Source organism: Aulostomus chinensis, chromosome 5, assembly GCF_037954235.1.
Source record: "Aulostomus chinensis isolate RoL2024-O1b breed Wild chromosome 5, RoL_Achi_v1.0, whole genome shotgun sequence".
NCBI lineage: Eukaryota > Metazoa > Chordata > Actinopteri > Syngnathiformes > Aulostomidae > Aulostomus > Aulostomus chinensis.
The window spans coordinates 2,374,640-2,518,818 of record NC_141324.1 but is presented as its reverse complement, the minus strand read 5'-3'; the positions used below and the strand labels follow the sequence as shown (position 1 = coordinate 2,518,818).

The 144,179-nt window shown below is 45.7% G+C and overlaps 3 protein-coding genes and 2 pseudogenes across 9 annotated transcripts; 2 read left to right on the top strand and 3 right to left on the bottom strand.

Moving 5' to 3' along the window:
- The first annotated feature begins 4,639 nt into the window (after positions 1–4,639).
- On the top strand, positions 4,640–6,096 carry LOC147260881 (uncharacterized; annotated as a pseudogene).
- A 3,162-nt stretch (positions 6,097–9,258) lies between these two features.
- Positions 9,259–24,515, top strand: LOC147260880 (solute carrier family 2, facilitated glucose transporter member 1-like). 3 transcript variants are annotated; one of them, XM_086205135.1, is made up of 15 exons: positions 9,259–9,568; positions 10,803–10,944; positions 11,070–11,198; positions 13,021–13,132; positions 13,210–13,360; positions 14,713–14,814; positions 15,182–15,342; positions 15,762–16,002; positions 16,091–16,253; positions 16,556–16,743; positions 18,438–18,542; positions 19,571–19,669; positions 19,755–19,958; positions 20,050–20,227; positions 22,229–24,515. In XM_086205135.1, the coding sequence occupies exons 2-15, from the start codon at positions 10,899–10,901 to the stop codon at positions 22,306–22,308; spliced, it is 1,959 nt and encodes a 652-aa protein (XP_086061261.1). In that variant the 5' UTR covers positions 9,259–9,568; positions 10,803–10,898; the 3' UTR covers positions 22,309–24,515. The 3 variants fall into 3 exon arrangements, with proteins under 3 accessions (XP_086061261.1, XP_086061260.1, XP_086061259.1); XM_086205134.1 differs by lacking the exon at positions 22,229–24,515 and having other exon boundaries at positions 10,806–10,944; positions 20,050–20,927; XM_086205133.1 differs by lacking the exon at positions 22,229–24,515 and having other exon boundaries at positions 20,050–20,927.
- Positions 24,516–45,366: 20,851 nt separating this feature from the next.
- On the bottom strand, positions 45,367–85,039 carry LOC147260878 (leucine-rich repeats and immunoglobulin-like domains protein 1). Of its 3 annotated transcripts, none has more exons than XM_086205113.1 (17): positions 84,895–85,039; positions 84,318–84,568; positions 77,607–77,678; positions 73,708–73,782; positions 66,631–66,768; positions 66,099–66,242; positions 64,639–64,782; positions 64,033–64,176; positions 62,251–62,394; positions 60,910–60,990; positions 56,248–56,319; positions 55,866–55,937; positions 55,585–55,748; positions 54,883–55,239; positions 54,035–54,316; positions 50,455–50,889; positions 45,367–46,844 (listed from the first exon to the last, which is right to left on the bottom strand). In XM_086205113.1, the coding sequence occupies exons 1-17, from the start codon at positions 84,916–84,918 to the stop codon at positions 46,726–46,728; spliced, it is 2,718 nt and encodes a 905-aa protein (XP_086061239.1). In that variant the 5' UTR covers positions 84,919–85,039; the 3' UTR covers positions 45,367–46,725. The 3 variants fall into 3 exon arrangements, with proteins under 3 accessions (XP_086061239.1, XP_086061241.1, XP_086061240.1); XM_086205115.1 differs by lacking the exon at positions 84,895–85,039 and adding an exon at positions 84,645–84,773 and having other exon boundaries at positions 45,368–46,844; XM_086205114.1 differs by lacking the exon at positions 45,367–46,844 and adding an exon at positions 49,426–50,353.
- LOC147260879 (E3 SUMO-protein ligase ZBED1-like) lies at positions 78,305–80,467 on the bottom strand (annotated as a pseudogene).
- Positions 85,040–93,772: 8,733 nt separating the features above from the next.
- On the bottom strand, positions 93,773–108,118 carry LOC147260877 (solute carrier family 2, facilitated glucose transporter member 1-like). 3 transcript variants are annotated; one of them, XM_086205125.1, is made up of 15 exons: positions 107,809–108,118; positions 106,433–106,574; positions 106,179–106,307; positions 104,245–104,356; positions 104,017–104,167; positions 102,563–102,664; positions 102,035–102,195; positions 101,375–101,615; positions 101,124–101,286; positions 100,634–100,821; positions 98,851–98,955; positions 96,912–97,010; positions 96,623–96,826; positions 96,319–96,531; positions 93,773–94,353 (listed from the first exon to the last, which is right to left on the bottom strand). In XM_086205125.1, exons 2-15 carry the CDS (start codon positions 106,476–106,478, stop codon positions 94,003–94,005), a joined length of 2,265 nt encoding a protein of 754 aa, XP_086061251.1. In that variant the 5' UTR covers positions 106,479–106,574; positions 107,809–108,118; the 3' UTR covers positions 93,773–94,002. The 3 variants fall into 3 exon arrangements, with proteins under 3 accessions (XP_086061251.1, XP_086061252.1, XP_086061253.1); XM_086205126.1 differs by having other exon boundaries at positions 106,433–106,571; XM_086205127.1 differs by having other exon boundaries at positions 94,135–94,353; positions 96,354–96,531.
- Positions 108,119–144,179: the final 36,061 nt, after the last annotated feature.

Sequence of the window (144,179 nt, the reverse complement as noted above, 5' to 3'; positions counted from 1 at the left end):
GACCTTCACATGAGAGGTAGCAGAATCCATTCATGTGTTCATGCTGTCACTGTCAACTGCAGCTTCACATTCGAGAGGTAGCAGGATGAGTTCATGTGTTCATGCTGTCACTTTAAAGTGCAGCTTCACACGTAAGAGGTAGCTGGATCATTCATGTGTTCATGCTGTCACTGTCAAGTGCAGCTTCACACGAGAGAGGTAGCAGGATCATTCATGTGTTCATGCTGTCACTGTCAAGTGCAGCTTCAAATGAGAAAGGTAGCAGTATCCATTCATGTGTTCACGCTGTCACTGTCAAGTGCAGCTGAACATTAGAGGGAACAGGATCTATTCATGTTTTCATGCTGTCACTGTCGAGTGCAGCTTCACATTAGAGAGGTAGCAGGATCCATTCATGTGTTCATGCTGTCACTGTCAAGTGCAGCTTCACATGTGAGAGGTAGCAGGATCATTCATGTGTTCATGCTGTCACTGTCAAGTGCAGCTTCACATGAGAGGTAGCAGGATCCATTCATGTGTTCATGTTGTCACTTTCAAGTGCAGCTTCAAATGACAGGTAGCAGGACCCATTCATGTGTTCATGCTGTCACTGTCAGGTGCAGCTTTAAATGAGAGGTAGCAGGACCCATTCATGTGTTCATGCTTTCTCTGTCAAGTGCAGCTTCACATGAGAGAGTTAGCAGGATCCATGCATGTGTTCATGCTGTCACTGTCAGGTGCAGCTTCACATGAGAGATAGCAGAATCCATTCATGTGTTCATGCTGTCACTGTCAACTGCAGCTTCACATGTGAGAGGTAGCAGGATCCATTCATGTGTTCACGCTGTCACTTTCAGGTGGAGCTTCACATGAGAGATAGCAGGATTATTCATGTGTTCATGCTGTCACTGTCAGGTGATGCTTCACATGAGAGGTAGCAGGATCATTCATGTGTTCATGCTTTCACTGTCAAGTGCAGCTTCACATGTGAGATTTAGCAGTTCCATTCATGTGTTCACGCTGTCACTGTCAGATGGAGCTTCACATGAGAGGTAGCAGGATCAATTCATGTGTTCATGCTGTCACTGTAAAGTGCAGCTTCACACATGAGAGGTAGCAGGATCATTCATGTGTTCATGCTGTCACTGTCAAGTGCAGCTTCACATGAGAGAGGTAGCAGGATCATTCATGTGTTCATGCTGTCACAGTCAAGTGCAGCTGAACATGAGAGGTAGCAGGATAATTCATGTGTTCATGCTGTCATTGTCAGGTGCAGCTTCACATGTGAGAGGTAGCAGGATCAATTCATGTGTTCATGATGTCACTTTCAGGTGGAGCTTCACATGAGAGGTAGCAGGATCCATTCATGTGTTCATGCTGCAGTGTAAAATGCAGCTTCACATGAGAAAGGTAGCAGGATCCATTCATGTGTTCACGCTGTCACTGTCAAGTGCAGCTTCACATGAGAAAGGTAGCAGGATCCATTCATGTGTTCACGCTGTCACTGTAAAGTGCAGCTTCACATGAGAAAGGTAGCAGGATCATTCATGTGTTCATGCTGTCACCGTCAGGTGGAGCTTCACATGAGAGGCAGCAGGATCATTCATGTGTTCATGCTTTCACTATCAAGTGCAGCTTCACATGAGAGGTAGCAGGATCCATTCATGTGTTCATGCTGTCACTGTCAAGTGCAGCGTCATGTGAGAGGTAGCAGGATCCATTCATGTGTTCACGCTGTCACTGTCAAGTGCAGCTTCACATGTGAGAGGTAGCAGGATCCATTCATGTGGTCATGCTGTCACTGTCAAGTGCAGCTTCACATTAGAGAGGTAGCAGGATTCATTCATGTGTTCATGCTGTCACTGTCAGGTGGAGCTTCACATGAGAGGTAGCAGGATCAATTCATGTGTTCATGCTTTCACTGTAAAGTGCAGCTTCACACGTGAGAGGTAGCAGGATTCATTCATGTGTTCATGCTGTCACTGTCAAGTGCAGCTTCACATTAGAGAGGTAGCAGAATCATTCATGTGTTCATGCTGTCACTGTCAAGTGCAGGTTCACATGAGCTTAGAAGTTTCTGAAGGGAGACTGGTGGTCATGAGAGAACTGAATGGATGGAGGGGGGGTAGAAGAACAGGGTGGCAGTAGGGGACACAGGAGTGGATCAGGAGTTTAATGATAGACGTGATGGTAGAATATTGTAGTCGATCTGTTTCGGATAGGAAGACTGGAAGTTCCTGTGTGGTCTGCACTCCGGAACAAAAGGTGGCGGTAATGCGCCAATAAGCTGAATGCCAACCGAAGAAGAATAATAGGAAGAAACCGGGACGTTTTCAAACAACAAGGAAGGAAGGAGAAGTCCGTGAACCCCCGGCCTCGGTCTTTGTCTCCTGAAGGCTGAGTGGCGCCGGTAGAACCTCAACATGTGCGCCGCGCAGCTGCTGCGGGTGTCGGTCCAGGAGCGGATCCTCGCCGCCGCTGAAGACTTCCTGCTGCAGCTGGGAGAAGGAGACTCAGCGGCTGGAGTCCCGGTGCTGAGAGCGCTGCTCACCGAGCGGCTGACGGCGGCCGCGGAGCAGATCGTGGCTCTGCTGGAGGAAACCGTGGCGGAGTACGAGCGGGAGAACCGCCGGCAGAGGTTGCTGCTCGATGCCGTGCTGAAGCCCCGAGTCAGGCTGGACAGAGCAGGTGTGTCCCCGCAGGGACCTGCTGGGCCCCTCATTCAGCCCAGGAAGTGGAGCTGCAGCAGGGCCGGTTCTAGACAGGCATTTATGAGGAGGCACACTGTGGCGACGGAGGTGGGAAAGGGTATGGTGGTGGTGATTGTGTTGGGGGGGGGGGGGGTTATGTGGTTCTCTGGATAACTGATTTTGTCATGTAATTTTTCAGACCTTTACCCTAAGACCGGTCCAACCTGGTCCCACTCGTCCCACCTGAAGGCTCAGCTTCTGCTGGTGTAACTCTTGGGGTCACTGAGGCCCACAAACCCCTGAAAAATTCAAAAAAGAAACTACAAAAACTTAAAACCCATTTCTCATCAGATGCCAACAACAAAATCTTGACATCTGCCTTCATTGGATGGCCTGTATCAAATACATTCAAACCAACAAGAACACTTGTCACTGTTGCCAATAGCAACAAAACTAAAAAGGGTCGGCCAGGTTATGAAAGAGATCAATAATCAAATCAATAAAATAGAACATCTATCCAGATCTTGACAACCAACAACAGAAATGATCTTAACTGGACGGTCCAATTCTGGGATAGATTTACCAAATAAAGTCAGAATCAAAAAAGAGCTCTCAATGTAGCTGATATTCACCAAACTGAAGGGTTGGCGTTGTGTTCAACCTCTTGCTTGTCTTCTTGTCCTGTTCTCAGCTTGTTGTTTGCACCTGAACAGCTCCACTCTCCTTTCTCACCAGTCCACTCCTCAACAACAGCCTCCTGTTAACAAACCTCCATATCCAAGTCATTTGTTCTGGACTTCTCATGGCCCAAGTTGACCAAAGTCCTCTTTCTTTGATGGAACGTGATGCGATGGTAGGGGTTTCAGATCTGTGACAAAGCAGAGAAGGAACTCTCCCAAGATGCTGAAGATGCATCAATGACAGGGCACGGAGGGAAAGAGAGGAGAGGAGGTGAACCTGTCCTCTCAGTGCTGCCTTTTCCAGTGGATTCTTCAGCTTCTGGAGTAAATCTGGTCCACATTCAGTTTGTGGCTCATCTGTTACTTTCTGAAGGGAGAGAGAGAGAGAAAGAGAAACGTCATTCTGAGTGCAACCCAACGCAGCAAAAAGCTGTGCTGGAACCTGACGGGCTACGTCCTGGCCTGGGCCTGTTAGGGTCCAAGCAGTGATTGATGTTGATGGAGGCAGTGGGGTTGGGAGGGTGTTTGTGTGTGTGTGTGTGTGTGTCTGTCTGTCTGTCTGTCTGTCTGTACTTGGCTCTTTTCCCAGATGTCTCCTGTTTTTGCTGGGTGGGCTGACATGTGTAGTACAGGTCTCAGTGATCCAGCACTCACTTGTGGTTCTAGTGACTTCACTCTCATTCTCCAGCAGGATCACATTGCAGAAATTAACAATCCGACGAGTGGATGTGATCATGAACGGACAAAAACATACACAACGACACAACGTTGATCCAAGCATCTGAAGCCAGCGTTTCTGTTCCCAGTTTGCTGACTGGTGGTCAGTAGCAGGACGTCTCTTTTCATTGGGTTGATTTCTGTTTCAGTCTGTTGCTCCGCTGTTTCAGAGTCAAATGAAGAGATTTCTGATGTTGCTGTTTGTGTCCTGCAGATGTGGAGCAGCTGCTGGTGATTAAAGAAGAGGTTCCCCCTGAGCTGCAGGACCCAGAGCCCCCCCACATTAAAGAGGAGTGGGAGGAGCTCTGGACCAGTGAGGAGGGAGCGCAGCTTCAAGGGCAGCAGGAGGCTGATATCACCACGTTCCCCTTCACTCTGGTCCCTGTGAAGAGTGAAGCGGACGAAGAGAAACCTCAGTTCCCACAGCTTCATCAGAGTCTAGCTGAGGAGATCTTGAAAGAAGAGTCTCTGAGCAGCAGCCCAGTTCATCATCTGAAAACAGAAGCTGATGGAGAAGAGAGTGGAGGACCAGAACCAGAACCAGCCAGCAAGGTAGATCCAGATCCACTTGTACAACCCCAGACTGAAGACCAGATGTCAGACTCTTCTGAAGCTGAGACTCAAGTCAGTGAGGATGAGCATCCTTGTAGGTGCTCAAAATGCAGTCAAGGTTTTAGTAACAGAAGGCGTTTGGATAAACACATGAGAACGCACACTGGGGAGAAACCATTCTCATGCTCAGATTGTGGCAGAAGATTTTCAGAGGAGAAACATCTGAACAGACACATTAGAAAGCACACTGGAGAGGAACCATTCCCCTGCTCAGTTTGTGGCAAAATGTTCTCAGTTAAGAGACATCTGAAAAGACACATGAGAACACATACCGGAGAGAAACCATTCCCCTGCTCATTTTGTGGCACAAGATTGTCAGAAAAGACAGATCCGAAAAACCACATGAGAACACACACTGGGGAGAAACCATTCCCCTGCTCAGTTTGTGGAAAAAGATGGTCAGACAGGGGAAATATGAAAAACCACATGAGAACACACTGGGGAGAAACCATTCCCCTGCTCAGTTTGTGGAAAAAGATGGTCAGACAGGGGAAATATGAAAAACCACATGGGAACACACTGGGGAGAAACCATTCCCCTGCTCAGTTTGTGGAAAAAGATGGTCAGACAGGGGAAATATGAAAAAACACATGAGAACACACTGGGGAGAAACCATTCCCCTGCTCAGTTTTTTTAGTTGCACTAAAAGATTCTTGGTAAAGAGACAACTGAAAAGACACATAAAAAGGCACACTTGGGAGAAACCATTTGTCCAAACATGGCATTGAAGCCATGAAAAAGAGGGGGAAACACAGGTTGAAAGCCAAATAATTAATGTATTTGACTAAAAAAACACAGCGATAAATCAAAAATGGGCCCAGGTGCTTCCAACTAGGAGGAATGAACAGCTCCCCATCCTCCAGATACCTGCTGCAACACAAGAAACATCATGAAAGACAAGAGATTCCGCGTGACCTTTCAGTTAAACGTGTTGGGAGCTAATTTGCAGTATGCACCAAAACCTGGTTACATTTGGATGTTGCAAAAATACATCCCTGCAATTCTTCAAAACAATTAATAATACAAGAACACACATTAGGTTGTTTTGCACTGGACTGGTCCTTTAAGAGATTCACAGGATTTTGAACACCACTCTGGATTTTTCAGGAGGCCAGTGCAGCGAAGCTAAGACTTGGGGGTCTTGCTTCTTTGTTCCTGTCAATATGCATGCACCTGCATTGTGGAGCAGCTGCAGAGTCTTCAACCACTTGTTAGTACAGCCTGATAATAAAGAGTTACAATAGAGCAGTGACATCACTAGATAATGGGTCTCTAAGGGTTTGGGGCCAAGCACAGGAACTTCTGTGTTATCAGGGTTGAACAGTGAAAAGTTATAAGTCATCCAGGCCTTCGTGTCTGGAATGCATGCTTGTAGTTTAGACCAGTGTTTCCCAACCAGGGGTACGCGAGCACATTGCAGGGGGTACGTGGAAAAATTAAGTATTTATTTCCACGATAATAAAAAATATTCTTAGTCATTTCATAAGTCCGTCAATAAAATGGTACGTGTGCGACTTGTTTCCCTGGGGAGACAATAACCTGTGGCACAGCCATACCAAAATCACACAGCGGGAACCTGTTTACCTGCAGGCAAACATGGATAAATGGCTGAAACGTCCAGTTGCTGTGGATCCAGGAGGGGGAAAAGAGCCGCCGACAAACGCAAGAAAGATTCCAAACTTGAACCAAGGCAGTACAGTGAAAACTATATTTGATATGGATTCACTTGGACGTCTGCGGACCCACCGCAGCCTCAGTGCTACTTTTGCGGTGAAGTCCTGGCAAATAACTCCATGAATAATAACAATATCATGATAATATATTAGTATTAATAATGCAGTATTAATAATACAAACATTTACTATAATATTGTTTCTTATATTTATAATTTTTATTGCCTTGAAGGCAACATAATTTTATGTTTAATTTGAGTTAAATAAGAAGATAATGCCTGAATATTAAATGTTCAATTTAAGAAGATGAAATAAAATGACTTGCGTTGAATATTCAGTTGTGTTATGTTCTACTTTTGGAGAATCATGAACACGTATGAGTGAAGGGGTGCTCATGGTGTGACAAAAAGGCTCAAGGGGTACACAAGACAAAAAAGGTTGGGAACCACTGGTTTAGACAACTGCTGGCCTTCATCCAGCTTTATTGATAAATGTGACTGAGTACCATCTGTATGGAGTGTTTCCCAACAATGGGACCTAAAGGAAGCATATAGAAAGTGAAGAGTATCGGCCCCAGCACTGAACCTTGAGGAACACCGTGTTTAACTTTGGTTTCTATAGAAGATTTATCATTAACGTCTGCAAACTGAAGTCAACCTGATGAATACGAGTTAAACCAGTTTAATGTTGTTTGCTTAATGCCAGTGATGGGTGGATGAGGCGTCATGAAGCGTGTCGACACAATGACACACTGTGTTGATACTGTGTCACTGAATACTGACACCTGCTGGACTTTAAACTTCCCTGCAGGCTTGACAGACTGAACTGACACTGATTTGATGACCTGGTGTACACAATAATGTCATTGAAGTCTTTGCATTCATATTGGATCATTCCATGTCTTTAAACAATGTGAAGATGTATCTTAATGTGAAAATCTAAGTGAAAATGGTGGTAATGAGGACGCTTGTGGACTTTTACAAATTTTTATTTCAAAAAATAAGTTTTTCTAACGTTTTCAAATCAAGTCTGTTGCGTTTCTTGCAAGTGATTTCTCCTGCCGTGGAGAACACACGCTCACATGGCCCTGATGATGCCGGCGTGCACAGGAAGTCTTTGGCCAGCAGGAAGAGGCTGGGACAGGCAGTCTGCTGGCTCTTCCAGTGTACCAGAGGATCTTGTGTCCGTCCAATATCTGCTAGTATAGCTGTACTCGCTGTAGCTGCACTTCTTCCAAGTCTCCCCACTTCATCATCCAAGTGCTGCCACAGGTCATCTAAAAGAAAGAAAAAACAAAATTGGCTTTTTAGTACAATTTCCAAAAACAAGCACAGAATGACGAGCAACATGGCCGATGGGGTTGAGATAGCTGTGGTGAAGGTCCGGGCTGGGCCTCGTTGGTGCGCCTGATGACACGCGCACACTCATACCGCAGTCTGGTTACAGCCTCGTCCACCTGGAGGAACCCAAGTGATTTGAATCTGGGGTCCAGAAGTGTTGCTAGGGGCAACACACTCATAGACTCCAGACTGGAAGCAGTGGCTGGGACTCCACGCTTCAGGTGCTCATGTAGGTGTGTGGCTGCCTGTGTGTGCAAGGGTGAAGCGTGACGCTCTCGTGCAAGATAGAGCACGTTCATCATCAGGATGACCTTTGACCCTGACACTCACCTCTCTTCAGACAGCTCCTCTGTAGCTTGATGGAAAGGAGCAAGCACTACAAGTGCTTCTCCTATGGTGGTGAACTCCTCAGCTGTCAGTGGAGTCAAATCTGTCTTTAGAGAGGCCAGAGGTTCCCACACTGGTTCCCTCTCATCATGCAGCCCTGACAGCTGTGTGTGCTGTTCCAGCGTGTTGGCACCTCACTGATGAGTTTCAGGGTTGGCCCTCCCATCTGTTGCTGCACCTGAGCCAGCGTCTCCTTGGCTGTAGTGCTTGATCTCAAGTGTGTGACAGTGTTCCTGGCTTTGTGTCTGATGATGGAAGTGTGGGTCTGATCACAGGATTTTCTGACTCCTAGATTCAGACGATGTGCAGTGCAGACTGAGTGGTGAATTTGGAGCTGTCTAGTGGATGCTGTCATGTCTGGTGCTGCGTCGGTCACTAGACACTTCACTTTGTTGGTGATGGCCCAGTCCTCCATCATGCCTCTTTGGACTGGGGCCAAACTGTCAGCAGGGTGACTTGGTGGAAAGTCTTGCACTCCCAACACATTCATTCTCACGAACGCAGTGACAGGTCAGAGCCAAGGGAGCCTCCATGTCCACAGATGTCCACATGGCAGCTGGACTTCCTTTTTCACTCCTTCCCGTTCCTCCTGGTACTTTTTGGCCACCGTTTGTTTGATGGTCTGAAAATGACACCCAGAGTAAATCAATACATTGAAATTCAAGATGAAATAAACTGGAGATATCAACTACTGCTTTAGATCATCTCCACACAAACCTTTCTGGTTGGCAAACATGAGGCTCAAGGACCTGAACCAGTTCCCTGAACCCTTCACTCTCAACAGTGCTGAGGGGCTGGCAGTCCTTCAGGATGAAATTCAGCAGAGCCTCATCCAGCATCTGCTTCCTGGAAGCTGGATGGTTAAACATGAAGTGGAGAATAAATCAATAATAGTTACTGATTCCGAATTAATGATCCACAAAGCAACTGTGAGAAAGTCAGAGGATGGCTGCATGCCTGAGTTTCTCCCAGGGAACTTCATTGGCCTCAGGAAGGAAGGAGGAACAAATGCCACATTTCTCCTGCAAACAAATAACGTGAACAGTGAACTAAGAGCTACCTTGAAATGAACTGGAATTGGAATGGAACAAGACAAGTCGAAAATCTGAGAGGAACTGGGTGAAACAAGGAGATGGAATAAACACCCTGTTGTCCGACAGGACATCAAAATGGTCCCACAGGGCAGAGAGCTGGCGTCCCCCTGGAGCTGCTCCACGATCCTCAGAGACGTCCACGAGGAAGAACTACATCGTTTCAGCAGTTGCGTCCTGTTGACGGATGCGCTTCCCTATGAGCACAGTTGGGTTGAGTCGACGCAGTTCACGCATCGGTCACGTGATTGTTGGAAAGCTGTAGGCGCACCGATGCGGAGATCGCTCTGTGAGTTCGGCGCGCACTCGGTGTTGCGTGACCCATCACCACAGGGCGGCCTGGTCTCGATGTGGCCTGTCCAAACTCCTGAGACAGAGCATCGTGGGATAAAGTCCTTGGTAAGTGCGTTGTCTTCTGTCTGTTTCGGGTTCATATCGGCGGTGGAGGTTCGTCGAGGGGCTTCAAGTTCCGGACATATCGACGGTACTCGTTCTTTGCCGACGTCACCTCGGCACTAGCATGGCTAAAGTTCCCTCAGTAACAAGGCACTGGAGCAGGAATGTGGGGTCCCGGTGACTGACAGTCAACAACCTTGGCGCTCTCCTCCATGTTCGAGCGTTGGCGCTTCGCGAAGGTTCAGCAGTAAATACCTGAATGACATGTGGCAACCTCACTGATGTCCGAGCCGTAAATACTGCAGTATATGAAGGTACATGTACTGCAGTGAGCTTGAACGAGCTTCGTCCTCGAGCCTCAGGAGTGTGACGAAAAATGTGCTCATTGTTTAAAAAAAGAGAGAGAAGAACCGGTTGGCGGGTAACCAGATACATGTGGGATAAGTTCTGGTCCTGAGAAGGGACGGAAGCGTGGAGGCCAGCTGGTTGTTGTCAGGAGGAGAGAACGTTCAGCTGGAGAAATGAACGCTAAACTAGACCCTGATCAACGGCAGAAAGCCAGCATTTACCACACTTTCATTGGTGAGCACGCGACTGGATGGTTCCTGTTGTCATGGACAACGTAAGAACAACTCCTGGGTGCCACCTGCACTCTCCGTCATTGATAGTGGCGTTGAGTCAAGGTGAACTGATGCGGAGGAGCGTTCACATGGTTTAACCTGTGATGCTGAATCACTGTGGTGTGTAAAATGACCACAATCGCTACTGCGTTAACATGTTCTTACCATTTTATGAGTCTTTGCTTGATGAAATGATAGTAAACAATTACTTTTGGCTCCTTGTCTGTTCTGGTGCCAACGCACAGACTCATGGAGAAGAGCAGAACTCCCCTGTGAACAGAGGAGTTCTGCTCCGTCCACACTAGCACAGGAGTTAGAGGCTCCAGTTCCTGCTACTCAGAGCAGGACTCCAACTCATAGTCGACCAGCTCTCCTATCAGCCACTGTGGCCCTGATCTGTGCAATGATTGAAGCTCAGAACGTCAGACTCAAGGCTGTACGTGGTGAGGATGACAGTGTTGGATGGCGTTCGCCTCATTTTACAGGTGCACTGTGTGTACAGCATGTCATGTACCGTCATGAAATGGTTGGAACTGTTGGTTGCTGTGTAGCGTGGCTCCTGGCTGGAACCAAGTTTGACTTTGGCCTGTCTTCATGCGCGTGTCTGCTCTGTTCAGCAGGTGCTCTTCACATCTGATCACTGTGACTTGGTCGATCCAGAGAGAAAGCAACCGTCCCTCCCACCCTCCTGCTCCTGACCCTCCTTCCTCACCATGAATGAAGTCCATGTGGTCAGAGAGGGCTGGCTCCACAAACGAGGTAAAAAGTACGAGGTACAAACGCTGCTCGCTCAGTCCAGCAGAGGGAGACTGGTGAGCTCAGTGTGGTCCTGTTTACCGCACCAAGTTTCATGAGACATCTCTCTGCTCATTTGTCTTCCTCAGGTGAGTACATCAAGACGTGGCGGCGGAGGTACTTTATCCTCAAGAGTGACGGCTCCTTCATCAGTTACAAGGAGAAGCCGGAACTGAGCGATCGGACTTGGCCACCTCTCAACAACTTCTCCCTGGCAGGTCAGTTGTTTAGATGTTGAACATTTTGGTTCTCATTGTGCCTCCAGTTAGTTGGATGTTTTTACTTCAGTTTAGATGGAATCCAATCTAGGGGTGGAACGGAAGACCCAAACCTGGGCAGCCGAGGTGCAACGAAACTTGAATGCTCCTCTGTCCTTCTTTTATTCAGCAGTGGTTCAGACGACTGGCCTGTCCTCAGTGATAAACTGCAAGGCTGGTGGAGAACATTTAGTCTCCTTTTCAAACAAAGAGAGAGTTGGGATTTTCTGTCAGATAAGTGGGAACTTTGAAACTGTTTCTGGAGACAGACGAAAATACCAGGGGATACGACCACGACGGTAAGAGGAGCTCTGAGAGAGAGCTGACGGTCCACAGACAGGCTGTGCCCTGAATGAACCCCTGGTGCTGTTGACCACCCAACAACATGCTGATACGATGCTGTCATCAAGTAAAACCAGCAGGCCAGTGTGGAGCTTTTCTTGGGATCGAGGTCCTTCAAGAGTGCGTCAGATCATCAGTTTAGGAGTTAGACAGACCGTTGAAGGGGAGGCGCAATTTGTTTTGATCAGTTGCTCGATATTTTTCCAGGGGAGACGTCAACAATTGTTCCCACTATTCAGTGAGTTCTGCTTTCATGTCAATCTGCTCCCAGCAGCGGCGCAGGTGTCTAAGACCTCAAGATAAGTAAAACCCTCACTCGGACAAAAACCTGGGTATTTTCTCATGTCGCTGGTCAGCAGCAACTTGCTGTGATTCCAAGTCACGGGTCTTTGGTAGCGTCTGTTGCTGCTGCAGTTGTCTGGTTCAAGCTGCCATTTGTTGTTGTGCAGCGCTCATATGTGTCCAGAGGGGGGGTTGGTCTTGCAGCATTTGTCCTGCCCCTCCTCCACTGTGATTGGACAACACAAACTCTCTGAAATGTAAGGCGAGAGACCTCTCCAGAAACACAGAAAACCAAAATGAAAAAGTGGAACCCAGCTGTCACCACCTTGTGTGGGACAGCGCTGATGCAGGTAAAACACCTCTGCCGAGTCCATGCATCCACACAGGAATTATTCCTGGGTCGTTACACACGTAGGGTTTCCCAGTTTAAAAAACTGTTGGAATTCAACGTCACGAACGCCATGAAACTCTCATCCATTAAAAAATCCCAGTGGATTTGATGCCTGTAGATATTGAGAGTTGAGTCAAGGGAACCTTGTAAAGCTGCGTGAGGTCTGCCACTGCTGAACAACTCCACACCCACAGCCACTCAGGCCGTCCCAGCCTGCTGACACACAAATCAGACTTGGCTCCTTTTTGACCCCAACTGGTCCCCCAACCTGTGGCTCATCTGCAGGGAGGAGAGCTTTGCCTTGCCGGGGTGCCAGTCAGCACTCTGTCACGTCCCACTGAGTCGATTTGAGCAACAGCTCATGAGCCACTCAGCCAGTCACAACCTGTTGGTGATCCCAGCAGGTTTGGTGTCCAGCTGCTGCAGTGCTGACCACAATGGTGACTGGCAGGCATAAATCAGCTGATTCTGTTCCACCTGCTTTAAACCATGCTGGAGGATGTCCAGTCCTGGTGCACCTTCATTGGTGGAGGCTTGGCGGTGTGGATGAACAAACGGCGTCAGAGGAAGCCCTGTGTTTGGAAGGTTCCTCTAAAACAGCAGCACTGCACTGGCCTGGCACACTGGTTGATGGTGATGGAAGCCCAGCAGGTGGTCCTGGGCAGAGGCTGTGGTGCTGACGCAGGAGTCGCTAACCCGTCTGGACATCAGACGTTTGTGTCATTCATGCATCAATCATTCATGTCGCTTGGGTTTTCTCCCGCCCAGAATGCCAGCTCATGAAGACTGAAAAACCCCGACCCAACACGTTTGTCATCCGTTGCCTGCAGTGGACCACTGTCATTGAATGCACCTTTCACGTGGACAGCAATGACGAGAGGTAAGAAGGACTGAAGAATGTGGTAATAATGAAACTCGGTTCATTTGTTTGAGGCCGGCATGTTCACGTGCTCCTAGAGAGGAATGGATGCGAGCAATCCAGGCTGTGGCCAACGGTCTGAAGATGCGAGAACAGGAGGAAGAGGAGCCGATGAATGTGTTCGGCTCCCCCAGCCAGAGCAGCCTGGAGGATGCGGAGGCGGCCACGTCCAAGAGCCGCAACAAAGTGGTAAGAAGATCTGTGGTCGTGGACGATGGAGGTGGAGGGAGCTGACCCAAACATCAGCTAGAAGGGTCTTTGTTTTCCTTGGACCAGTTTGTTTCCTGTTCATGGTGGTTCTTTAATGTTAGCTTCCTTCAGGGCTGTCATTGTGTGTCTGGTGATTGTGATCATCTGGCTTTGCTAAGATGAGGGGCCTGGAGGCTGTAAATGTGGGGGATCTGGATGAATTAGCATTGCTTCCTCTGCAGAGTTGTGTGCTGAAGAGGTTCATGTCAAAGCCCAGCAACGTATCTCTGCAGAGCCAACGTTCTTTTGATTCAGTCGATAGATTTGAAAATAGAAACTTGACGGCAGGTAAGTCAATACCTCATCCAGAGGTGTGGCAACCAAACCAGGAAGTATTCCAGAGTGATTTATGTGTTATCTTCCAGGGGTGAAAAGTCCAAATCCTGCTGAAGTCATTTTGACTTGAGTTACCCAACACCTGCATGAAAATATAGAAAACCCTCACGGGTTCTCTCCGGTGCTCCGGCTTCCTCCACAGTCCAAAGACATCAAGAGGGACCAGGTTAATACAGACTCTAAATTGACCGTAGGCGTGGCTGGGAGAGCCAATGGTTGTCTGTCTCTATGTGTTGGCCCTGCCATGGACTGGTGACCTGTCCAGGGGGAAGGCTGCTGGGATAGGCAGTGGGTCCCAGGGACTGGGGCACCGTACATGTGTGTATGTGGACATACTTACAGACATGCACATGTGTGTGCGTGTTCATGCGATAAATGTGAATGAACACGCTGTCGTTCAGCATTCAGCAAAATGTGATGATGTAACCTGAGTAAAATGAAATGATGCATTCCCAGTATGACCAGTCCCCCATCATCAGTGGCCTGACTGGACTGGTCACCAGTGCAAACTCTTTATTTCCTGTGAGCATGAAGCTTGATGAGCATCAGACGTCCCCTTGAGGACGGTGACGCTTCCTCTGAGACTCAGACGAGCGTCATGAGAGCGGTGGTGGCTTCTTCATTGCGCCGTCATGTAAATGACAGGGAACTCTTCCTCAGTCAGGGAAGCTTGGTGTCTATATCAGCTTTTTATCAAATATATTGTTTGAATTGTGTGATTATTTTATGAAATAAAGGATACAGAATTTACATATTTATGTTATATTTCTTTATTTTTGGTTGATGCAGTTGCTCAGACATGAATGAATGAATCACTAAAAGAGCTTGTTAGTTGTCCGTACACAGGAAAGTTATGTCTATCAACCACTGACCTTCATGGTGTCCATCATTAAAAATCCCTTTACGAGCCCAGACTTTGTGTTAACTTTGTCTGTTTCTTCTTTCTCCCTCTCCAGGAAAAACAGGTCACAGGTTACCTGCTGTTCTCTCTGGCCACCGCCGTCATCGGCTCTCTGCAGTTTGGTTACAACACTGGAGTCATCAACGCTCCAGAGCAGGTAGGGGACTGCGTTCCTGGTGTGAGCTGCTCTCAGTCTTAACACGTCAAAGAAATCCCAAGAACCCCTAAGAAATGAGAGCAGAGGAAGAGATCTGATCAGGCTCCTCCACGGAGGCTCCTCCACGGAGGCCCCTCCACGGAAGCTCCTCCACGGAGGCTCCTCCACGGAGGCTCCTCCACGTGATGTTCCATACCTTCACATCAATAACACCCAAACAATTCTGCTGTATTTACATATTCATTACGAATGAAGCATTTCTGTGTCTAAAAACGGACAAATAAAACAGAGGTCAAACCTGTTGACACATTTGTTTGTTCATTTGCTTGTCTGTTCATTTGGATTGCAACTCTCTCTCCAACTCCAGAAACTCAGATCCTTCTTCAATGATACTTGGTTGGAGCGCTACGGCGAGGCCATCAGCCCAGGGGTCTGCACCATCGTCTGGAGCATCACTGTTTCCATCTTTAGTGTTGGCGGCATGGTGGGCTCTTTCAGCGTGGGCTTCATGGCAAACCGATTTGGCAGGTGGGGAAGGAAACTTGTTAATTTGTTCGATCATTTACACACAAAAAACAAATAATATTTTCAAGTGAGGTTTAAAAGTATCTGTATAACAGTATTACTACACCGGTGTGCTTCAGTCGTAGCGCCACCACTCTAGATGGAGTTTAGATTTTCACAAGATGCCTCCAAAGTTCCCCACAGTTGTTACTTCTTTGTTTGAGCCAGCACCACACCACTCTTCCTGTTCCATCTGGTGATGAGATGATGATGGTGATGATTAGGGTTCCGATTTCCAGAACGTCAGACTAGGATTACACCATCCTTCCTCCTTCACTTGCTTTCTGTGGTATGCATCAGTTTAGAGATTGTAAGATTTCATCTGACATTCCTCTGGGCTATGATTGTTCCTGGTCTGGTTCTGGGCTGGTCCTGCATTCCAGGCGTCGCTCCATGTCTCTGGTCAACTGTCTGGCCGTGATTGGTGGCCTCCTCATGGGTTTCTCCACCATCTGTTCGTCCTATGAGATGGTGATTGCCGGTCGCCTCGTCATTGGCCTGTTCTGTGGTTTCTTTACCGGCTTGACTCCCATGTATGTGGGCGAGGTGTCACCCACGCCCCTCAGAGGGGCCTTTGGAACCCTGCACCAGCTTGGGGTGGTGGTGGGCATCCTGATAGCTCAGGTGAGAACTTCGCACTCCTAATATGGCATAGATTAGATTAGTTTTACAAGAATTTATAGATAGTGTTTAACCCTATCTTACTGTGTAGATCTGTGGTCTGGAGGCTCTCCTGGGCTCTCAGCAGCTGTGGCCCCTGCTGTTGGCCCTCACAATAGCCCCCGCTGTGCTGCAGTGTATCCTGCTGCCCTTCTGCCCTGAGAGCCCCCGCTTCCTGCTTATCAACCTCAACCAGGAGGAGCAGGCACGTAAAGGTACACACCAGGACTACAGTGCTAGTCATTGCTGCAACTACTGAGTTGGACTATAGTTTTACTGCTGCTTCTAGCACAAATACTACCAAAGATACTCCTGCAACTAGTGACAATACCACTGCTTTTATTGATGATGGTACTGCCTCCAGTGGGTTGGAGCTGTATCTTGTATTGATACTGTGACAAGATGTCAGCAAACGAGGGTCTGAGACCTTCCCTAGTATCAAGAATCTGTCCATGTGTTAAAGGTTCTAGTGGGCTGCACCAGATTTACAGAGTGTTTGTGTGAATGGTTTTTAAAGTGTTGGTGCGTCTCTGCGGTTCGGATGATGTCAGTAAAGACCTGCAGGAGATGAAGGAGGAAAGTGCCAAGATGGCCCTGGAGAAGAAGGTGACCATTCCGGAACTGTTCCGCTCAGCAGCATATCGCCAGCCCCTCCTCATCGCCGTCATGCTGCAGTTGTCTCAGCAGCTGGCAGGCATCAATGCTGTGAGTGTCTCCCTCTCTTTCAAGTCAAGTCAGGTTTATTTGTACGGTGCCAAACCCCAACCAAATTCTGTCCTGACTCTTCTACTCCAAGTAGAGCAGGTCCAGCACCTCCCTCCTTCAATGAACGTCCACCCAACAATTTTCCATCAGGCAGGAAGGTGGAGCAGATCCAGGATCAGTGGGGACTGAGAGAGAGCAGGAGAGCAGGACAGAGACAAAGACAGAGAATGGAGGAAGACAGAGAGACAGAAGGAAAGAGAGGGACAGAGATAAAGAGGGAGAGAAAGGAGGAGAGACTGATGGACAGAGACAAAGACAGAGAATGGAGGAAGACAGAGAGACTGAAGGAAAGACAGGGACAGAGATAAAGAGAGAGAGAAAGGAGGAGAGACTGATGGACAGAGACAAAGACAGAGAATGGAGGAAGACAGAGAGACAGAAGGAGAGAGAGGGAAAGAGAGAAAGAGAGGAGGAGAGACTGATGGACAGACGGGGACGTGAGCAGGTGGAGCTACAGGTGGCAGCTGGAGCCTCTTCAGGTCTGCAGCCTCCTCCAGCAGCACCAGGATCTGGGATGAGGGGAGAAGAAGAGGAGTTAGTAACACGTCTGAGGACAGGAGGAGGAGAGAGAAGCCCAGTGCATCATGGGAGATCCCAGCAGTCTGAACCTATAGCAGCAGGTCTAAGGGCCAGCCTAAGCAGTCCTGACTATAAGCCTGATCAACAAGGAGGTCTTAAGTCTGCTCTTAAACCTAGAGAGGGGATCTTGGTCCTGGACTGGAACTGGGAGACGGTTCCACAGGAGGGGAGCCTGATAGCTGAAGGCTCTGGCTCCATTCTACTGTTAGAACTCTAGGAACCAGCAGGAACCCTGCATCCTGGGAGTGAAGGGTTCTAGCTGGATCATAGGGGACTAGGAGCTCTGTCAGGGATGAAGGAGCCTGGTTGTTGAGGACTTTTATAGTAGAAGAAGAATTTTAAATTCTGTTCTGAATTTGACAGGGAGCCATGCAGAGAAGCCAGTCCAGGAGAGACCTGGTCTCTGCTACCAGTTCTTTCACACACATACACACACACACACACACACACACACACACACACACACACACACACACACACACACACACACACACACACTTATAGAACTCAATGTTACCAAATTGTTGAAGCGTGAGACTGAATTTATTTATTACCTCAAACCAGAACCAGAGGAAGGTCAGTCCCAGGTACCAGCTGCAGTAACTGGTTCTAGTGGGTTTGATGTGTTGGTAGCATATTTTACTGTTATTGCCTCACCACCCTGGTCCACACCACAGACCGAGTACAAGAGTGCAGCTTCCACTGCAGTTTAGTTGGACAATCAAGGCCAGTTCAGAGCCCCTGAACTCTTGGTTGGATGATCGGTTCTTCCTTCAGAATTAACCTGTCAAACTGTTTGCTAACTGCTTTACATGTGCTTTGAGTTGCAGGAAATCAATCGTTATTTAACCTTTAAGTTGTCAGTAAACAATCAATCACCCATGGGTGTAGGCCTAGTTGATGTTACCCAGAGTGGCCAGCAAGGTGGAGGGGAGGAGGGAGGAACAACCAGCTCTGTGTTGGTAAATGATATGAAGGGTGTTAAAATACAGTTAGCATGTCACTGAATCGGTAACGTTTTGGTGTCCTCTCTCCCTCTGCATTGTGTTCCTCAGGTGTTCTACTACTCCACCGGGATCTTTGAAAGTGCTGGTGTGAAGCAACCCATCTACGCCACCATTGGCTCTGGCATCGTCAACACCATCTTCACTGTTGTTTCTGTGAGTTAAAGTGCAGTTGGTTTGAGACACAGGATACATGAACCAAGGAAGAACCCATTTATTGGCAATGGTACGTCCATTGGAACACTAGTTGGCACTGTGCCCCCTTACAGATCAAGTGGGTTGATTCCCAACCACATTATCCAGGTCTGACCTTGAACTTATGATTTCGGTTGACTAACGCCTGAAGCACACCATAAATCAGCGTCAGTTTGGGGGGGGGGGACCTGACCTGGTGTGTCTGAAGCTGAGTGTGATGACATGTCCAACAATTCATAAAAGATTCAGATTCAGAAAACTATCTTTATCCCTGTGGAGGGCAATCGTGGTAGCAGAGAGCGGTACAGTGGGTTCCACAACAACATACAATCGGTGACGAAGTGCAGTGGAACGATCTATACGTCCCAGAGTTAGCAACAGTTACCTTGTAAAGGGCATGACAGAAGTAGTAGTGCACAATAGATAAGTAGTATATTTACATTATTGTACTAAGTACTTTGCAAATATTGTGGTCTGTACAGGATGAATCGTAGCATGAATAGAGTATAAATACAGCTGCAGCACATACAGGAAGTACAGGCATACACTCGGTGTAGGACAAGTGGCCAGTGGCGGTCTTGTGGGTGGTACCAGGGGTCAGAGTGCAGGGAGGTCAGAGTTCAGGAGGAGGACAGCCTGGGGGACAAAGGGGGATCTCCTCCTCTGGGTCATGCAGACACCGGAGTCTGGGACCAGATGGCAGCCTCTCGAATGCCGGGAAGAGAGCATGGGAGGGGTCCTTCAGGATCTGGGCAGCCATGCTGTGGACCTGCTGCTCACACACAGCTGTCAGGGAGCGAATGGGAAGTCCAGTAATCTTGGAACTCACCTTGACGATGCTATGTAGGCAGTTCTTCTCCTGCAGGTTGATGGAGTGGAACCAGCAGACCACTGAGAACCATAAGACTAATTCAATAAATGTGAAGGAGCAGGTCAGAAGGATCTTGCTGCTGACAGAGAAATCAGTCCTCCTTGTCTTGGTCCAATAGCTCTTCCTGGTGGAGAAGGCGGGACGAAGGACTCTGCACCTCCTGGGTCTTGGGGGAATGGCAGTCAGTGCTCTGCTAATGACTGTGGCACTCTTGCTGGTGAGTTGAGCACTCATGCACACAGATGCAGAACACAATTCAGTGGCAATGTCTCATGTCTCTGTCTTTCCATCCATGTGAGCAGAAGAGCAACCCTGCCATGAGCTACGTGGCCATCTTGGCTGTCATGCTCTTCGTTGCCATGTTTGAACTGGGCCCTGGGCCAATCCCATGGTTCATTGTTGCTGAGCTCTTCTCCCAGGGACCTCGCCCAGCAGCTATGGCTGTGGCTGGCTGCTGCAATTGGACATCTAACTTCCTGGTTGGAATGAGCTTCCCCAAATTAGTGGTGAGGTTCTTGGGTTAACCCTAACCCTCTTGCTGGTTTTCCTGTCTGTCTTGCTTCTAACATTTTAATGGGTGTCTCTCTCTGTCCTCAGGAGCTATTAGAGCATTGGGTCTTCCTCATCTTCACTGGCTTTCTCATCTTCTTCTTCATCTTCACCTTCCTAAAAGTCCCAGAGACCAAGGGAAAGACGTTTGACGAGATCGCCCGCAGCTTCGGCCCGCCTCCCGCCTCCTCATCGGTTGAGGACCCCCCTGCCCCTGCCAGTTTTGGTAGGACACTTTCCACCTCACCGGTGAAAGAGAAGGTACCACTGGTTGTAGCCCCAGTGGCAGCGCCACCCCCCACAGCTGAAACCACACCCCTTGAAGATAAATCAACCCCACCTGTGCAGGAGAGTGTGTAGAGTAGCCGGACATAAAGATTGAACAGATATGAGGTTATAAATGATGGAAAAACACAATCACTATGAAACAGTAGAAGTATGATTTGATCAGACACCAACATGGCCGCCGCTGCCACTGCAGGATTAGTTTATAGGCTTTGACTGTGAAAAGGTTGTTGAATTTTCTGCCACATTTCCTTCTTTTAAATCCTCCTGTCGTTGAAGTGTGCAGTTGCTGTACGATAGTGAAATCTACATCCCTTAGAATTCAGCTCCGCGCTCCAGAGAGGGTTTCAGGTGTGGTACCAGGCACTTGTCCATGTCAACAGGCTTCGCCAAGATGAGTCGTTAGCGATGGCAGAGCGAAGGAACGTTTCATCTGCCTTGATTCTCATCAAGCACATCTTAAATTCATGCAGTCCCTTGTTTGTTGCAGTGGATATTTCAGTGCAGTATTTCTGCGTACTAGTAGTGTTACATTTCATTGTGATGTGTTCATTTTGTACTTTACTGTGCTCAGAAGTGTTTTCACTAGATTTTTTTCTTTGACCTCAGCTGTTGTGCATGAACTCCCACACTGGAAAACAAACGCCATAATAGTGAATTACTGCCTGAGAAAAACCTGCCTCAAACATGGCGGTGGTGGTGGTGGTGGGGGTATTAGGGGTCTGTGGCACCTTCAGTTTGAGGATCTAAGCTGAAACCTTTTATTGGGGGGGGGGGGGCACACCCCTGGTACAGTGGCTTTTCTGCTTTTGTGAGCCAATATTTCTGGAACGGTAGCTGCTTGGTAAAAACATGCTACCAGAGGAGAAAAGGTTCTAGCTTTCTTAAATCGGGTGACATGCAATGAACTGTAAGCCTTCCTTTCTTAAAGAGTAAACTACGAATATTTATTCCAATAGAAATGATAATAGATTCATATCAATTTAGAATTATTCTTATTCTGTTCAGTTGTGATACGTTTGTAGTTCAGTCCTCTATGACTGCTGCACTACTACTTCACCTCACAGCAAGTGCAGCCCCTCCGTCATAAAGACACGACTCCAAACAGATCTGCAACTGGAAGTAAATGCACGTTGGAATCGTTGCTCTGCTTCTTGTCTGGTTCACAATCGTGACTAGAAAGTCTGAGCACACCAGGCGGCTGTTTCAGTGGAGGGAAACCCACTCCAAGGAAAAATCACATGCAATCCAAGTAGAAACTAAATGAGCTCTGAGTGACACAGGAAGTCAAAGTTTAGATGTAACCAGTGAGATGCTATTTTGGCCCTGGTCCAATGCCTGGTCTGGGGCCCCAGGTTTAAAATAGAAAGAGGCCAATTTGATAACCAAGCAGTAACGAGCTCGTCAACAGTTGTTAAGGTAACTGTGCATGATGAACGCAGAGACCTCGGGTTCACTTGGTTTTATCGCCATCCAGGCTTGCGTAGACAGATCGTGCAGCAGCAGCCATCTTGTTCCAAGTGAACGTGACCCATAGTCCAAAGCCATCGAGGGCTGAGCTCCAGATGGTGTGAACAGAAAGAGGACTGAAGGGGACCAGAGAGAGAACAGTGCCCTCCTCCAGCTAACTGATAAATGTGAACTGGAGAAGAGCTGAATTTCCTTTGGTCCACTTTGAGAGGAATGAGTTGAGGTCTTCTATCAAGGACAGTGTGTGTCCACTCTGTAAATCTGCTCTGCTGCCCCCCAGCTCACCCCACTCTTCAGACCACAAGTCACGTCAGAGATGGACACGCGGTACTTCGATGATGAGTTCACGGCGCAGACCATCACTGTCACTCCTCCAGACAAGTGGGAGTGCCCTGACCCACCTGGTCCACCTGTCCTGGGTCATGGGCCGGGACGTACCAACTGACCTATCTGCTGTTTGTTGCTCTTCCAGATGACGGTCTTGACTGCGAGGACCCAGGACAACAAGCAAATTTCCCCCAGTCCTCCTACTGTGCTAGCATCAGAGAGTGAGGTCGTGGCTGCCACACAGACAGACACGAGGCAGGTCCAGCTCCTGGACCAGAAGAACTGTCCTCTAACAAGGTTTTCATCCTGGCGGGATGATCAGTGCCTCGGCTGCTGGCCAGGGTCCACACTACAGCCAGCGCGGCGTGGCCGGGCTGTAGTGTGGACCCTGGACTGGCGTACCTCACACGCTCATCAGCACAACTCCACAACACAAGCAGGACCGATGTCAGACCACAACTGCTGCTGCTTCTCCACACTGGAAAAGTGCCAGTAATTCTCTCCCTTCTAAGGTTTCATGAAAGCCGTACGGCTCCTTGATGATGCTGTGATTGACAGGTTCACATATGAGGTAGGAAGAAGTACAGCAGTTTACTGGCTGCAGGTTGTGTGTGTGTATGTGTGTGTGTGGATTTGTTTGTTCTTTCTCCTGTTTTTGTTTGGGAGTGCATGGTCATCTTACCCAGAGTGACTGTCCTCAGTGGAGTCAGGTGCGTGTGGCGGTGGCGTCCACTCTGCGTCAGGAGCAGCTGATGACTCCATGCTGGTCAGCAGCCTTGCCCAGGCCAAACACGCCCTCCTTTTTTCAACTATCAGTTGGACTTTGGTGTGCTCGTCACAGAAGTGGCTGTGATTTCTTTTTTTAAACTTAGCTCTTCAGTGCAACCAGAGCAAACAAGTAGAGCGGTGGAGCCTCAAAGCACAAGGTGCATGTTTTTAGTTTTTAAGTTTGCTTTTTAATTCTGAGATGGTTTGGATCTTTCTTGATCCAACAAGTAAACACCAGCCATTTACTTTAAGAAGGCCATTCAGCACTCAGGGATTAAAATGAGATGCACCGTTTCTCAGATGGGCCGCGTGGAGGAAACTGAAGTCCTGGACCGGTGGCCCGGCCCGCGTGTCAGCAGTCGCACCAGTTTTGTTTTGAGCTCCACATATCATGTGACATGCTGAGTTTGGAGCTGCTGATCGATATTTCCTGGCTGCAGTCACTCTGCTGGATTCTGAGAACCTGGTTTTCATTTTGGGACCTTTCCTCTTCCTTGGTTAGAAGTTAAAATCATACGCGATTGTTTCTGCATTGATACCCAAGGTTTTACCAGCACTACTTTTGGACAACTGTCAGTGAGACAAAACCTTCAACCAAACTGAGTTCACCTCGTCTCTTGGTAGCATTGAAGTCCCCTTTTCAGTTTTCTTTCAACAGCGTTTTGAAAAATCAAAGCTTTAATGTCCCCCTCTGGTCTCAGGCTGTTCTTATATTGATCGCATTAGCAATTGTCAGTTTTTTCCATTTGTTCACAAGCAAAATTCTCTTAAATATTACCTGAATGTACTTTTGAATTTGGTTATGTGGATGTGCAGGTAGAGGTGTGGGTGCTGAGCTCATTTTGCCGTAGCTCTTAGCTCCATGGTCGTATCAGCTGGGCTCCCGGCCCCGCTGCTGCAGCGTGACCCTTCCCGCCAGCTTCATCCCACACAGGTCTCTGATCTGTCTTGAACGTTTCTGCAGCGTGAAGTTGGTGCTTCCGACCCTGTGGAACACTCAAATCCACTCCTGCAAGATCCCTCAAGCCAGGAGAGGGAGAGACGCGTGTTCAGATGTGTTGATGCCGTTGGTCCCTAGCCTGCCACAGAGGCCCACTGGTCCCAGCCCGACCTCAGCACGGAGCCCCGCCTCAGCACGGAGCCCCGCCCCACCTCAGCACGGAGCCCCGCCCCGCCTCAGCACGGAGCCCCGCCCCGCCTCAGCACGGAGCCCCGCCTCAGCACGGAGCCCCGCCTCAGCTGAACCTCCACTCATTTGACGTGCAAAGCCGACCCAGGGAGCTGTGTGTGGTGAACGTGGTTCATTGGGAGATTTTATGTTTGAGTGCAAAGATGTCTCTTGAGGGTTTCAGTTTGTCCCGTCTCCTCCTAAGTCTGTCCAGATCATCACATGGTAACCAGGTTGGTTGTGTGGTGCCACACTTCCTCTACCGGTGCTGTTGAGGAGAACGAACTTGCTTTTGCTGTCTTCTTGTGTTTCCTTTTGTTGATGCTTCCCTTTGTAAATCCTGTACCCTGGACCCCCTTCGGAATGTCCCGGATTACAGAGCGGTATGGTTGAAAGAAGTGTTGTTCAGTTCCATGATTGTATTGAAACAAGTGGTTCCTATTTGTCCATGACTGTAGATTGAAAGAATGACTCAATACATGTTACCTGCCCTACATACCTACACGTGTGGCTGTGTGTGTCTGGACGAGTGCAGAACTTCTGATCTGCTTGTGGTCTCGATGCCAGAGCGAGGAGTCACGAGCAAAGCGCAGTAGAATGCTGGTGAGTACACAGGAAATTTTCTTGAGGGACAAAACGTACAGTGAGCGGCGGCCAGTGGCTTCTTGTAACTCCTCTGAGTTGGAACAGACTGACGGAGACAGCAGATGCAGTCCACCTGGATCTGCTAGAATGTGGACTCAGGAACCGGGTGGGCGTGCCCTGCTCCCAGCATGCAGTTGATGCACACGACTCCTGTCCTGTTGATACGAGCAGCAGCGGTGCAGGACCTCCAAGTTGTGCCGCGAGAGGCTGCCAGGGTTACGTAAGTAGGCGGGGCTTGTGTGCGGCGTTTGTTAGAAACTGACGATGTGCTGACGAAGCAACACCAGACATGAGTTCAGTTTATTGATGTTTGTGCAGCACTTTCCATACAGAGACTGCTACATTAAATGAAATATAGAACAATACAATAAATGTGAAGAACCCGACCTTCCCAACCTACATGACCACAAACATGCACCCCCTCACACACACACACACACACACACACACACACTGACTGTCAGTAGGAACATGGCAGGGCACTGAAAATCCTAGTGAGGAAAGACCACCTATGGGAGCCGTCCTCACCGGGAGGTGCCACAGCCCACCAACTGACAGTTTGAGGGTCGGATTGTTGATGCCGGATCAGATTGAACTGCTTTGGAAAGGACTTTGAAGATGAACCACAATATCTCACAGGTTCCTGTGCCCAGTCGAAGTACTAGACTTGGGGGTGCAGGATGTGTGCCACTGCTATCTGAAACAAAGAAGTACTGTCAGACCTCATTTTAGAGTGCATTTTTACACACTGTGGGCACCAGTAAAAAAGGCTTACAAGTATTTTGTTAATTACTTCAACTGAGGCAACATGAACGCCGTCATCTACTATACCTGTTCATGCGCTGCTGTGGTTGCAGACGGCATATTTACGACGAGGAGAAAAGGCAAGTACAAATACAGCATTCACGTGGACTGTGACGTCACTGCTGAAACAGGTGTCTCGGCACAAGAATGGTCAAACTGCTGCGAGAACCGCGGAGCTGCTGTGACAATATGCAATCAGGGGGCGTGGTTAGGCGAACGTCCAAGATGCACGCTCTCAGTCCCGCAACAGTCGGACCGGTGTCTCCGCGCCGCTGCATGGCTCGTCCACGCCACTCCGCGATGGCTTAGCCCAGAAGTTTGGAGGATGGACGTCCTTCCCCGGCGTGGTGAGCATATTTTCCTGCTGATCTTGAACTGACAGGGGAGTCAGGCGCTCTCACGGTCAGTTTAGGAGAAGTTCGTGACGCCGGCCAGCACGAGCTTAGATGAGGCATTTCAGCTGTTGTACTGTGGCCGGAGATGAGGTGTGGACTACTAACTAGTACTGTTACTACAGGCTGTAGATGAGGTGTGGACTACTAACTAGTACTGTTACTACAGGCTGGAGATGAGGTGTGGACTACTAACTAGTACTGTTACTACAGGCTGGAGATGAGGTGCGGACTACTAACCAGTACTGTTACGACAGGCTGGAGATGAGGTGTGGACTACTAACTAGTATTGTTACTACAGGCTGGAGATGAGGTGTGGACTACTAACCAGTACTGTTACTACAGGCTGGAGATGAGGTGTGGACTACTAACTAGTATTGTTACGACAGGCTGGAGATGAGGTGTGGACTACTAACTAGTACTGTTACTACAGGCTGGAGATGAGGTGTGGACTACTAACTAGTATTGTTACTACAGGCTGGAGATGAGGTGTGGACTACTAACCAGTACTGTTACTACAGGCTGGAGATGAGGTGTGGACTACTAACTAGTACTGTTACTACAGGCTGGAGATGAGGTGTGGACTACTAACTAGTATTGTTACTACAGGTTGGAGATGAGGTGTGGACTACTAACCAGTACTGTTACGACAGGCTGGAGATGAGGTGTGGACTACTAACTAGTATTGTTACTACAGGCTGGAGATGAGGTGTGGACTACTAACCAGTACTGTTACTACAGGCTGGAGATGAGGTGTGGACTACTAACTAGTATTGTTACGACAGGCTGGAGATGAGGTGTGGACTACTAACTAGTACTGTTACTACAGGCTGGAGATGAGGTGCGGACTACTAACCAGTACTGTTACGACAGGCTGGAGATGAGGTGTGGACTACTAACTAGTATTGTTACTACAGGCTGGAGATGAGGTGTGGACTACTAACTAGTACTGTTACTACAGGCTGGAGATGAGGTGTGGACTACTAACTAGTACTGTTACTACAGGCTGGAGATGAGGTGCGGACGACTAACCAGTACTGTTACTACAGGCTGGAGATGAGGTGTGGACTACTAACTAGTATTGTTACTACAGGCTGGAGATGAGGTGTGGACTACTAACCAGTACTGTTACTACAGGCTGGAGATGAGGTGTGGACTACTAACTAGTATTGTTACGACAGGCTGGAGATGAGGTGTGGACTACTAACTAGTACTGTTACTACAGGCTGGAGATGAGGTGCGGACGACTAACCAGTACTGTTACTACAGGCTGGAGATGAGGTGTGGACTACTAACTAGTACTGTTACTACAGGCTGGAGATGAGGTGCGGACTACTAACCAGTACTGTTACGACAGGCTGGAGATGAGGTGTGGACTACTAACTAGTATTGTTACTACAGGCTGGAGATGAGGTGTGGACTACTAACTAGTACTGTTACTACAGGCTGGAGATGAGGTGCGGACGACTAACCAGTACTGTTACTACAGGCTGGAGATGAGGTGTGGACTACTAACTAGTACTGTTACTACAGGCTGGAGATGAGGTGTGGACTACTAACTAGTATTGTTACTACAGGCTGGAGATGAGTTGTGGACTACTAACTAGTACTGTTACTACAGGCTGGAGATGAGTTGTGTACTACATGTGAAGTCACATCTGTATTATTTGTTTGTGTGGCACCAGACCCAACCAAAGTTCTGTCCTGACTCTGTCCAAGTAGAGCAGGTCCAGCACCTCCCTCCTTCAATGAACCTCCACCCAACAATTTTCCATCAGGCAGGAAGGTGGAGCAGATCCAGGATCAGTGGGGACTGAGAGAGAGAAGGAGAGCAGGACAGAGACAAAGACAGGGAATGGAGGAAAACAGAGAGACAGAAGGAAAGAGAGGGACAGAGATAAAGAGGGAGAGAAAGGAGGAGAGACTGATGGACAGAGACAAAGACTGAGAATGGAGGAAGACAGAGACAGAAGGAAAGAGAGGGACAGAGATAGAGAGAGACAGGAGGAGAGACTGATGGACAGAGACAAAGACAGAGAATGGAGGTAGACAGAGAGACAGAAGGAAAGAGAGGGACAGAGATAAAGAGAGAGAGAAAGGAGGAGAGACTGATGGACAGAGACAAAGACAGAGAATGGAGGTAGACAGAGACAGAAGGAAAGAGAGGGACAGAGATAAAGAGGGAGAGAAAGGAGGAGATAGCTCCACCTGCTCACGTCCCCGTCTGTCCATTAGTCTCTCCTCCATTCTCTCTCTCTTTATCTCTGTCCCTCTCTTTCCTTCTGTCTCTCTGTCTTCCTCCATTCTCTGTCTTTGTCTCTGTCCTGCTCTCCTGCTCTCTCTCCCCCCAACCGGTCAAAGCAGAAGCCCGTCCCCACTGATCCTGGATCTGCTCTACCTGTAAAGTGTCATGAGAGAACTTTTGTTGTGATTTGGCGCTATAGAAATAAAACTGACTTGACTTGACTCTGCGTTCTGGTGTGTAAAATTAAAAAATGTCCTCCAATCAGTCTTAACTTTGTGAAGAACAATTCCAGATGTTAAACACATACCAACACAGATGCCTCATCATGACATGTCAGCTTGTTTTTTCATTTATTTTGGGGTTTTTCAACCAGCTGTCTCTCTTGCCTCAGTTTTTGAAGCTCTGTCGCCAGCCTTGGCGTCCTTGGCTGCACTGCCTTGCAGGACTTGCAGGTCTTGGGGGCCTCAGAAATCACTCCTTTGCAGTTCACACGGAGGGTTGTTGTGGAACCTCGTGAACTGAGAAGAGAAAACAACCTGATTTTTCCTCATGAATCCAGGCTTTTTAGAACGAGCATGCTGTTCTTCTAAGGGTTTACAGGAAGAGACATGCAGAGGAGCCCCTTTATAGAACGTATAAGAACCCTAATAGACAGGAGGGTTCCCTCTTCTATGTGAAACCGCCACATTCTTTCCACTTCTACTTTGTTGATATGGTAACATTTTCTAACCACTGATTTATTGATAGGAAGTGTTTTTCTGTTGTCTTATTTATTATCTGTTCATGATACTTTGTACTCACGTGTACTTATAAGTCAAGCATATACATGATACAAGTTCATGTAGATCTAAAGACAAGTATTCTTGGAATGCGCTTCCATACAATCCTTATGTGAGTATCTCTTTGTTGTGGAACGGCGCCACCTAGTGTGAGTGCTCAGGAGAGCTGGGAGACCCCCTTGTCAATCACCTTCACTACTTCCTGAGGTTCAGGGGTCTAAATGAGGTTACATGCAGCGATGTCACTGATTCTGCCTGGGATGCACGAGCAGGAGATCCTGGATCCGTCTCCAACATGAAAGAAGAACATTGATGAACTAAATCCGGTGTTGGATCACTTTCTACCTCTTTGGGAACACTAATGTCTTTACTACATTTACTAATTAGTCAGAAGTCCAGCTGATCAGCACACTGAGCTCATTTGGCTCCTTTCTCAGCTTTGGAGAGGAGCGCCCTGTTCCGACGGGCCTCCTAAAAATGAAGACATCATATTTCATGTCCCTATTGGTGTACTGAATCGTTCTGAGTCAGCAGGACATGGGGGACGCTGTTCAGGTCCAGTCTGCAGCTCTCAGCTCACAAGAATGTACAGGTTACCACACTGACTCTGGTGAGGTCCATCATCTTGATGAACATCGTCCCTCCACGACTAGGATCCTATCAGAACCCCGGGTTCTTGAAGAAACATCGAAACGGTGGAAGACTCAGAGGTCCCACACATGAGAACATCCGTGTTCATGGTCAAGTCCATGATTGTTGGTTCCTCCCTTGGTGGGGGCTCATTTTCTGACCACGAAGGCGGTCCTGTCACGTCCAGCGTGGAGCAGAGATGCGGCGTTGGCTCGACTCTAAATCTCTTCCTCTGAGAGTCGAGGCAGGCCACGCCCCCTCACCCCCCCTTCACACATCAACCCTTGGCCGTGTCGTTTGATCAGCTTCCATCATGACCTTTCTCTGTTTCCATGTGGATGCCTGCTTCCTGCGAATTTCAGACAGGAGGAGCGCGCGATGCTAAACTCAGGTTTGGTCATGAAAACGAACATTCCTAAGGGTTGAGAGTTGATCAGAAATGAGGCCTGATGGTCTGATCAGGTGTTCACAATGATGACAATAAAATCAATAACTGATATTCAGCTTTGTTTCAACAATAATCATTGATCAGAAATGAGGCCTGATGGTCTGATCATGTGTTCACAATGATGACAATAAAATCAATAACTGATATTCAGCTTTGTTTCAACAATAATCATTGATCAGAAATGAGGCCTGATGGTCTGATCAGGTGTTCACAATGATGACAATAAAATCAATAATTGATATCAGCTTTGTTTCAACAATAATCATTGATCAGAAATGAGGCCTGATGGTCTGATCAGGTGTTCACAATGATGACAATAAAATCAATAACTGATATTCAGCTGTGTTTCAACAATAATCATTGATCAGAAATGAGGCCTGATTGTCTGATCAGGTGTTCACAATGATGACAATAAAATCAATAACTGATATTCAGCTGTGTTTCAACAATAATCATTGATCAGAAATGAGGCCTGATGGTCTGATCAGGTGTTCACAATGATGACAATAAAATCAATAACTGATATTCAGCTGTGTTTCAACAATAATCATTGATCAGAAATGAGGCCTGATGGTCTGATCAGGTGTTCACAATGATGACAATAAAATCAATAACTGATATTCAGCTTTGTTTCAACAATAATCATTGATCAGAAATGAGGCCTGATGGTCTGATCAGGTGTTCACAATGATGACAATAAAATCAATAATTGATATCAGCTTTGTTTCAACAATAATCATTGATCAGAAATGAGGCCTGATGGTCTGATCATGTGTTCAAAATGATGACAATAAAATCAATAACTGATATTCAGCTTTGTTTCAACAATAATCATTGATCAGTAATGAGGCCTGATGGTCTGATCATGTGTTCACAATGATGACAATAAAACCAATAACTGATATTCAGCTGTGTTTCAACAATAATCATTGATCAGAAATGAGGCCTGATGGTCTGATCATGTGTTCACAATGATGACAATAAAATCAATAACTGATATTCAGCTTTGTTTCAACAATAATCATTGATCAGAAATGAGGCCTGATGGTCTGATCAGGTGTTCACAATGATGACAATAAAATCAATAACTGATATTCAGCTGTGTTTCAACAATAATCATTGATCAGAAATGAGGCCTGATGGTCTGATCATGTGTTCACAATGATGACAATAAAATCAATAACTGATATTCAGCTTTGTTTCAACAATAATCATTGATCAGAAATGAGGCCTGATGGTCTGATCAGGTGTTCACAATGATGACAATAAAATCAATAACTGATATTCAGCTTTGTTTCAACAATAATCATTGATCAGAAATGAGGCCTGATGGTCTGATCATGTGTTCACAATGATGACAATAAAATCAATAATTGATATTCAGCTGTGTTTCAACAATAATCATTGATCAGAAATGAGGCCTGATGGTCTGATCAGGTGTTCACAATGATGACAATAAAATCAATAACTGATATTCAGCTTTGTTTCAACAATAATCATTGATCAGAAATGAGGCCTGATGGTCTGATCAGGTGTTCACAATGATGACAATAAAATCAATAATTGATATTCAGCTTTGTTTCAACAATAATCATTGATCAGAAATGAGGCCTGATGGTCTGATCAGGTGTTCACAATGATGACAATAAAATCAATAACTGATATTCAGCTGTGTTTCAACAATAATCATTGATCAGAAATGAGGCCTGATGGTCTGATCAGGTGTTCACAATGATGACAATAAAATCAATAACTGATATTCAGCTGTGTTTCAATAATAATCATTGATCAGAAATGAGGCCTGATGGTCTGATCAGGTGTTCACAATGATGACAATAAAATCAATAACTGATATTCAGCTTTGTTTCAACAATAATCATTGATCAGAAATGAGGCCTGATGGTCTGATCAGGTGTTCACAATGATGACAATAAAATCAATAACTGATATTCAGCTTTGTTTCAACAATAATCATTGATCAGAAATGAGGCCTGATGGTCTGATCAGGTGTTCACAATGATGACAATAAAATCAATAATTGATATTCAGCTGTGTTTCAACAATAATCATTGATCAGAAATGAGGCCTGATGGTCTGATCATGTGTTCACAATGATGACAATAAAATCAATAACTGATATTCAGCTGTGTTTCAACAATAATCATTGATCAGAAATGAGGCCTGATGGTCTGATCAGGTGTTCACAATGATGACAATAAAATCAATAACTGATATTCAGCTGTGTTTCAACAATAATCATTGATCAGAAATGAGGCCTGATGGTCTGATCAGGTGTTCACAATGATGACAATAAAATCAATAACTGATATTCAGCTTTGTTTCAACAATAATCATTGATCAGAAATGAGGCCTGATGGTCTGATCAGGTGTTCACAATGATGACAATAAAATCAATAACTGATATTCAGCTTTGTTTCAACAATAATCATTGATCAGAAATGAGGCCTGATGGTCTGATCAGGTGTTCACAATGATGACAATAAAATCAATAACTGATATTCAGCTGTTTCAACAATAATCATTGATCAGAAATGAGGCCTGATGGTCTGATCATGTGTTCACAATGATGACAATAAAATCAATAACTGATATTCAGCTGTGTTTCAACAATAATCATTGATCAGAAATGAGGCCTGATGGTCTGATCAGGTGTTCACAATGATGACAATAAAATCAATAACTGATATTCAGCTTTGTTTCAACAATAATCATTGATCAGAAATGAGGCCTGATGGTCTGATCAGGTGTTCACAATGATGACAATAAAATCAATAACTGATATTCAGCTTTGTTTAAACAATAATCATTGATCAGAAATGAGGCCTGATGGTCTGATCAGGTGTTCACAATGATGACAATAAAATCAATAACTGATATTCAGCTGTTTCAACAATAATCATTGATCAGAAATGAGGCCTGATGGTCTGATCATGTGTTCACAATGATGACAATAAAATCAATAACTGATATTCAGCTGTGTTTCAACAATAATCATTGATCAGAAATGAGGCCTGATGGTCTGATCAGGTGTTCACAATGATGACAATAAAATCAATAACTGATATTCAGCTTTGTTTCAACAATAATCATTGATCAGAAATGAGGCCTGATGGTCTGATCAGGTGTTCACAATAATGACAATAAAATCAATAACTGATATTCAGCTTTGTTTCAACAATAATCATTGATCAGAAATGAGGCCTGATTGTCTGATCAGGTGTTCACAATGATGACAATAAAATCAATAACTGATATTCAGCTGTGTTTCAACAATAATCATTGATCAGAAATGAGGCCTGATGGTCTGATCAGGTGTTCACAATGATGACAATAAAATCAATAACTGATATTCAGCTGTGTTTCAACAATAATCAGTGATCAGAAATGAGGCCTGATGGTCTGATCAGGTGTTCACAATGATGACAATAAAATCAATAACTGATATTCAGCTGTGTTTCAACAATAATCATTGATCAGAAATGAGGCCTGATGGTCTGATCAGGTGTTCACAATCATGACAATAAAATCAATAACTGATATTCAGCTTTGTTTCAACAATAATCATTGATCAGAAATGAGGCCTGATGGTCTGATCAGGTGTTCACAATGATGACAATAAAATCAATAATTGATATTCAGCTGTGTTTCAACAATAATCATTGATCAGAAATGAGGCCTGATGGTCTGATCATGTGTTCACAATGATGACAATAAAATCAATAACTGATATTCAGCTGTGTTTCAACAATAATCATTGATCAGAAATGAGGCCTGATGGTCTGATCAGGTGTTCACAATGATGACAATAAAATCAATAACTGATATTCAGCTGTGTTTCAACAATAATCATTGATCAGAAATGAGGCCTGATGGTCTGATCAGGTGTTCACAATGATGACAATAAAATCAATAACTGATATTCAGCTTTGTTTCAACAATAATCATTGTTCAGAAATGAGGCCTGATGGTCTGATCAGGTGTTCACAATGATGACAATAAAATCAATAACTGATATTCAGCTTTGTTTCAACAATAATCATTGATCAGAAATGAGGCCTGATGGTCTGATCAGGTGTTCACAATGATGACAATAAAATCAATAACTGATATTCAGCTGTGTTTCAACAATAATCATTGATCAGAAATGAGGCCTGATGGTCTGATCATGTGTTCACAATGATGACAATAAAATCAATAACTGATATTCAGCTGTGTTTCAACAATAATCATTGATCAGAAATGAGGCCTGATGGTCTGATCAGGTGTTCGCAATGATGACAATAAAATCAATAACTGATATTCAGCTGTGTTTCAACAATAATCAGTGATCAGAAATGAGGCCTGATGGTCTGATCAGGTGTTCACAATGATGACAATAAAATCAATAACTGATATTCAGCTTTGTTTCAACAATAATCATTGATCAGAAATGAGGCCTGATGGTCTGATCAGGTGTTCACAATGATGACAATAAAATCAATAACTGATATTCAGCTTTGTTTCAACAATAATCATTAATCAGAAATGAGGCCTGATGGTCTGATCAGGTGTTCACAATGATGACAATAAAATCAATAATTGATATTCAGCTTTGTTTCAACAATAATCATTGATCAGAAATGAGGCCTGATGGTCTGATCATGTGTTCACAATGATGACAATAAAATCAATAACTGATGTTCAGCTTTGTTTCAACAATAATCATTGATCAGAAATGAGGCCTGATGGTCTGATCAGGTGTTCACAATGATGACAATAAAATCAATAACTGATATTCAGCTTTGTTTCAACAATAATCATTGATCAGAAATGAGGCCTGATGGTCTGATCATGTGTTCACAATGATGACAATAAAATCAATAACTGATATTCAGCTGTGTTTCAACAATAATCATTGATCAGAAATGAGGCCTGATGGTCTGATCAGGTGTTCACAATGATGACAATAAAATCAATAACTGATATTCAGCTGTGTTTCAACAATAATCATTGATCAGAAATGAGGCCTGATGGTCTGATCAGGTGTTCACAATGATGACAATAAAATCAATAACTGATATTCAGCTTTGTTTCAACAATAATCATTGATCAGAAATGAGGCCTGATTGTCTGATCAGGTGTTCACAATGATGACAATAAAATCAATAATTGATATTCAGCTGTGTTTCAACAATAATAATTGATCAGAAATGAGGCCTGATGGTCTGATCATGTGTTCACAATGATGACAATAAAATCAATAACTGATATTCAGCTTTGTTTCAACAATAATCATTGATCAGAAATGAGGCCTGATGGTCTGATCAGGTGTTCACAATGATGACAATAAAATCAATAATTGATATTCAGCTTTGTTTCAACAATAATCATTGATCAGAAATGAGGCCTGATGGTCTGATCATGTGTTCACAATGATGACAATAAAATCAATAATTGATATTCAGCTTTGTTTCAACAATAATCATTGATCAGAAATGAGGCCTGATGGTCTGATCAGGTGTTCACAATGATGACAATAAAATCAATAACTGATATTCAGCTTTGTTTCAACAATAATCATTGATCAGAAATGAGGCCTGATGGTCTGATCAGGTGTTCACAATGATGACAATAAAATCAATAATTGATATTCAGCTTTGTTTCAACAATAATCATTGATCAGAAATGAGACCTGATGGTCTGATCAGGTGTTCACAATGATGACAATAAAATCAATAACTGATATTCAGCTGTGTTTCAACAATAATCATTGATCAGAAATGAGGCCTGATGGTCTGATCAGGTGTTCACAATGATGACAATAAAATCAATAACTGATATTCAGCTGTGTTTCAATAATAATCATTGATCAGAAATGAGGCCTGATGGTCTGATCAGGTGTTCACAATGATGACAATAAAATCAATAACTGATATTCAGCTTTGTTTCAACAATAATCATTGATCAGAAATGAGGCCTGATGGTCTGATCAGGTGTTCACAATGATGACAATAAAATCAATAACTGATATTCAGCTTTGTTTCAACAATAATCATTGATCAGAAATGAGGCCTGATGGTCTGATCAGGTGTTCACAATGATGACAATAAAATCAATAATTGATATTCAGCTGTGTTTCAACAATAATCATTGATCAGAAATGAGGCCTGATGGTCTGATCATGTGTTCACAATGATGACAATAAAATCAATAACTGATATTCAGCTGTGTTTCAACAATAATCATTGATCAGAAATGAGGCCTGATGGTCTGATCAGGTGTTCACAATGATGACAATAAAATCAATAACTGATATTCAGCTGTGTTTCAACAATAATCATTGATCAGAAATGAGGCCTGATGGTCTGATCAGGTGTTCACAATGATGACAATAAAATCAATAACTGATATTCAGCTTTGTTTCAACAATAATCATTGATCAGAAATGAGGCCTGATGGTCTGATCAGGTGTTCACAATGATGACAATAAAATCAATAACTGATATTCAGCTTTGTTTCAACAATAATCATTGATCAGAAATGAGGCCTGATGGTCTGATCATGTGTTCACAATGATGACAATAAAATCAATAACTGATATTCAGCTGTTTCAACAATAATCATTGATCAGAAATGAGGCCTGATGGTCTGATCATGTGTTCACAATGATGACAATAAAATCAATAACTGATATTCAGCTGTGTTTCAACAATAATCATTGATCAGAAATGAGGCCTGATGGTCTGATCAGGTGTTCACAATGATGACAATAAAATCAATAACTGATATTCAGCTTTGTTTCAACAATAATCATTGATCAGAAATGAGGCCTGATGGTCTGATCAGGTGTTCACAATGATGACAATAAAATCAATAACTGATATTCAGCTTTGTTTCAACAATAATCATTGATCAGAAATGAGGCCTGATGGTCTGATCATGTGTTCACAATAATGACAATAAAATCAATAACTGATATTCAGCTGTGTTTCAACAATAATCATTGATCAGAAATGAGGCCTGATGGTCTGATCAGGTGTTCACAATGATGACAATAAAATCAATAACTGATATTCAGCTGTGTTTCAACAATAATCATTGATCAGAAATGAGGCCTGATGGTCTGATCAGGTGTTCACAATGATGACAATAAAATCAATAACTGATATTCAGCTTTGTTTCAACAATAATCAGTGATCAGAAATGAGGCCTGATGGTCTGATCAGGTGTTCACAATGATGACAATAAAATCAATAACTGATATTCAGCTGTGTTTCAACAATAATCATTGATCAGAAATGAGGCCTGATGGTCTGATCAGGTGTTCACAATCATGACAATAAAATCAATAACTGATATTCAGCTTTGTTTCAACAATAATCATTGATCAGAAATGAGGCCTGATGGTCTGATCAGGTGTTCACAATGATGACAATAAAATCAATAATTGATATTCAGCTGTGTTTCAACAATAATCATTGATCAGAAATGAGGCCTGATGGTCTGATCATGTGTTCACAATGATGACAATAAAATCAATAACTGATATTCAGCTTTGTTTCAACAATAATCATTGATCAGAAATGAGGCCTGATGGTCTGATCATGTGTTCACAATGATGACAATAAAATCAATAACTGATATTCAGCTGTGTTTCAACAATAATCATTGATCAGAAATGAGGCCTGATTGTCTGATCAGGTGTTCACAATGATGACAATAAAATCAATAACTGATATTCAGCTGTGTTTCAACAATAATCATTGATCAGAAATGAGGCCTGATGGTCTGATCAGGTGTTCACAATGATGACAATAAAATCAATAACTGATATTCAGCTGTGTTTCAACAATAATCATTGATCAGAAATGAGGCCTGATGGTCTGATCAGGTGTTCACAATGATGACAATAAAATCAATAACTGATATTCAGCTGTGTTTCAACAATAATCATTGATCAGAAATGAGGCCTGATGGTCTGATCAGGTGTTCACAATGATGACAATAAAATCAATAACTGATATTCAGCTGTGTTTCAACAATAATCATTGATCAGAAATGAGGCCTGATGGTCTGATCAGGTGTTCACAATGATGACAATAAAATCAATAACTGATATTCAGCTGTTTCAACAATAATCATTGATCAGAAATGAGGCCTGATGGTCTGATCATGTGTTCACAATGATGACAATAAAATCAATAACTGATATTCAGCTTTGTTTCAACAATAATCATTGATCAGAAATGAGGCCTGATGGTCTGATCAGGTGTTCACAATGATGACAATAAAATCAATAACTGATATTCAGCTGTTTCAACAATAATCATTGATCAGAAATGAGGCCTGATGGTCTGATCATGTGTTCACAATGATGACAATAAAATCAATAACTGATATTCAGCTTTGTTTCAACAATAATCATTGATCAGAAATGAGGCCTGATGGTCTGATCAGGTGTTCACAATGATGACAATAAAATCAATAACTGATATTCAGCTGTGTTTCAACAATAATCATTGATCAGAAATGAGGCCTGATGGTCTGATCAGGTGTTCACAATGATGACAATAAAATCAATAACTGATATTCAGCTTTGTTTCAACAATAATCATTGATCAGAAATGAGGCCTGATGGTCTGATCAGGTGTTCACAATGATGACAATAAAATCAATAACTGATATTCAGCTGTTTCAACAATAATCATTGATCAGAAATGAGGCCTGATGGTCTGATCAGGTGTTCACAATGATGACAATAAAATCAATAACTGATATCAGCTGTGTTTCAACAATAATCATTGATCAGAAATGAGGCCTGATGGTCTGATCAGGTGTTCACAATGATGACAATAAAATCAATAACTGATATTCAGCTTTGTTTCAACAATAATCATTGATCAGAAATGAGGCCTGATGGTCTGATCAGGTGTTCACAATGATGACAATAAAATCAATAACTGATATTCAGCTGTGTTTCAACAATAATCATTGATCAGAAATGAGGCCTGATGGTCTGATCAGGTGTTCACAATGATGACAATAAAATCAATAACTGATATTCAGCTGTGTTTCAACAATAATCATTGATCAGAAATGAGGCCTGATGGTCTGATCAGGTGTTCACAATGATGACAATAAAATCAATAACTGATATTCAGCTTTGTTTCAACAATAATCATTGATCAGAAATGAGGCCTGATTGTCTGATCAGGTGTTCACAATGATGACAATAAAATCAATAATTGATATTCAGCTGTGTTTCAACAATAATAATTGATCAGAAATGAGGCCTGATGGTCTGATCATGTGTTCACAATGATGACAATAAAATCAATAACTGATATTCAGCTTTGTTTCAACAATAATCATTGATCAGAAATGAGGCCTGATGGTCTGATCAGGTGTTCACAATGATGACAATAAAATCAATAATTGATATTCAGCTTTGTTTCAACAATAATCATTGATCAGAAATGAGGCCTGATGGTCTGATCATGTGTTCACAATGATGACAATAAAATCAATAACTGATATTCAGCTGTGTTTCAACAATAATCATTGATCAGAAATGAGGCCTGATGGTCTGATCAGGTGTTCACAATGATGACAATAAAATCAATAACTGATATTCAGCTGTGTTTCATCAATAATAACTGATCAGAAATGAGGCCTGATGGCTGCAATAGCAGCTTTGTGCTGTTCAGTGCCTCCTGCTGTAAAAAGGAGTCAAGGCGGTCTTAAAGATGTGAAAATGTTCCAAAGATCCTTCTCCATGTTTGTCCTGAACAAGATTGGTGTCAGGCCTTTTTTCAAAAGAGCTCCAAAAGGCTCACTTAACCCTTTGAGGCCTGGCTGAGACATGAGGCCTGTTGACCTTTGACCCTGTTGCTCTTTTGCTCTCATTTGGCCTCTACAGTGGATACAGACCTGAAACTTGAACTGTGAGGCCTCTCAAATTGATCAAATCATAATCTGGTGGAATAACTCTAGAACCCCCTCCCAAACAGGAAGTAGCTTCAGGAAGGAGGTGGGGCTTCAAAGTTTTAAATGTTGGTTTCTGGCAGAGGTGTGAACTCCTCCCAGAAATCTCATCTCATTTGGAGCAACTTTGACCAGTTATGATGCTTCATTGATAGACTTTACTGGACTTTGCCACGCCCTTTACGGACAGCAGAAAGGACTTAATGGGGTGAAACCACCACAGATGTGATCCTTATGGAGGACAGAACAACACACTAAAATTACAACTTCCTAGGTTCAAAGAGAAAAAAACTACCCTCTTGTGAAACTGGACAAAATCAGGGTCTGTGACCGCTGCACTCCGAGAGCCTTTTGGAGCAGAATTGAGGATCAAAACTGGGTTCTGGTGTTTCTACTTGGGCTACATACACCAAACTTTACACACATAGTGTGATGCCCCAGAGTAGCGTGTGCTGGGAATCCCCCCCCCCCACTCAGACTGCTGGGATCTCCCATGATGCACTGGGCTTCTCTCTCCTCCTCCTGTCCTCAGACGTGTTACGAACTCCTCTTCTTCTCCCCTCATCCCAGACCCTGGTGCTGCTGGAGGAGGCTCCAGACCTGAAGAGGCTCCAGCTGCCACCCGTAGCTCCACCTGCTCACGTCCTCGTCTGTCCATCAGTCTCTCCTCCTTTCTCTCCCTCTTTATCTCTGTCCCTCTCTTTCCTTCTGTCTCTCTGTCTTCCGCCATTCTCTGTCTTTGTCTCTGTCCATCAGTCTCTCCTCCTTTCTCTCCCTCTTTATCTCTGTCCCTCTCTTTCCTTCTGTCTCTCTGTCTTCCTCCATTCTCTGTCTTTGTCTCTGTCCATCAGTCTCTCGTCCTTTCTCTCTCTCTTTATCTCTGTCCCTCTCTTTCCTTCTGTCTCTGTCTACCTCCATTCTCTGTCTTTGTCTCTGTCCATCAGTCTCTCCTCCTTTCTCTCTCTCTTTATCTCTGTCCCTCTCTCTCCTTCTGTCTCTCTGTCTTCCTCCATTCTCTGTCTTTGTCTCTGTCCATCAGTCTCTCCTCCTTTCTCTCTCTCTCTATCTTTATCTCTGTCCCTGTCTTTCCTTCTGTCTCTCTGTCTTCCTCCATTCTCTGTCTTTGTCTCTGTCCATCAGTCTCTCCTCCATTCTCTCCCTCTTTATCTCTGTCCCTCTCTTTCCTTCTGTCTCTCTGTCTTCCTCCATTCTCTGTCTTTGTCTCTGTCCATCAGTCTCTCCTCCATTCTCTCCCTCTTTATCTCTGTCCCTCTCTCTCTCTCCTTCTGTCTCTCTGTCTTCCTCCATTCTCTGTCTTTGTCTCTGTCCATCAGTCTCTCCTCCATTCTCTCCCTCTTTATCTCTGTCCCTCTCTTTCCTTCTGTCTCTCTGTCTTCCTCCATTCTCTGTCTTTGTCTCTGTCCATCAGTCTCTCCTCCATTCTCTCCCTCTTTATCTCCGTCCCTCTCTTTCCTTCTGTCTCTCTGTCTTCCTCCATTCTCTGTCTTTGTCTCTGTCCATCTGTCTCTCCTCCTTTCTCTCTGTCCCTCTCTCTCCTTCTGTCTCTCTGTCTTCCTCCATTCTCTGTCTTTGTCTCTGTCCATCAGTCTCTCCTCCTTTCTCTCTCTCTCTATCTTTATCTCTGTCCCTGTCTTTCCTTCTGTCTCTCTGTCTTCTTCCATTCTCTGTCTTTGTCTCTGTCCACCAGTCTCTCCTCCTTTCTCTCTCTTTATCTCTGTCCCTCTCTTTGCTTCTGTCTCTCTGTCTTCCTCCATTCTCTGTCTTTGTCTCTGTCCATCAGTCTCTCCTCCATTGTCTCCCTCTTTATCTCTGTCCCTCTCTTTCCTTCTGTCTCTGTCTACCTCCATTCTCTGTCTTTGTCTCTGTCCATCAGTCTCTCCTCCTTTCTCTCTCTCTTTATCTCTGTCCCTCTCTCTCCTTCTGTCTCTCTGTCTTCCTCCATTCTCTGTCTTTGTCTCTGTCCTGCTCTCCTGCTCTCTCTCCGTCCCCACTGATCCTGGATCTGCTCCACCTTCCTGCTGGTAAAGGAAGGTTCTGGTGGCTGCTGTTGCAGGATGTGCTGCTGATGGAGAATTGTTGGGTGGAGGTTCATTGAAGGAGGGAGGTGCTGGACCTGCTCTACTTGGACAGAGTCAGGACAGAACTTTGGTTGGGGTTTGGTGACACACTAATAAACCTGACCTGACTCGACCTGTTGCAGACTGTATTTTAGAACTGACAGATAAAACCAGAACCATAGAAGGATAAATCAATGAATCAGGAGAGGATGAAAAAGGACGGAGAACGTAGTGAAATGAAGGAAGAACGTTTATTTAAATAAATAAACTTTTGAATGAAAGGACAAAAAGTCCACCAATGAAACAAACAACTAAAGGCACTGTCAAAACAAAAGATAAAAAGAAAAACCCAACAAATTCTCAGTGAAATTAAAAACCAAACAACCAACAAATGAAGGAGTGTCAACAAGTAAAGCCACTCAGCAGCGGTGGTCTTTATCCTACTGGTTCCAAATGGCACTGCTGCCTCCTTTGGTCCTTGTCAGGAAGGAACCTCCCAGCTTTCACAGCCTCCCTGTAGGAGAACCGAACCTGTCAGTTGAGCAGCCCTCAGGCCTGAGTGGTTGTTCAAGGCTGCCTGGCTGCAAGGGCCTGTCGAGCTGTGGCTCCGGGACCGTCGACAAATTATGAGGCTTCCTCTTTATGTCTGCTCATTTGAGGAGCGCTGAAAATGGACAAACTTCATATGGAAGCTAAGACGGACCTGGGAGCATCTTCCATGTCTACCTACCATCCCCGCACAGAGCTCAGTCCATAGGGTCAGGGTGCGGGTCCTTCCATAGGGGCAGGGTCTAGAGGCCTCGTGTATCACTACTTGCGTGGATCTCATACTAAAAAACTGCGGTTGCAACAATCTTGAAAGTTGCTTCTGCAAAAAAATCTCCGGATGTCTCAATCTGTGTGAGTGCTGGAATCCACGCACGTTTCCTTGATACATCCCAATCAGGTGTCGGAGGACTGGGCCCGCCTCCGTTACGCCCACCTATAAATACTCAAATTCATTTAAAGAGGGTCTCAGCTGTCGGCGCTCTCAAAACAATGTTAAAGAAAAAGAGGTTCACGGCGTGGAGCTGGAGGTGCTGGTAGGAGAGGTGGAGGAGAGACAGCAGATTCTGTTGGTCAGCCTGTCCAGTGGTGTTAGGATGAACAATGAAGGTTGAGAGTGGAGAAGAAGTGAGAGGGTGAACCAGGTGGGTTCAGAGCCACGCCCCCCGCGAGATGAAAACAGTGGTGGGACCTGTTATTGGCTGAAGTTCCCTTCTCATCAGCAGTGTTGTTGATCGTCATGTTCATACATCTGAACCTCTTCTACTGACGGGAAGAACGAGTCGCTACGTGTTTGAGGTTTGATGACGACGGTAGAAAAGTGTTGGCTCCTCCTTTACTGAACATCAAAGTGATACAAAGCTCAGTTTTCCTCTCTAAACCTGCGCCAGCATCACTACGTCATCAGCTTGCACCTCTGCTGGCGCTCTGAAAGATTTCCTCTCTGTTTCTAATGCAGGTCTGCAGTTCTAACTTCCTGAACAATGCAAGCTAAAGTAGGACTACATTCAACACTGCACAATCACTAAATGAACAACTACAATCATCAACTGGCTTCACTTCAACATGGAAAATGGCACTAACAGGACCTCAAGGTGGAGGTCAAGCGGCGTTCAGCTGCCCTCTGGAGGAGTGCTGGCCAGACAGGTGGGGGTCAGGGAGAGGGGCACCTGACGGAGTTTGAGCAGCGGGTGGTGGCAGTCATGGGCAGCACCTCTGTGGGGGGATTGTCACCACCACCCACGCTGACTCCGAGAGCCTGGAGGGTCAGTGGCACCTCCATTTCTTAGCAACATTTCCACCTGCTTTGCCACAGATGTGAAGGCAACAAAGACACAGAATCAGACATTCAATAAACCAACATGTTTAACAGAAACTGATCCGTCAGACATGCCGCCGAGGTGCAGCACCCCTGCTGGCTCAGAGTCATCCGCCAGGACCAGCGGCATTCGGGCAGCCCGTCCCCCGGCCCCAGCACCAGCACCAGGCCGACAAGTGGCGGACAGTCCTCCAGCCCACCCGGACCAAGCGGCGCATCCTCCGGCCCACAGGGATCCAGAGGGAGGGTCCTCACACAGGCGGTCCTGCAGGAGGACATTATTAGGGGAATAACGGGGATCAGTGATCGGCTCGACCGCCTGATAAATGTTCTGGAACGTTTGGTGGACAAAATAAATTAATCTGGCTTCATGAATCGTGTAGCAGCTTCTTACTCATTCACACTGTGGAAATGAAATTCTGGCGTGCGAGGACGGCTGCCCGGCCGGGATCGGCGTCCATCCCTCCAGCCTCTGCGCATCGATGGAGTGGAAACCCTTACGATGGACGGAAGCGTGTTCCTCAAGGGACGGTGCTTTCATGGCAACATGAGTGCAGTCATTAGAGAATCAGACATTAGAGAATCAGGCTGTTGCTGCAAACTGCGCTTCAATATTGACCTGTTCAACCCCCCCGGAAGGGAATTGAATGTTTCTGTTTCTTTCTTTTTTTTATTTTTATTGAAATTTTCAAACTCCATGTGTAGACAACAAGACGAACACACTGATCCATGAGTTACTCTGTCCATGAGAAGTCAGCAGTGGACAGTTGGATAAAAAAGAAAAACCATTAGAACCGTCATGGCTACATGTGTCCAACATTAAAATTACACCGTGCACAGACTTAGAAAAGCGCTTGGAAACATGAAGGGGTTGGTGGGCAAACACGGGCTCACTGCGTCTAGGTTTCCCTCGTGATGTCACCCAGCGGGACTGGCTAGTTCCCGGCTGCTCGGGAGCTGCTAGCGGTGGCTAGGCTAGGTGGCTCCGCACCCGCTAAGGTGGACTGAGCAGCTCCTGAAGGTAAAGGACTAGCGCTAGCTTCCATGGTGCGGAGCCGAGTCTCTAACTCTCTAAGCCTCGCCTCCAGGACTACAAACAAACTACACTTTTTACACGTACCATTAGCACTAAAGGAGGCAGAGGAGTCACTAAACATCTGGCACATGGAGCAGGAGAGGGAGGGAGAGGTGGGGGAGAGGCGGAAAGAGAGAGAGCGGCCATAGCTAGTATGCTAAGGTGAGCTAGTGGACCTGTGGCAAATAGAACAAATAGAACGAGGAATTTCAGAGCAAAGTCCTGCTCAAGACTGAAGTGACAGAAACCTCTGTATTACACCAAAACGTCGTATACAGTGGTGCTTAAAGCGATGAAGTTAGCAGTACACCTGAGGGAGCATTGAGAGAGTGAACAACACAGCGACAGGATTACAGGCAGGAAATGACGTAACACGCTCACCGGAAGTCTCCAGGAACAATCTTCACCAACAAAGTAAGCACACAAGTATAAAATACTTCAAGTTAAGGTCTTGGAGAAAAAATATCGAAGTTTGGAAAAAGTCTGGAATTTTTCTTTGGAAAAAAGAGCAGCACCCTGCCTGTAGCCACTGGGTCAGTTTGCTCTTTGAGCAGCGCAAAGTGGTTTGACACAGGAAGAAGTTTGAGGCTTGAGGACATCGTCCAGGAGGCTCTCCATGGTGTGGAGCTGGGGTCTCAGACTGGAAGCTCTGGCTGCTGAGTTGTCCAACCAGCCGTCACATCACCTCCTGAGCTCTCAGCCTCCTCTTGACCAGGTTCTGGATGCTGACTCAGCAGGAGACAGGAAAGTCATCAATGTTGAAGGAATTCCAAAGCGTCCATCGACCTGCAGGACAAACTCCTTCACTGTGTGGGAGGTTCAGAGTCCCTGGTTTGATTGCAGCTTTGACCTGAGCAGGTGTTCATCCTCATCTCAGTAACAGGGGACACTTTATCACAGCAGTGGACAAACATCAGCATTCATCACCCAGCAGCTCCTCTGATCAACAGAACAAGCTGAAGTATTCTGAGAAGGAGGGCATCCATCCCTCTACCTCTCACATGCTAAGCTAGCACTCTACCATTGGAGCTAAGTCCCTGCTAATGAGCAGCAGATGATGGAGGTTGACCTTCATCATGGTTGGATGACCTTCACCAGTTGGAGCTCCTCTGGTTGACCAACATGTGGACTCTCTTCAATACTCCAGTGGAGGTTTAAGTGATGACAATATGGGTTAGTGACTGGGAGTGTGTGTGTGTGTGTGTGTGTGTGTGCGTGAGTGTGTGCGTATGTGTGTGCGTGTGTGTGCAAATTTTTCTCTGGAACAACGGATTTTATTTGAAGCAAGAAAGCAAGAGCCTCCAGATCCAAGTCAGAATTGAGGATGATGTCATCAGGGCTTTGATAGTGTCTTTATTTGTACCTAGAATTCTGTCTTTGATCTCAGGAGGACATGAAAGGAACCCAACTGAGGAAAGTAGAGAACACTCAGCTTCATCAGAAACACTTGAACTGTTGAACAGGAGAGTTTGTTAGAAACCGTTTACAACACTGAGGGACAGGATTGAAGAGGGAAGGTTTTTCTACTTTTCTACTTTCTATTGAATTCTAACTTCAAACTGGGATGAACATTTTTAGTAGTTCATACACTAACACACAGAGGAAGTCATGTCATTCCCTTTTGAAAAAAACAAACAAACATGTGAAGCTCCTCCCCCCAGCTCCAGATGGGACAGACAGATATGAGAGTGGCCAGGAAGCAAAGAAGTGCTCTGGTGCTTCTCTCCAGTGCTCTGGTGCTGTTGTGTTCTTGTCAGCTCCATCATGAAGACCTGCTGGCACTGGGCGCTGGTGGAAGTTTGCAGCTCTCACTGGAAAGTCCTGAGGCTCCTCCCACTCTGAAGCAGGCAGTTGCTCCCAGCCAGCCCACACTTTCACTCTCTGGTGTAGGAGTGAAGAACAGAATCAGAATAAAGAACCATCACTCTTTCATTGGGGCTCCTTTCTCCTTGTTCTGATACAGGAATTCAACAGCTTCTATCATATCTATTATACAGGAAATGTTGATGACTCACTGGGAGTTTTGGTGTTCATGCTGTCACTGTCAAGTGCAGCTTCACATGAGAGGTAGCAGGATCATTCATGTGTTCATGCTGTCACTGTCAAGTGCAGCTTCACATGAGATGTAGCAGGATCATTCATGTGTTCATGCTGTCACTGTCAAGTGCAGCTTCACATGAGAGGTAGCAGGATCATTCATGTGTTCATGCTGTCACTGTCAAGTGCAGCTTCACATGAGATGTAGCAGGATCATTCATGTGTTCATGCTGTCACTGTCAAGTGCAGCTTCACATGAGAGGTAGCAGGATCATTCATGTGTTCATGCTGTCACTGTCAAGTGCAGCTTCACATGAGAGGCAGCAGGATCATTCATGTGTTCATGCTGTCACTGTCAAGTGCAGCTTCACATGAGAGGTAGCAGGATCATTCATGTGTTCATGCTGTCACTGTCAAGTGCAGCTTCACATGAGAGGTAGCAGGATCATTCATGTGTTCATGCTGTCACTGTCAAGTGCAGCTTCACATGAGAGGTAGCAGGATCATTCATGTGTTCATGCTGTCACTGTCAAGTGCAGCTTCACATGAGAGGTAGCAGGATCATTCATGTGTTCATGATGTCACTGTCAAGTGCAGCTTCACATGTGAGAGGTAGCAGGATCATTCATGTGTTCATGCTGTCACTGTCAAATGCAGCTGAACATGAGAGGTAGCAGGATCATTCATGTGTTCATGCTGTCACTGTCAAGTGCAGCTTCACATGAGAGGTAGCAGGATCATTCATGTGTTCATGCTGTCACTGTCAAGTGCAGCTTCACATGAGAGGTAGCAGGATCATTCATGTGTTCATGCTGTCACTGTCAAGTGCAGTTTCACACGAGAGAGGTAGCAGGATCATTCATGTGTTCACGCTGTCACTGTCAAGTGCAGCTGAACATGAGAGGTAGCAGGATCATTCATGTGTTCATGCTGTCACTGTCAAGTGCAGCTTCACATGAGAGGTAGCAGGATAATTCATGTGTTCATGCTGTCACTGTCAAGTGCAGCTTCACATGTGAGAGGTAGCAGGATCCATTCATGTGTTCATGCTGTCACTGTCAAGTGCAGCTTCACATGAGAGGGAGCAGGATCATTCATGTGTTCATGTTGTCACTGTCAAGTGCAGCTTCACATGTGAGAGGTAGCAGGATCCATTCATGTGGTCATGCTGTCACTGTCAAGTGCAGCTTCACATGAGAGGTAGCAGGATCCATTCATGTGTTCATGCTGTCACTGTCAAGTGCAGCTTCACATGTGAGAGGTAGCAGGATCATTCATGTGGTCATGCTGTCACTGTCAAGTGCAGCTTCACATGAGAGGTAGCAGGATCATTCATGTGTTCATGTTGTCACTGTCAAGTGCAGCTTCACATGTGAGAGGTAGCAGGATCCATTCATGTGGTCATGCTGTCACTGTCAAGTGCAGCTTCACATGAGAGGTAGAAGGATCATTCATGTGTTCATGCTGTCACTGTCAAGTGATGATGATGATGTCATTGTGTGTGTGTCATTTTCCTAATGCCGCACAGGTCGAGGAGGCGTCATCACGCCGCCAGGTCAATGAGGCCGTCATCACGCCGCGCAGGTCGATGAGGTGTCTGCCTGACGAACTGTCCCGATTATGAACTTCGAACATTTGCGGCTGAGTGTTGAGGGGTTGTCAGTTCGGGAACCCTGTGGGACTGTTGGGTTCTGGAAACTTCTTGTCTGGGTTTCACATGATGTGTTTTCCATCTGCTGTGTGGCTATAGATATTTTCAAAATAAAATCACACAGTCATCCCCTGGAACAAGTCACACCCTGGTTCAGTGGATTCATTCGTCAGAGCTGAAAGAACCTGCAACTTGAGATTTTTACAACGATGACATGAAGTAGGCTCTCTGGTGCCTCTGCGTCAACTCTGGTTTCAGTGAAATCTGGCGGTGGTGTGTGCGGCCGGGGGGGTGGGGGTGTGGCCTCACAGGTTTGTTATGCTGCTTGTCGCCAGGCTGTTGGAAAACAATGGCCGATGTGTGATTGGTGGAGGCCGTGGTCGAGGGCACGTCAACCATCCGGTAGCAAACATGTATCTGGACTGCACGTTCTGGACGGCCACTGACCCTGAAGCAGCCCGACTCACGAGCAAATATTTGAAACAAAATATGCCTGCTGTCTTTGCAGCTTTAGTGAGCCAGGAGACATTCCTGCTTGGAGGGTTAGCTGCATGTGTGTGCGTGTGTGCGTGCGTGTGTGCGTTTGAGGTCCAAGGCTAAGGACACATCGCTGCTTTGAAGGTCAAGGTCTCTACGTTCATGTGTGTACGCTCCATTTGAATTGATGGCGTCTCCATAACCACCAGGACGTGAGCCATGATGCTAAGCGCTAGCTCAGCTGTCCGTCACAAAAACATCCTTCACTGTTTCATTCACGCAGGAAGACGTTGGAACTGCTAACAAAATGTGGCTTTATTACAGCTTCAGTGCAAACCAAACCATCAACAACACACACGAGGGCCTGAGGCTGAAGGGACTTCAACAACGCTGTTGCAGCTTCAAGCCTCGGCTTCTCTCTGCAGAACCAATGAACATTTAGCGTCCATTTCCTTGCAGAAGTGAAAAGCACACTCAAATAACAGTCCTCACATTTGAACACGCGCCTCTTTCCTGGACAAACTTCCGAACAAAGTGCAGAGAAGAACGGTTTCTCCCAAACAGATCAGAGCAGTCACTTGAATTGGAGCGAGTGGAGGAGCCTGGACACCCTCCTGCATCCAGTGCACCATCTGCTTGTTCTGAACGGAGACAAAGTGCTTGAGCTGGTGGCCCCCCGATACCCTCAGAACAAAGACAGTGAACGTCCCAGCTCTTCCTTCATACATGATCAGGGAGCAGGGTTTCTGGAAGGCCTTGTTTCAAGTGCATCACATGTTGTTTGCTCTCAAGAACACGTCTCCATACATGTTCGTGCAAGTTGAGCATGCAATGAGGCACCGCAGCAGAATGTTGCTGAAAGCTGAAAAAGGAAAAAGAAGACAGGGAAAAGCTCCATCCCTCCGTGAATCCGAACCTTCTTTCCTTGTGCAGCTGTCTTTCCCCTGCGTGTGTGCGTCCCAAACAAGACCCCCTACATTTGCAGGCTTCAAATGCAAGTCACACTGAACTGGAGCAAGACTTTGAATCGGTCCCCTCCCAACGGAAGCTTTTAACTATGTACAGCGAAAGGGAGGCGCTCAGAGGGGACGCCACCCACACAAGCTGCGTCTTCACACTGCGGGTCCTCCACCGGTGTCCACGCGGACACAAAGGTCCTGCCACACAGACACAGGACCCTGAGAGGAGAGGGAGCTGGGAAGGTCTGGAGGAACCACGGTCTCATCTGGAGGAGAGGAAAGACAGAGGGTGCTGGACGTTCTCTGTCGGAACTGAGCCATCTGATCGATCAACACTGACTAATCACCGGTGCTCATCCCAACCCACCTGTGTTGGTGACGCTGCAATCCTCACTCTTTGTCCTCGTCTGGCAGATGATGCACACCCATACCAGTGAGGTCGCCGCCATACTCGTAACCACGGAGATAATGATGATCACTGTGGTGACGGTGCTGGGTTCAGGCGGCGGGGAGCAGAGGCTGCGGCGCGGCTTCACCGTCAGCTGGCTGTGAACGCGCACTGTGACCAGGGTGTTGGACATGAGGCAGGTGTAGTGACCTGCATCCTCCAGCGATGCTGCGCTGATGACCAGCAGCTGGTTCCCTGGGGTGAAGTGGTGTCTGTCAGAGGGGCGCAGCGGATGATCGTTGTGCAGCCAGGTGATGCGGGGAGGGGGGCTGCCCAGTGCCTTGCACTGCAGGGCCACCGTGTCACCCATCACCACGGTGCGGTCCTCCATGTCCTGGGCCAGGTGGGGTGTTTCTGAGGAGAAGAGAGGAAGCAGGTTCTCACACAAGATTTTATGATGCCATGTTTTCCCACAGTGTGTGTGTTTGTGTGTGTGTGTGTGTGTTAGGCCTTGACTGAAAAATATCATCGATGTCATATTTTGGCGTCGCCACATCGCCGGACATACGTGGGTCAGCCAAAGCCAGCAGTTAGCGCAGCACTTTCCAGAATGGAGTGGGAACCTGCGACCTCCTCACAGGGTGCCCAACTCACCCTACAAAAAGCAGCTCGCCCTCAATCATCTGCAGTGTGGGAATACTTTCAACTCAGTCCCAGGCCAAAAGGTATCGTGATCTGCGGCCTTTGCCAAACTGAGCTGGCATACCACAGCAGCACAACCGCGATGCTGGAGCACCTACAGTGGAGGCACCCCCTCGTCTCTCGAGGAGGGCACAATAGTAAGTCAGTACCAAGTTTGGCTAAACTGAATTTAAGTTTGTGCAGTGAGTGGTGCAGCTTAAGCACTGCACTTAGGTCTTCGTGCTTGTAGTTAAAGTCAGCTAGCTACCAGCGGATGGATATGGTAACTGTGTTCTGCAGCTGTAAGCTACCACTCCAGCTAGCAAGGCAAGGCAAGGCAAGGCAAGGCAAGGCAATTTTCTTTGTATAGCCCGTTTTCACAAACAGTTTGTCTCAAAGGGCTTCACACGGCATCATAACAACATCCTCTGCCCTTAGACCCTCACATCGACTGACGAAAAACTCCATAGAAAACCCTTTTAACAGGGAAAAATCTGAGAAACCTCAGGGTGAGCAACAGAGGAGGGATCCTTCACCCAGGACGGACAGACGTGCAGTAGATGTTGTTACAGACAAGAAAACAGTTTACAATACAAAATGTGGGAAACACGGAAATGTTAATAACAGCTGAAGAAGGAAGCTTCTGGTAGGGGAGGCAGGGAGAGCAAGCCAGCTTGATGGGGGACTGGATGGCAGACTGGTTCATGGAAGGGGAGCGCAGGCCGGTGTAACAGTAGGGAATAAGAGGGGGGGGGGGCAATGCAGGCGGCGGTTGGGGCTCTGGTGGATCTGTGGAAACACAGAGAGACTGCGAGACACCAAGGCCAAACTACAAAGTGCAACAAGTAATGGTAATGACAGTTCCAAAAATGTGCAGGGAGGAGAGGAGAGGAGAGGAGAGGAGAGGAGAGGAGAGGAGAGGAGAGGAGAGGAGGGAAGGGCTCCATGTAACCTGATGTGTCCCCCAGCAGTCTAAGCCTGTAGCAGCATAGCTATCAATGGTTCAGAGCTACCTGAACCAGTCCTAACTGAAGGCTCTGTCATAGAGGAAGGTCTTAAGCCTGGACTTAAACGTAGTTAAAGTGTCTGCCTCTCTGACCCATGGAGAGATGCTGGTTCCACAGTAGAGGAGCCCGGTAACTAAAGGCTCTACCTCCCAGTCTGTTTTTATTGATACTGGGAATCACTAAAAGACCTGCATTCTGGGAGCGGAGTGCTCTGGTCGGACAGTAGGGACTAATGAGCTCTTTCAAATAGGATGGAGCTTTATCATTGAGAGCCTTATAAGTTAGCAGAAGGACTTTGAAGTCGATTCTAGATCCTACAGGAAGCCAGTGGAGAGAAGCTAAAGTGGGAGAGATGTGTTCTCTCTTCTTAACTCCCGTCAAAACCCTCGCTGCAGCGTTCTGGACCAGCTGGAGACTCTTTAGAGAGTATTTAGGACATCCTGACAGGAGAGAGTTGCAGTAGTCCAGCCGAGAAGTGATAAATGCATGCACCAGTTTTTCAGCATCACTCTGGGAAAGGATGTTCCTAATCTTAGCGATACTTCGCAGATGGAAGAAGGCGGTCCTAGTCACATGCTTTATGTGGGAGCTGAAGGAAAGGTCCTGGTCAAAAATGACTCCAAGGTTCCTTGCAGTTGTACTCGAAGTTAGGGTGATGCCATCTAGAGTAGAGATCCGATTCAAGAGTGTGTCCCTGTGGTGTTTAGGTCCAAAAATGATTACCTCAGTTTTATCTGAATTGAGCATTAAGAAGTTAGAAGACATCCAGGATTTAATGTCTTTCAGGCAGTCTTGCAGATGAGTAAGCTGGCTTGTGTCGTCTGGCTCCATCGACAAGTAAAGTTGTGTGTCATCTGCATAACAGTGGAAGTTGATCGAGTGCTTCCGGATTATGTCACCTAATGGGAGCATGTAAAGAGTGAAGCAGAGTCTGTTAGCACGAAATGCTAACAGACTCTAACGAATGCACAGCTGTCTAGCCACTAGCTACCATTATGGGGCTCCGTTTGGTACCACTGGCAGACTAGCGGAGTGAGTCATGACCCTCTCGGCTGGCTCACGTAACCCTGCTTTGAAAATGCAGCTTTTTAAACCTCCTGGAGTGAACGAACTGAATATTTGGCTGAAACTTGATCAGTCTGGATCTTCCAATGCTGTCCCATTGTGAGTCCATCCAGTTGAGCTGCTGATTCAGCAGTGATGGTTCTCTTCAAGCACCTTGGTTTTTTTAATGAAGGTTTACAAATTAAATCTATTATTTCTCAGATGGAAGGGTCTGACTACATGTGATGAAGACGGGAACAATGTCTGCATCTTCACTGCGGCCCTTGAACCAAGATTCAGAAAACTCAAGTTTCTGTCCACAGACGACACCCTGAGGGTGGAAATCAAACTTCGGACCCTTGCACTTGAAGCCAAACAAGTGCCAGTGAGGGAGGAGCCTGAGTCCCCAGTGGCCTGCCAGGTCACTCAAGAAGACAGAGGCCAAAGTCGGTCCTGGACACATTACTTGGTCAGGTGAATACCCGGCCCATGACCAGAGGGAAAGTGCTGTGAGGGACAAGGTGCTTGTCCACTTTGAACGCTTCCCACAGGACTAAACCGCTCCACTGGATTGTTGCACTGGGCATGAAACAGGGTTGGTTTCTGCACTGCAGAAACACACACACACACACACACACACACACACACACACACACACACACACACACACACACACACACACACACACACACAGAAAGCCTCGCACTGACTGATGCCCAACTGAGTGCTTGGCTGTGTGCAAGAGCCGGTTCTCAGAGATGTGGGGAAAGTATCCAAACTCAACACACGCCACCAACCAAAGACACAGCACAGAAACCAGTCCTTACCCAGGACCGTGAGTGTGGCATTGGCAGAGACAGTTCCCGCCCTGTTCTTTGCAGTGCAGCTGTACACGCCCGTGTCTTCTGGCTTGACGTTCATGATGAAGAAAACATCATCGCCGGGCATGACGTGCATGCGGCGCTCACGGGCAGCAGGGAAGTCTGTACCCTCGTCTTTCTGCCAGGCGACCTGCGGAGTCGGGTGGCCCTCGGCGGAACACTCCAGCCTGGCGGTTTGGCCCATCCTGATCGTGCTGTCCCCGGGAGTCTTCACGAAGGACGGCAAGACTGAGGACAAAAAAAAGAGGGGTGACTGAGACAGTGAAGACCCGCTGTAGCCTGTGTCTGCGTTGATGCGAAGTGGGTGTCTGCTGTTTCCATGTCTTTGCATACACACTGAGTGGGTGTGCCTGTCATAGCAGAGAAGAAGGCAGCGGTCTGGCACACAGTTAACGGAGACGCGACGCTACATGTACACTCCAGCTGCAAGACAGCCAAGTGACCACGCATAGAAGACACCGCCCCCGTGAGTTCGGACATGCAGTTCAATCAATTTGTCACCAATACCATTGCAGCAGAGATGGCGGCAGAAGAGAGAGACGACTTGTTAAAGGGGAAGAGAAGTCGTGGCTCATCCGTCAAAAGGCATGATTGTGAATCAGACAAGCAGAATGCAAAGAGGCGTTGTACTTGATGGAAGCAATGTCATCACACACATGCTAACAAATGGAGTGGCATGTCTTTAGATGCCTGTCTTGTGTGTTGCTCCGTTTCTAAAATGTGCAGCTCAGAAAGAGAGGAATAAAACTCCTCCAAACAGATAAGTTCTGACCTGAAGAAAGAGAAAAACCTACCGTTGACGATGACGCGGGCCTTGCTGGAGTAGGCGGAGCCAAAGTAGTTGGTGATGATGCACTGGTAACGCCCTTCATGGGCGAAGGTGACATGCCGCAGGTGCAGGATTGTGGTGTACTCAATAACACCTCTGGCCCCTCCCCCTACGGCATCAGATGTGGTGCCATGATGGGGGTCGCGCACGTGGGCGTACTTCTCCGTCTCCGCCTGGTGAAGAAGCTCCTGGTCCTTGCGCCAGGAGAAGGTCACGGGGGAGGAGCTGCTGCTTGCTGCCGTGCAGGTGAGACGCACGTTGCTACCCAGGACAGTCATCGCTGTCTCTGGCTGCACCGTGATCTGGGGCTTGAGAAGGTCATCTCGATGTAGAAAGAGGAGTGGCAGGAGGACAGAGAAAGGGAGAAAAGGCAGAGTTAGCAGTCGGAGAGAAAAGAGGTTCCCAGGGGGACGACTGAGATGACACCAGTTAGGACTTGATGAGTCTCAAATGGAAGCACAAAGCAAATATCTGGTCCAGGCTATACTCAAATGTTGCTCAGCAGGCGTCTGCTTGTGGAGCTCAGTGTGACTGGATTATAAAAAGACACAAGAGCAAACTCTGAACACGACACAAACAACATTTGCAAGGATAGAAATTACGTGGCCCACCTGTCCCTCCAACTCTGCTCCAAACAAACAAACGAGCACACACGCAAACTCCTCACCGCAAACAAAACTGCTGGATGGTGCCTGGAAGATGCTGGTACCCTTCAGGCTGTTGGGGTGGGCACAGGTGGCGTTGATGCCGGCCTTTAAACCACGTGACACCAACCACTCTGGGAGCCACCGGAGCCGGCAGTCACACAGGAAGCTGTCGCTCTGAAGGAGCCTGGGGAGGGGAAACGTGTGTTTCAGTGAGCAAGTGTACTGAACTGAGGGAGTGTGTTTCAGTGAGATTTGAGCCCAAAAATAATGTGTGTTTGTCTTTGAGAGTCAGACAACTCACAGACTTTTGAGGTTCTTCATCTTACTGAAGGCATACGGCTGGATGGAGTGGATAGCGTTCTCTCCCAAGTCCCTGTTGGGCCACAGCAGCTCATCAACAATGATCCATGATAACTGTCATCAGCAGGTGTCTGGCTTTTCTTAAAGCAGACAGGGAGATCTAGGAATCATGTCAGGAAAGACCTTTCAAAGAGTTCCATTTCTCTGACGAAATTCAATACGTGCTCCTTAACTCAGGAAAAATAGAGGCTTAAGTTGAGGTGGTGCTTCACAACGACACGATCAAACTGCTCACCACCCCCTCTCTGCCAGCTCCTCCCCTCCCTTACTCCCATCTCCAGTCTAGCGACAGGATGAGCTGCCGAGCGTTGTGGAATACTCACAGGTGTTCCAGGGTCTCCAGGCCGGAGAAGGCTTTCTTAGCCACCGACTTGATCTTATTTCCAAACAGAGTTCTGCCGTTTCCAAACAAGAAGGGTGTCCACAGATGATGAGAGACAGAGTGAGGGGGGAGCAGAGTGGGTCAGGGGATGAGGAAAGACAGAGAGAGAGAGAACAAGATGGGGAGAGAAGCACAATTAGCAAGACTGAAGCTGATAAGAGTAGGGGGGTTGAGGTATTGGAGATATGACCTGTGTGGAGATGAGCCAAGAGGCAGGGTGACTGGAAAGGTTGGGGGGGGGGGGGCACCTCGGCTCCGCACTGCTCTTCGAAGACCACTTTTATCTTGATTAGAATTTAACAGCAATGACCCAGCAGAGTTTGTGGGGATACCCAGTAGGGCTGCAACGATTAGTCGACGCTGTCCACAATGAATTCATCGTCGACTGTTGCCGCCACACGCGTTTCTCCAACAGAGTGAGGCGTCTCTCTTGATTATCATCTCTGCGAGAGTCGCTCATGCGCAGTAGCGTCTCTTCTCTGAGCGGGAACATAGAGAAATGGCGGCGTCAACATCAGGTACGCGCACCAAAACTTCTCAAGTCTGGAGCATTCTAGCCTGGATACGGCGAATAAAAAGACTACTAGCAAAGGTTGCTAAGCAGACCTTGGTGTCATGGCGATGATGCAGGAACATTTAAAGAAGCCGTCGGGCAGCTGAAGGAAGCGCAGCCTGACTCTCCTCGGTGAGACTCAAGTGACATTCAAGCAGGACGGTTTTAGGACACATTGGACATTTTAGAAGAGTGTTGTCACTATAAAAGAGAGCTCTAGCGTTATGAGACTGTGCCTGACACACGTGTTTTAAATGAATGAACTCAATAAAAGATGTGTTTTTCATTGAACCATCTGTCTTGTTTATTGTCATTTGACACATAATTAAATCAACTTCATGCTAAATTTAAGAAAAATAATAATTATCCGATGAGTCGACTGATCGTTTCAATAGTCGGTGACGAGTCACTATTAAAATAGTTGTTAGTTGCAGCCCTAATACCCCTGCGACCCTGCGAGTGTGTGTGTGTTTCCAGTGCACCGCACTGCAGCCTACTTTGAGACAAGAAGCCAGTTGCCGTTTGTCTGATTTGGGGTCCTAATCCCCTCGTCCACCCTCACCCGCGAACCCTAACCCCTCCCCTGTTTCTTTTGCGCCGTACCCTTGACTACACAGGAAGAGGAGACATGGTTGGCTGCTTCATAGTGAAGACCCCAGAGATGGAACTCAAATGTCTTGTCACTGGACGAGGGGGCCGCATTTTCAGATTGTTAATTTGAAGAAATCAGTGCCGTCACAGTCACAGCGGTGAGCTTGTCTTGTCTGGGTTTATTGTCTTGTTTATTTCTTTGTGTTATTTTTTAAGAATTAATTTCCCTCTCATTTCAGTGCACCAGCCTCTCCTCCTGTTGTCGTCCTGCATTCCCCGGTCCTGTCAGTTAGCGTCCGCCCCGCCCCCTCTTGTGTCTCATGCTGCTGATTCCACTCTCCCCTGTTACGCCCCGCACACCTGTCCTCCATCAGCGTGATTCGCTCCTCGTGTGTCTGTGTCTCTGTCTTCACCTGTCTCGTCGCAGAAGTGTTGTTCATTGCCGACCACGGAAGCCCCACTGTCACAGTTGAGTCATTGTTATCAAGTCAAGAGCTTTATTTTGTCATTTTTACAGTCAGGTAAGAAGAAGTTATTGTCAAGATCAGTTTGAGTTCAGAAGTTTGTTATTTTCTAGTCTTGGTGAGGTCACGTTGTGATTCATTTTTTATTGTAGTTTTCTCAGCCCTCCTCTGTTGAGTGAGCGAGCTTTGCTTTTTTAGCGTAGCATTTAGTAATGGAGTAGCCAGCCAGGCATAGATGGAGCTTTATTTCAGCCAGAGACAGTCGTCAGTTGCGCTTTACCTTTGGTAGAGTAGATTTGGTTGGATCTCTTTGTGAAGATCTTTTCCCCTTTCTTGAATTTGTTTTCTCCCCCTCTTGGATCGATAGCCATTAGCCCGGAAGTCAGTGTGTGTGTGTGTGTGTGTGTGTGTGTGTGTGTGTGTGTGTGTGTGTGTGTGAGTGCTTGTGCGCGTGAGAGGCTTTAGGATTTTTCATAGCCCGCTCCTCTGACTTTGGTGAACAACCAATAAAGCTTGTTCCTATACTGCAATCCTGAATCTAGGTCCTCCTTTGAGTCCGGTCCTGACAAGTGCACATGATTGAGGCAATATAAAAAGAACAAGACATTTACTTGGCTTATGGCTGCCTGCACGGCCCCGCCTCCATCCCATGTGGTGTCATTCGCAAGGCAGGTTTATTTGTACAGCACATTTCAGCAACGGGGCAATTCAAAGTGCTTTACAAAAAAGAAGCATAAAAAGACATTTAACATAATTAGAGAGAGTAAAGACAGAGAGAGACGTTCGACACAATTAGAAGAGTTACACTGCAGCTAAAGTCAAGTTAGAGATAGAAGCTGAACAGGCAGACAGACGTTACAGTGCAGTGAGACGCTGATCAGAGGCTCAAGTTTGATTTAATAATAGGCCACGGCAAACATAGGGGTTTTCAGCTGTGATTTAAAAGAACTGAGAGTTTCAGCAGACCTACAGTTTTCTTGGAGTTTGTTTCAGAAATGTGGAGCATAGAAACTAAATGCTGCTCCTCCGAGTTTGGTTCTGACTCTTGGGACAGAGAGCAGACCTGTTCCTGACGACCTGAGAGGTCTGGATGGTTCGTAACGTACCAGCAGATCAGAAATGTATTTTGGTCCTAAACCATTCAGTGCTGTATAAACCAGCAGCAGGATTTTAAAATCAGTTCTTTGGCAGACAGGAAGCCAGAACTGGAGTGATGTGATCTACTTTCCTGGTCTTAGTGAGGACTCCAGCAGCAGTGTTCTGAATCAGTTGGAGCCGTCTGATGGATTTTTTAGGGAGACCCGTGAAGACACCGTTACAGTAGTCGAGTCTACTTAAGATAAACGCATGGACAAGCTTTTCCAAATCCTGCTGGGACATCAGTCCTTTAACCCTTGATGTGTTCCTCAGGTGATAGGAGGCTGACTTTGTCATTGTCTTTATATGGCTGTTCAGATTCATGTCTCCATGACTACACCAAGATTTCTGGTTGGTTTGTGCTTTTTAACATAACAGATTGATGCTGAGCACTGACTTTTTATCGCCCTTCTTCAACTCCAATAACAATGACTTCGGTTTTATCTTTGTTCAGTTGAAGAAGATTCTGGCACATCCAATCATTGATTTGTTCAATGCACTTCCTTGGTGTTTGTATTGGGTTGTAGTCTCCTGGTGGTATGGTTACGTACATCTGTGTGTCGTCTGCATAATCATGGTAAGATATCTTGTAGTTTTCTATCATTTGAGTCAGAGGGAGCATGTAGATGTTGAATAGGAGTGGCCCCAGAATGGAACCTTGGGGAACCCCACATGTCATTTTTGTCCGCTCTGATGTGTAATTACTTACAGACACAAAGTAAGTTTTCTTTAAGTAGGATTCAAACCAGTTTAGTACTGTTCCAGAAAGTCCCACCCAGTTTTCCAGTCGATCTAGTAGAGTGCTGTGGTCAACCGTGTCGAAAGCAGCACTGAGATCCAGCAATTTTAGGACTGGAATACAGGCCGCTTTTAGGAAAATTAAGTCTTTGATGTTCGCCACCCCCCCCTTCTTTTTTCAGATCCTCTTTCTCCCATGCCTCGATTTGCCATCCTTAGGATGCAGCAGGCTGCTTCTGCCAACACATGGCAAAAAGGGTAGGGTCAGAGTACGGGGGTGTGTGAGGCGTTTGAATTTGATGACTGAATGCAGCCCTCAATTTCACCCTCAATTTTCAACAACAAAGATGGGGAAGGAGGGGACGGGAGGTGTGCAGGCTTGGAGGAGAAACAGAAAGAATCTTATTGGGGAGCAAAACCCCTGCCAGCTCTTTTCTCATGTTCTGTCTCTTTCAGTGGCGCTCACACAGGGAACCATCTTGGCTGGACATTGTCTTTTCATCCTTCAGGTTGGCGACAGTGCATGGACGCTCAACACCAGCAACTCCATGCCCACTGTAATTTCTCACCTAGCCAACTTAGTTGCCTTGATGGAAACATTGATGAGAAAACTGATACAAGTGATTCACAGCATCTCTGTCTTGAATCACAAGAAGCAGGCAGAACCCAGTTTGGCCATGAAGCTGAAGTGGAATGGAATGATATCATAAGATGAAAGCCAGATTTAACTGGACAAAAGCTGGCCTCTGCCTCCACAGAATGATGGGAATGAACACAAGTCTAATTGCAGTTTCTTGAGCAAGCCTTGTAAAGATGGAAGAGGGGCCCTCCAAGTCATCGCTCAGCGCAAACTAATTCCTTTCCAAGTGAAGTGTAGGGTCCTGAGGAGGGAGTGATCGCCAACTACTGAACACTCTGGCCTTAATTTAGCTGGCAGCAGAAAGAGAGTTGGGAATTGATAGGAAACTTTTGGATGAGGACAAATGAGACAGCTCTGTCCTGTTCCTCTGATGGTCTGTTCTGACGAACATCAGGACAGGGGGATGAAAAGAAAGGGTTGATGGCAAAAGAGAAAACGGGGGTTGGGGATTAAAAGAATAGAATGAGGAAATACACTCACAGCTTGTTGAGGCTGTCCAATTCTGAAAAGGCCCCTCTGGTATCCTCTACTGTGCCTGAGATGTCGTTATGGTCCAGCTCCCTGTGGAGAAGGAGAGAAAAGAGGGTTAGGATAAAAAAGACGGAAGGAGGGAGGATGAGAACAGGGACAGTCTGCCAGCAGTGAAGCGTTTCACTGCCCTGACAAAAGCTGGTCTGGAAGTCACAGGTTGCCCACTTGCCCACATTCCCTCCGTCCCCCCATCGTCCGTCCGTCCCTTGCCTTGCCCAAGTGAGCCAACCGCCCCTGTGGCCGAATTCGAGGGCAGCCTGGCTTGTTTGGAGCTTTCACACCCCAATGCAGGCTCCTGCCCCATGCCAGCACGACCAGCAGCACAGGCCCAATTAAAGCTCCCCCAGCTCCTTTTCAGGGCCCCGCCTTTGCCTCTCCTCCCCACCAGTGACTAGATTAGGTCTGCCTCAAAGACACAGAAACCAGGACTGAACAGAGGAGAGGGAGGGAGAAAAGAGATGCAGACAGACAGAGATGTGCGTGTACTGGAGGATAATGAGGAGATGGCAGAATAAACTTTGCATTGCCGAGAGGGAGAAATGAGCATTTCTTGTGCTTTGAAAAGGTAGAGCCAACACAAACAAAGTGGGCGAGTCAAAGAAATAGAAACATGAGAAAAAGCTGAGATCTGGCAGTCCCAACTCAGCTCTTGGTACCACCCTCTACTTTCTCTGTAGCTAGTTATCTATCACCCAGAATGCCAAAAAAAAAAGGGCCTCAAGCGTCTTGGCTCGTCACCCCACTGACAAAGAAGCTTCTCCTCTCTCACTGAACAGAAGCACCGCCAATAGGAACTTGGGAACCAAGACCCCAAGTCTTTCTCCTGGATTAATCACCTGATTCTTTCTTCTAGTCTGTATGTGTGAAAGGTGGATCAGACGGAAAAGAAACCCGCTGCTAAAAAGGGGCAGGAGGGGGTGTCCTCGAGGGAACTGGTGACACGGAACCTTTTAGATTCAAATTTGTTGAGAACCGGCGTTGACAACAAAACAAGACCAAACAAAAGAAATAAAGAGACAGAAGGTAGTTGCCACCGAAACCTCAACAGAAGTGATGCAAGAACACCTTGTAAAAGCTATGAAAATAAAATGAAACAGAGCAGCTTGTACTTTCTGATGTCAACTAAAGGGAGCCTGATATCAAATACCACAGAGCAATATTCAGACATCGCAGCTCTCACTGCTCTCCAAGTGGCACATCCCTTGATTGTCCGTGGGAGTGAAGCACTCAAGCGGGGGTTGTTTGGAGTGATTTGGGTCTGCTAATGGCAGTTGGGGGGGGTACACTCACAGGACGCGTACGGCCTTGAGACCTCTGAAGGCTCCCTCGGTGATGTGGCTGATGGAGTTGTGCCCCAGACGGAGGGTCTGGAGATCCCCCAGGACAGCCAGACTGCCTTCATCCAGACGAGTCAAGTTGTTGTATGACAGATTCCTGGAGAGAGAGAGACAGAGAGCAAGACAGACAGTGCAGAGGAAAGGAAGGCAGACACCAGGACAGAGAGAGAGTAGGAGAAAGAGAGAGTGGAAAAAGGGGGATAAAAGAGAACTGTTCTGTGTGAGGTCTGGAAGGAGATGTCAGGCTGGCAAAACGGTGAGGCAGCTCACATCTTTACACTTCAATTTTATGGCTGAAATTGTTTTTTTGGTCATCAAGTTTTTCCATTGTGACTTTATTTTCTTTTTCACAAATTGTTAACAGAGAATGTGCTGAGCAGACCTCACAGCTCAAGAGAGGTGCGAGGGTTTTGACAGGGAAGAAAAGAAATTCTTGGTTGGAGTTTTACATGTCTACAGCCTCCATTTATAAGCGTACTTGGGCACGTGGTAAACCCTCATGTGGCCCGCAGCCCGCACATACAAGAGCATCCTCATTCCTATTTTTCTTAACAGGCTAGAGAATATACAAATGGGATGAAAACATGACATGGACTTCCAAGATGTTTCACTTACTTTAGGAATTTGGTGAAAAAGACACCTAAATGCACTCAGTTTTATAAAGCGCTTTTCTACCTTAGCAGCACTCCAAGCTCTTTACAGCGTCGTCTCATTCACCCGTTCACACACTGACGGTGGAGGCTGCCATCCAAGGCGCCGACCTACCCATCAGGAGCAATTTTGGGTTCAGTATCTTGCTCAAGGACACTTCAACATGTTCACCGGGGTCGGGGATCGAACCAGCGACCCTCTAGTTACTAGATGGCCACTCTACCCCTGAGCCACGCCGCCCACATGCTGAAGAGGTCGCAATGGAACCACAGGTTTGAGAAGCAGGTAAAATTACAATACAACCCCTGGGGATGGTCATGCGTTCAAAGGAATTAACAAAGGGGACTTAGTTTGTGGCACCATCAGATTTTTTTAAAGTCTGTTGCCGAGTGAATGTGGTGCATTAATGATGAAACACGTGGCCGGTGATCATTTTTTCAGAATTTCTGCGGAGAACTTTCCCCCTGACCATAAGGTGACGGGTTTAGAGTTTTTGAGCATGTCTAGGCACTCAAAAAAGGTGACTCAATTGTCAAAATGAGTACCAAATATAACAATAATAATAATTATTATTATTAATAATAATAACAATAATAGTTTTAGGCATTCACACCTGGCGTTAAACAAGGTCTCACTACTTGTTTAACAACCTAAGAGCATATTTTGCAGATGAGCTGTTATTCTTTATAAATTCAGATTATAAATCACAATATATTCCATAATGGCATCTTTCAGACAGTTGTCAGAAGAAGTATTGTGCATTTTGTTGCCCTCCCTGTGGCCCTTGCTGTGCGTCAGGTTTGCTTGGCCAGTCACGTGTGGAGATGACCAGCTCAGCCTAACCCTAACCCTGGTAAGATAGCGTGACGGTATGGGTTGACTGGAGGACGGCCCGTTTAATTCCCCAGGAACTGATGGGAGGAAATTCTCATTCTTCAGCTGATGTGACCAGAATACAAGCCTTATTTTTTACATTAGACTAAAATGAAAGACTGTTTTTTTTGCTTGTCTCCTAAAGGGTTTGCAGGAGGACATCTGGCATGAAAGCTTGGGTGTTCAGGCTAATTTACATGCTGGTACTCACAGTTCCCTCAGCTTCTGGCAGAACTTCCATCCATCAGAATTGATGTGGGCTATTGAGTTGTTACTGAGGAAAAGCTGCCGAAGGGAAGTCAGGCCATACAGGGAGCCAGCGTTCACCTCAGTCAAGCTGTTGTGGTCCAGGTAGCTGCATTAGACATGGAGCAACACTGTGAGAATGAAGGGATCTGGATGCAGGGAACTGTAGGATAAAATCACAGAATGAACATTCTTGTGCAGGCTAAATCTGGAGGAACCACTTCTTAAAAAAAAAAAAAAATTGTAACCATGATGGTGTTATTTTATATGTAATTGCAAGAATTAAGCAGAGAATGTGAGATTGCAGCGATTGTCGGTACGTTCAAGTCAGGGTACAAAATTGTTCTTTTTATTTTGGTGATTAATGAGTACTCATTTCACAGTTTGTAACAGGTAGAGGCTTGCTCTCAGCTGACGTGCTACGCCCAGGTGTGTTAAGGAGAAGGGTTGGTTTTGGTATTAGCTGTGAGATGTTTCTGATGAAGATGTGTGCGCAAGAACTTAGTCTACTTGTTTGTGACAATTCCATTGATGTTCTGTTTCTTGGTTCATCTCTAATGGGGATGCATACAGGACTTTCATCTTGACCAGGTCCCAGAAGGCCCCGTCAGTCATCTTGCTGATGCTGTTTCTTTGCAGTTTGAGCACCTTCAACCGGGACAGACCTTGGAAGGTCAAACCCACCACCTGACGAATATGGTTCCTGTTCAAGTCACTGGAGGTTGGACGGAAAAAAACACAGAGGAAACACGGGGGAACATCTGTGAAACACTTGATCATACCTTCTGAACCGTTTCACAATAATGCCAACATTTAAATGCACAAAAACATTTTTCCTGTTGATTGAGGAATGTTTTGCTTTCATTCTCCATCACACCAAGGTCAAAACCAAAGGATTCTGTAGCCTGCATGCTTCATTTGGAGCATTTTCCTCTAATCTCATTATACTTGTATAATGACAATAAAAGGCATTCAATTCAATTCAGTTTTGCCATTAACAGCCCCCAGCTCAGCAGGCATTCCTCGGTGGTGTCTCTCCACCTGTCAGTCTTTTTTTTCTGCGTATAGAGTTTGTGCATTTAGTGTGTGTGTGTGTGTGTGTGTGTGTGTGTGTGTGTGTGTGTGTGTGTGTGTGCACGCGCGCACAGGCCCCCATGTTAGCAAATATAAACATCCCGGCAGGTTCTTTTGTGTCTAAGGTGCAGTATCACCGACGAGGGGCCACCTCTCCAACTGTGGACACCTGGGGAAACTGTGGGATCCTCTTTCTTTACTAGAGTCCCCTTTGCTCTCTAGACTGGAGTCACCGAGACACCGGATGGACGTTTGATTAAGACGACGAAGCATGGTGCTGGCAATAAACCAACTATTTGAGGATATAAAAGAAGGCACTAAATCACTGATAATATAGCCAGTCAGACCTTATCAATCCACAGAGGTAAAATAAGCACTACACGTTGAGAGTTTTAAAACACAAAGATCAAGGTGACCGAGACATTCACCCTAAGACCCCTTTCAAACTGAAACGCGTGTCAAAGCGGCTTCTTGTACCTGAGTTTGCTTGGTATTGGGGCACATTCAAGCTTCAAGCAGACCAGGGTCTGAGCTCCCAACAGGAAGACTGATCTTATTGCAGAAGCCAAAGCTTTATTGAGAGATGAGTGAGCAGCTCTCGCAGCCCAGCCCAGCCTGATTTTATTTATGTATTTATTTTCCAGAGCTTCCACAATGACGGCCTGACAGGCGGCACAGTGACAAAATCAGAATGCAACAGGAAGGTCGCGTGAAACCTGAGACAACGCAGGTTGCTTTTTTCACATTGCAGGCCAACCGAGCAGAGCCGAGGCAAGCCGCTAAACACCCGGGTCGCTTGTAGGTTTGGTGGACGCCGGTCAAAATGCAAAGTCGACCCTTTCAGAGTGCACAAACACCCCCGTTCATCCGCATTTTTGGTGCAGTGCGAAAGGGGCCTAAGATGCTCGTCAGCACTCCGACTCGCTTGTTAAATGGATGAAGTCCAGTGGTACTCACAGCTGGGTGAGCCTCGGAAGCTGGAAGGCTTTCACAGGAATCTGAGTGATGTGGTTCTGGCTCAGTCTCAGGACCTGCAGAGTGGAGCCCAGATGGTCCAGAGCACCGAGCTCCAATACAGTGATCTGGTTATTGCTCAGGAACCTGAACACAAAATTCCATGATCTTCATTTCTGCCTGTGTTCAGTAATGTTACTTACTTCTGTTTTCTTTGTTATTTTCCACCAATTTTATCAATGCACATTATTCAGCTTTGGTAGGGAGATTTGGGATATATATATATATATATTTAACAGTTTTTCTACCAAAATTATTGGTAAAATAAAATTCCCCTCAACAGAATTCTCATATATAGGATTGGACAGGTGTTGTATGTTTCCTGTTAATTTCTTTAAAATAATTCTATTTTCCATGTTGGGGAATTTGGACCTTTTTTGAATGGAATATTCCCAGGATTTTGCAGTCCATCTTCTTTGATTTGAATAGCTGCACTTGAATGATTTTCTGAGTTATGTACCATCGTCGTACTTACAAATCTCTGATCTGGAGGCCTTCGGGGAAAGAGTGCCCTCGTAGCTCCATGATGTCATTGTTGCTTAGGTCCAGTGTTTCCACAGAGACAAGTTCTCCAGTCCGTCCACCATCAATACCATTGATCTTGTTATGATGTCTGGAAAATAACAATCATCAACAGAGAAAGACACTTGAAAAGCCTTTAACAAAACCTGATAGCCTGTGGCTACGTTAGGACTAAGACAATTACAGAACACTGTGGGGATGGCTACGTCCCGACAAAGTGTAGAATTTGATCGACACCCTTCATCCCTAAAGTGGTCATTAGCTATTAGAACAATCTAATGATTGAAAAGTTACTTTTTGGGTGAATCTCTACATTATACCCTGTCTGACCCTCTCTGTCAACAGCATCAGCTCGTTTGGGCATCAGTGTAAACATTTAGATCACACAATCAGTGTTGAGTGTCAAGTTGTCGCTTCTTGGGAAAGCAGTGGCACTTGAGGCCAAGCAAGCGGCCCACAGAGACGGGTACCGTCTGAAGCAAGCACCGCAACAGTGCTCTCAGCGCATGGCCTGAGCGTGTTTGAAGCCTGCAAACACAATCATAATGTTCAGAAAAACGGATTATCAGACAGCCAGTGACACTTCTGATAAAGACTTTGCTTCACTCTTGTTCCCTTTGATGTCTGGGGGCTTTATTCACTCTTGATTCCACCTAATTCCAAATCTCATTCACGTGCACCGTTGACCGTCTGATTAGCCTGAGTCCAGCTCCTTTTGACACTTCTTTTGGTGTTTGCCAAGTGCATCAGCGGTTGACACTAGCATGCCCATTCTCCTGTTTGTGGTGTCATCTTTGGGGATGATTGTTTGGCTTGTCCATTCTTGTCTGAAGCTGGTAGGAGACTTATTCAAAAAATCAGATCATCCAGCCACCCATATGATTTCTACACTGAGCTGCTTGAAAGGTTCCCTTTGATGTTGCCGGGCTGGACAATGAACACAATGGGGAAAGTTCCTGCCACTCTGCTGTTGGTTTGTGACAATGATTTTTCTTTCCATTCTCGCACTTCTGCCAACTTCCTATGAACATGGTTTGTGAATACTAAATGCTGCTGTATTCAGTGAGGTGCAACAGTAGTGATAAAACCAGAAATTGTATCAACTGTTTTTAAATTCCTTGCACCTAGTCTTCCAAACGCACCACTTTCACACTCCAAGCAAATTCACTTCTTACTAAATATACGGGAAACTTCACATGTGGTTTACCAGACAGAATTTTTGGTACTGAATTTGTCATGAACATCAGTCCTTTCAGACCTCACCAGTATTTAGCAGTGTTGTGCCAACACAACCAGGAGAAGAGATTAATTCAGAGATTTTACAACTAATCTGAAGAAAGGACTTTCAGGCCTTCGAGGCCTAACACCCCTTTCTGAAGCCTGCATTAGGAGTGACCACACGCTCTTAAAACAAAGGGTCGTAAAAAGGGGATCATCTCTGGCCACTGACCCCCCCCAAAACTCGCGCCCCGCTTGCCCGGAAGTTCACGTGCCGCGACTCTATTGGCTGAGAGCCAGTAGGCCCCACAGGAAGTGACATCACCGGCCTAACCAAATAAAAGGGACCGGTCCAAGAAGGCTCGCCCTCTTCGGCTCGCCCTCTTCGGCTCTCCTCTTCGGTTCTCTTCGGACCTCTTCGCACCTTGGCCTGGAAGTACAGCGACGGCGAGAACTCCATAAGCAGACACCTCTCTCCCCCCGTCCACTCATCGAGACAAGACACCGTTGAGCCACACGACCCGCATGAACTGGTTCCCTGGTGAACGAAAGCTCGGCCAAGCTTGTTCACCCCTCCACCAGTAAACTCCAGCAGATCCTTGCAGGCTGCCTGCCGCTGTTTCTGCGAACCTCCGAACCGAGCCGACCCGCGCTCTGGATCAACAGAGATTCAATTCCTTATCGTCCTACCGGACCAAGTAAGGATTTCCCTAACTGGGCATTTTCTGGGCAGAGAAACAGCTTAGTTGTGTTTATATAGTGTCTATGAATGCACTGTTTTTGTGACGGACGTCCTGTGAACAGCAGATACTATTGTATGGCATTACGCTGTATCTACTAATGTTGATTGTTAATAACTGTAACGTTTCAAGAAGGTGCTACATAATATTGATTCTGCACAAGTGTGTTAACACACGTTTTTGGGTTTACTTCTGTCTTTCCTCTCTCTCTCTCTCTCTCTCTCTCTCACTGAGCCATTCGGCTTACTAACTGACTGCTCCGCGTTTTATACCTTCACGGTGCTAACTAGCGGCTAGCTGGCCTCAGCTGTTAGCCAAAACTGTTAGCCTCCACTGTCTACGCTAAGTGGTTGCTAGGCAACCAGGTTCCACCCTCCCCTCCTCCTTCTCTCCTTCCCACACACACGCACGCACACACACACACACACACACACACACACACACACACACACTCCTTCACTCACACGCTCACACATATCACTTTATATCTTTTGGTTAGATAGAGCCGTTATATCAACGTGTTGCTGATCGATTGATGCATTGTGTTTAATGAACACTTTTATTTGTAAGAGAGAAGTCGTAGTGTCTTTTGTGTACAAAACTGTGGTCACGTGTCCAAGTGGTGGCCAGCGCTCGGATCTCAAGATCAGAGTTGTCCCTATTTAGTTGATATTACTGAATATTGACTGTTTAGTGGATAAACTGTTTGAGACTGATCACTTTTCTCAAACTTGGTCAACATTTTAGTTTCCCTGAACTCATCAGGGTGGTGCCCTGAATAATTAATATTTAATATTAATTAGTAAATGTATTCAGTAATCAATAGTTATATTCATACTTATTGATGATTATTCTTTTAGACCAAATCGCTCTTCAGCGCACTACAGCTGAGAGAGAGACACATTTGAAGAATGCACGGAAGTCAGACAGTAGCAGCCACATGGGAGAAGTTCACTGTTGATGAGTGGCTGAAATCAAATTCTTGACCTATCTGCTGTGTGTGTGCTTGTGTGTCACTGTCTCACACAAGCTTGAATTCCAGACCATCCTCCATGGGTGGCACAAGAACACTAGAGGGCTGGCAGAGGCATCTCTCTGACAAAAGAGAGAATGTTGAGGTGATCTTCTTCTAAATGGCTGATATCATGCATTTTAACCTTTGTAGGTGTCATCCTGAAGATCGAAAGAAGGAGTTTGAAGTAATTTGGAGTCAAGATTCTTGAGAAACTTTAGAAAAGCATCTGTGATGTTTGGTGGTTATTCTAGGGCAGGGCAACATTGTCATGATGTCAGTGACATTGACAGTCCATCTACGAATATATGGAGAACACTCTGGCCCTACAGAACCCGCATATTATCCACCCAGGTTTGAGGACAACATGGCTATACATATCACTGGTGGTCAGGTTTGAAAGGGGGCCAGAGAAAACTCCCCAGCCTGACCTCATTTTAGCAGACAGGCAATTTTGCGACCTCAGCTTGTGTAATTGAGTACCATAGATGTGAATAATTGTCTGTGTATCATTATTTCTGTATTTACATTTATCCATAGCCAATAGTTTTTAGTAGGACTCAATGCTTTATAGGTTAGAAGTGGCCACATGGGCCGGCTTGCTACCACACCTTGCCTTCCTCGTGGCAAACAAACAGCATTTTGTTCTGCAGAGGATTTTTGCAAGAGGGAAAAGGAAAGTAAGGTAGAGGAAATGCTATCTGCTATGCTAGCAGATCTGAATAGTATGTGACCACTTGCAAGATCTGTGAGCAATCTGTTTAAAGAAGGACTATGGTGTGAGTGCTGGAGTGGGACTGCTGTAAATTGAACTATGTCACGAGTCATCAGTATCCTTACTCCAGCCCCTGAATTTGAATTTTCAAATCTTTGAAAACAAATTCAGGGGCTGGTCTTTGGACCTCCCTGCTCGCCAACAACTGGGTGGTTTGTGCTGATGATCCCCAGCCCAGAATAGCCACAGGTGGGTGATTCACGTTGAGGTTTGCCACTGGCTCCAATGTCTGTGGTTACACATGAGATATAAAGTCCTGCAAGTGACGACCAACTTACCAGCCCATTAACACTAGATCCTTATGAAACAAGCACAGCGCTGGTTGGATTTAACTTTGGGAGTAACCAAGTATACACATTGATCTTCCTTCCTTTGCCTCGCACTACCCTCCTGCAGCCTCTTTTATTACTCCCTCTAAACTATTCTGCTTTCGCCGCACGATGATGTCACCCTGATCTGACGCTTTACACATGCCTTATCCCTTCCTCCATGCCTCATCCTTCTTACCCTGCTCTGTTACCCATTTTACTGTAAGCCATGTGACTGACAGCTGCAGCTGCAAGTGCTTCAGTGAGCCTTCACTTTTCCTGCGTGGCTTTGTAAATATCCGACCCTCCCTCTGGCCTGCTTGAAGATCAGGCCCACAGGCCTTCCCCTAGCAACAGGCTTCGAGTCAAGCCCAAAAAAGACACCCCCATCATTTGGAGGGGCTGCAATTCGGCAATTTGAACTTGTTCCAGTCTGTTTTGTATTGAATGCAAACTGCCAGCTACACTGGACACAAAAGATCCAAACTAAAAGAAAAATAATTCAAATGACACAATGCTTCGGAAACATGACACATACATCTCGAATCTTTCCTTACTAACCAGTGGAGCTGGGTATCACCACTGACCTCCCGATACGATACGATTCCACTGGGTCCCAAGTCGATGCGATTTCCGATACGATTCGATCCAATATACGATACAATATTTTAGTTCCAATACCAATTTTGCTTTGGTAATGGAAGACATTCTCAAAGGACTAATGCTGTAAATTTAATTGTAAAAGTAACCCTCTACCCTGCTGCATCATTAAATATTAATATTTACATTGAGAACTGACCATTAAACAATAGTTGTACAATATCATGCACTTTTTATTTAAATATTTGACCGTCATTCAAAACAAAAGGGCAACTTAGACTTCCACAAACCGTCAGCAGCTCAGCAGGATGACTCGCGGTGTGGCGAGCTTCAATCGCCCGCGTTTGTCAACGTGGGACATGAGGGACCAGTGACTGTCAGTGTGCTGAGAGGTGATGGTCAAGCAGGAATCGTAGCTCTGCTTGTCCAGCTGTCACCAGCTATGGCAACTCTCTCTGCTGATTTCAGTGCAGTTGTGACGTTGTTTTTAACTTCTCTGTACATCTTTGGGATTGAGACTTGACTCAGTTGTTTCCGTGTCGGTAGCACATAGCATGGTTCCAGTGTCTGGACGAGGGGTCTGAAGCCTACATTTTCTACCACTCAGGATGGTCTGAGGTCCTTGCAGATCAAAACTGCCAGAGCCAAAGTGATGTTCTCTGCACGTGGAGGCGTGGATGGAAACTTGGTCCCAAATGCTGTCTCCAGCGAGGGTTGTTGCAGGGACTTGTAGTTTCCTGGTTGCTGAGTGTCCTCTGGGTGATGCCTCGTCACATGGCTCCAGAGATTAGTTGTATTTCCATTCCGTTCACTTCTACTTTGCACATTTTGCGCACAGCATTATTTTTGTCAAGTTGGGCGCAGTTTTCTTGCTTCTTAAAGCCGAAGTGCTGCCACACACCGGCTCTTAAATTTGCCGGATATTAAAGTTGCGCTTCCGCCATCTTGTTGTTCTCTGATCGGAGGCACGTGGCCTGGATCCCGCGAGATCTGATCATCTGACCGCAGTAACGCTGCACTACGCACTAAATCACGCCAGACTGAAGGGGCAAACAAAACAAAAAAATAAACGGGTAAAATCTAATTTATTTTAAAAGATCGATACTGGGATTTATGTATCGATAATCTTTCCTACAAATGTATATGATAAAATATCGGGATTTAGACATTTTTAACCCACCTCTACTAACCAGAGCAGAATTAGTCTGACAATGCATCATGATGAATGCTGAGAAGGGGGCAGATGACACACTGAGAGGCAAAGGTGTGACTCCCCCGTTGCTCACCAATGAAAATGATATGATGATGACCAGTGTTACAGGAAGCAGCAGCTGCAAGCTTTCAGGCAATAGGCTTGTATGCTAGCAAGGTGCAAAAGAAAATACAGAGTGAAGCTAATCGTGAGCACTAGAATGACTGTTGGGTTAGTCTTTATAGTTTCAGGATGGGTGAGTTTTAAGAATGTTCACTGGTGAGACAGGAAAACAATGTGGCACTCTGGAAATCGCCAGCCCATTCAACAGATGGAAAACTGACATGGTTGTACTTCTGACTGTTGAATCTTAAATATCCAATAAAAGCTGATAGGATCTTATTCCATGTAATCTAACAGCTCCGGGACTTTGACATTCATCTCCGAGACTATTTTGGTCTTCCTGGGACAGCCTTTCACTGGCTTGCATTCCTAAAGACATTCTTCAGTAATACAAAAAAAATATCTGTGTATGGATAACATTGACTACTTTAATACTTTAAGTGTTGAATGAAAAATAAGCTCTGACTCAGAAGAATCTGGTGTATCATCTACACTTCAAGAACTTCACATTTATGATTACGGTCACAAAAATTAAGGAATCAATTCACTACCTTCCAAACTGCAGCATGTAAAACATCCAAAAACTGCCATTTTCCATCAAAATTTACTTTCGGCAATGTAAAACTTGATGTGCTGTTGATGGAGTACTGGGCTCACATTTGTGACAAATACAGAACACACACACCCTTCCACATAGGGCAGTAAATATCCAGTGAGATGCCAAAGCAGGCAGTCCCCACAGCCAGCTAATACGATGAGTTATTTACTTGACAGCATGCTAATCGCTCAAGACAGAACTCCATACTCATGCCAATAGAGCTCAAGTGGAATTTTGAGGTTTTTTTTAATACATTTTCATATAATCGGTCACATTCGTCACTTTACATTTCGCAGCCTCTCAAATGCTAATGCAGAGTTACCTAAAGAGTTTGCATCCTCGACAGACGTCATGTGACTATTTCAAGAACATTTCAAAGAGGCCACTGACCTAAGAACACAGTAACAGAGAACCAGATCAGTCTGGTACCATGCTAAGGAAGTAGTAAGAATGGCAGTACTCACAGGTAGAGTGATACAATGTCAGAAGCAGCCTGTCCTAAATCTGGTATGGAGGTCAGCTCATTGTGGTTCAGCCACCTGAAAGAGACAACGGCACAGTCGTTGTTTATTGTGACCTGGAGGAAAATAGATGATGTTGTGTTAGGAGGTGTGGCACTTAACAAAATAAATTTTAATAAGTCAGAGGCAATGCCACTGGGTCAAACACATCACACTCTTCCCCCTGGTTTATCACCTTTCCGATGGGCAACACAAGGCTTTGTTTATCTAGGTATATTTGTCACTCCCGTGCTTCAAAAAATGTACAAAACCAATTTCCAACCTCTTCTTAAACGCATCCATGATGACTTGGATAGATGGGCCTCTCTACCACTCTCAATGTTGGGAAGAATCTCCTTGATAAAAATGAACATTTTGCCGAGACTGCTTTACCAATTTCAGATGATTCCCATCCTACTAAACAATAACACTATCAAACTTATAAATAACTGGTTTAGGACATATATCTGGAACCATAAGAGACCACGACTTAAGTTAGCAAGGTTACAGTTGCCATCAGATAAAGGAGGCATGGCAGTCCCCAACATCAAATTATACCAGTTGGCTTCTCAATTTCGGTATTTGGTAGACTGGGTACGAAATGACCCAAACTTTGTCTGGTTAGATATTGAAACATACAATTTGGGAAAACCAATAACACTAGCTAGTCTCCCTTTTATTTTGAACCGAAAAGACTCGGAGATTGTGGAGGACAATTTTATTGTCAAATCTACACTAAAGGTTTGGGATATGATTAAAAAAATGGGAGAAGAGAATAGGTGTTTTATCACCAATTACCCCAATACAGAAAAATTCAGATTTTCTCCCAGGAATGATGGACAATGTTTTTTCTTTATGGGAGAAGGCAGGTATTAGAACTTTAAAGGACTTATTTGAAGGAGGTAGAATGATGTCTTTTGATCAACTAAGACTAAAATATAAACTACCCCAAACACACTTTTTTAGGTTCCTACAAGTGAGAAGTTTTATTCAGAATCAAACTGAGTGCAGATTTAATTTGGAACTGTCACCCACTGAACATCTACTTGATAAAATACATAACAATAAGTTTATAGTGAGGCGTTGCTATGAGGCCCTCTCTAAGTCCTGTAAAGTAGATCATGACATCCTACAAACGTGGGCTCAGGACCTTGGGGTGGTGATGGATGAGGATACACGGACAAGTAAATGGGAGAATGCTAACAACATATCCATATGTAACAGAACAAAAGAATTACAATTCCGGTTGTTACATCGTCTTCAAATATCGCCTCAACTCAGAAATAAAATGGACCCAAAGAAATCAGCTCTGTGTATGAAGTGTCGTACAGAGGTGGGGAGTTTTCTACATACTGTGTGGACCTGTGTACATATTCAGGATTTCTGGGGGAAGGTTGTTTCAAGGTTGAATTTGGTATTTGATGGAGAATTGGATTTGGATCCGCTATGCCTTCTGTTAGGAAGACCACATTTGAGAATCAAGAATATCTACAGGAAGAAATTGTTGAATGTGTTGACCTATGCTGCACGTAAAACCATATTATTAAAATGGATCTCAAACAAATCACCCACAGTTTCAGAATGGCATAAGGTAATTTTTGATCTTTTACCGATGGACTATTTAACATATTGGTCTCGTGGCAAAATCGATCTTTTTTACGAGGTATGGACTCCATTTTTCCAATATGTTGGGCCGAGGATATCCAATATATTTTGGAAGGTACTTCCCAGACCAAAGAAAGAAGGTTGAAGGCTGTGAAAAGACTTTGATATCTGTATCTATGTCTATTGTATTTTCTAGTTTATTAACAGTATCCCACTATGTTTGTGAACTAAGACTGCGTGTGCTGGTTTGAGGGGTGGGGTGGGGGGGGGGGGGGTGTAAAGTATAAAAGTTGTGTAAATGTAATTAAGACACAATGCATATGTAAAATCTGTCTACATTTGAGTTGTATGGTTTATTTGCACAATTTATAATAAAGACATATTTCTAAAAAAAAAAAAACTGCAGCTGCTAACTATTAGCTAAATCAGTCCACAGAGAGTTGATGCAGACAGTAAAAACTGCAAAAACAGGAAGTTAGTTGTGGTGACATTGGGGTAATGCATCTGCAGTACATAACCCATCTGTGCCATAGCATCAGCTGTGTAAAGATTGCATTTACACTTCCAAATCCTTAACGTGGTGTTCTTTTGTGACAATCTTGCTGAATAAACCTGGAAGACTTGACATCTTATTTTGTAGAGTGACCTACAATCCATGGAAGCAGCCAGCTTGTGGCCAAGGGGAACCCATGGTGATATTAACTTCTGGGTTGACCAACAGAAATGTGTCAGCCCTGTAGGACTCTAATGACAAAGAATGAAACAGTGACACCCGTCAACAACTTTATGTGACCAGACGAGGCAGAGGTCTCGTTCAAACTAAAGCTACTCTTAATTTGACCTGAATCTTATAACATCTAAACAAACTTTCAGCTAGAGATGCTGGGACAGGTGGGACCTTTCCACATGCTCCATCACATAAGGATGAATTCAATCAAACAGTGTAACTCAATTTCATAACCCCACGTGTCATGTCTGCCACACGGCAGATATCAAATCATCCTTTCACAAAACAAAAACAACACCGAAGTAAAACAGATGTCAAGGAGCGTATGACTGGCTGGCCAGCCGGACGAAGATGTCTCCAGTGTGTGTGTCACCAGTTAGCGAGTGTATGTGTGTGTGTATGTGTCTTGTGCATTGGTGCTGAGTGACACCGAGCCAAGTCCTCTCCTCACCATATAAAATATTTACAAGGCCAGCAGTGGCCACAGTATCAGGTGGTGGAGGGGATGCTTACTATAGAAAACCGCCACTTTACTCTCAATCGGGCTTCGCTGAAGGCAACACATACGGGGATGCTGCAAGGAAGTAGAGTGGCAAGCGTGTGGTGTGTGGCGAGAGCAGCGTGTTCGGAGAGCAGCAACTTCAGTCACAAAGCAAGACTCAGCAGACTTGAAGTGTAAGCAAAAACAAAAATGTGGGGCAGAGCCTTGGGATGGACAAGACTCCCACCTAACCCTTGAAAGACTGAATTAAAAATCATCTACACACATAAGTGCTTATAGCTTAGCTGTAGTAATGGGACAGACCTGGCTGAAAATGTTTTAGGAGGCTGAATTTAACAATGCATAACACAAAGAATTGTAAAAAAGGGCTTAGATTTATGTACCGCTCAGATGTTTTGTCATATACTTCTTGTTTTTCTTTTTTGTAGCAGATGTCCAACATGACTGACATCACGTCCCATAAACTAATGAAGTATTTCCTGGTGTCTGTTGCTGGTACACCATTGTTTTATCACATTTGCAGCATGCAGCTTTAGTGAGAGCCATTAAGATTGCCACTTTGCAGTTCTACCGCTGCCAATAAAGGCCAAAACATGTTTGGCGGAATATGATGATATCACACTGGGACTGACCTCACTAATTATATCCTAATTATATCCTATTAGACATTTGAGTGACACTTTCTCATAGTCAGCTCATGACATCTTGAGTTATGGTCCAAAATGACTTTAGTGAGACAACAGTGCCATTTGATCATCTTAACCTATTAGTTACCCCAAGTTCAGGTACGTGTTTGTGCCGGAAGTAGAAAAATTCCCACACGTTGACACGTCGCATTCATGAGAACAGGGTGGACGGACAGAAAACCAAAATAATGCCCCCGGCAACAACTGTCATCAGTATGGAGACGTAAATCCTAATGCTATTCAACCTATACATTGTGGCTGAGCATCAAGTGAAGAGTGCCGCACATTCTTTTACCGCTGTGACTTGGAGTGTGGTGTGTATACACTGTAGGGGAATACTTACAGCTCTCGTAAATTGGGAAGGTTGGCGAAGGCTTCCACGCTGACGTTAGCTAGCTTGTTACGGCCAAGATTTCTGAAAACAGAGAAAAAGGGAATACATCAATGTCTACTCCTGCATTTAACAGTAAAAATAGTGCCACGTTTGTTTTCATTGCACTTGTCAAAGGCACTTTTCAGCGACACGCAGCCTCATCCATCCACTTTAAGGAGGCTTGGAAACACAGCAGTTCATCGATTCAGCCGGCCTTCAAGGACAGCCGATCACGACAACTGATACAGTGTCTCTTCCTCCTGGCTCACTTTCTAAACATTACCCACAGGGGTCAATTGGCACTTTAGGCAAACAGTATATTTCATAGCTGCCACCTAAAATTAATATCACGGTATTTTTCATTTTTTGAACGGTGACGGTACCATATCACGGTATTAACTTTTTTTTGGTACATTTGTGCCTTTATGTGAATAAAGTTAATATTTCTATAATATAATAAGTAAATGGAAGGTAGCCTTATCAAAAAGAGACACGGGAGAGTATTATGCATTCTCAACATATTTATTTTGCAAAAAACCTAACAATCATTCTTAACAGTGTGCAACAAAACAAAAATTTGTGTATTGTAGTATTATAACACAAGAACAGGATAATAATGTGTACTTTTCACAAAAACGAACTCTCTCTTCATCCAAACTCTGATGAAACTAGACATTCAAGTTCTTTGCCAGGAACACCAGCCTATCAACATTTTCTGGCTTCAGTGATGCCCTGGAGCTTGTTACAATATTGCCCCCTGTGCTGAATGCACGCTCGGAGGGTGAGCTTGTGGCCGGGATGCGTAAGTATTTTTTTGCCAGGCGGCTAATGCGGGGGAAGTGGGAACATTGGAGACGCCACCACTCCAGTGGATCAGAGTCACTGTCAGCCGTCACCATCAGCAGGTAGCTATCTAACTCCACATCAATGCCCTGCTGCCTTGGTGGTGCACTGCTACACTTTTTAAAGAAACTGCCCAGGCTGTTCTTGGGCTTTTTCAGTTGTGCAGGAGCAGTGCTAGTTTCCCTCTTGCTTTGGTCCTCTGTGGAAGAGGCATCTGTGGCTGTCTTATCCTCCAGAGCTTTGGTTTCTGTAGCTACTCTGCTCCTCACTTCCTCCAACTTTTCAGGTGACATGTAGGTGGTCTTGAACCGTGGGTCCAGGAATGTTGCCATGGTGTGCAGCTCGTCAGTGGCAGGATCTTTGTATTTTTCATTCAAATAATCCAGGACCCTCTTCTTGATGTCCTCGCAGAGTCCTGCTTTGTCTTCTTCTGGCTTCAAAATGTCTGAATTGAGTAGATGGAGGACTGGCTTAACATAGGAGACACTAACAGACTCCTCTCCTGACAGGGCATCTGTAAAATCTTGCAGAGGCTTCAGTGCTTTGGTTATGGCCTCCAACACCTCAATGTCTTGCTAGGTGGGTAGAAGGTGACGTGACTTTTGGTCTGCTGCCAGGACTTGAGTGATGGCCTTCTCCTGCTCCAACACCCTTTCCATCATTTTGACACGAGACCCCCACCTTGTTGGGGATTCTGTGACCAGCTTGTGGGGGGGCAGGTTCAGCTCTATCTGTGCACTAGTCAGGGCCTTCTTCTTTTTCCAGCTGTAGGAAAATGTACCAACCACTTTTTTGCACATACCTGTGGCCCATGCAACTCGAGGATCATGTTGGACACTCCTCTCTGGGAAATAAGGGAATGAATAAAGATATTAGCATTAAGTGTAAAAGTAGGTTATCATAGTTGGAAAAACTTAATAAACCATTAATTGTCGAGCAGCATAAGTATTTATTGTATGGACACGCTGAATATTAGGCTATTACAAATCTAATAGGCCTACATATTGTATGTATGTTGGTCAATATTTTTTACATTCCTCCACAAATAGTACAGCTTTTTCATTTTAAACACAGACATATAGTACATATTATCAAATAATATTTTTCATATAATCTCATGTTGATGTTTTTTTTTTCCTTTTACTTTCTGACCTGGTCCCCAGAGGAATCACGGCTAAATATTACTATACTAACAATGATAAATACAATACTAATGTGGTGGCCTTACATTTGTTTTTGTTTTCTTTTTTAAAATACAAACAGAAAAGGACTTGACAAATTTTCTGGATATGAAATGTTAAGTTTAGATAGTCTAACGTACCAATAGCGTTGTGCAGTCTGTGTCCAAAACATGCGAGTCTCGTCCATGTATCTATTTCCAGAGCGTGCACCATATTTGCACCGCTGTCCGTTGTCATGCACACCAGACGTGCTTCATCCAAGCCCCAAGCAGAAAGTGCATCCTTCAGTCCTAAGGCAATTATTGCTCCGGTGTGGTCTTCGGGGAAGAAGGCGGTCTGTAGGCATCTGCTGCGCAACTTCCAGTCATCGTCGATGAAGTGGATTGTGAGGCTAATGTATGGCTCAGTCGTCCGGCTGGACCATAAATCCGTTGTGGCCGAGTAGGCTTCAAGGTGGCGAATTTCGCTCGTTACCCTGTCCCGTACCTCCGTGTACAGCTCTGGTAGACACTTCTGGCTAAAAAATTTACAACCAGGCAGCTCGTATCTTGAGTCCAGAGTGTGAACCACATGTCTGAAGCCATCTCTCTCTATGGTTTGAATGGGCACCATGTCCTTTGCGATATAGAGCGTAATTGCCCTAGTTACATCTTTCCATTTCTTACTACTCTTATCGTAAGGGGTCGCAGCAGTAAACGATGCCTGCAGTGACAGCTGTTTATTCTTGGGACGTGCTCCGCTTGTGCTGCTGGTCCCACTTGCGCTCGCTTTAGCTCGGGTTGCCTTTTCATATTCACGGGCGTGCATGTTTTTTAAATGATGGAACAGGTTGCTTGTGTTTCCACCTTTTGCTGTCACAACACGGCGGCAAACTTTGCATATTATCGATGTTTGCTCCGTGTCGGATAATTTAAAACCGAACCAGTTCCAAATAACGGAGGTGCCTCCTCTTTTTGGAACGAGAGTTTCCTCTCCAGCGGCCTCGGTCTCCATTCCACTCATTTCTTTTCAGATAATAGGCCCGATATTTCTTTACGATGTTTCCTCGGTCGTTTCCTTATTGATTACCCAGGTTAAGTGCTCGTTACGCTAATTGAATGGCCACTCCCCTTTTACCGCATACAAAGCTGATATGAATATGTTTTACTTTTTTATTTGCAACAAGATAGGCCTATAGTATTCCAATCAGTGAAGAAAATTTAGAGCCTAATTTAGAATTAGGCTGTTATTGATGTAAATGCAGCCGTTCAAAGCGCACAATTGATTTACCACGGTATTGACGGTATTGCAAAATCCATGTCGTGGCGCAATGCCACACCGGTGATGACTATGACACCGGTGTACTGCCCACCCCTAATAGAGGCTGATTAGAGAGTGGTTTGTCCAGTAGTATAGTGTTACCCCTAACACAGAGCAGGAGAGTAAGGAGGAAGTGTGTGTGTGTGCGTGTGTGTGTGTGCGCACGCACACACACAATGACTCATGCACATACACATCTGCATTTCAGGTTGAGCTTCCCATACCATATGATTCAAATTTATATCAAGCATAAATAAGGACTATCTCTGTCAGACACCTACCCCCCCCACACACACACACACACACATGTACACACCTCCTGCCTAGCTGGCACACAGCCTGTTGGCAGAGAGGAGGCTGCAGTGTGTTTGAGTTTGCATGGTGGGCTGAGGCTAGCGAGACAAAGGGAGCCCGAAGCCTCCCACCCCTCCATCCCTCTTTCCAGACGTGAGAGACGGCCCAGGAATCTTTCGCAGGCTTGGCGAGAGATGGCCGCTTGTTCCCACCGAGGGGGCGAAGACGACAGCCTCCACACGGCCTCCCCAGCAAGTTAATGAGATACGGTTCAAGACCACCTCATGAAACTTATATCGCCAACCAATCGTCACGTCAGACCAGGGTGCAAGAGGCCGGGGGGGAGCAAGCTCACATCAGGGCGGCCGGCCATCCCATGGACAGCCACAGTCCAATCTCCACCAGGCTCCAGTCTTGAGTGGTTGTCCACAAGGATACAGACAACAACGGTTGTGAACGTGTACAAGCCCCCACCATCTGTACTGTCCACATCGGCCCTCCCAAATGCCCCAGCACCTGCCATCTACGCCGGGGACTTTAACTGCCAGCACACTGACTGGGGATATTCCCACACAACACCGGATGGGGAGACGCTGAGCAAGTGGGCCTCCAACGCCAACGCCCACCTTCTGTTTGACCCCAAAGAACCACCAAGCTTCTACTCCTCCAGATGGAACACCTTCACCAACCCAGACCTTGCCTTTGCTGTATTCCACGGTCATGACCCGATGCCAGAAAGAAGGGTCATCAACAGGTTCCCATGATCACACCACCGACCGTCCGTCATCAGAATGCCATCACTGGTGCAGCCGGTCACGGGGAAGCCTGTCAAAAGAATGAACTTCCGGAAGGCCAATTGGCTTGCATTTTCTGTCGAGACAGAGAGAAGATCCGCCACCCTCCCGGACCCAGACACTCGTGATGTAGATGCCGCATATGCAGCCTACTGAGAAGTGCTGACAGGAGCAGCGAAGAAAACCATACCACGAGGTTACAATGCAAACTACATCTCAGGTTGGAATGAGGAGTGTAACCACCTCCTGCGAGCCCACCAGCAGGCTAGCTCAAGAGCTGAAGTGGATGCGACAGCAAAGGCACTGCTTGAGAAGTTGGACGCCACCCGTAGGGCTAGATGGACAGAGGCCGTTGAGTCGATTGACTTTACCCATTCCAGCCGTGAAGCGTGGCAGACCATAAACCAACTCTCAGGAAGAAGTACACTGGCTCCCAAATGCCCTGTGACAGCAAATGCCATCGCAGCCCAACTCCTGAAAAATGGTCGTTTCCCAGACGCAGACAAAGAATTTGCCCACTCAACGTCATGCGAGGTATCCAGTCTCTCAAGGGCAGCCAGTGTCAACACCAACCTATCAGGAGATTTCACACCAGTTGAGCTCAGGGACACCATGGCCAAACTTAAACAAGGCAAGGCACCAGGCCCCGACAACATTCACCCAGAGTTTGTGATCCACCAGAGCGAAATAACATCTGCCTGGCTGTGTGCATTCTTCTCTGCATGCCTCCGGTGGTTCAAGCTCCCAAGGACATGGCGACGGGCCGCTGTCATAGCTCTCCCGAAACCCAACAAACCAGCAGATGACCCTAAGTCCTACCGACCAATCTCGCTGTTGTGTGTCCCTTTTAAAATCCTGGAGAGGATGATACACAGCCGAATTGAGCCAGTAGTCGACTCCCAGTTACCAAGGAAACAGGCTGGATTCCGCCGGGGCAGGTCTACAGCGGATCAGGTAACCCTACCCACACAAGATCTCGAGGACGGCTTCCAGGCCAAAGCCAAAGCTGGGGTGGTACTCCTGGTTCTACTTGGCTAAGTGGTACTTCATGGCAATGAGGCTCCCCAGGTTCAAGTGCTGTTATCCATGTTTTTAGAGACTTTTTGAAAGTTGCATTCCTCACTTCCCAGGGGAAGACACACTGCCAAACTCAGGGACATGGGAGCCAGAGGGGTCTTGCTCTTTAACCTCGTGTTCACAGTTACACACTGACAGATGCTGACAATTTGGTACACAATTGCCACCGAAGATTCATGATTGCCAGAGGGCAGGATCTGATGAGACAAAAAGTCGATCAGGAGGACAGACAACAGTGTCGTCTCTAAATGAATTGTGTCACTCCGCTTGATAAGAACTACATTCCCTAAACCTGAGACAATGTACCATACAATTGCTCCACATTGGCTCACTTCCTCCATGAACTGGCAGTCTGGTGTCAATCTTATCCTGCCTGATTCACAAGAAATCCACTTTGTGAGCCACTGCTGGCAAGGGAGTGGAATTCGGCCAATAGCCGTCATAAATCTCACTGAATAATGCAAACGTTTATTTTTTACCATGTTGGAGGATCCAGCTGTTTACCAGCTGACACTGTTCAGTCAGTGGAAAGACACGACATTGCAAACAGACAACTTGTCCAATGAATTAATTAGAAACGCGTTAGAAAGTGAGGAGTATAATAACGGCTCGTGACCTCACAAACATTTTTGAGGGAGACTGAACGAATTTCATATTCAAGTAACTAAATCTTGGCTCCCACTCAACTTCAATGTGTATGACAACATCTCCATGCACCCTTGAGCAAGTCTCTTCTCCTGCCACTAAGTGAATTTTACTTGGGATGGAGCGCCTGCAAAAAAAAAAAGCTTGTACAAGTCTCTATGACAGCAGTTGGCGTTGGACATGTTGAAATTCTTGACGGTCCAAGCCATGAACGCAGGGCAGCATCAGAGGATGTTGACATGGACCATAAATCTCACCATTTTAATTTAGCCTGTCAGGCTTCAGCACGATTGCCGATGAAAACGGACGTCTACCGATGTGTTAGAGTCAAAAGTGCAAGTGGAGGCATAATGGTGAGGTGGGCAAGTCCACCTCTTCCAGAGAAGCCTGTCAGTACTGTTCTTCAGAAGAACGGAAAAGAGCTGCTGCAGGTGACAGACCATACAACTCGGGATTCTGGAGTGGACGCTCAGTCTAATGGATAACAACAGATATTACCTACTTTATATATGATTTTTTTTTTTTTCATCCCCTCAAAGTCTACTCACAAGGAGACCGTCCAGACTGGCAGGTCCAGAGGCGTAGCTGTCAGCGCCAGACCACTGCAGTCCACTGAATCCCCGTAGCAGGTGCAGTTCTGGGCACACGGGACGTCTGAGCTCAACCCAGAACTGATAAACAGTCCGAGTGACAAAATCAAATAAAAAACCCTTGGAGAAACGTATCCAAATCGCCCCGGGGACGCCGCCATTTTGTATCCAGTTCGAATTGCGCAGCGGCGCCGTTGAGCTCCTCCGACCTACAGGTAAACAATGAGATATAACTTTAGCACGAGGCAGCGTGTATTGAAGTCTCATCGGCACTCAGAAAAATACCTAGTTAACATTTGACGTTCTGCAGGTGCATCTTTACTCAGTGAGAACATGTCCAACTTCTTCTGCACTGCTAGCAAGTTAGCTGCTAGTTGCGTGTATGAGGCATGTAGCTCCTCACAGTGTCACCCAACAGAGACAGAAATGTTGACAACATGTCCTCAGTCCTCATCCATGAAACTATAAAACCGTGTTTACTTGAAAAACAATTATCAAACGATGTTACGGACACAGGAATGTTAACGTTACTTACCGACTGTGGCGCCACTCCAGGCATCCCCACCGCACGCGCCTGCGCAGCATTCAACACCTCGAGCGGACTGGCGCGTGACCGTCGCTCTGCACAGTTGGATTTGTCACTGCATTTCTGCAGGACTTGGACACTGACTTTTACCGGAGGGTTCGGGTTCGGGTTAGGGCCATTCAGAACCAAACTAAGGTAGTAAGACTACGAGTTTGAGTTCTACAGTTACGAGAAAAAAGTCGGAATTTTATAAACTCGTAAAATTAGGAGATTAAACTCATAAATTTCTGAGAAAAGTCATAAATTCATGAGAAAAAAGAAATTTTATAAACTCGTAAAATTAGGAGATTTAATTTGTATATTTATGAGAAAAAAGTCATAAATTATAAACTCGTAAATTTATGAGAAAAAAAGTCTTAAACTTGCGAGAAAAAGTAATTTATAAACTTGTAAAATTAGGAGATTAAACTCGTACATTTATGAGAAAAAAGTCATAAAATATAAACTCATAAATTTATGAGATTAAACTCGTAAATTTATGAGAATAAAGTCATAAAATATAAACTCATAAATTTATGAGATTAAACTCGTAAATTTATGAGAATAAAGTCATAAAATATAAACTCATAAATTTATGAGATTAAACTCGTAAATTTATGAGAAAAAGTCATAAATTTACGAAAATTAAAGTCATATTTTTACGAGAACAGAATTCACATTGTTGTTTCAGAGGAGGAGACGGTAGAGGACAGTTAAAATGAGGGACGTGGAGCATTTCGTGAAGTTGCACTTCAGATTAGGTTTCTCAAACAAAGAGACACTGAATCTTTTGGCACATCAGCGTCACAGAGTCATGAGTATCAGGACTTTAAAGAGGAGATGCAAGAGATTGCATCTTTTCCAGAGAAAAAACCAGACGCTCTTGGATGAAGTAGTTGAGTTTGTGGAGGGAGAACTGGCTGGACCCGGTCGCCGGCAGGGTTACTGCTGGATGCATCAGCGAGCCATTCTGAGAGGTTTCGTGGTTTCCCAAGAAACTCTGCGGGTGATTATGAAGATTTTAGATCCAGAGGGAGTCGAGCTCCGGCGAGCATGGAGTCTCCGACGCCACCAGTAGACGTGCAGAGGTCCCAATGCCTTATGGCATATGGATTCATTTGATAAACTAAAGCCCTACGGCATAGCTATTAACCATATACAACCAACAGCAACCCAAGGTAATCGCCCATTACTTCATAAATACTGTGAAGCGCATTGGGGGCTGTCCGCAGCGGCTGAGAGCCGACCCAGGTACAGAAAACAGACATGTCAGGGACATGCAGATGTTCCTGCGGAGAAATCACACGGACCATCATGGGGGAGATGGGAGCTTAATTTAGGCAAGGCAGTTTTCTTTGTGGCCTGTTTTCACCACCAGTTTGTCTCCAGGCTTCATGGCATCATAGCAACATCCTCTGCCCTCAGAGCCTCACATCGACTGAGGAGAAACTCCATAGAAAACCTTGAACAGGGAAAAATGGGAGAAACCTCAGGGTGAGGAGGGGAGGAGGATCCCTCACCAGGAGGGACAGACGTGCAGGAGATGTTGGTACAGACAAGACAACAGTTTATTACACAGAATGGAGGAAACATGGAAATGTTAATAACAGCTGAAGAAGGAAGCTTCTGGAAGGGGAGGCAGGGAGAGCAAGCCAGCTTGATGGGGGACTGGATGGTAGACTGGTTCATGGGAGGGGAGGCAGGGAGAGCGAGCCAGCTTGATGGGGGACTGGATGGTAGACTGGTTCATGGAAGGGGAGGCAGGGAGAGCGAGCCAGCTTGATGGGGGACTGGATGGTGGACTGGTTCATGGAAGGGGAGGCAGGGAGAGCGAGCCAGCTTGATGGGGGACTGGATGGTGGACTGGTTCATGGAAGGGGAGGCAGGGAGAGCAGGCCAGCTTGATGGGGGACTGGATGGTAGACTGGTTCATGGAAGGGTAGGCAGGGAGAGCAAGCCAGCTTGATGGGGGACTGGATGGTAGACTGGTTCATGGACGGGGAGGCAGGGAGAGCAGGCCAGCTTGATGGGGGACTGGATGGTAGACTGGTTCATGGGAGGGGAGGCAGGGAGAGCAAGCCAGCTTGATGGGGGACTGGATGGTAGACTGGTTCATGGAAGGGGAGGCAGGGAGAGCAGGCCAGCTTGATGGGGGACTGGATGGTAGACTGGTTCATGGGAGGGGAGGCAGGGAGAGCAAGCCAGCTTGATGGGGGACTGGATGGTAGACTGGTTCATGGGAGGGGAGGCAGGCCAGTGTAACAGTAGGGAATAAAAGGGGGGGGGCGATGCAGGCGGCGGTTGGAGGAGAGAGATGGAGCTCTGGTGGATCAGTGGAAACACAGAGAGACTGAGAGACACCAAGGAGGAGAGGAGAGGAGAGGAGAGGAGAGGAGAGGAGGGGAGGAGGAGAGGAGGGGAGTGGAGAGGAGAGGGGAGGAGAAGAGAGGAGAGGAGGGGAGGAGGAGGGGAGAGGAGAGGAGAGGAGAGGAGAGAGGGGAGAGGAGAGAGAAGGGGAGGAGGGGAGAGGAGAGGAGAGGAGAGAGGGGGAGAGGAGAGGAGAGGAGAGGAGAGGAGAGGAGGGGAGAGGAGAGGAGAGGAGAGGAGAGGAGAGGAGAGGAGAGGAGAGGAGAGGGGAGGAGAGGAGAGGGGAGGGGAGGAGAGGAGGGAAGGGCTCCATGTAACCTGATGTGTCCCCCAGCAGTCTAAGCCTGTAGCAGCATAGCTATCAATGGTTCAGAGCTACCTGAACCAGTCCTAACTGAAGGCTCTGTCATAGAGGAAAGTCTTAAGCCTGGACTTAAACGTAGTTAAAGTGTCTGCCTCTCTGACCCATGGAGAGAGCTGGTTCCACAGTAAAGGAACCGGTAACTAAAGGCTCTACCTCCCAGTCTGTTTTTATTGATCCTGGGAATCACTAAAAGACCTGCATTCTGGGAGCGGAGTGCTCTGGTCGGACAGTAGGGACTAATGAGCTCTTTCAAATAGGATGGAGCTTTATCATTGAGAGCCTTATAAGTCAGCAGAAGGACTTTGAAGTCGATTCTAGATCCTACAGGAAGGAGAGAAGCTAAAGTGGGAGAGATGTGTTCTCTCTTCTGTTCTCTCCTTTAGGGATGCAGCACTGCTGATCAACGGACAGAATCGTAGTGGGGGGTCCTGCGTAGGAAGAGTGTCCAGTCTTGGATGGATGTGTTCCAGACACTCAAAGATGATGGGCTCTTCTCAGGGGACTTTCTGCACAAATCCCTGGTTCAGTTCCACTTCCTCAACCTCATCCAGGTAGACAAAGTTTTTAGATGATTGTAAAAGTGTTGCCATCATGCAGTGTCATGTTGAAATGTTATATATATCATATCATATCACATATCATATATTTGCTTCAACTGCTGTTAAATTTCTTCATATATTTGCTTCAACTGCTGTTAAATTTATTCATATATTTGCTTAAACTGCTGTTAAATTTATTCATATATTTGCTTCAACTGCAGTTAAATTTATTCATATATTTGCTTCAACTGTAGTTAAATTTATTCATATATTTGCTTCAACTGCTGTTAAATTTATTCATATATTTGCTTCAACTGCTGTTAAATTTCTTCATATATTTGCTTAAACTGCTGTTAAATTTATTCATATATTTGCTTCAACTGCAGTTAAATTTCTTCATATATTTGCTTCAACTGCAGTTAAATTTCTTCATATATTTGCTTCAACTGCAGTTAAATTTATTGATATATTTGCTTCAACTGCAGTTAAATTTCTTCATATATTTGCTTCAACTGCAGTTAAATTTCTTCATATATTTGCTTCAACTGCTGTTAAATTTATTCATATATTTGCTTCAACTGCTGTTAAATTTATTCATATATTTGCTTAAACTGCAGTTAAATTTATTCATATATTTGCTTCAACTGCAGTTAAATTTATTCATATATTTGCTTCAACTGCAGTTAAATTTATTCATATATTTGCTTCAACTGCAGTTAAATTTCTTCATATATTTGCTTCAACTGCTGTTAAATTTCTTCATATATTTGCTTCAACTGCAGTTAAATTTCTTCATATATTTGCTTCAACTGCAGTTAAATTTCTTCATATATTTGCTTCAACTGCTGTTACATTTATTCATATATTTGCTTCAACTGCTGTTAAATTTATTCATATATTTGCTTCAACTGCAGTTAAATTTCTTCATATATTTGCTTCAACTGCAGTTAAATTTCTTCATATATTTGCTTCAACTGCAGTTAAATTTATTCATATATTTGCTTCAACTGCAGTTAAATTTATTCATATATTTGCTTCAACTGCTGTTAAATTTATTCATATATTTGCTTCAACTGCTGTTAAATTTCTTCATATATTTGCTTCAACTGCAGTTAAATTTATTCATATATTTGCTTCAACTGCAGTTAAATTTCTTCATATATTTGCTTCAACTGCAGTTCAATTTCTTCATATATTTGCTTCAACTGCTGTTAAATTTATTCATATATTTGCTTCAACTGCAGTTAAATTTCTTCATATATTTGCTTCAACTGCAGTTAAATTTCTTCATATATTTGCTTCAACTGCTGTTAAATTTATTCATATATTTGCTTCAACTGCAGTTAAATTTTTTCATATATTTGCTTCAACTGCTGTTAAATTTCTTCATATATTTGCTTCAACTGCAGTTAAATTTATTCATATATTTGCTTCAACTGCAGTTAAATTTATTCATATATTTGCTTCAACTGCAGTTAAATTTATTCATATATTTGCTTCAACTGTAGTTAAATTTATTCATATATTTGCTTCAACTGCAGTTAAATTTATTCATATATTTGCTTCAACTGCAGTTAAATTTCTTCATATATTTGCTTCAACTGCAGTTAAATTTCTTCATATATTTGCTTCAACTGTAGTTAAATTTATTCATATATTTGCTTCAACTGCAGTTAAATTTATTCATATATTTGCTTCAACTGCAGTTAAATTTATTCATATATTTGCTTCAACTGTAGTTAAATTTATTCATATATTTGCTTCAACTGCTGTTAAATTTATTCATATATTTGCTTCAACTGCTGTTAAATTTATTCATATATTTGCTTAAACTGCAGTTAAATTTATTCATATATTTGCTTCAACTGCAGTTAAATTTCTTCATATATTTGCTTCAACTGCTGTTAAATTTCTTCATATATTTGCTTCAACTGCAGTTAAATTTATTCATATATTTGCTTCAACTGCAGTTAAATTTATTCATATATTTGCTTCAACTGTAGTTAAATTTATTCATATATTTGCTTCAACTGTAGTTAAATTTATTCACATATTTGCTTCAACTGCTGTTAAATTTATTCATATATTTGCTTCAACTGCTGTTAAATTTATTCATATATTTGCTTCAACTGCTGTTAAATTTATTCATATATTTGCTTCAACTGCTGTTAAATTTATTCATATATTTGCTTCAACTGCTGTTAAATTTATTCATATATTTGCTTCAACTGCAGTTAAATTTCTTCTTATATTTGCTTCAACTGCAGTTAAATTTATTCATATATTTGCTTCAACTGTAGTTAAATTTATTCATATATTTGCTTCAACTGCTGTTAAATTTATTCATATATTTGCTTCAACTGCTGTTAAATTTATTCATATATTTGCTTAAACTGCAGTTAAATTTATTCATATATTTGCTTCAACTGCTGTTAAATTTCTTCATATATTTGCTTCAACTGCAGTTAAATTTCTTCATATATTTGCTTCAACTGCAGTTAAATTTATTCATATATTTGCTTCAACTGTAGTTAAATTTATTCATATATTTGCTTCAACTGCTGTTAAATTTATTCATATATTTGCTTCAACTGCAGTTAAATTTATTCATATATTTGCTTCGACTGCAGTTAAATTTATTCATATATTTGCTTCAACTGCAGTTAAATTTATTCATATATTTGCTTCAACTGCAGTTAAATTTCTTCATATATTTGCTTCAACTGCAGTTAAATTTCTTCATATATTTGCTTCAACTGCAGTTAAATTTCTTCATATATTTGCTTCAACTGCAGTTAAATTTCTTCATATATTTGCTTAAACTGCTGTTAAATTTATTCATATATTTGCTTCAACTGCAGTTAAATTTATTCATATATTTGCTTCAACTGCAGTTAAATTTCTTCATATATTTGCTTCAACTGCAGTTAAATTTCTTCATATATTTGCTTCAACTGCAGTTAAATTTCTTCATATATTTGCTTCAACTGCAGTTAAATTTATTCATATATTTGCTTCAACTGCTGTTAAATTTATACATATATTTGCTTCAACTGCAGTTAAATTTCTTCATATATTTGCTTCAACTGCTGTTAAATTTATTCATATATTTGCTTCAACTGCAGTTAAATTTCTTCATATATTTGCTTCAACTGCAGTTAAATTTCTTCATATATTTGCTTCAACTGCAGTTAAATTTCTTCATATATTTGCTTCAACTGCTGTTAAATTTATTCATATATTTGCTTCAACTGCAGTTAAATTTTTTCATATATTTGCTTCAACTGCTGTTAAATTTCTTCATATATTTGCTTCAACTGCAGTTAAATTTCTTCATATATTTGCTTCAACTGCTGTTAAATTTATTGATATATTTGCTTCAACTGCTGTTAAATTTCTTCATATATTTGCTTCAACTGCTGTTAAATTTCTTCATATATTTGCTTCAACTGCAGTTAAATTTATTCATATATTTGCTTCAACTGCAGTTAAATTTCTTCATATATTTGCTTCAACTGCAGTTAAATTTCTTCATATATTTGCTTCAACTGCTGTTAAATTTATTCATATATTTGCTTCAACTGCAGTTAAATTTCTTCATATATTTGCTTCAACTGCAGTTAAATTTCTTCATATATTTGCTTCAACTGCAGTTAAATTTCTTCATATATTTGCTTCAACTGCTGTTAAATTTATACATATATTTGCTTCAACTGCAGTTAAATTTCTTCATATATTTGCTTCAACTGCAGTTAAATTTCTTCATATATTTGCTTCAACTGCTGTTAAATTTATACATATATTTGCTTCAACTGCAGTTAAATTTCTTCATATATTTGCTTCAACTGCTGTTAAATTTATTCATATATTTGCTTCAACTGCTGTTAAATTTATACATGTATTTGCTTCAACTAGAGTGCAGGAAACACAAGGCAGTGAAGCACAGTCCAGACTGTATCAGAGTGGACAGGTGAAAGGTCACAACAGCTCATGCTAGCGTCACTCCCTCAAGCTAATCAGGTCAGAACAGAGTCCACAGAATTGCGACAGTAGCAGGAAGTGGTGGGAGTCAGAAGTAGACAAGAGCAAGGTGGTGGATCAGGAGAAGAGAGGGTTTGATCTCCACAGCTGCAACAAGAAGTCTACGATGGGAACAGATGGTGCTGGCACGCCGTCAGACAGTAGAACCTGCAAAATAACACAAGATCAAAAATACACACTTGAAGCAGAAGCGATCACATCAGCACCTCCTTGTATCACATGAACCTGGAGAGAGAGTGAGGTCGTTGGACTTCCTGCCCCAACGCCAGGGACGACGCGTCTGCGTGTGCTGACTCCAGGATAGGGAGACGATCTCCAGAACTCTGGACTCTTTCCTGTTGGTCTGAATAAATTCTACTGAACCAACTAGAAGGAGTCCTCCCAAGATTTAGAACAGGGCAGTGGAGACTCTGGGGTCCTTCTGACTGATTCATGATGACCTGTTGAAAAGTTCCGACAACGCTTTGAACCTCAACTACCCCAGTGGACTGAAGGGTACTTTTGAAGTGTTTCAGAAAGTTGGGATGGAGCTTGACAGCGACACTGTCCAAGAAAGCCCAAGTGCTTCAAAACAGTGAGCTGCTGTCCTATTTGACGATGCTGAGACAACACAGTTGGAATACAGAACATTCTTCATTGATGTTTTGAGGTCATTGTTAATTGATGCTTTGCTTTCATTAGGAAACTGTTTGAAGCACTGGAAGTAAAGCCTCAGTTCATAGCAGCTACATGTTAATTACACGCAGTTGCTGACACCCCTGAGACAGGAGAGGCTACTGGCTCACAAAGGCTACTTTCTGACAAGTGTGATTGATAATGTACACACACTCACACGTAGAATTGTTTTGTTGTCATAAGCAAACGGTTTTAAGGGTGTTAACAGATGTTTACCATGTACTCAAACATAGTCAGGTGGTAGCCTGGTGAAAGAAAAGGCTACTTTGCTCTGACGCGTGAATTCTGTTTGTGTATTGTGTGCCTTTGTACACAGGTGTACTTACTACATACTACTGACAAGGGGGTTTTGGCTCTGATTGGGTTTTCTAGTGTCATGGAAGCAGTAACTGGATTTGTGCGTCAATGTTGAAGTTTTACTCTTCTACAAAATACAGTTTTTTGTCTTGTTAAAAGAAATGTTTTTCTCCTGGCCTCCTTTGTTTTGAAAATTCTATGTTAGTAATTTTGGTAGTCGGTCCGGCTGCATGAATTCATTTGAATGAATCCATGTACAGAAATAGCTTCATTTTCTGTTGGATGGGTACACAAAGTATGCAGAGGCTTTATAACTTAATAGTGTGAGACCTACTGAAAAAATTAAGCTGAGATCGCAAAATGCTGCAAATACTTGATGTGAAAAACTCAAATTGCTTCAACATGGTCATGTTGGTTTAACATGGGTTACTTTTGTACACATCACATAAGAGAAAAACTTATAATCTACATGAAAAAGTTGTGTTATTTGAACAAATAAGGATTGAGTCGACAACACAAATAAATATTTTTTGGTAAACATCATTTTAATGTGTGCAACCGATGTACATATTTTTTTCATGTAAATTGAACAGACTTTTTTTTCCAGTGCAGTCACTCTGGGTAAGATGACCATGCACTCCCAAACAAACAAACAGGAGAAAGAACAAACAAATCCACACACACAACCTGCAGCCAGTAAACTGCTGTACTTCTTCCTACCTCATATGTGAACCTGTCAATCACAGCATCATCAAGGAGCCGTACGGCTTTCATGAAACCTTAGAAGGGAGAGAATTACTGGCACTTTTCCAGTGTGGAGAAGCAGCAGCAGTTGTGGTCTGACATCGGTCCTGCTTGTGTTGTGGAGTTGTGCTGATGAGCGTGTGAGGTACGCCAGTCCAGGGTCCACACTACAGCCCGGCCACGCCGCGCTGGCTGTAGTGTGGACCCTGGCCAGCAGCCGAGGCACTGATCATCCCGCCAGGATGAAAACCTTGTTAGAGGACAGTTCTTCTGGTCCAGGAGCTGGACCTGCCTCGTGTCTGTCTGTGTGGCAGCCACGACCTCACTCTCTGATGCTAGCACAGTAGGAGGACTGGGGGAAATTTGCTTGTTGTCCTGGGTCCTCGCAGTCAAGACCGTCATCTGGAAGAGCAACAAACAGCAGATAGGTCAGTTGGTACGTCCCGGCCCATGACCCAGGACAGGTGGACCAGGTGGGTCAGGGCACTCCCACTTGTCTGGAGGAGTGACAGTGATGGTCTGCGCCGTGAACTCATCATCGAAGTACCGCGTGTCCATCTCTGACGTGACTTGTGGTCTGAAGAGTGGGGTGAGCTGGGGGGCAGCAGAGCAGATTTACAGAGTGGACACACACTGTCCTTGATAGAAGACCTCAACTCATTCCTCTCAAAGTGGACCAAAGGAAATTCAGCTCTTCTCCAGTTCACATTTATCAGTTAGCTGGAGGAGGGCACTGTTCCCTCTCTGGTCCCCTTCAGTCCTCTTTCTGTTCACACCATCTGGAGCTCAGCCCTCGATGGCTTTGGACTATGGGTCACGTTCACTTGGAACAAGATGGCTGCTGCTGCACGATCTGTCTACGCAAGCCTGGATGGCGATAAAACCAAGTGAACCCGAGGTCTCTGCGTTCATCATGCACAGTTACCTTAACAACTGTTGACGAGCTCGTTACTGCTTGGTTATCAAATTGGCCTCTTTCTATTTTAAACCTGGGGCCCCAGACCAGGCATTGGACCAGGGCCAAAATAGCATCTCACTGGTTACATCTAAACTTTGACTTCCTGTGTCACTCAGAGCTCATTTAGTTTCTACTTGGATTGCATGTGATTTTTCCTTGGAGTGGGTTTCCCTCCACTGAAACAGCCGCCTGGTGTGCTCAGACTTTCTAGTCACGATTGTGAACCAGACAAGAAGCAGAGCAACGATTCCAACATGCATTTACTTCCAGTTGCAGATCTGTTTGGAGTCGTGTCTTTATGACGGAGGGGCTGCACTTGCTGTGAGGTGAAGTAGTAGTGCAGCAGTCATAGAGGACTGAACTACAAACGTATCACAACTGAACAGAATAAGAATAATTCTAAATTGATATGAATCTATTATCATTTCTATTGGAATAAATATTCGTAGTTTACTCTTTAAGAAAGGAAGGCTTACAGTTCATTGCATGTCACCCGATTTAAGAAAGCTAGAACCTTTTCTCCTCTGGTAGCATGTTTTTACCAAGCAGCTACCGTTCCAGAAATATTGGCTCACAAAAGCAGAAAAGCCACTGTACCAGGGGTGTGCCCCCCCCCCCCAATAAAAGGTTTCAGCTTAGATCCTCAAAATGAAGGTGCCACAGACCCCTAATACCCCCACCACCACCACCACCGCCATGTTTGAGGCAGGTTTTTCTCAGGCAGTAATTCACTATTATGGCGTTTGTTTTCCAGTGTGGGAGTTCATGCACAACAGCTGAGGTCAAAGAAAAAAATCTAGTGAAAACACTTCTGAGCACAGTAAAGTACAAAATGAACACATCACAATGAAATGTAACACTACTAGTACGCAGAAATACTGCACTGAAATATCCACTGCAACAAACAAGGGACTGCATGAATTTAAGATGTGCTTGATGAGAATCAAGGCAGATGAAACGTTCCTTCGCTCTGCCATCGCTAACGACTCATCTTGGCGAAGCCTGTTGACATGGACAAGTGCCTGGTACCACACCTGAAACCCTCTCTGGAGCGCGGAGCTGAATTCTAAGGGATGTAGATTTCACTATCGTACAGCAACTGCACACTTCAACGACAGGAGGATTTAAAAGAAGGAAATGTGGCAGAAAATTCAACAACCTTTTCACAGTCAAAGCCTATAAACTAATCCTGCAGTGGCAGCGGCGGCCATGTTGGTGTCTGATCAAATCATACTTCTACTGTTTCATAGTGATTGTGTTTTTCCATCATTTATAACCTCATATCTGTTCAATCTTTATGTCCGGCTACTCTACACACTCTCCTGCACAGGTGGGGTTGATTTATCTTCAAGGGGTGTGGTTTCAGCTGTGGGGGGTGGCGCTGCCACTGGGGCTACAACCAGTGGTACCTTCTCTTTCACCGGTGAGGTGGAAAGTGTCCTACCAAAACTGGCAGGGGCAGGGGGGTCCTCAACCGATGAGGAGGCGGGAGGCGGGCCGAAGCTGCGGGCGATCTCGTCAAACGTCTTTCCCTTGGTCTCTGGGACTTTTAGGAAGGTGAAGATGAAGAAGAAGATGAGAAAGCCAGTGAAGATGAGGAAGACCCAATGCTCTAATAGCTCCTGAGGACAGAGAGAGACACCCATTAAAATGTTAGAAGCAAGACAGAGAGGAAAACCAGCAAGAGGGTTAGGGTTAACCCAAGAACCTCACCACTAATTTGGGGAAGCTCATTCCAACCAGGAAGTTAGATGTCCAATTGCAGCAGCCAGCCACAGCCATAGCTGCTGGGCGAGGTCCCTGGGAGAAGAGCTCAGCAACAATGAACCATGGGATTGGCCCAGGGCCCAGTCCAAACATGGCAACGAAGAGCATGACAGCCAAGATGGCCACGTAGCTCATGGCAGGGTTGCTCTTCTGCTCACATGGATGGAAAGACAGAGACATGAGACATTGCCACTGAATTGTGTTCTGCATCTGTGTGCATGAGTGCTCAACTCACCAGCAAGAGTGCCACAGTCATTAGCAGAGCACTGACTGCCATTCCCCCAAGACCCAGGAGGTGCAGAGTCCTTCGTCCCGCCTTCTCCACCAGGAAGAGCTATTGGACCAAGACAAGGAGGACTGATTTCTCTGTCAGCAGCAAGATCCTTCTGACCTGCTCCTTCACATTTATTGAATTAGTCTTATGGTTCTCAGTGGTCTGCTGGTTCCACTCCATCAACCTGCAGGAGAAGAACTGCCTACATATGTCTGTGTAGGTTCTCATTCATCCAGGTCATCGTAGATCGAAGCGAAGTAAAATCTGGTCAACTGGACGTAAGTTTATCTTGAAGACGTTTCACCTCTCATCCGAGAGGCTTCTTCAGTTCGAGTGAAGAGTGTGGAAACTCCAGCTAATAAACCTATGTGGGAGTGGTCAGTGCTATTGTGGTGGAAACGACCCTCCCGAGACTCACCTGGCCTCTCCAAACGACAGTCGTTGTGCGGTGTCAGGGAGTTTCAGGGGTGGTCGTTAGGGGGTTTCACCGACCACTCAGGTGCTAATGGGCTGTGCTGGCATCAGCCGTTCCACATGGGTCTTTCAGCTGAACTCTTTGGGGAAGCTTTGAAAGGACTTGGTTGTAAATAGGTGAAAGGAAATGTCAAGTGAAATGTCGTTATTGTCTTTGAACAGAGGAGGTGGACTGCGACATTTCCTTTCACCTATTTACAACCAAGTCCTTTCAAAGCTTCCCCAAAGAGTTCAGCTGAAAGACCCATGTGGAACGGCTGATGCCAGCACAGCCCATTAGCATCTGAGTGGTCGGTGAAACCCCCTAACGACCACCCCTGAAACTCCCTGACACCGCACAACGACTGTCGTTTGGAGAGGCCAGGTGAGTCTCGGGAGGGTCGTTTCCACCACAATAGCACTGACCACTCCCACATAGGTTTATAAGCTGGAGTTTCCACACTCTTCACTAGAACTGAAGAAGCCTCTCGGATGAGAGGTGAAACGTCTTCAAGATAAACTTACGTCCAGTTGACCAGATTTTACTTCGCTTCGAACTGCCTACATAGCATCGTCAAGGTGAGTTCCAAGATTACTGGACTTCCCATTCGTTCCCTGACAGCTGTGTGTGAGCAGCAGGTCCACAGCATGGCTGCCCAGATCCTGAAGGACCCCTCCCATGCTCTCTTCCCGGCATTCGAGAGGCTGCCATCTGGTCCCAGACTCCGGTGTCTGCATGACCCAGAGGAGGAGATCCCCCTTTGTCCCCCAGGCTGTCCTCCTCCTGAACTCTGACCTCCCTGCACTCTGACCCCTGGTACCACCCACAAGACCGCCACTGGCCACTTGTCCTACACCGAGTGTATGCCTGTACTTCCTGTATGTGCTGCAGCTGTATTTATACTCTATTCATGCTACGATTCATCCTGTACAGACCACAATATTTGCAAAGTACTTAGTACAATAATGTAAATATACTACTTATCTATTGTGCACTACTACTTCTGTCATGCCCTTTACAAGGTAACTGTTGCTAACTCTGGGACGTATAGATCGTTCCACTGCACTTCGTCACCGATTGTATGTTGTTGTGGAACCCACTGTACCGCTCTCTGCTACCACGATTGCCCTCCACAGGGATAAAGATAGTTTTCTGAATCTGAATCTTTTATGAATTGTTGGACATGTCATCACACTCAGCTTCAGACACACCAGGTCAGGTCCCCCCCCCCCAAACTGACGCTGATTTATGGTGTGCTTCAGGCGTTAGTCAACCGAAATCATAAGTTCAAGGTCAGACCTGGATAATGTGGTTGGGAATCAACCCACTTGATCTGTAAGGGGGCACAGTGCCAACTAGTGTTCCAATGGACGTACCATTGCCAATAAATGGGTTCTTCCTTGGTTCATGTATCCTGTGTCTCAAACCAACTGCACTTTAACTCACAGAAACAACAGTGAAGATGGTGTTGACGATGCCTGCGCCAATGGTGGCGTAGATGGGTTGCTTCACACCAGCACTTTCAAAGATCCCGGTGGAGTAGTAGAACACCTGAGGAACACAATGCAGAGGGAGAGAGGACACCAAAACGTTACCGATTCAGTGACATGCTAACTGTATTTTAACACCCTTCATATCATTTACCAACACAGAGCTGGTTGTTCCTCCCTCCTCCCCTCCACCTTGCTGGCCACTCTGGGTAACATCAACTAGGCCTACACCCATGGGTGATTGATTGTTTACTGACAACTTAAAGGTTAAATAACGATTGATTTCCTGCAACTCAAAGCACATGTAAAGCAGTTAGCAAACAGTTTGACAGGTTAATTCTGAAGGAAGAACCGATCATCCAACCAAGAGTTCAGGGGCTCTGAACTGGCCTTGATTGTCCAACTAAACTGCAGTGGAAGCTGCACTCTTGTACTCGGTCTGTGGTGTGGACCAGGGTGGTGAGGCAATAACAGTAAAATATGCTACCAACACATCAAACCCACTAGAACCAGTTACTGCAGCTGGTACCTGGGACTGACCTTCCTCTGGTTCTGGTTTGAGGTAATAAATAAATTCAGTCTCACGCTTCAACAATTTGGTAACATTGAGTTCTATAAGTGTGTGTGTGTGTGTGTGTGTGTGTGTGTGTGTGTGTGTGTGTGTGTGTGTGTATGTGTGTGAAAGAACTGGTAGCAGAGACCAGGTCTCTCCTGGACTGGCTTCTCTGCATGGCTCCCTGTCAAATTCAGAACAGAATTTAAAATTCTTCTTCTACTATAAAAGTCCTCAACAACCAGGCTCCTTCATCCCTGACAGAGCTCCTAGTCCCCTATGATCCAGCTAGAACCCTTCACTCCCAGGATGCAGGGTTCCTGCTGGTTCCTAGAGTTCTAACAGTAGAATGGAGCCAGAGCCTTCAGCTATCAGGCTCCCCTCCTGTGGAACCGTCTCCCAGTTCCAGTCCAGGACCAAGACCCCCTCTCTAGGTTTAAGAGCAGACTTAAGACCTCCTTGTTGATCAGGCTTATAGTCAGGACTGCTTAGGCTGGCCCTTAGACCTGCTGCTATAGGTTCAGACTGCTGGGATCTCCCATGATGCACTGGGCTTCTCTCTCCTCCTCCTGTCCTCAGACGTGTTACTAACTCCTCTTCTTCTCCCCTCATCCCAGATCCTGGTGCTGCTGGAGGAGGCTGCAGACCTGAAGAGGCTCCAGCTGCCACCTGTAGCTCCACCTGCTCACGTCCCCGTCTGTCCATCAGTCTCTCCTCCTCTCTTTCTCTCTTTCCCTCTCTCTCCTTCTGTCTCTCTGTCTTCCTCCATTCTCTGTCTTTGTCTCTGTCCATCAGTCTCTCCTCCTTTCTCTCTCTCTTTATCTCTGTCCCTGTCTTTCCTTCAGTCTCTCTGTCTTCCTCCATTCTCTGTCTTTGTCTCTGTCCATCAGTCTCTCCTCCTTTCTCTCCCTCTTTATCTCTGTCCCTCTCTTTCCTTCTGTCTCTCTGTCTTCCTCCATTCTCTGTCTTTGTCTCTGTCCTGCTCTCCTGCTCTCTCTCAGTCCCCACTGATCCTGGATCTGCTCCACCTTCCTGCCTGATGGAAAATTGTTGGGTGGACGTTCATTGAAGGAGGGAGGTGCTGGACCTGCTCTACTTGGAGTAGAAGAGTCAGGACAGAATTTGGTTGGGGTTTGGCACCGTACAAATAAACCTGACTTGACTTGAAAGAGAGGGAGACACTCACAGCATTGATGCCTGCCAGCTGCTGAGACAACTGCAGCATGACGGCGATGAGGAGGGGCTGGCGATATGCTGCTGAGCGGAACAGTTCCGGAATGGTCACCTTCTTCTCCAGGGCCATCTTGGCACTTTCCTCCTTCATCTCCTGCAGGTCTTTACTGACATCATCCGAACCGCAGAGACGCACCAACACTTTAAAAACCATTCACACAAACACTCTGTAAATCTGGTGCAGCCCACTAGAACCTTTAACACATGGACAGATTCTTGATACTAGGGAAGGTCTCAGACCCTCGTTTGCTGACATCTTGTCACAGTATCAATACAAGATACAGCTCCAACCCACTGGAGGCAGTACCATCATCAATAAAAGCAGTGGTATTGTCACTAGTTGCAGGAGTATCTTTGGTAGTATTTGTGCTAGAAGCAGCAGTAAAACTATAGTCCAACTCAGTAGTTGCAGCAATGACTAGCACTGTAGTCCTGGTGTGTACCTTTACGTGCCTGCTCCTCCTGGTTGAGGTTGATAAGCAGGAAGCGGGGGCTCTCAGGGCAGAAGGGCAGCAGGATACACTGCAGCACAGCGGGGGCTATTGTGAGGGCCAACAGCAGGGGCCACAGCTGCTGAGAGCCCAGGAGAGCCTCCAGACCACAGATCTACACAGTAAGATAGGGTTAAACACTATCTATAAATTCTTGTAAAACTAATCTAATCTATGCCATATTAGGAGTGCGAAGTTCTCACCTGAGCTATCAGGATGCCCACCACCACCCCAAGCTGGTGCAGGGTTCCAAAGGCCCCTCTGAGGGGCGTGGGTGACACCTCGCCCACATACATGGGAGTCAAGCCGGTAAAGAAACCACAGAACAGGCCAATGACGAGGCGACCGGCAATCACCATCTCATAGGACGAACAGATGGTGGAGAAACCCATGAGGAGGCCACCAATCACGGCCAGACAGTTGACCAGAGACATGGAGCGACGCCTGGAATGCAGGACCAGCCCAGAACCAGACCAGGAACAATCATAGCCCAGAGGAATGTCAGATGAAATCTTACAATCTCTAAACTGATGCATACCACAGAAAGCAAGTGAAGGAGGAAGGATGGTGTAATCCTAGTCTGACGTTCTGGAAATCTGAACCCTAATCATCACCATCATCATCTCATCACCAGATGGAACAGGAAGAGTGGTGTGGTGCTGGCTCAAACAAAGAAGTAACAACTGTGGGGAACTTTGGAGGCATCTTGTGAAAATCTAAACTCCATCTAGAGTGGTGGCGCTACGACTGAAGCACACCGGTGTAGTAATACTGTTATACAGATACTTTTAAACCTCACTTGAAAATATTATTTGTTTTTTGTGTGTAAATGATCGAACAAATTAACAAGTTTCCTTCCCCACCTGCCAAATCGGTTTGCCATGAAGCCCACGCTGAAAGAGCCCACCATGCCGCCAACACTAAAGATGGAAACAGTGATGCTCCAGACGATGGTGCAGACCCCTGGGCTGATGGCCTCGCCGTAGCGCTCCAACCAAGTATCATTGAAGAAGGATCTGAGTTTCTGGAGTTGGAGAGAGAGTTGCAATCCAAATGAACAGACAAGCAAATGAACAAACAAATGTGTCAACAGGTTTGACCTCTGTTTTATTTGTCCGTTTTTAGACACAGAAATGCTTCATTCGTAATGAATATGTAAATACAGCAGAATTGTTTGGGTGTTATTGATGTGAAGGTATGGAACATCACGTGGAGGAGCCTCCGTGGAGGAGCCTCCGTGGAGGAGCTTCCGTGGAGGGGCCTCCGTGGAGGAGCCTCCGTGGAGGAGCCTGATCAGATCTCTTCCTCTGCTCTCATTTCTTAGGGGTTCTTGGGATTTCTTTGACGTGTTAAGACTGAGAGCAGCTCACACCAGGAACGCAGTCCCCTACCTGCTCTGGAGCGTTGATGACTCCAGTGTTGTAACCAAACTGCAGAGAGCCGATGACGGCGGTGGCCAGAGAGAACAGCAGGTAACCTGTGACCTGTTTTTCCTGGAGAGGGAGAAAGAAGAAACAGACAAAGTTAACACAAAGTCTGGGCTCGTAAAGGGATTTTTAATGATGGACACCATGAAGGTCAGTGGTTGATAGACATAACTTTCCTGTGTACGGACAACTAACAAGCTCTTTTAGTGATTCATTCATTCATGTCTGAGCAACTGCATCAACCAAAAATAAAGAAATATAACATAAATATGTAAATTCTGTATCCTTTATTTCATAAAATAATCACACAATTCAAACAATATATTTGATAAAAAGCTGATATAGACACCAAGCTTCCCTGACTGAGGAAGAGTTCCCTGTCATTTACATGACGGCGCAATGAAGAAGCCACCACCGCTCTCATGACGCTCGTCTGAGTCTCAGAGGAAGCGTCACCGTCCTCAAGGGGACGTCTGATGCTCATCAAGCTTCATGCTCACAGGAAATAAAGAGTTTGCACTGGTGACCAGTCCAGTCAGGCCACTGATGATGGGGGACTGGTCATACTGGGAATGCATCATTTCATTTTACTCAGGTTACATCATCACATTTTGCTGAATGCTGAACGACAGCGTGTTCATTCACATTTATCGCATGAACACGCACACACATGTGCATGTCTGTAAGTATGTCCACATACACACATGTACGGTGCCCCAGTCCCTGGGACCCACTGCCTATCCCAGCAGCCTTCCCCCTGGACAGGTCACCAGTCCATGGCAGGGCCAACACATAGAGACAGACAACCATTGGCTCTCCCAGCCACGCCTACGGTCAATTTAGAGTCTGTATTAACCTGGTCCCTCTTGATGTCTTTGGACTGTGGAGGAAGCCGGAGCACCGGAGAGAACCCGTGAGGGTTTTCTATATTTTCATGCAGGTGTTGGGTAACTCAAGTCAAAATGACTTCAGCAGGATTTGGACTTTTCACCCCTGGAAGATAACACATAAATCACTCTGGAATACTTCCTGGTTTGGTTGCCACACCTCTGGATGAGGTATTGACTTACCTGCCGTCAAGTTTCTATTTTCAAATCTATCGACTGAATCAAAAGAACGTTGGCTCTGCAGAGATACGTTGCTGGGCTTTGACATGAACCTCTTCAGCACACAACTCTGCAGAGGAAGCAATGCTAATTCATCCAGATCCCCCACATTTACAGCCTCCAGGCCCCTCATCTTAGCAAAGCCAGATGATCACAATCACCAGACACACAATGACAGCCCTGAAGGAAGCTAACATTAAAGAACCACCATGAACAGGAAACAAACTGGTCCAAGGAAAACAAAGACCCTTCTAGCTGATGTTTGGGTCAGCTCCCTCCACCTCCATCGTCCACGACCACAGATCTTCTTACCACTTTGTTGCGGCTCTTGGACGTGGCCGCCTCCGCATCCTCCAGGCTGCTCTGGCTGGGGGAGCCGAACACATTCATCGGCTCCTCTTCCTCCTGTTCTCGCATCTTCAGACCGTTGGCCACAGCCTGGATTGCTCGCATCCATTCCTCTCTAGGAGCACGTGAACATGCCGGCCTCAAACAAATGAACCGAGTTTCATTATTACCACATTCTTCAGTCCTTCTTACCTCTCGTCATTGCTGTCCACGTGAAAGGTGCATTCAATGACAGTGGTCCACTGCAGGCAACGGATGACAAACGTGTTGGGTCGGGGTTTTTCAGTCTTCATGAGCTGGCATTCTGGGCGGGAGAAAACCCAAGCGACATGAATGATTGATGCATGAATGACACAAACGTCTGATGTCCAGACGGGTTAGCGACTCCTGCGTCAGCACCACAGCCTCTGCCCAGGACCACCTGCTGGGCTTCCATCACCATCAACCAGTGTGCCAGGCCAGTGCAGTGCTGCTGTTTTAGAGGAACCTTCCAAACACAGGGCTTCCTCTGACGCCGTTTGTTCATCCACACCGCCAAGCCTCCACCAATGAAGGTGCACCAGGACTGGACATCCTCCAGCATGGTTTAAAGCAGGTGGAACAGAATCAGCTGATTTATGCCTGCCAGTCACCATTGTGGTCAGCACTGCAGCAGCTGGACACCAAACCTGCTGGGATCACCAACAGGTTGTGACTGGCTGAGTGGCTCATGAGCTGTTGCTCAAATCGACTCAGTGGGACGTGACAGAGTGCTGACTGGCACCCCGGCAAGGCAAAGCTCTCCTCCCTGCAGATGAGCCACAGGTTGGGGGACCAGTTGGGGTCAAAAAGGAGCCAAGTCTGATTTGTGTGTCAGCAGGCTGGGACGGCCTGAGTGGCTGTGGGTGTGGAGTTGTTCAGCAGTGGCAGACCTCACGCAGCTTTACAAGGTTCCCTTGACTCAACTCTCAATATCTACAGGCATCAAATCCACTGGGATTTTTTAATGGATGAGAGTTTCATGGCGTTCGTGACGTTGAATTCCAACAGTTTTTTAAACTGGGAAACCCTACGTGTGTAACGACCCAGGAATAATTCCTGTGTGGATGCATGGACTCGGCAGAGGTGTTTTACCTGCATCAGCGCTGTCCCACACAAGGTGGTGACAGCTGGGTTCCACTTTTTCATTTTGGTTTTCTGTGTTTCTGGAGAGGTCTCTCGCCTTACATTTCAGAGAGTTTGTGTTGTCCAATCACAGTGGAGGAGGGGCAGGACAAATGCTGCAAGACCAACCCCCCCTCTGGACACATATGAGCGCTGCACAACAACAAATGGCAGCTTGAACCAGACAACTGCAGCAGCAACAGACGCTACCAAAGACCCGTGACTTGGAATCACAGCAAGTTGCTGCTGACCAGCGACATGAGAAAATACCCAGGTTTTTGTCCGAGTGAGGGTTTTACTTATCTTGAGGTCTTAGACACCTGCGCCGCTGCTGGGAGCAGATTGACATGAAAGCAGAACTCACTGAATAGTGGGAACAATTGTTGACGTCTCCCCTGGAAAAATATCGAGCAACTGATCAAAACAAATTGCGCCTCCCCTTCAACGGTCTGTCTAACTCCTAAACTGATGATCTGACGCACTCTTGAAGGACCTCGATCCCAAGAAAAGCTCCACACTGGCCTGCTGGTTTTACTTGATGACAGCATCGTATCAGCATGTTGTTGGGTGGTCAACAGCACCAGGGGTTCATTCAGGGCACAGCCTGTCTGTGGACCGTCAGCTCTCTCTCAGAGCTCCTCTTACCGTCGTGGTCGTATCCCCTGGTATTTTCGTCTGTCTCCAGAAACAGTTTCAAAGTTCCCACTTATCTGACAGAAAATCCCAACTCTCTCTTTGTTTGAAAAGGAGACTAAATGTTCTCCACCAGCCTTGCAGTTTATCACTGAGGACAGGCCAGTCGTCTGAACCACTGCTGAATAAAAGAAGGACAGAGGAGCATTCAAGTTTCGTTGCACCTCGGCTGCCCAGGTTTGGGTCTTCCGTTCCACCCCTAGATTGGATTCCATCTAAACTGAAGTAAAAACATCCAACTAACTGGAGGCACAATGAGAACCAAAATGTTCAACATCTAAACAACTGACCTGCCAGGGAGAAGTTGTTGAGAGGTGGCCAAGTCCGATCGCTCAGTTCCGGCTTCTCCTTGTAACTGATGAAGGAGCCGTCACTCTTGAGGATAAAGTACCTCCGCCGCCACGTCTTGATGTACTCACCTGAGGAAGACAAATGAGCAGAGAGATGTCTCATGAAACTTGGTGCGGTAAACAGGACCACACTGAGCTCACCAGTCTCCCTCTGCTGGACTGAGCGAGCAGCGTTTGTACCTCGTACTTTTTACCTCGTTTGTGGAGCCAGCCCTCTCTGACCACATGGACTTCATTCATGGTGAGGAAGGAGGGTCAGGAGCAGGAGGGTGGGAGGGACGGTTGCTTTCTCTCTGGATCGACCAAGTCACAGTGATCAGATGTGAAGAGCACCTGCTGAACAGAGCAGACACGCGCATGAAGACAGGCCAAAGTCAAACTTGGTTCCAGCCAGGAGCCACGCTACACAGCAACCAACAGTTCCAACCATTTCATGACGGTACATGACATGCTGTACACACAGTGCACCTGTAAAATGAGGCGAACGCCATCCAACACTGTCATCCTCACCACGTACAGCCTTGAGTCTGACGTTCTGAGCTTCAATCATTGCACAGATCAGGGCCACAGTGGCTGATAGGAGAGCTGGTCGACTATGAGTTGGAGTCCTGCTCTGAGTAGCAGGAACTGGAGCCTCTAACTCCTGTGCTAGTGTGGACGGAGCAGAACTCCTCTGTTCACAGGGGAGTTCTGCTCTTCTCCATGAGTCTGTGCGTTGGCACCAGAACAGACAAGGAGCCAAAAGTAATTGTTTACTATCATTTCATCAAGCAAAGACTCATAAAATGGTAAGAACATGTTAACGCAGTAGCGATTGTGGTCATTTTACACACCACAGTGATTCAGCATCACAGGTTAAACCATGTGAACGCTCCTCCGCATCAGTTCACCTTGACTCAACGCCACTATCAATGACGGAGAGTGCAGGTGGCACCCAGGAGTTGTTCTTACGTTGTCCATGACAACAGGAACCATCCAGTCGCGTGCTCACCAATGAAAGTGTGGTAAATGCTGGCTTTCTGCCGTTGATCAGGGTCTAGTTTAGCGTTCATTTCTCCAGCTGAACGTTCTCTCCTCCTGACAACAACCAGCTGGCCTCCACGCTTCCGTCCCTTCTCAGGACCAGAACTTATCCCACATGTATCTGGTTACCCGCCAACCGGTTCTTCTCTCTCTTTTTTTAAACAATGAGCACATTTTTCGTCACACTCCTGAGGCTCGAGGACGAAGCTCGTTCAAGCTCACTGCAGTACATGTACCTTCATATACTGCAGTATTTACGGCTCGGACATCAGTGAGGTTGCCACATGTCATTCAGGTATTTACTGCTGAACCTTCGCGAAGCGCCAACGCTCGAACATGGAGGAGAGCGCCAAGGTTGTTGACTGTCAGTCACCGGGACCCCACATTCCTGCTCCAGTGCCTTGTTACTGAGGGAACTTTAGCCATGCTAGTGCCGAGGTGACGTCGGCAAAGAACGAGTACCGTCGATATGTCCGGAACTTGAAGCCCCTCGACGAACCTCCACCGCCGATATGAACCCGAAACAGACAGAAGACAACGCACTTACCAAGGACTTTATCCCACGATGCTCTGTCTCAGGAGTTTGGACAGGCCACATCGAGACCAGGCCGCCCTGTGGTGATGGGTCACGCAACACCGAGTGCGCGCCGAACTCACAGAGCGATCTCCGCATCGGTGCGCCTACAGCTTTCCAACAATCACGTGACCGATGCGTGAACTGCGTCGACTCAACCCAACTGTGCTCATAGGGAAGCGCATCCGTCAACAGGACGCAACTGCTGAAACGATGTAGTTCTTCCTCGTGGACGTCTCTGAGGATCGTGGAGCAGCTCCAGGGGGACGCCAGCTCTCTGCCCTGTGGGACCATTTTGATGTCCTGTCGGACAACAGGGTGTTTATTCCATCTCCTTGTTTCACCCAGTTCCTCTCAGATTTTCGACTTGTCTTGTTCCATTCCAATTCCAGTTCATTTCAAGGTAGCTCTTAGTTCACTGTTCACGTTATTTGTTTGCAGGAGAAATGTGGCATTTGTTCCTCCTTCCTTCCTGAGGCCAATGAAGTTCCCTGGGAGAAACTCAGGCATGCAGCCATCCTCTGACTTTCTCACAGTTGCTTTGTGGATCATTAATTCGGAATCAGTAACTATTATTGATTTATTCTCCACTTCATGTTTAACCATCCAGCTTCCAGGAAGCAGATGCTGGATGAGGCTCTGCTGAATTTCATCCTGAAGGACTGCCAGCCCCTCAGCACTGTTGAGAGTGAAGGGTTCAGGGAACTGGTTCAGGTCCTTGAGCCTCATGTTTGCCAACCAGAAAGGTTTGTGTGGAGATGATCTAAAGCAGTAGTTGATATCTCCAGTTTATTTCATCTTGAATTTCAATGTATTGATTTACTCTGGGTGTCATTTTCAGACCATCAAACAAACGGTGGCCAAAAAGTACCAGGAGGAACGGGAAGGAGTGAAAAAGGAAGTCCAGCTGCCATGTGGACATCTGTGGACATGGAGGCTCCCTTGGCTCTGACCTGTCACTGCGTTCGTGAGAATGAATGTGTTGGGAGTGCAAGACTTTCCACCAAGTCACCCTGCTGACAGTTTGGCCCCAGTCCAAAGAGGCATGATGGAGGACTGGGCCATCACCAACAAAGTGAAGTGTCTAGTGACCGACGCAGCACCAGACATGACAGCATCCACTAGACAGCTCCAAATTCACCACTCAGTCTGCACTGCACATCGTCTGAATCTAGGAGTCAGAAAATCCTGTGATCAGACCCACACTTCCATCATCAGACACAAAGCCAGGAACACTGTCACACACTTGAGATCAAGCACTACAGCCAAGGAGACGCTGGCTCAGGTGCAGCAACAGATGGGAGGGCCAACCCTGAAACTCATCAGTGAGGTGCCAACACGCTGGAACAGCACACACAGCTGTCAGGGCTGCATGATGAGAGGGAACCAGTGTGGGAACCTCTGGCCTCTCTAAAGACAGATTTGACTCCACTGACAGCTGAGGAGTTCACCACCATAGGAGAAGCACTTGTAGTGCTTGCTCCTTTCCATCAAGCTACAGAGGAGCTGTCTGAAGAGAGGTGAGTGTCAGGGTCAAAGGTCATCCTGATGATGAACGTGCTCTATCTTGCACGAGAGCGTCACGCTTCACCCTTGCACACACAGGCAGCCACACACCTACATGAGCACCTGAAGCGTGGAGTCCCAGCCACTGCTTCCAGTCTGGAGTCTATGAGTGTGTTGCCCCTAGCAACACTTCTGGACCCCAGATTCAAATCACTTGGGTTCCTCCAGGTGGACGAGGCTGTAACCAGACTGCGGTATGAGTGTGCGCGTGTCATCAGGCGCACCAACGAGGCCCAGCCCGGACCTTCACCACAGCTATCTCAACCCCATCGGCCATGTTGCTCGTCATTCTGTGCTTGTTTTTGGAAATTGTACTAAAAAGCCAATTTTGTTTTTTCTTTCTTTTAGATGACCTGTGGCAGCACTTGGATGATGAAGTGGGGAGACTTGGAAGAAGTGCAGCTACAGCGAGTACAGCTATACTAGCAGATATTGGACGGACACAAGATCCTCTGGTACACTGGAAGAGCCAGCAGACTGCCTGTCCCAGCCTCTTCCTGCTGGCCAAAGACTTCCTGTGCACGCCGGCATCATCAGGGCCATGTGAGCGTGTGTTCTCCACGGCAGGAGAAATCACTTGCAAGAAACGCAACAGACTTGATTTGAAAACGTTAGAAAAACTTATTTTTTGAAATAAAAATTTGTAAAAGTCCACAAGCGTCCTCATTACCACCATTTTCACTTAGATTTTCACATTAAGATACATCTTCACATTGTTTAAAGACATGGAATGATCCAATATGAATGCAAAGACTTGAATGACATTATTGTGTACACCAGGTCATCAAATCAGTGTCAGTTCAGTCTGTCAAGCCTGCAGGGAAGTTTAAAGTCCAGCAGGTGTCAGTATTCAGTGACACAGTATCAACACAGTGTGTCATTGTGTCGACACGCTTCATGACGCCTCATCCACCCATCACTGGCATTAAGCAAACAACATTAAACTGGTTTAACTCGTATTCATCAGGTTGACTTCAGTTTGCAGACGTTAATGATAAATCTTCTATAGAAACCAAAGTTAAACACGGTGTTCCTCAAGGTTCAGTGCTGGGGCCGATACTCTTCACTTTCTATATGCTTCCTTTAGGTCCCATTGTTGGGAAACACTCCATACAGATGGTACTCAGTCACATTTATCAATAAAGCTGGATGAAGGCCAGCAGTTGTCTAAACCAGTGGTTCCCAACCTTTTTTGTCTTGTGTACCCCTTGAGCCTTTTTGTCACACCATGAGCACCCCTTCACTCATACGTGTTCATGATTCTCCAAAAGTAGAACATAACACAACTGAATATTCAACGCAAGTCATTTTATTTCATCTTCTTAAATTGAACATTTAATATTCAGGCATTATCTTCTTATTTAACTCAAATTAAACATAAAATTATGTTGCCTTCAAGGCAATAAAAATTATAAATATAAGAAACAATATTATAGTAAATGTTTGTATTATTAATACTGCATTATTAATACTAATATATTATCATGATATTGTTATTATTCATGGAGTTATTTGCCAGGACTTCACCGCAAAAGTAGCACTGAGGCTGCGGTGGGTCCGCAGACGTCCAAGTGAATCCATATCAAATATAGTTTTCACTGTACTGCCTTGGTTCAAGTTTGGAATCTTTCTTGCGTTTGTCGGCGGCTCTTTTCCCCCTCCTGGATCCACAGCAACTGGACGTTTCAGCCATTTATCCATGTTTGCCTGCAGGTAAACAGGTTCCCGCTGTGTGATTTTGGTATGGCTGTGCCACAGGTTATTGTCTCCCCAGGGAAACAAGTCGCACACGTACCATTTTATTGACGGACTTATGAAATGACTAAGAATATTTTTTATTATCGTGGAAATAAATACTTAATTTTTCCACGTACCCCCTGCAATGTGCTCGCGTACCCCTGGTTGGGAAACACTGGTCTAAACTACAAGCATGCATTCCAGACACGAAGGCCTGGATGACTTATAACTTTTCACTGTTCAACCCTGATAACACAGAAGTTCCTGTGCTTGGCCCCAAACCCTTAGAGACCCATTATCTAGTGATGTCACTGCTCTATTGTAACTCTTTATTATCAGGCTGTACTAACAAGTGGTTGAAGACTCTGCAGCTGCTCCACAATGCAGGTGCATGCATATTGACAGGAACAAAGAAGCAAGACCCCCAAGTCTTAGCTTCGCTGCACTGGCCTCCTGAAAAATCCAGAGTGGTGTTCAAAATCCTGTGAATCTCTTAAAGGACCAGTCCAGTGCAAAACAACCTAATGTGTGTTCTTGTATTATTAATTGTTTTGAAGAATTGCAGGGATGTATTTTTGCAACATCCAAATGTAACCAGGTTTTGGTGCATACTGCAAATTAGCTCCCAACACGTTTAACTGAAAGGTCACGCGGAATCTCTTGTCTTTCATGATGTTTCTTGTGTTGCAGCAGGTATCTGGAGGATGGGGAGCTGTTCATTCCTCCTAGTTGGAAGCACCTGGGCCCATTTTTGATTTATCGCTGTGTTTTTTTAGTCAAATACATTAATTATTTGGCTTTCAACCTGTGTTTCCCCCTCTTTTTCATGGCTTCAATGCCATGTTTGGACAAATGGTTTCTCCCAAGTGTGCCTTTTTATGTGTCTTTTCAGTTGTCTCTTTACCAAGAATCTTTTAGTGCAACTAAAAAAACTGAGCAGGGGAATGGTTTCTCCCCAGTGTGTTCTCATGTGTTTTTTCATATTTCCCCTGTCTGACCATCTTTTTCCACAAACTGAGCAGGGGAATGGTTTCTCCCCAGTGTGTTCCCATGTGGTTTTTCATATTTCCCCTGTCTGACCATCTTTTTCCACAAACTGAGCAGGGGAATGGTTTCTCCCCAGTGTGTTCTCATGTGGTTTTTCATATTTCCCCTGTCTGACCATCTTTTTCCACAAACTGAGCAGGGGAATGGTTTCTCCCCAGTGTGTGTTCTCATGTGGTTTTTCGGATCTGTCTTTTCTGACAATCTTGTGCCACAAAATGAGCAGGGGAATGGTTTCTCTCCGGTATGTGTTCTCATGTGTCTTTTCAGATGTCTCTTAACTGAGAACATTTTGCCACAAACTGAGCAGGGGAATGGTTCCTCTCCAGTGTGCTTTCTAATGTGTCTGTTCAGATGTTTCTCCTCTGAAAATCTTCTGCCACAATCTGAGCATGAGAATGGTTTCTCCCCAGTGTGCGTTCTCATGTGTTTATCCAAACGCCTTCTGTTACTAAAACCTTGACTGCATTTTGAGCACCTACAAGGATGCTCATCCTCACTGACTTGAGTCTCAGCTTCAGAAGAGTCTGACATCTGGTCTTCAGTCTGGGGTTGTACAAGTGGATCTGGATCTACCTTGCTGGCTGGTTCTGGTTCTGGTCCTCCACTCTCTTCTCCATCAGCTTCTGTTTTCAGATGATGAACTGGGCTGCTGCTCAGAGACTCTTCTTTCAAGATCTCCTCAGCTAGACTCTGATGAAGCTGTGGGAACTGAGGTTTCTCTTCGTCCGCTTCACTCTTCACAGGGACCAGAGTGAAGGGGAACGTGGTGATATCAGCCTCCTGCTGCCCTTGAAGCTGCGCTCCCTCCTCACTGGTCCAGAGCTCCTCCCACTCCTCTTTAATGTGGGGGGGCTCTGGGTCCTGCAGCTCAGGGGGAACCTCTTCTTTAATCACCAGCAGCTGCTCCACATCTGCAGGACACAAACAGCAACATCAGAAATCTCTTCATTTGACTCTGAAACAGCGGAGCAACAGACTGAAACAGAAATCAACCCAATGAAAAGAGACGTCCTGCTACTGACCACCAGTCAGCAAACTGGGAACAGAAACGCTGGCTTCAGATGCTTGGATCAACGTTGTGTCGTTGTGTATGTTTTTGTCCGTTCATGATCACATCCACTCGTCGGATTGTTAATTTCTGCAATGTGATCCTGCTGGAGAATGAGAGTGAAGTCACTAGAACCACAAGTGAGTGCTGGATCACTGAGACCTGTACTACACATGTCAGCCCACCCAGCAAAAACAGGAGACATCTGGGAAAAGAGCCAAGTACAGACAGACAGACAGACAGACAGACACACACACACACACACACAAACACCCTCCCAACCCCACTGCCTCCATCAACATCAATCACTGCTTGGACACTAACAGGCCCAGGCCAGGACGTAGCCCGTCAGGTTCCAGCACAGCTTTTTGCTGCGTTGGGTTGCACTCAGAATGACGTTTCTCTTTCTCTCTCTCTCTCCCTTCAGAAAGTAACAGATGAGCCACAAACTGAATGTGGACCAGATTTACTCCAGAAGCTGAAGAATCCACTGGAAAAGGCAGCACTGAGAGGACAGGTTCACCTCCTCTCCTCTCTTTCCCTCCGTGCCCTGTCATTGATGCATCTTCAGCATCTTGGGAGAGTTCCTTCTCTGCTTTGTCACAGATCTGAACCCCCTACCATCGCATCACGTTCCATCAAAGAAAGAGGACTTTGGTCAACTTGGGCCATGAGAAGTCCAGAACAAATGACTTGGATATGGAGGTTTGTTAACAGGAGGCTGTTGTTGAGGAGTGGACTGGTGAGAAAGGAGAGTGGAGCTGTTCAGGTGCAAACAACAAGCTGAGAACAGGACAAGAAGACAAGCAAGAGGTTGAACACAACGCCAACCCTTCAGTTTGGTGAATATCAGCTACATTGAGAGCTCTTTTTTGATTCTGACTTTATTTGGTAAATCTATCCCAGAATTGGACCGTCCAGTTAAGATCATTTCTGTTGTTGGTTGTCAAGATCTGGATAGATGTTCTATTTTATTGATTTGATTATTGATCTCTTTCATAACCTGGCCGACCCTTTTTAGTTTTGTTGCTATTGGCAACAGTGACAAGTGTTCTTGTTGGTTTGAATGTATTTGATACAGGCCATCCAATGAAGGCAGATGTCAAGATTTTGTTGTTGGCATCTGATGAGAAATGGGTTTTAAGTTTTTGTAGTTTCTTTTTTGAATTTTTCAGGGGTTTGTGGGCCTCAGTGACCCCAAGAGTTACACCAGCAGAAGCTGAGCCTTCAGGTGGGACGAGTGGGACCAGGTTGGACCGGTCTTAGGGTAAAGGTCTGAAAAATTACATGACAAAATCAGTTATCCAGAGAACCACATAACCCCCCCCCCCCCAACACAATCACCACCACCATACCCTTTCCCACCTCCGTCGCCACAGTGTGCCTCCTCATAAATGCCTGTCTAGAACCGGCCCTGCTGCAGCTCCACTTCCTGGGCTGAATGAGGGGCCCAGCAGGTCCCTGCGGGGACACACCTGCTCTGTCCAGCCTGACTCGGGGCTTCAGCACGGCATCGAGCAGCAACCTCTGCCGGCGGTTCTCCCGCTCGTACTCCGCCACGGTTTCCTCCAGCAGAGCCACGATCTGCTCCGCGGCCGCCGTCAGCCGCTCGGTGAGCAGCGCTCTCAGCACCGGGACTCCAGCCGCTGAGTCTCCTTCTCCCAGCTGCAGCAGGAAGTCTTCAGCGGCGGCGAGGATCCGCTCCTGGACCGACACCCGCAGCAGCTGCGCGGCGCACATGTTGAGGTTCTACCGGCGCCACTCAGCCTTCAGGAGACAAAGACCGAGGCCGGGGGTTCACGGACTTCTCCTTCCTTCCTTGTTGTTTGAAAACGTCCCGGTTTCTTCCTATTATTCTTCTTCGGTTGGCATTCAGCTTATTGGCGCATTACCGCCACCTTTTGTTCCGGAGTGCAGACCACACAGGAACTTCCAGTCTTCCTATCCGAAACAGATCGACTACAATATTCTACCATCACGTCTATCATTAAACTCCTGATCCACTCCTGTGTCCCCTACTGCCACCCTGTTCTTCTACCCCCCCTCCATCCATTCAGTTCTCTCATGACCACCAGTCTCCCTTCAGAAACTTCTAAGCTCATGTGAACCTGCACTTGACAGTGACAGCATGAACACATGAATGATTCTGCTACCTCTCTAATGTGAAGCTGCACTTGACAGTGACAGCATGAACACATGAATGAATCCTGCTACCTCTCACGTGTGAAGCTGCACTTTACAGTGAAAGCATGAACACATGAATTGATCCTGCTACCTCTCATGTGAAGCTCCACCTGACAGTGACAGCATGAACACATGAATGAATCCTGCTACCTCTCTAATGTGAAGCTGCACTTGACAGTGACAGCATGACCACATGAATGGATCCTGCTACCTCTCACATGTGAAGCTGCACTTGACAGTGACAGCGTGAACACATGAATGGATCCTGCTACCTCTCACATGACGCTGCACTTGACAGTGACAGCATGAACACATGAATGGATCCTGCTACCTCTCATGTGAAGCTGCACTTGATAGTGAAAGCATGAACACATGAATGATCCTGCTGCCTCTCATGTGAAGCTCCACCTGACGGTGACAGCATGAACACATGAATGATCCTGCTACCTTTCTCATGTGAAGCTGCACTTTACAGTGACAGCGTGAACACATGAATGGATCCTGCTACCTTTCTCATGTGAAGCTGCACTTGACAGTGACAGCGTGAACACATGAATGGATCCTGCTACCTTTCTCATGTGAAGCTGCATTTTACACTGCAGCATGAACACATGAATGGATCCTGCTACCTCTCATGTGAAGCTCCACCTGAAAGTGACATCATGAACCCATGAATTGATCCTGCTACCTCTCACATGTGAAGCTGCACCTGACAATGACAGCATGAACACATGAATTATCCTGCTACCTCTCATGTTCAGCTGCACTTGACTGTGACAGCATGAACACATGAATGATCCTGCTACCTCTCTCATGTGAAGCTGCACTTGACAGTGACAGCATGAACACATGAATGATCCTGCTACCTCTCATGTGTGAAGCTGCACTTTACAGTGACAGCATGAACACATGAATTGATCCTGCTACCTCTCATGTGAAGCTCCATCTGACAGTGACAGCGTGAACACATGAATGGAACTGCTAAATCTCACATGTGAAGCTGCACTTGACAGTGAAAGCATGAACACATGAATGATCCTGCTACCTCTCATGTGAAGCATCACCTGACAGTGACAGCATGAACACATGAATAATCCTGCTATCTCTCATGTGAAGCTCCACCTGAAAGTGACAGCGTGAACACATGAATGGATCCTGCTACCTCTCACATGTGAAGCTGCAGTTGACAGTGACAGCATGAACACATGAATGGATTCTGCTATCTCTCATGTGAAGCTGCACCTGACAGTGACAGCATGAACACATGCATGGATCCTGCTAACTCTCTCATGTGAAGCTGCACTTGACAGAGAAAGCATGAACACATGAATGGGTCCTGCTACCTCTCATTTAAAGCTGCACCTGACAGTGACAGCATGAACACATGAATGGGTCCTGCTACCTGTCATTTGAAGCTGCACTTGAAAGTGACAACATGAACACATGAATGGATCCTGCTACCTCTCATGTGAAGCTGCACTTGACAGTGACAGCATGAACACATGAATGATCCTGCTACCTCTCACATGTGAAGCTGCACTTGACAGTGACAGCATGAACACATGAATGGATCCTGCTACCTCTCTAATGTGAAGCTGCACTCGACAGTGACAGCATGAAAACATGAATAGATCCTGTTCCCTCTAATGTTCAGCTGCACTTGACAGTGACAGCGTGAACACATGAATGGATACTGCTACCTTTCTCATTTGAAGCTGCACTTGACAGTGACAGCATGAACACATGAATGATCCTGCTACCTCTCTCGTGTGAAGCTGCACTTGACAGTGACAGCATGAACACATGAATGATCCAGCTACCTCTTACGTGTGAAGCTGCACTTTAAAGTGACAGCATGAACACATGAACTCATCCTGCTACCTCTCGAATGTGAAGCTGCAGTTGACAGTGACAGCATGAACACATGAATGGATTCTGCTACCTCTCATGTGAAGGTCCACCTGACAGTGACAGCATGAACACATGAATGATCCTGCTACCTCTCGAATGTGAAGCTGCAGTTGACAGTGACAGCATGAACACATGAATGGATTCTGCTACCTCTCATGTGAAGCTGCACCTGACAGTGACAGCATGAACACATGCATGGATCCTGCTAACTCTCTCATGTGAAGCTGCACTTGACAGAGAAAGCATGAACACATGAATGGGTCCTGCTACCTCTCATTTAAAGCTGCACCTGACAGTGACAGCATGAACACATGAATGGATCCTGCTACCTCTCATGTGAAGCTGCACTTGACAGTGACAGCATGAACACATGAATGATCCTGCTACCTCTCACATGTGAAGCTGCACTTGACAGTGACAGCATGAACACATGAATGGATCCTGCTACCTCTCTAATGTGAAGCTGCACTCGACAGTGACAGCATGAAAACATGAATGGATCCTGTTCCCTCTAATGTTCAGCTGCACTTGACAGTGACAGCGTGAACACATGAATGGATACTGCTACCTTTCTCATGTGAAGCTGCACTTGACAGTGACAGCATGAACACATGAATGATCCTGCTACCTCTCTCGCGTGAAGCTGCACTTGACAGTGACAGCATGAACACATGAATGGAACCAGCTACCTCTTACGTGTGAAGCTGCACTTTAAAGTGAAGGCATGAACACATGAACTCATCCTGCTACCTCTCATGTGAAGGTCCACCTGACAGTGACAGCATGAACACATGAATGATCCTGCTACCTCTCGAATGTGAAGCTGCACTTGACAGTGAAAGCATGAAGACATGAATGGATCCTTCTACCTCTCACATGTGAAGGTGCACTTGACAGTGACAGCATGACCACATGAATGGAACCTGCTACCTCTCACACATGAAGCTGCACTTGACAGTGACAGCGTGAACACATGAATGATCCTGCTACTTCTCACATGTGAAGCTGAACTTGACAGTGACAGCGTGAACACATGAATGGATCCTGCTAACTCTCTCACGTGAACCTGCACTTGACAGAGAAAGCATGAACACATGAATGGGTCCTGCTACCTCTCATTTAAAGCTGCACCGGACAGTGACAGCATGAACACATGAATGGGTCCTGCTACCTCTCTCATGTGAAGCTCCATTTGACAGTGACCGCATGAACATATGAATGGATCCTGCTACCTCTCACATGTTCAGCTGCACTTGACAGTGAAAGCATGAACACGAGAATGATCCTGCTACCTCTCATGTTAAGCTCCACCTGACAGTGACAGTGTGAACACATGAATGAATCCTGCTACCTCTCACGTGTGAAGCTGCAGTTGACAGTGAAAACATGAACACATGAATGGATCCTGCTCCCTCTCATATGTTCAGCTGCACTTGACAGTGACAGCATGAACACATGAATGATCCTGCTGCCTGTCATGTGAAGCTGCACTTGACAGTGAAAGCATGAACACATGAATGATTCTGCTGCCTGTCATGTGAAGCTGCACTAGAAAGTGACAGCATGAACACATGAATGATTCTGCTACCTCTCATGTGAAGTTGCACTTGACAGTGAAAGCATGAACACATGAATGATCCTGCTTCCTCTCAAGTGAAGCTGCACTCGACAGTGACAGCATGAACACATGAATGGATCCTGCTACCTCTCTAATGGGAAGCTGCACTTGACAGTGACAGCATGAACACATGAATGGATTCTGCTACCTCTCATGTGAAGCTGCACCTGACAGTGACAGCATGAACACATGCATGGATCCTGCTAACTCTCTCATGTGAAGCTGCACTTGACAGAGAAAGCATGAACACATGAATGGGTCCTGCTACCTCTCATTTACAGCTGCACCTTCCAGTGACAGCATGAACACATGAATGGGTCCTGCTACCTCTCTCATGTGAAGCTCCATTTGAAAGTGACAGCATGAACACATGAATGGATCCTAGTACCTCTCATGTGAAGCTGCACCTGACAGTGAAAGCATGAACACATGCATGCATCCTGCTAATTCTCTCATGTGGAGCTGTACTTGACAGTGACAGCATTAACACATGAATGGGTCCTGCCACCTCTCATTTGAAGCTGCACCTGACAGTGACAGCATGAAGACATGAATGGGTCCTGCTACCTGTCATTTGAAGCTGCACTTGAAAGTGACAGCATGAACACATGAATGGATCCTGCTATCTCTCATGTGAAGCTGCACTTGACAGTGACAGCATGAACACATGAATGATCCTGCTACCTCTCACATGTGAAGCTGCACTTGACAGTGACAGCATGAACACATGAATGGATCCTGCTACCTCTCTAATGTCAAGCTGCACTTGACAGTGACAGCATGAAAACATGAATGGATCCTGCTACGTTTCATGTGAAGCTGCACCTGACAGTGACAAAATGAACACATGAATGGATCCTTCTACCTCTCTCATGTGAAGCTGCACTTGACAGTGACAGCATGAACACATGAATGGATCCTGCTACTTCTCATTTGAAGCTGCACCTAACAGTGACAGCATGAACACATGAATGGGTCCTGCTACCTCTCATTTGAAGCTGCACTTGACAGTGACAGCATGAACACATGAATGGATCCTTCTACCTCTCATGTGAAGCTCTAATTGAAAGTGACCGTATGAACACATGAATGGATCCAGCAACCTCTCATGTGAAGCTGCACCTGACAGTGACAGCATGAACACAAGAAAGGATCCAGCTACCTCTCATGAGAAGCTGCACTTGACAGTGACAGCGTGAACACATGAATGGATCCTGCTACTTCTCTCATGTGAAGCTGCACTTGACAGTGACAGCATGAACACATGAATGGGTCCTGCCACATCTCATTTGAAGCTGCACCTGACAGTGACAGCATGAACACATGCATGGGTCCTGCTACCTGTCATTTGAATCTGCACTTGAAAGTGACAGCATGAACACATGAATGGATCCTGCTACCTCTCATGTGAAGCTGCACTTGACAGTGAAAGCATGAACACATGAATGATCCTGCTACCTCACATTTGAAGCTGCACCTGACAGTGACAGCATGAACACATGAATGGATCCTGCTCCCTCTCACATGTTCAGCTGCACTTGACAGAGACAGCATGAACACGTGAATGATCCTGCTACCTCTCATGTGAAGCTGCAATTGACAGTGACAGCATGAACACATGAATGGATCCTGCTACCTCTCATGTGAAGCATCACCTGACAGTGACAGCATGAACACATGAATAATCCTGCTATCTCTCATGTGAAACTCCACCTGAAAGTGACAGCGTGAACACATGAATGGATCCTGCTACCTCTCACATGTGAAGCTGCAGTTTACAGTGACAGCATGAACACATGAATGGATTCTGCAACCTCTCATGTGAAGCTGCACCTGACAGTGACAGCATGAACACATGTATGGATCCTGCTAACTCTCTCATGTGAAGCTGCACTTGACAGAGAAAGCATGAACACATGAATGGGTCCTGCTACCTCTCATTTAAAGCTGCACCTGACAGTGACAGCATGAACACATGAATGGGTCCTGCTACCTGTCATTTGAAGCTGCACTTGAAAGCGACAACATGAACACATGAATGGATCCTGCTACCTCTCATGTGAAGCTGCACTTGACAGTGACAGCATGAACACATGAATGGATCCTGCTACCTCTCACATGTGAAGCTGCACTTGACAGTGACAGCATGAAAACATGAATGGATCCTGTTCCCTCTAATGTTCAGCTGCACTTGACAGTGACAGCGTGAACACATGAATGGATACTGCTACCTTTCTCATTTGAAGCTGCACTTGACAGTGACAGCATGAACACATGAATGATCCTGCTACCTCTCTCGTGTGAAGCTGCACTTGAAAGTGACAGCATGAACACATGAATGATCCAGCTACCTCTTACGTGTGAAGCTGCACTTTAAAGTGACAGCATGAACACATGAACTCATCCTGCTACCTCTCATGTGAAGGTCCACCTGACAGTGACAGCATGAACACATGAATGATCCTGCTACCTCTCGAATGTGAAGCTGCAGTTGATAGTGAAAGCATGAACACATGAATGGATTCTGCTACCTCTCATGTGAAGCTGCACCTGACAGTGACAGCATGAACACATGCATGGATCCTGCTAACTCTCTCATGTGAAGCTGCACTTGACAGTGACAGCGTGAACACATGAATGGGTCCTGCTACCTCTCATTTAAAGCTGCACCTGACAGTGACAGCATGAACACATGAATGGGTCCTGCTACCTGTCATTTGAAGCTGCACTTGAAAGTGACAACATTAACACATGAATGGATCCTGCTACCTCTCATGTGAAGCTGCACTTGACAGTGACAGCATGAACACATGAATGATCCTGCTACCTCTCACATGTGAAGCTGCACTTGACAGTGACAGCATGAACACATGAATGGATCCTGCTACCTCTCTAATTTGAAGCTGCACTCGACAGTGACAGCATGAAAACATGAATGGATCCTGTTCCCTCTCATGTTCAGCTGCACTTGACAGTGACAGCGTGAACACATGAATGGATACTGCTACCTTTCTCATTTGAAGCTGCACTTGACAGTGACAGCATGAACACATGAATGATCCTGCTACCTCTCTCGTGTGAAGCTGCACTTGACAGTGACAGCATGAACACATGAATGATCCAGCTACCTCTTACGTGTGAAGCTGCACTTTAAAGTGACAGCATGAACACATGAACTCATCCTGCTACCTCTCATGTGAAGGTCCACCTGACAGTGACAGCATGAACACATGAATGATCCTGCTACCTCTCGAATGTGAAGCTGCACTTGACAGTGAAAGCATGAAGACATGAATGGATCCTTCTACCTCTCACATGTGAAGCTCCATTTGACAGTGACCGCATGAACATATGAATGGATCCTGCTACCTCTCACATGTTCAGCTGCACTTGACAGTGACAGCATGAACACGAGAATGATCCTGCTACCTCTCATGTGAAGCTGCAATTGACAGTGACAGCATGAACACATGAATGATCCTGCTACCTCTCATGTGAAGCTGCAGTTGACAGTGAAAACATGAACACATGAATGGATCCTGCTCCCTCTCATATGTTCAGCTGCACTTGACAGTGACAGCATGAACACATGAATGATCCTGCTGCCTTTCATGTGAAGCTGCACTTGACAGTGAAAGCATGAACACATGAATGATTCTGCTGCCTGTCATGTGAAGCTGCACTAGACAGTGACAGCATGAACACATGAATGATTCTGCTACCTCTCATGTGAAGTTGCACTTGACAGTGAAAGCATGAACACATGAAAGATCCTGCTTCCTCTCAAGTGAAGCTGCACTCGACAGTGACAGCATGAACACATGAATGGATCCTGCTACCTCTCTAATGTGAAGCTGCACTTGACAGTGACAGCATGAACACATGAATGGATCCTGCAACCTCTCTTATGTGAAGCTGCACTTGACAGTGACAGCATGAACACATGAATGGATTCTGCTACCTCTCATGTGAAGCTGCACTTGAAAGTGACAGCATGAACACATGAATGATCCCGCTACCTCTCATGTGAAGCTGCACTTGAAAGAGAAAGCATGAACACATGAATGGGTCCTGCTACCTCTCATTTAAAGCTGCACCTTACAGTGACAGCATGAACACATGAATGGGTCCTGCTACCTCTCTCATGTGAAGCTCCATTTGAAAGTGACCGCATGAACATATGAATGGACCCTGCTACCTCTCATTTGAAGCTGCAATTGAAAGTGACCGCATGAACACATGAATGGATCCAGCTACCTCTCATGTGAAGCTGCACCTGACAGTGACAGCATGAACACATGAATGATCCTGCTACCTCTCTCATGTGAAGCTGCACTTGACAGTGACAGCATGAACACATGAATGGATCCTAGTACCTCTCATTTGAAGCTGCACCTGACAGTGAAAGCATGAACACATGCATGGATCCTGCTAATTCTCTCATGTGGAGCTGTACTTGACAGTGACAGCATTAACACATGAATGGGTCCTGCCACCTCTCATTTGAAGCTGCACCTGACAGTGACAGCATGAACACATGAATGGGTCCTGCTACCTCTCATTTGAAGCTGCACTTGACAGTGACAGCGTTTTGACATGAATGGATCCTGCTACCTCTCACGTATGACGCTGCACTTGACAGTGACAGCTTGAACACATGAATGGATTGTGCGTCCTCTCATGTGAAGCTGCACCTGACAGTGACAGCATGAACACATGCATGGATCTTGCTAACTCTCTCATGTGAAGCTGCACTTGACAGAGAAAGCATGGACACATGAATGGGTCCTGCTACCTCTCATTTAAAGCTGCACCTGATAGTGACAGCATGAACACATGAATGGGTCCTGCTACCTCTCATGTGAAGCTGCACTTGACAGTGACAGCATGAACACATGAATGGATCCTTCTACTTCTCATTCAAAGCTGCACCTGAAAGTGACAGCATGAACACATGAATGGATCCTGCTACCTCTCATGTGAAGCTCCACCTGAAAGTGACTGCGTGAACACATCAATGGATCCTGCTACCTCGCATGTGAAACTCCATTTGACAGTGACCGCAAGAACATATGAATGGATCCTGCTACCTCTCATGTTAAGCTCCAATTGAAAGTGACCACATGAACACATGAATGGATCCAGCTACCTCTCATGTGAAGCTGCACCTGACAGTGACAGCGTGAACACATGAATGGATACTGCTAACTTTCTCATTTGAAGCTGCACTTGACAGAGAAAGCATGGACACATGAATGGGTCCTGCTACCTCTCATTTAAAGCTGCACCTGACAGTGACAGCATGAACACATGAATGGGTCCTGCTACCTCTCATTTGAAGCTGCACTTGACAGTGAAAGCATGAACACATGAATGGATCCTGCTACTTCTCATTCAAAGCTGCACCTGACAGTGACAGCATGAACACATGAATGGGTCCTGCTACCTCTCATTTGAAGCTGCACTTGACAGTGACAGCATGAACACATTAATGGATCCTGCTACCTCTCTCATGTGAAACTCCATTTGACAGTGACAGCGTGAAGACATGAATGGATCCTGCTACCTCTCACGTATGACGCTGCACTTGACAGTGACAGCATGAACACATGAATGAGTCTGCTACCTCTCATGTGAAGCTGCACTTGACAGTGAAAGCATGAACACATGAATGAATCCTGCTACCTCTCTAATGTGAAGCTGCACTTGACAGTGACAGCATGAACACATGAATGATCCTGCTACCTCTCATGTGAAGCTCCACCTTAAAGTGAAAGCGTGAACACATGAATGGATCCTGCTACCTCTCATATGTGAAGCTCCATTTGACAGTGACCGCATGAACACAAGAATGGGTCATGCTACCTCTCATTTGAAGCTGCACTTGACAGTGAAAGCATGAACACATGAATGATCCTCCTATATCTCTCATGTGAAGCTGCACTTGACAGTGACAGCATGACCACATGAATGGATCCTGCTACCTCTCACATGTGAAGCTGCACTTGACAGTGACAACGTGAAGACATGAATGTATCCTGCTACCTCTCACGTATGACGCTGCACTTGACAGTGATAGCTTGAACACATGAATGGATCGTGCTACCTATCATGTGAAGCTGCACCTGACAGTGATAGCATGAACACATGCATGGATCTTGCTAAGTCTCTCATGTGAAGCTGCACTTGACAGAGAACGCATGGACACATGAATGGGTCCTGCTACCTCTCATTTAAAGCTGCACCTGACAGTGACAGCATGAACACATGAATGGGTCCTGCTACCTCTCATTTGAAGCTGCACTTGACAGTGAAAGCATGAACACATGAATGGATCCTGCTACTTCTCATTCAAAGCTGCACCTGACAGTGACAGCATGAACACATGAATGGGTCCTGCTACCTCTCATTTGAAGCTGCACTTGACAGTGACAGCATGAACACATGAATGGATCCTGCTACCTCTCATGTGAAGCTCCACCTGAAAGTGACAGCGTGAACACATCAATGGATCCTGCTACCTCTCTCATGTGAAACTCCATTTGACAGTGACCGCATGAACATATGAATGGATCCTGTTACCTCTCATTTTAAGCTCCAATTGAAAGTGACCGCATGAACACATGAATGGATCCAGCTTCCTCTCATGTGAAGCTGCACCTGACAGTGACAGCGTGAACACATGAATGGATACTGCTAACTTTCTCATTTGAAGCTGCACTTGACAGTGAAAGCATGAACACATGAATGATCCTGCTACCTCTCTCGTGTGAAGCTGCACTTGACAGTGACAGCATGAACACATGAATGGATCCTGCTACCTCTCTTATGTGAAGCTGCACTTGACAGTGACAGCAGGAACACATGAATGGATCCTGCTACCTCTCATTTGAAGCTGCACTTGACAGTGACAGCATGAACACATGAATGGGTCCTGCTACTTCTCATTTGAAGCTGCACTTGACAGTGACAGCATGAAAACATGAATTGATCCTGCTACTTCTCATTTGAAGCTGCACCTGACAGTGACAGCATGAACATATGAATGGGTCCTGCTACATTTCATTTGAAGCTGCACTTGACAGAGAAAGCATGGACACATCAATGGGTCCTGCTACCTCTCATTTAAAGCTGCACCTAATAGTGACAGCATGAACACATGAATGGGTCCTGCTACCTCTAATTTGAAGCTGCACTTGACAGTGACAGCATGAACACATGAATGGATCCTGCTACTTCTCATTTGAAGCTGCACCTGACAGTGACAGCATGAACACATGAATGGATCCTGCTACCTCTCATGTGAAGCTCCACCTGAAAGTGACAGCGTGAACACATGAATGGATCCTGCTACCTCTCATGTGAAGCTCCACCTGACAGTGACAGCGTGAACACATGAATGAATCCTGCTACCTTTCGAATGTGAAGCTGCAATTGACAGTGACAGCGTGAAGACATGAATGGATCCTGCTACCTTTCTCATGTGAAGCTGCATTTGACAGTGACAGCATGAACACATGAATGGATCCTGCTAACTCTCACATGTGAAGCTGCACTTGACAGTGAAAGCGTGAACACATGAATGGATCCTGCTACCTATCACATATGACGCTGCACTATACAGGGACAGCTTGAACACATGAATGGATCCTGCTTCCTCTCTTGTCAGCTGCACTTGATAGTGACAGCATGAAAACATGAATATTCCTGCTGCCTATAATGTGAAGCTCCACCTGACGGTGACAGCATAAACACATGAATGATCCTGCTACCTCTCTAATGTGAAACTGCACTTGACAGTGACACCATGAAAACATGAATGGATCCTGCTACCTTTCTCATTTGAAGCTGCACTTGACAGTGACAGCATGAACACATGAATGGATCCTGCTACCTCTCACATATGACGCTGCACTTGACAGTGACAGCTTGAACACATGAATGGATCCTGCTTCCTCTCATGTTCAGCTGCACTTGATAGTGACAGCATGAACACATGAATGATCCTGCTGCCTATAATGTGAAGCTCCACCTGAGGGTGACAGCATAAACACATGAATGATCCTGCTACCTCTCTAATGTGAAACTGCACTTGACAGTGACAGCATGAACACATGAATGATCCTGCTACCTCTCATGTGAAGCTGCACTTGACAGTGAAAGCATGAACACATGAATGATCCTGCTACCTCTCATGTGAAGCTACACTTGACAGTGAAAGCATGAACAAATGAATCATCCTGCTACCTCTCATGTGAAGCTGCACTTGATAGTGAACGCATGAACACATGAATGATCCTGCTACCTCTCTAATGTGAAGCTGCACTTGACATTGACAGCATGAAAACATGAATGGATCCTGCTACCTCTCATGCTAAGCTGCACCTGACAGCGACAGCATGAACACATGAATGGATCCTGCTACCTCTCTCATGTGAAGCTGCAATTGACAGTGACAGCATGAACACATGAATGATCCTGCTACCTCTCATGTGAAGCTGCACTTAACAGTGATAGCATGAACACATGAATGATCCTGCTACCTCTCTAATGTGAAACTGCACTTGACAGTGACACCATGAAAACATGAATGGATCCTGCTACCTTTCTCATTTAAAGCTGCACTTGACAGTGATTGCATGAACACATGAATGGATCCTGCTACCTCTCACATATGACGCTGCACTTGACAGTGACAGCTTGAACACATGAATGGATCCTGCTTCCTCTCATGTTCAGCTGCACTTGACAGTGAAAGCGTGAACACATGAATGGATCCTGCTACCTATCACATATGACGCTGCACTATACAGGGACAGCTTGAACACATGAATGGATCCTGCTTCCTCTCTTGTCAGCTGCACTTGATAGTGACAGCATGAAAACATGAATATTCCTGCTGCCTATAATGTGAAGCTCCACCTGAGGGTGACAGCATAAACACATGAATGATCCTGCTACCTCTCTAATGTGAAACTGCACTTGACAGTGACACCATGAAAACATGAATGGATCCTGCTACCTTTCTCATTTAAAGCTGCACTTGACAGTGACAGCATGAACACATGAATGGATCCTGCTACCTCTCACATATGACGCTGCACTTGACAGTGACAGCTTGAACACATGAATGGATCCTGCTTCCTCTCATGTTCAGCTGCACTTGATAGTGACAGTATAAACACATGAATGATCCTGCTACCTCTCATGTGAAGCTACACTTGACAGTGAAAGCATGAACAAATGAATCATCCTGCTACCTCTCATGTGAAGCTGCACTTGACAGTGAAAGCATGAACACATGAATGATCCTGCTACCTCTCTAATGTGAAGCTGCACTTGACATTGACAGCATGAAAACATGAATGGATCCTGCTACCTCTCATGCTAAGCTGCACCTGACAGTGACAGCATGAACACATGAATGGATCCTGCTACCTCTCTCATGTGAAGCTGCAATTGACAGTGACAGCATGAACACATGAATGATCCTGCTACCTCTCATGTGAAGCTGCACTTAACAGTGATAGCATGAACACATGAATTACCCTGTTACCTCTCATGTTCAGCTGCACTTGACAGTGACAGCGTGAACACATGAATGGATACTGCTACCTTTCTCATTTGAAGCTGCACTTGACAGTGACAGCATGAACACATGAATGATCCTGCTCCCTCTCTAATGTGAAGCTGCATTTGACAGTGACAGCATGAAGACATGAATGGATCCTGCTACCTTTCTCATGTGAAGCTGCACTTGACAGTGACAGCATGAACAAATGATTGGATCCTACTACCTTTCTCATGTGAAGCTACACTTGACAGTGACAGCCTAAACACATGAATGATCCAGATACCTCTCACGTGTGAAGCTGCACTTTAGAGTGACAGCATGAACACATGAATGATCCTGCTACCTCTCTCATGTGAAGCTGCAATTGACAGTGACAGCATGAACACATGAATGATCCTGCTACCTCTCATGTGAAGCTGCACTTGACAGAGACAGCATGAACAAATGAATGGATCCTGCTACCTTTCTCATGTGAAGCTGCACTTGACAGTGACAGCATGAACACATGAATGATCCAGCTACCTCTCACGTGTTAAGCTGCACTTTACAGTGACAGCATGAAAACATGAATTCATCATGCTACCTCTCATGTGAAGCTCCACCTGACAGTGACAGCGTGAAAACATGAATGAATCCTGCTACCTCTCACATGTGAAGCTGCATTTGACAGTGACAGCATGACCACATGAATGGAACCTGCTACCTCTCATACGTGAAGCTGGACTTTACAGTGACAGCATGAACACATGAATGGATCCTGCTACCTCTCACATGAGAAGCTACACTTGACAGTGACAGCATGAACACATGAATGATCCATCTACCTCTTACGTGTGAATCTGCACTTTAAAGTGACAGTATGAACACATGAATTCATTTTGCTAACTCTCATGTGAAGCTGCACTTGACAGTGACAGCATGAACACATGAATGATCCTGCTACCTCTCATGTGAAGCTCCACCTGAAAGTGAAAGCGTGAACACATGAATGAATCCTGCTAACTCTCTAATGTGAAGCTCCAATTGACAGTGACAGCATGAAGACATGAATGGATACTGCTACCTTTCTCATGTGAAGCTGCATTTGACAGTGACAGCATGAACACATGAATGGATCCTGCTTACTCTCACATATGAAGCTGCACTTGACAGTGACAGCATGAACACATGAATGGATCCTGCTTCCTCTCATATTCAGCTGCACTTGATAGTGACAGCATGAACACATGAATGAACCTGCTGCCTCTAATGTGAAGCTCCACCTGACGGTGACAGCATAAACACATGAATGATCCTTCTACCTGTCATGTGAAGCTGCACTTGACAGTGACAGCATGAAGACATGAATGGATCCTGCTACCTTTCTCATGTGAAGCTGCACTTGACAGTGACAGCATGAACAAATGATTGGATCCTGCTACCTTTCTCATGTGAAGCTGCACTTGACAGTGACAGCCTAAACACATGAATGATCCAGCTACCTCTCACGTGTGAAGCTGCACTTTACAGTGACAGCAGGAAAACATGAATTCATCATGCTACCTCTCATGTGCAGCTCCACCTGACATGAAAGCGTGAACACATGAATGAATCCTTCTACCTCTCTAATAAGAAGCTGCACTTTAGAGTGACAGCATGAAAACATGAATGATCCTGCTACCTCTCTCATGTGAAGCTGCAATTGACAGTGACAGCATGAACACATGAATGATCCTGCTACCTCTCATGTAAAGCTGCACTTGACAGTGACAGCGTGAACACATGAATGATCCTGCTACTTCTCACATGTGAAGCTGAACTTGACAGTGACAGCGTGAACACATGAATGGATCCTGCTACCTCTCATGTGAAGCTCCACCTGACAGTGACAGCATGAACACATGAATGATCCTGCTGTATCTCTCATGTGCAGTTGCACTTGACAGTGACAGCATGACCACATGAATGATCCTGCTAACTCTCACATGTGAAGCTGCACTTGACAATGACAGCGTGAACACATGAATGGATCCTGCTACCTCTCACATATGACGCTGCAATTGACAGTGACAGCTTGAACACATGAATGGATCCTGCTTCCTCTCATGTTCAGCTGCACTTGATAGTGACAGCATGAACACATGAACGAACCTGCTGCCTCTAATGTGAAGCTCCACCTGACGGTGACAGCATAAACACATGAATGATCCTTCTACCTCTCATGTGAAGCTGCACTTGACAGTGACAGCATGAACACATGAATGGATCCTGCTACATCTCTCATGTGAAGCTCCACCTGACAGTGACAGCATGAACACATGAATCATCCAGCTTCCTCTCATGTGAAGCTGCACTTGACAGTGACAGCATGAACACATGAATGATCCTGTTACCTCTCATGTTCAGCTGCACTTGACAGTGACAGCGTGAACACATGAATGAATACTGCTACCTTTCTCATTCTAAGCTGCACTTGACAGTGACAGCATGAACACATGAATGATCCTGCTATCTCTCTCGTGTGAAGCTGCACTTGACAGTGACAGCATGAACACATGAATGATCCAGCTACCTCTCATGTTAAGCTCCACCTGACAGTGACAGCGTGAACACATGAATGAATCCTGCTACCTCTCACGTGTGAAGCTGCACTTTACAGTGGCAGCATGAACACATGAATGGATCCTGCTACCTGTCGAATGTGAAGCTGCACTTGACAGTGACAGCGTGAACAAATGAATGGATCCTACTACCTTTCTCATTTGAAGCTGCACTTGACAGTGACAGCATGAACACATGAATGATCCTGCTACCTCTCTCGTGTGAAACTGCACTTGACAGTGACAGCATGAACACATGAATTGATCCAGCAACCTCTCACGTGTGAAGCTGCACTTTACAGTGACAGCTTGAACACATGAATTCATCCTGCTACCTCTCATGTGAACCTCCAACTGACAGTGACAGCATGAACACATGAATGATCCTGCTACCTCTCTAATGTGAAGCTGCACTTGACAGTGACAGCATGAAGACATGAATGGATCCTGCTACCTTTCTCATGTGAAGCTGCACTTGACAGTGACAGCCTAAACACATGAATGATCCAGCTACCTCTCACGTGTGAAGCTGCACTTTAGAGTGACGGCATGAACACATGAATGATCCTGCTACCTCTCTCATGTGAAGCTGCAATTGACAGTGACAGCATGAACACATGAATGATCCTGCTACCTCTCATGTGAAGCTGCACTTGACAGTGACAGCATGAACACATGAATGATCCAGCTACCTCTCACGTGTTAAGCTGCACTTTACAGTGACAGCATGAAAACATGAATTCATCATGCTACCTCTCATGTGAAGCTCCACCTGACAGTGAAAGCGTGAACACATGAATGAATCCTGCTACCTCTCACATGTGAAGCTGCACTTGACAGTGACAGCATGACCACATGAATGGAACCTGCTACCTCTCACACGTGAAGCTGGACTTTACAGTGACAGCATGAACACATGAATGGATCCTGCTACCTCTCACATGAGAAGCTGCACTTGAAAGTGACAGCATGAACACATGAATGATCCATCTACCTCTTACGTGTGAATCTGCACTTTACAGTGACAGCATGAACACATGAATTCATTTTGCTAACTCTCAGGTGAAGCTCCACCTGACAGTGACAGCGTGAACACATGACTGAATCCTACTACCTCTCAAGTGTGAAGCTGCACTTTACAGTGACAGCATGAACACATGAATGATCCTGCAACCTCTCATGTGAAGCTGCACTTGACAGTAAGAGCATGAACACATGAATGATCCTGCTATATCTCTCATGTGAAGCTGCACTTGACAGTGACAGCATGAACACATGAATGATCCAGCTACCTCTCACGTGTGAAGCTGCACTGTACAGTTACAGCATGAACTTATGAATGAATCCTGCTAACTCTCTAATGTGAAGCTGCACTTGACAGTGACAGCATGAACACATGAATGATCCTGCTACCTCTCATGTGAAGCTCCACCTGAAAGAGTGAAAGCGTGAACACATGAATGAATCCTGCTAACTCTCTAATGTGAAGCTGCACTTGACAGTGACAGCATGAAGACATGAATGGATACTGCTACCTTTCTCATGTGAAGCTGCATTTGACAGTGACAGCATGAACACATGAATGGATCCTGCTTACTCTCACATGTGAAGCTGCACTTGACAGTGACAGCATGAACACATGAATGGATCCTGCTTACTCTCACATGTGAAGCTGCACTTGACAGTGACAGCTTGAACACATGAATGGATCCTGCTTCCTCTCATGTCAGCTGCAATTGATAGTGACAGCATGAACACATGAATGATCGTGCTACCTCTCATGTGAAGCTGCACTTGACAGTGACAGCATGAACAAATGAATGAGCCTGCTACCTCTCATGTTAAGCTGCACTTGACAGTGAAAGCATGAACACATGACTGATCCTGCTACCTCTCTAATGTGAAGGTGCACTTGACAGTGACAGCATGAAAACATGAATGGATCCTGCTACCTCTCATGTGAAGCTGCACCTGCCAGTGACAGCATGAACACATGAATTGATCCTGCTACCTCTCTCATGTGAAGCTGCAATTGACAGTGACAGCATGAACACATGAATGATCCTGCTGTATCTCTCATGTGCAGTTGCACTTGACAGTGACAGCATGACCACATGAATGGATCCTGCTAACTCTCACATGTGAAGCTGCACTTGACAATGACAGCGTGAACACATGAATGGAACCTGCTACCTCTCTCATGTGAAGCTGCACTTGACAGTGACAGCATGAACAAATGAATGAGCCTGCTACCTCTCAAGTGAAGCTGCACTTGACAGTGAAAGCATGAACACATGACTGATCCTGCTACCTCTCTAATGTGAAGGTGCACTTGACAGTGACAGCATGAAAACATGAATGGATCCTGCTACCTCTCATGTGAAGCTGCACCTGCCAGTGACAGCATGAACACATGAATTGATTCTGCTACCTCTCTCATGTGAAGCTGCAATAGAAAGTGACAGCATGAACACATGAATGATCCTGCTGTATCTCTCATGTGCAGTTGCACTTGACAGTGACAGCATGAACACATGAATGATCCTGCTACCTTTCCCGTGTGAAGCTGCACTTGACAGTGACAGCCTAAACACATGAATGATCCAGCTACCTCTCACGTGTGAAGCTGCACTTTACAGTGACAGCATGAAAACATGAATTCATCATGCTACCTCTCATGTGAAGCTCCACCTGACATGACAGCGTGAACACATGAATGAATCCTTCTACCTCTCTAATTAGAAGCTGCACTTTAGAGATACAGCATGAACACATGAATGATCCTGCTACCTCTCTCATGTGAAGCTGCAATTGACAGTGACAGCATGAACACATGAATGATCCTGCTACCTCTCATGTGAAGCTGCACTTGACAGTGACAGCGTGAACACATGAATGGATCCTACTACCTTTCTCTTGTGAGGCTGCACTTGACAGTAACAGCATGAACACATGAATGATCCTGCTAACTCTCACATGTGAAGCTGCAATTGACAGTGACAGCTTGAACACATGAATGGATCTTGCTTCCTCTCATGTTCAGCTGCACTTGATCGTGACAGCATGAACACATGAACGAACCTGCTGCCTCTAATGTGAAGCTCCACCTGACGGTGACAGCATAAACACATGAATGATCCTTCTACCTCTCATGTGAAGCTGCACTTGACAGTGACAGCATGAACACATGAATGGATCCTGCTACATCTCTCATGTGAAGCTGCACTTGACAGTGACAGCATGAACACATGAATCATCCTGCTTCCTCTCATGTGAAGCTGCACTTGACAGTGACAGCATGAACACATGAATGATCCTGTTACCTCTCATGTTCAGCTGCACTTGACAGTGACAGCGTGAAGACATGAATGCATACTGCTACCTTTCTCATTCTAAGCTGCACTTGACAGTGACAGCATGAACACATGAATGATCCTGCTATCTCTCTCGTGTGAAGCTGCACTTGACAGTGACAGCATGAACACATGAATGATCCAGCTACCTCTTACGTGTGAAGCTGCACTTCACAGTGACAGCATGAACATATGAACTCATCCTGCTACCTCTCATGTTAAGCTCCACCTGACAGTGACAGCGTGAACACATGAATGAATCCTGCTACCTCTCACGTGTGAAGCTGCACTTTACAGTGGCAGCATGAACACATGAATGGATCCTGCTACCTGTCGAATGTGAAGCTGCACTTGACAGTGACAGCGTGAACACATGAATGGATCCTACTACCTTTCTCATTTGAAGCTGTACTTGACAGTGACAGCATGAACACATGAATGATCCTGCTACCTCTCTCGTGTGAAACTGCACTTGACAGTGACAGCATGAACACATGAATTGATCCAGCAACCTCTCACGTGTGAAGCTGCACTTTACAGTGACAGCATGAACACATGAATTAATCCTGCTACCTCTCATGTGAAGCTCCAACTGACAGTGACAGCATGAACACATGAATGATCCTGCTACCTCTCTAATGTGAAGCTGCAATTGACAGTGACAGCATGAAGACATGATTGGATCCTGCTACCTTTCTCATGTGAAGCTGCACTTGACAGTGACAGCCTAAACACATGAATGATCCAGCTACCTCTCACGTGTGAAGCTGCACTTCACAGTGACAGCATGAAAACATGAATTCATCATGCTACCTCTCATGTGAAGCTCCACCTGACAGTGACAGCGTGAACACATGAATGAATCCTGCTACCTCTCACATGTGAAGCTGCACTTGACAGTGACAGCATGACCACATGAATGGAACCTGCTACCTCTCACACGTGAAGCTGGACTTTACAGTGACAGCATGAACACATGAATGGATCCTGCTACCTCTCACATGAGAAGCTGCACTTGACAGTGACAGCGTGAACACATGAATGATCCTGCTACCTCTCACATGTGAAGCTGCACTTGACAGTGACAGCGTGAACACATGAATGGATCCTGCTACCTCTCATGTGAAGCTGCACTTGACAGTGACAGCATGAAGACATGAATGATCCTGCTACCTCTCTAATGTGAAGCTGCACTTGACAGTGAACAGCATGAACACATGAATGATCCTGCTACCTCTCATGTAAAGCTGCACTTGACAGTGACAGCATGAACACATGAATGATCCTGCTACCTCTCATGTGAAGCTGCACTTGACAGTGACAGCATGAACACATGAATTATCCTTTTACCTCTCATGTTCAGCTGTACTTGACAGTGACAGCATGAACACATGAATGGATACTGCTACCTTTCTCATTTGAAGCTGCACTTGACAGTGACAGCATGAACACATGAATGATCCTGCTACCTCTCTTGTGTGAAGCTGCACTTGACAGTGACAGCATGAACACATGAATGATACAGCTACCTCTTACGTGTGATGCTGCACTTGACAGTGACAGCGTGAACACATGAGTGATCCTGCTACCTCTCATGTGAAGCTGCATTTGACAGTGACAACATGAACACATGAATGATCCTGCTACCTCTCATGTGAAGCTGCACTTGACAGTGACAGCATGAACACCAAAACTCCCAGTGAGTCATCAACTGTTCCTGTCAAATAAATGATAGAAACTGCTGAGTTTCTATACCAGAACATGGAGAAAGGAGCCCCAATGAAAGACTCATGGTTCCTAATTTTGATTTGGTTCCTCACTCCTACACAAGAGAGTGAACGTGATAAAATGATATGAATGAAAGGGATGTTTTTAGATTGTCATGGGAACTGCATGTGTGTGATACTTTGGCTGTCGCGTGTAGTCCAGGATGACAGTTAATGCAAAAGCATGGTGTGACATGTAACCAAAGGATGGCGCTGCTGAGGTGCTGCTACAGCAGATTTTCTTCATGTCTTCGCGTGTTTGTTTCATATTCACACGATTCATACAATGAGGGTCTTTTTTGCTCAAATGGATGCATCTTCAGCCAGTAAATATGAGCCCCCCCCCCCCCCCCCCCATATAAGTTAATAGTTTCTGCTGGCAACATGACGACTCGTGGCTCCCGACCTGAAGACCAATGGCGGCATCCTGTCTGTCTCCGTGTCTTTTGACACGCGACATTGCTGTCCTTCATTTACTTTTTGTTAAGAGCTTAGTTGTCATTTTTCCTCTCACTAATTCTGTCTTTGCCTTTGTCAGGCTAAGGACGACAGTGCAGCAAATTTGACTGATAGATAGATAGATAGTCCTCAGGGCCCATGAGATGGTTGTTGTGCTAAAATTGCACCTTTAGGGCATCTAAAGGTTTGGAGCTCTTAAACATCCACCGAGCGGTGGACGCCGTCATGCTTGTACTCCAACTGTCCTGCTTCTTTTAAAACTCGGGCGACACTTGGTACCCATTTATCAAGGGACCTCACTGAGAGGGGACGCTTGGGGCAAAGGGGATCATTTTGCTGTCTCATCTGGAATTCATGGAGTTTTGACCCAGAGAGACGGTTGCCTGAACACCTTGGAGTTCATCCAAAACAACACCAAACTGTTTGTTGTGTTTTTAAAGACTGCGACTGCAGTACAAATATATATTCAAGCTTTGCTTCACATAAAAGTAGGCGACGTGATCCTCACTGCCTTGAAGACTTGAAACCTGCAGTGTTGCAGACACTCAAGTCCAACAACAGAAGAGACTTCCTGGTTGGCAGGTGGAAATGATGATGAGACTCTTGTAAAAGAGGGTGGAGATGTGGGCGGAGTCATCGTAATTCATCTTGGTCATTATTTCTGAAGTTGAACCGCATCTTCAATGAGCCCAGCAGGAGCAACGACGAGATACTAGAAGAGGTTCACATCTGCACCACTAATCAATCATGTGATCAGGACACTTTACAAAGCAATGACTGTTGAGGAATTGGTGATCAGAGATTTGGTAAAAAGCATCTGCCGTTTCAATCCTCCTGCTTCAGCCTCAAGTGAACAAGGACTTCTGCTCCAGCTGCCAGGAGACAAGAGTGTCTCAGGGAAAATGTTGATATCATTGAACCAGGAGAGGATAAACTGATGCGGGACAGGGAGGGACATTCAGATACGGACCAATTTTGCAGTCGTCAGAAATTCTGAAAAATAGAGACATTCAGGAGATACTGCTGGCTGTCCAAGTCTTTGTGGTTCTACAGGTCAGTCCACTAGTTTTCAGTTTTCAGGACTTCAAGACAAACACCTTTCTGGTAGGACAGGAGTTCAGACTTTCACCACTGCTTCACTGGGATGATTCTGAAATGTGAGGAACCCCAGGAAATATATATATATATATATATTATAAGAATTGACTAAGAAAAAATAAGAACAACCAATGAACTGCAAGTGCAACAATAAAAAAATCGACTTGTTTATTTCATAACAGTGAATGTGTAAGATACATGAGACTTCATCATATTTTCAAATAGATTACATGACTGCTGCTGGAAAATAATAATTGATTTTGATTAATGGATGTGATCAGATTTGACATCCAAACCGAAGGTAAGAAAATAACATTTACTTCAACCTTCAGGTCAGGGGTGAGTAAAATTACTGGATAGTGGCAATGAGTTGTACTTAATATTGCAACAGTATAATGTACTTGAAAGAGGGAGTACAAGTTGTTAGGAGGATTTTATTGAGTAAATCACAACAGTTTGTTTGAGTGGATGCACTCGTACATTTAGCATCCTTCACAAAAAACCACCGGGGGCACCAGAGAGTGGTCAGAAAAACCCAGCGGACTGATTGAGACACTTAAAAACATTGACGTGATGTTTAAAACAGTAGACTCTATCCAGTCTGGCCAGGGACAGAGAGTTCTCTCTGCTGTGAGCCCAGGTGAACTGCTGCTGACCGGGATAGAAACATCTCCAAACATCACCCTAACCCTAACCCACTTCAAACAGAGCCATCCAGAAGGAGCATGAAGCCCCTGATGGTTCCTATCTAGCTGAGGGTTCTCAGTGCAGTTAAAATCGCCACCCAGGAACAGGAACTCCTCACTGCTCCAGTTAGAAAGAACCTTTTTCAACACATCCAAAAAGGCCATTCTGTCTGAGCCAATAGTAGGAGCATAGACATTGATGAAGACCATGGTGACGCTCTCCAACACAGCACTAATCTTTAACATCCGGCCTGGAATGACTTCCTCCGCAGAGCAGGAAATGGGTAGGAAATCTGGGGAGAAGAGAACTCCAACCCCCCCAACTGCTACTGCTCCTGTGGCTGAGAAACAGCTCTCCACCCCACTCCCTCCTCCAGTCTGACTCATTATCAGGAGAACTGGGGGTCTCCTGAAGAAAAACCACATTTAGCTTCTTTGACTGGATCAGAGAGAAGAGAGAGGCTCTCTTTACGTCTCTCCTCGCACCATTAATGTTTAAAGAGCCGAGCCTGACGTCACACATGATGGAGCTTTGTGTGAACAACAACAAGGAAGGAAGGAGAGGACTCATATTCAGCCTATTCAACTTTATCGATGTGGGCCCGCACCTTCACCAACAGTTCCTTCAGATGGTAAACTTCTGGGTCAGTAAAGGTCGGCTGCCCAGGTCTCCTGACTTCCTTGGAAAAAACTTGATGGAGTCGTGAAACAACTGAAGGTCAGGAAAAAAGTCGTCCACCTTGACGGCCCTCATCCCTTTAGTGCTCTTGAGAGAGGAGCGGATCCTGGAGAAGGAGTAACCACCATGTGCCTCAACCTGCATGACCTCAGAGTCGGAATCCTCCTGTGTGTTCATCTGTGAGCTGAGTGTGTCCTGGGTGTTCTCCTCTGACTGAGAGGAGGAACATTGTGGGTCACCCTTAGATACTTCATTCATTTTTTTACTATTAACTGTGGATTCTGGAGTTTTCCTCTTCCCAGCAAGTGTGAACAGATCAACATCCATTACATCCTCCTCTCCATCCGACACAGACTCAGCCACCCTGGTGGCAGTCTGTCCAGCCATCCCCTTCATCAGGGCCTTGTCCCTGGGCTCTGCTAGCGCACCCTGTGTATGTGTGTGTAGCTGTGCGTGTAGCTGTGTGTGTAGCTGTGTGTGTAGCTGTGCGTGTAGCTGTGTGTGTAGCTCTTGTAGGAACTTTTCAACAGGTCATCATGAATCAGTCAGAAGGACCCCAGAGTCTCCACTGCCCTGTTCTAAATCTTGGGAGGACTCCTTCTAGTTGGTTCAGTAGAATTTATTCAGACCAACAGGAAAGAGTCCAGAGTTCTGGAGATCATCTCCCTATCCTGGAGTCAGCACACGCAGACGCGTCGTCCCTGGCGTTGGAGCAAGAAGTCCAACGACCTCACTCTCTCTCCAGGTTCATGTGATACAAGGAGGTGCTGATGTGATCGCTTCTGCTTCAAGTGTGTATTTTTGATCTTCGTTGTCATCAGATTCTTCTGTCTGACCGCGTGCCAGCACCATCTGTTCCTGTCCCACTTCTTCCGAAAGTCTCTGTGACATTGAGGCTGTGGAAGCAACTTTCTGTTTTCCTTGTTTCATAACTACTCTGTCCTGTCTGTGTCTGACCAGGCATGCTGGTGGAACCAGGCATGCTGGTGCTTTAGGAGTTATATTTGTTCATGGGATCAGCAGGGGATTCCCTGCTGATCCCGCATCAGGTAGTTGGCCTCTGATGGTAGAGACTTGGTTTCTAGTGCACACCTTCCCTTGTTTACAAGGCCTTGGAGCCCATCTAACCACTGTCCACGCGACCACATAATCCCATGACGGACACCACTGATTTTGATTTGTATGTATACACACATATACATCATATCCCCGCCAAGCGGGTGATCCTTGTCCACAGTCAATCACATCACACAAATCAATCTGATATGTTGCTTGACGACCCTTTTGGTATGTCACTGTCATCTCTTCTCCCTCTGTCAACGGAATCTTGTTCAAAAGCACTCCAGCCAGACACATCAGAAACGCCGTCCACCCCCCCATGTTCATGTTATTCTGTATCGGCCAAATTTCTTCTAACCTCTGTTAGCGGTCTACTGCTTTCCTCCGCCTGTCTACAACATGATAAGTGAATCCACTTATCCCCACTCCCAGATGTCTTGACTGCTGTGGAGGTTCTCTCCACCACCCGATAGGGTCCCAGCCACCTGGGTTCTGACCACTTTCTCTTGATGACTTTAATATACACCCACGGGCTGGTCAGCACTGATTCCCGTTGGGTGCCTGACTGGTTGTTCTCAGCTATCTGTTGTTGATCCACCTGAATCTGCTGCAATCTATCAGTCAAATTTGCTCATTAACCCTCCACCTAATTGTTCATTAATTCATTTGAGAGCCTGACTGTCAGCTTCTCCCTCCCAGACTGGAAAGCAGAGAAACCACTCTTACTTGCTGGGGTGTACCGTCCTCCTGCACCTTATTCTGAGTTCTTAGAAGAACTCCCTGACTTTCTGTCTAACTTGGCATTGAACTCAGACAAAGTCATTCTAGTGGGTGACTTTAACATCCATGTGGACGTCAATGATGATTCTCTGGCCACTGCGTTTAAGTCGCTTATTGATTCTGTTGGCTTCTGTCAGAGGGTAAACAAACCCACTCACACTTTTAATCACATCCTTGATTTAGTACTCACTTATGGAATAGAAGCTGACCGCATCATAGTTCTTCCTCAGAACCCTGTCTTGTCTGATCACTCCTTAATTACATTTGAATTTACTTTAACAAATTATATCCTACCTGGGAAAAAGTCCCGCTTCAGTAGATGTCTATCTGACACTGCTGTTTCTAGATTTAGGAGCTTATTCCAGCAGAGCTTGCTGCCACACCTTGTAGTGATATAATGGGCAGTTATGCTGATTTCACCCCACCCAGGTAGACTATCTTGTGGACAGCACTGCAGCAGCACTCCTTGGGACACTTGATGCCGTAGCTCCCCTGAAGAAGAAGGTTATCAACCAGAAAAGAATAGTTCCCTGGTACAGCCCAGAGCTGCGTGCCTTAAAACAGAAGACCAGACAACTGGAAAGGAAGACACATTCCAGCCAGCATGAGGAAGTCCACCAAGCCTGGAAGGAGAGTTTATTAATATATAAAAAAGAACTCCGTAATGCTAGAAGCGCTTACTACTCGTCCCTGATAGAAAAGAATAAGAACCACCCCAGGTTCCTCTTCAACACCGTGGGCAGGCTCACCAAGAACCACAGTGCTGTTGAGCCATGCATCCCCCAACTCTCAGCAGTAATGACTTCCTATCTTTCTTTACTGAAAAGATTGTGAATATTAGAACAAAGATTGCCAGTAATGGAGGACAGACTACAGTCCCATAGAAGCACCTCCCAGACTTGGTGCTCACTTGGACAGCTTCTCCCCCATCGACCTGTCAGAATTAACTTCTGCAGTCACTTCCTCCAAGTCAGCCACTTGTCTGCTGGATCCCATCCCGACAAGCCTCCTTAAGGATGCCTTCCCTCTAGTCAACACTTCTATATTAAATCAAATTAATCTTTCCTTAGTCACAGGTTATGAGCCACAGGCCTTTAAGGTGGCTGTCATCAACCCTTTACTTAAAAAACCTTCTCTTGACCCAGATGTGTGAGCCAACTATAGGCTGATATCCAACCTCCCCTACATCTCCAAGATCCTTGAGAAGGTTGTCCTGGAGCAGCTACATGAACATCTTTTGACCAGGACCTTTCCTTCTTCCACATAAATCATGTGACCAGGACCGCCTTCTTCCACCTGCAGTATCGCTAAGATTAGGAACATCCTTTCCCAGAGTGATGCTGAGAAACTGGTGCATGCATTTATCACTTCTAGGCTGGACCACTGCAACTCTCTCCTGTCAGGATGTCTTAAATACTCCCTAAAGAGTCTCCAGCTGGTCCAAAACGCTGCAGCGAGGGTTCTGACAGGAGTTAGAAGAGAGAACACATCTCTCCACTTTAGCTTCTCTCCTTCCTGTAGGATCTAGAATCGACTTCAAAATCCTTCTGCTGACTCATCAGGCTCTCAATGATAAAGCTCCATCCTATTTGAAAGAGCTCATTAGTCCCTACTGTCCCACCAGAGCACTCCGCTCCCAGAATGCAGGTCTGTTAGTGACTCCCAGTATCAATAAAAACAGACTGGGAGGTAGAGCCTTTAGTTACCTGGCTCCTCTACTATGGAACCAGCATCTCTCCATGGGTCAGAGAGGCAGACACTTTAACTACGTTTAAGTCCAGGCTTAAGACTTTCCTTTATGACAGAGCCTTCAGTTAGGACTGGTTCAGGTAGCTCTGAACCATTGATAGCTATGCTACAATAGGCTTAGACTGCTGGGGGACACATCAGGTTACATGGAGCCCTCCCCTCCCCTCCCCTCCCCTCCCCTCCTCTCCTCTCCTCTCCTCTCATTACCATTACTTGTTGCACTTTGCAGTTGGTCTTGGTGCCTCGCAGTCTTTCTGTGTTTCCACTAATCCACCGGAGCTCCATCTCTCTCCTGCAACCACCGCCTGCATCGCCCCCCAATCCCCCTTTCTTATCCCATCCAATCATCCAGTCCTCCATCAAGCTGGCTTGCTATCCCTGCCTCCCCTCCCATGAACCAGTCTACCATCCAGTCCCCCATCAAGCTGGCTCGCTCTCCCTGCCTCCCCTCCCATGAACCAGTCTACCATCCAGTCCCCCATCAAGCTGGCTCGCTCTCCCTGCCACCCCTTCCATGAACCAGTCAACCATCCAGTCCCCCATCAAGCTGGCTCGCTCTCCCTGCCTCCCCTCCCATGAACCAGTCTACAATCCAGTCCCCCAACAAGCTGGCTCGCTCTCCCTGCCTCCCCTTCCATGGACCAGTCCCCCATCAAGCTGGCTTGCTCTCCCTGCCTCCCCTCCCATGAACCAGTCTACCATCCAGTCCCCATCAAGCTGGCTTGCTCTCCCTGCCTCCCCTTCCATGAACCAGTCTACCATCCAGTCCCCCATCAAGCTGGCTCGCTCTCCCTGCCTCCCCTTCCATGAACCAGTCTACCATCCAGTCCCCCATCAAGCTGACTTGCTCTCCCTGCCTCCCCTCCCATGAACCAGTCTGCCATCCAGTCCCCCATCAAGCTGGCTTGCTCTCCCTGCCTCCCCTTCCAGAAGCTTCCTTCTTCAACTGTTATTAACATTTCCATGTTCCCTCCATTCTGTGTAATAAACTGTTTTCTTCTCTGTACCAACATCTCCTGCACGTCTGTCCCTCCAGGTGAGGGATCCTCCTCCCCTCCTCACCCTGATGTTTCTCAGATTTTTCCCTGTTAAAAGTTTTCTATGGAGTTTCTCCTCAGTTGATAGGAACAAGTTTAGAATTGGGACTGACTTTGGGATTAACAATGCGGTTAGGGTCAGGGCCAAATTTTAGATAGGTCGTTAGAATTCAAATTAGTTAGAGTTAGGTAGGTAGACCGTGATTCGGAGTTAGGTAGACTGTGATTCAGTTAGAGTCAGAGCTATCAAATTATTATAATTAAGGGCCAAATTTTAGGTGGAGACAATTAGGGTTAAATTTAGTCAGGGTTAGGGTACAAACCCCAGATCCAACTCTAGAGCTAGCCCAGAGCCACCGCCTACCACTTCCTGAAAGTCTGTCAAAAAAAACACCCCTCAACTGGCATCAACAA

Coding starts and splice junctions, on each gene's coding strand:
- LOC147260880 (XM_086205134.1), top strand. CDS start 10,899: ATGAATGAAGTCCATGTGGTCAGAGAGGGCTGGCTCCACAAACGAG. Junction 13,133..13,209: donor GTGGACAGCAATGACGAGAG/GTAAGAAGGACT, acceptor ACGTGCTCCTAG/AGAGGAATGGATGCGAGCAA. Junction 14,815..15,181: donor TCATCAACGCTCCAGAGCAG/GTAGGGGACTGC, acceptor CTCCAACTCCAG/AAACTCAGATCCTTCTTCAA.
- LOC147260878 (XM_086205113.1), bottom strand. CDS start 84,918: ATGCCTGGAGTGGCGCCACAGTCG. Junction 77,679..84,317: donor CCAGTCTGGACGGTCTCCTT/GTGAGTAGACTT, acceptor CTCTGTTTTCAG/AAATCTTGGCCGTAACAAGC. Junction 55,240..55,584: donor ATCCAGCAGTTTTGTTTGCG/GTGAGGAGTTTG, acceptor TTCTACATCGAG/ATGACCTTCTCAAGCCCCAG.
- LOC147260877 (XM_086205125.1), bottom strand. CDS start 106,478: ATGAATGAAGTCCATGTGGTCAGAGAGGGCTGGCTCCACAAACGAG. Junction 106,308..106,432: donor GGGCTGGCTCCACAAACGAG/GTAAAAAGTACG, acceptor TGTCTTCCTCAG/GTGAGTACATCAAGACGTGG. Junction 98,956..100,633: donor AGCTGGCAGGCATCAATGCT/GTGAGTGTCTCC, acceptor TGTGTTCCTCAG/GTGTTCTACTACTCCACCGG.